The following is a 113,687-nucleotide window of genomic DNA, read 5'->3' on the forward strand; positions in this document are numbered from 1 at the left end:
ACGGGGCCACCTTAAGGATGCCCTGTACATCCCCCTGCCCCTCTCTGTGAGGGAGGAGAAGTTATGTCTGTCAAAGTCAACGTCATTTTTATTGTCAATTTTTGTGGTGGACATACAGAAAAACTGAAAAAACGTTTGTCTCTCTCAACTACGGTGTAACAGTAGAAAGATTTCTAAAAAAAATATATACGAAAATATAAAGGATAAAAATAAAAGTAAAGATTAGTGTGGCAGAGTGGAGGAGCTGCAGCCACTCAGGCTGACGGGACACAGCTGTGGCCCGTCAGTCTCTCCACCGTGCCAGCCTTATAAGAGGAGAAGCCGCTGCTGAGACGGGTGTTGGACTGGGAAGCTGCTGGTGATCTGTGTTCTGCTGTCGTGGTGCTTGTGCACGTGTGTCCTGGGTGTGAGGTTGAGTGAATAAAGGGTTCTGCAGTAACTCCGTGTCCTCTCCATCCTGTCGGTCGGGCCCCCGTAGCACTAGCCTTGCTACACTGGCGCCCAACGTGGGGCCCGATAGGATGGGGAAGGGGGGCACGGAGCGGGCCCTGGACGCGCTCGCCCAGGCCATGGCGGACCTGACAGCCGTGTTCTGCGTCCAGGGCGAGCGGCAGCTCGCCGCGATGGAGGCGCTCGTGGCCGCGGGGCGACCCACCCCTGCACCACGCCGGAGGGTCGCTGGAGCAGCGCAGGAGGGGCTGGAGGCGCTGCAGCTGAGAGGCCGGGAGGCAGAAGCTGCGGGCCGCCAAGCGACGGCTCCCGAGGAGGTGGGACCCGTGGAGCTGCCCACCCCTGCTCCACGCCTGAGGTTCACCGCGGCAGTGCTGGCGGCGCTGCGGCCGACCGGCCGTGAGGCAGTGGCTGCAGGTCGCCAGGCGACGGCTCCTGGGACGGAGCCTGAGGCGGCTGCGGATGTGGAGTCAGAGGTGGAGTCAGAGGCGGAGTTGGCTGTGGAGGCGGAGTCTGAGTCGGCTGCAGAGGTGGAGGCGGACCAGCAGGGCGCCGTGACGGAGAAGGCGGTCCTGGACACACCAGCTCCAGACCAGGGCTGCGCCGTGGAAGAGGCGGTCCTGGAGGCGGACCAGCGGCCGGCGCGGGTCCGCGTCACGGAGGAGGGGGTGGTCCTGGACGTACTGTCTGACCCGAGGCCACCATGGGCCCGGTCCCGAGAGCGGCTTTCTCGGCGGTCGGCCCGTCGCCGAGGACGGCCGCCCGACGGGGCTCGGCGGCTGTCTGAACCAGGAAGGCCCGGGGGCGCAGACGGCTTCCTCTCCCGCTCCGAGGGGGGCGGGGGGGGAGTAGGCTCGGCCATACGGACCCCGGCTCGAGTTTGGCGTTGGGGGTGTGTGGCAGAGTGGAGGAGCTGCAGCCACTCAGGCTGACGGGACACAGCTGTGGCCCGTCAGTCTCTCCACCCTGCCAGCCTTATAAGAGGAGAAGCTGCTGCTGAGACGGGTGTTGGACTGGGAAGCTGCTGGTGATCTGTGTTCTGCTGTCGTGGTGCTTGTGCACGTGTGTCCTGGGTGTGAGGTTGAGTGAATAAAGGGTTCTGCAGTAACTCCGTGTCCTCTCCATCCTGTCGGTCGGGCCCCCGTAGCACTAGCCTTGCTACAATTAGGTAGTGACTCCCCACTTGCTGAGCATCCTTATACAAGTGCTGGCTTACACAGATAACATGGCTGGTCCGGGACAGGCAACAGCAGCCTCAAACGACAGACAACGAAGATGCCAGGACAAGGAAGTTCTACAAAGAGAAGTAAAGTGATTGGATGGGACCCATCTCCAGGCCACCTTCAGCTGTGGCTGCTGAAGGGGGCTGGTAGCCCATTGCTGGCCTGAGTCATTCAGTCAGTGAGATCCCTGGTGATCCCTGTGCTATGGAAGATGCCTTGCATCATGTGAGGGCACCCTTTATGTAGAGGACGTATGAGCACTTCTGAGCTAGCTATTGTGTCCTGGATTATCTCCTGGATACTGGTCAAACAGCTTCCGGGCTCAGAGTTCATGTGGCACCCATAGCAACTGTTTGTGTGCATTGGCAGGAAGACTAAAGCCTATTAATGCTTCTCTGTTGAATCGATGGCATTGCAACACAGGGCCTCTCTGTTGACGCAAATTCGCTCTGCAAAGCTCTGTTTCACCGGGCATTACACTTCCAAAATTTTCTGACTACATGTCACATCGACGCTGACCGCAGGAAACATGATTGTTGGATTTCTCCTTCTTCCTTTCCAAACTTCCCACCATTTTGAAATTCTCGCTATTTCTTCTCCGGCGTTTTAAAAATGAGTAAAACAATAGTTTGCTGTAATGGTCAACTGGTGGTCAACATTTATAAGCTTCAATTAGCAAAACATACACTTAACTTGCATGGTTTCTATGTCTGAGGTACATACATGACATAAACAAAATTAAACTGTGAACTACTCTGCTGCAGAAAAGACCATACATTTCTGCCTAGTTGTTGGTGGTGTAATTACAGAGCAAAGCAACCAATAATGCAAAAGTATAACGGCCAGCAATAGCATAGGGGGTTTGCGGAGCCTATGTGTGTCTCTGCTACGCAGAAGCATAAATACATGCCTAAACACACGCTATCATGTTGCCCTATGCAGTGACGGGAGTTGTATCTAATTCCACTAGAGGCATGGCCAGCTCATGGGCAGCAATCCCTCCTTGGGACGAGAAGATCTTGTGACAGCTGACGTAGTCTACCGTAGTCTAGGAATTTATAGAAGAAGTGCAACAGAAACTATAGGTCACATACGTGACTTTGTTTCGATAAAAACTTGTACGGAGTGCGAACAGACCTCCACTACGTTAAGTGCAACTGGCAGTCATCCAGGGACTCAAAGAGCCATAGTTAGCTACATAACTTCTGATGAGTAGCCTGGACAGCGGAAAGTTGTCTACATGTGGAAGCAGCAGATTGAGATTTCCAAACACCAAATGATAATGATCTCAATAGCCATAAAAATATAATGATCAGTAAAGATGTAAAATTGCAGATGAGTTGAAGAGGAGAGGTCAAGGACATCCATGTTGTTTCCTGAGAGACCTCACCTGTAATATCTCCAGGCCACCTTCAGCTGTGGCTGCTGAAGGGGGCTGGTAGCCCATTGCTGGCCTGAGTCATTCAGTCAGTGAGATCCCTGGTGATCCCTGTGCTATGGAAGATGCCTTGCATCATGTGAGGGCACCCTTTATGTACAGGACGTATGAGCACTTCTGAGCTAGCTATTGTGTCCTGGATTATCTCCTGGATACTGGTCAAACAGCTTCCGGGCTCAGAGTTCATGTGGCACCCATAGCAACTGTTTGTGTGCATTGGCAGGAAGACTAAAGCCTATTAATGCTTCTCTGTTGAATCGATGGCATTGCAACACAGGGCCTCTCTGTTGACGCAAATTCGCTCTGCAAAGCTCTGTTTCACCAGGCATTACACTTCCAAAATTTTCTGACTACATGTCACATCGACGCTGACCGCAGGAAACATGATTGTTGGATTTCTCCTTCTTCCTTTCCAAACTTCCCACCATTTTGAAATTCTCGCTATTTCTTCTCCGGCGTTTTAAAAATGAGTAAAACAATAGTTTGCTGTAATGGTCAACTGGTGGTCAACATTTATAAGCTTCAATTAGCAAAACATACACTTAACTTGCATGGTTTCTATGTCTGAGGTACATACATGACATAAACAAAATTAAACTGTGAACTACTCTGCTGCAGAAAAGACCATACATTTCTGCCTAGTTGTTGGTGGTGTAATTACAGAGCAAAGCAACCAATAATGCAAAAGTATAACGGCCAGCAATAGCATAGGGGGTTTGCGGAGCCTATGTGTGTCTCTGCTACGCAGAAGCATAAATACATGCCTAAACACACGCTATCATGTTGCCCTATGCAGTGACGGGAGTTGTATCTAATTCCACTAGAGGCATGGCCAGCTCATGGGCAGCAATCCCTCCTTGGGACGAGAAGATCTTGTGACAGCTGACGTAGTCTACCGTAGTCTAGGAATTTATAGAAGAAGTGCAACAGAAACTATAGGTCACATACGTGACTTTGTTTCGATAAAAACTTGTACGGAGTGCGAACAGACCTCCACTACGTTAAGTGCAACTGGCAGTCATCCAGGGACTCAAAGAGCCATAGTTAGCTACATAACTTCTGATGAGTAGCCTGGACAGCGGAAAGTTGTCTACATGTGGAAGCAGCAGATTGAGATTTCCAAACACCAAATGATAATGATCTCAATAGCCATAAAAATATAATGATCAGTAAAGATGTAAAATTGCAGATGAGTTGAAGAGGAGAGGTCAAGGACATCCATGTTGTTTCCTGAGAGACCTCACCTGTAATATCTCCAAAAGCTGCATGTGATGTCTTCAGGACAGTCGTTGGCACAATCACAACACTAATGAATTTATAGTAAGTTTCAATCACATCCACTACCCAAGTCACCTCATGTTTATTTTAATTTGACCATTGTTTAATATTTTCCTAAGTAATTTACACTGAAACAACACAATTTATCTTTGGGATTTAGGTATTGGGCTTTAAGTATTGTTCTATTATATGTCTATAATACAATTTATTTTGATAGACAGAGTCCTTACAAACACCAGGAAACTGGACCATATCACACCGGTCATGTAATCGCTACACTGGCTTCCAGTGAGTCAAAGGACAGCATTTAAAATCTTACTGCTGGTCTACAAAGTAATGAATGGTCTTGGACCAAAATACATGCTTGATCTGTTAGTTTCCTATGAAGCTCCCAGACCCCTGAGGTTCATCTGGATCTGGTTTGTTGTGTGTCCCAAGAACCAGAACCAAGCAAGGTGAGGCAGCGTTCAGTTATTCTGCTCCTCACCGGTGGAACAAACTTCCTGTAGACCTGAGGTCTGCTCCAACTGTCAGCTCCTTTAAATCAGGCCTAAAAACATTACTGTTTACTCAAGCGTAGTCTTAAATTAAATACTTGCTGCACTCTACTGCCCTTACTTTTTAACAACTTGTGCTTTTTATTATTTTACCGCTTTTCATTTTCATTGTATTTCATTTTATTTGTTATTTACTGTTTAATTGTGTCTTGCCACTTTTAATGTTGATGTAAAGCACTTTGAATTACCTTGTGTTGAATTGTGCTATACAAATAAACTTGCCTTGCCTACTGTTTTTCTCTTTAATTCAACTTTATATTTTCATCAATCCCAAGTTCCCTTCTTATGTAAAATTCTTACTTTCACAGTCAACAAATCAAAATCACCCTTTTCATTGCAGATCAGAGTTTCTGCTGCTGTTTTATCTTTGTTTTATTTACCAAAACTCTCATACACGTCTCATATATACACAGAATATTGAAAAAAAGCTAAAGAAAAACACTGTCAGTACTTCTTATCGTAATATAAAACTTAATATGTAATATCAAAAAGCCTTCAAACACAAAATAAAGAGGTGTGTGATTAATTTGGTAGTTTATTGACGATCCCTCCCTGAGAACTTGGCTGCGTTTGTAATTCAACCTAAAACTAACTTCACTAACTAATGCCACTAACTTTTCTTATCATTTTATTTCATTGTATTTGTTATTTACTGTTTAATTGTGTTTTAATGTTGATGTAAAGCACTTTGAATTACCTTGTTATTCAGAATCAGAATCAGAAATAAGGTTATTGCCAAGCAGTTTAACACACACAAGGAATTTGTTGTGGTGATTGGTGCAATACAAAAGAACAAATAATATCAAAAGAAAAAATGTACAACATGTTGGTTTTAAAGTTGAATTGTGGTATACAAATAAACTTGCCTTGCCTTGATATATAAGTTAGTTGTAATATTTTTACTGCGTCGCTCTCGGCCAGTTAGGACAGTCCAATAGAATATAAAGGAATGGAATTGATTTTGTTTCTGACGCTCGCTCGCATCGCATGCAGTCAGGACACGGTTTAATAGTGTACGCAACCGGCTGCTCTTCTGCCCAGAGCAATGCTCTGTGCCCTCCCCTGCTACACGTCATTCAGGCAGCCAATCAGCACAGTGCCTCATTATCATAGCCTCCCTGCCCACTCAGAATCCTGCATAGATAATGAGGTTAGAGAATGGGATGATAAAGACATGGCTCAGAGGCTGAATTTCTAATTTATTTAGAAAAAACAATCAAAAGCTTGTTTTTAAGACATTCAAGGCCTGTTTAAAATAGATATTACATGCCATAATAGGTCCCCTTTAAAAGGTATAGTCAGTAATGTTGGAGAGCTAGCTAGATTGGAAAGTGGCACCTCCTCTAAGCCCCGCCCCCTCCTCCCCCTCCCGTCAACGCTCCGTCCAAAGCCACCCCCCCACAAACTTTGGGAAACGCGCATTTGCAGGAGTCGAGTCTTCCAGGACATTTTGGACAGCACATTTTCAACAAAACTACCCCATGTCTCATTCACCTGTAAGCGAGGCCGGTTTTAGGGGGGGGCAGGGGTGGGCTGTGCCCACCCAAACGTGCATCCGGCCCACCCAATCAAAGTTATGGGGATCCTTTATTTTTTTATAATTTTATTTTTTTATAAATATAAAAAAATATCACAGAACATCTGTACTGTATCTGATTGGGTGGGCACTGCGCATCATTTTTAGACACAACAATGAACGCATACCGCAAAAGTTGTGTCTCGGCGGAGGAACCCGACGTCCCAGCAAAATGAGCACAACACAGAAGTGTTCAGAACAGCACACAGAGCACACACTGAAGGCTGATTTATGGTTCCGCGTTACACCAACGGAGAATGGTGCGCGTCGACGCGTACCCCACGCCGTAGGCTACGCCATACCCTACGGCATAGCCATGGCTCCAGAGCCTGCACGGCACCGCAGTGCACCGCCACCCGCACCGGCGCTCTCCGCCCTCGCCGAGATAGAGACGCCTCCATCCCCATGGACCCCCATACTGGGGGTCCGCTACCCCCAGTAGCGGACAACCTGCGCCCCAGAATTGCACTTTGGCTTTCTTTTTTTTAAGCCTTTTTAGCAGGGCGAGCAGTTACAAGTAACGCTGGAGGTGATATTTTTGGCTGCGTTTTCTCGTTTTCTGCGCCATTCTTCAGCAAACGTGACTCGAGTGTGTGAAGTTTTCCGGCAAGATTTTCCACGTGACGAGTGCGCGCATGGGACAGAGGGGGGCGTGGGCGGGACTTAAAACAAAGGCATCTGATTGGTTCTTTCCCCCCTGCCAATCCTCTGGTCCTCTGACCAATCCGTGCCATTCGGTGCGCAAAAAACAGATTGGTCAGAGTTTTTACAGGATTAAGGCCACGCATAGCCGGGTATTTACAAAAACGGATATTTTCCCCTCTACGTTTTCAAAAATATCCTCGTTTACACGAGCCCGCATGAAAACGCTGTTAAGGTGCTATGAGCAGCCAAACCTGCAGGGGGCAGTGTAACAAGAAGCGTAAAGTCATGCAAGCCAATCGGAATCCTGGAAAAAAACATCAACAAATGACACGTGTGAAGCCTGATTTATGGTTCCGCGTCAAATCGACGGTGTACCCTACGGCGTAGGGTGCGCGTCGCCGCGTACCCTACGCCGTAGGCTCTGCGTTGGTGTAACGCGGAACCATAAATCAGCCTTGACTGCCAGTTACTTCCAAGACGGAACGAGAGTCTTTTGTTTGGAGTGACAGAGAAGTGGAGTTACTTTTAAGTGTGACTTTAGAATATAAAACAGGTAAAATAAAATAAAATATTGACGGTGGCCAAACAAATTGTAAAAGGTCGCACACATGATGCTGGTGATGTTTCTGTTGCATAATGTGACGTTTTGAGCCTAAATCTCCGTTTTCCTCCGTTTTCCTCTGTTTAGACGCAAACGTGAAAACAGAGTTTTTGAAAATCTCCACTTTGGCCGGAGTTTTCAGAAATGATCGTTTTTGGGGGCTTTGAGCTCCGTTTTCGTGTAAACGAACAGCCAAAACGCATGAAAACGCCTCAGTTTTTGCTCCGTGTAAACGGGGCCTCAAGCTGTCAGAGAGGTCGGATGTTTTTCTTTCGTTTTTCTGAACACATTATTCACTGGCTACTCTCAGGATGGAAAGACCATTTCACCCAATATAACAATAAATGTTTTTGAATATGATTACAGACTATACCTTTAAAAGACTTGAATTAATGGCTTATCATTTTTTAAACCGCCTTATTTTGAAAGGTAGGAGCGGAAGTCCCAGGTGTTAGTCTCGGCTGAGCTGATGCTAACTTAGCCGCGCTGCTTCCCTTTGTCACTAAACTGACTTCCGCTTTTATGTTTGGTCCAGGTTTCTGGAATCTGCCGTTCACTGACAGGGACAGAGCCGCAGGTAGTTCTGAGGGATATCGTGCAATATCCTCCCATTTTAACCTACATTTAGCAGGAATCCCGCTACTCCTATTCCGACGGTTTTCTCCGTATTAGCTGGCCAGCCAGCTGAGTTAAATCACCTAGCATGTTCCGCTTCTTCAACGACGGTGATGACGACCTCTTCATGATGTAAGTGCTGGCATTCGCCTCATTTCTGTCTCCCTGCGAGCACCTGCGTCCTTTTGTTGGCGGCGGAGGGGCAGGTTTGAGAGCAAAGTTGTGATTGTAGTGATCTTGCAGCAGGTATTGGTTGTTGTCCCAGCTGTGGTGGGGGCCCTGAGAGTCCACCATGTTGGATAATAAAACACACAAAGCTGCTCACAATAGTTGATTAATTACCTGTGGCAGCAACCACCAATCAACGCTGCTGACAACTTTGCTTTGTTTTCCAATTTACCCTCAAAGCCGCCCTGAGATTGGTCATTTCTGCCACTGCTTTACTCTTTTTCTAGTTCTTTCATATTCAGCTCATTCACATTCAATACAATGTCAATATCAATACATAAACACAATGCTGAGCATTCACTTGCCACGTGTTGGATACTGAACATGTTGTTGTTATGTTATTGATGCTTTTCTGTACTTTGGAAATTGGGTTTCACATTCTAGTTTAGTTTAGTTTATTTTCGGTCATGACACAAAAAAATACAAATAAATAAAAAAACAAGAATAAAACTGACAACAAGAAAACGTTCAACTGTTCAAAGAGAACATAACAAAAAAGGTTTCCAGTATACAAATAAACAAATAACATCTAGACCGAAAAAGGGGTAGGCTGAAGCAAAGCTTAATATTTGCCTACCCTCAAAAGATTAATTAAATTAATAAAATAAAAGCAAAAAGTAAGAGAAAGACTGCCGGTAAACAAATTGCCTCCGTGGGGATAACAAACATTCCTCAAAAAATAAAAAAGATTTTTAGAATAAAGGTGCAGTCTACATTTTACCTTCATCCTTAAAAAATCAAAGCAAATCACCAATTAAATAAATACCCAAATCAACATCAAGCCACTCATTAATTTAATATAAGGAATTCTAATGATAAATATTATGAGACCAACTTCACTTTTGTCATTTATGGCTTTATGGAAATTTTGATTTTCTGCAGGACATCCTGTTTGTTTCAAGGCAAGGCAAATTTATTTATATAGCACAATTCAACACAAGGTAGTTCAAAGTGCTTTACATTGACATTAAATCCATCCTATCCATTTTCAAAAGTCGCTCAAGAGAGCATTTAATTCAACAATGTAGTCAAGAAAGCTCTTAATGTTCTTTTGCACTTCATATTCTGTGTTGCCATTTGTTCAGCATAATACTCATATTTTCATGATCATGTGTACAGTAATTTTTTTATCTTTTTTTTATTATTTTTTTTTATTATTTTATTTTCATTCATGTTCTACATGCAATTTTTATGATTTATTTTTATTTTTATGATTTTGTATCATAAGTATTTTGTTAAATGTTATTAGGTGGGGGCTCCTCATAAGCCTACTGGCTTGCTCGCTCCTCCCTGCACAGTTTCTTTTAACTGAACTTATTTGTGTAATGTTATTTTTTTATGTTATGTGCTAAATAAAACTAAACTAAACTAAAACCTTTTTTTTATTTTATTGGCTTTGTCTCGAACACAACAAAACCCAATCAAATTAAAAGCATCAAAATATTTTAAAAAAAGCAAAACAATTTAACAGTCTCATTCAAAAATAAAACGCAGCAAAACAATGTGTTCGAGAGGGAACAGGAGGAAGCAGAACGCTTATTTAGTCCTGTCCCTTCCTCACAATATCATAGAATATATAACCTATACAAATTAAATAAAATTAAAATTAAATCTGTACGTTATTTCCACCCATATGTATAGAGGTATCCTTAAAAAAATAGCATTCTACAACAAAACAACACAGTTTTTTGTGTTTTCCCAAAAAAGTGAAATTTTCAGATAGGAGGTTATGTTCTTCGGCCCTCGCTATATCTATGTATATACTTACACACATAATCACACACACCTTTCCATCACAAGCTCAGTAATCCCTTTGAATATTAACAATTACACACAGCAAAACAATGTGTTCGATAGGGAACAGGAGGAAGCAGAACGCTTATTTAGTCCTGTCCCTTCCTCACAATATCATATCACATATAACCTATAAAAATTAAATAAAATTAAAAGAAAAGAAAGGAAAAAGACAAAATAACAAAAAATAAATAAGTACAACACAAACAACCAATAAGCAATATCAGTAATTATAATCATAATTGAACCGGTCTCCTACAATATCCTAAATTCAAGAGTCCAATCTCCCAGTCACCTCTACAATGATCCACAAACAGCCTTGAATGCCGGCAGTTATATTTGTATCGTATATAATCCATCCAAATGAACAAAATAATAATCAAAGAAATACATATGTAAAGTAAATTACTTTCTTTAGAGGTCCCCATTTTTATACTTGTCAAGAATTGCTTTCTTGTATGTGTTTTTAAACTGTATAGAGTTAGTGCTATGTTTGATTTCATCATCCAGACTATTCCACAAAGTTACCCCACAGACTGATATGCACATGGTTTTAAGAGTAGTGCGTACACATGGTACACAATGTTGATTTTCTGCAGGACATCCTGTTTGTTTCAAGGCAAGGCAAATTTATTTATATAGCACAATTCAACACAAGGTAATTCAAAGTGCTTTACATTGACATTAAAAGCGGCAAGACATAATTAGACAGTAAATAACAAATAAGATTGAAAAAATTAAGAATAAGATGATAAGAAAAGAAGTAAAATAATAAAAAGCACAAGCTGTTAAAAATAAGGGCAGTAGAATACAGCAGGTAAGTTTAATTTAGGAGTACGCTTGAGTAAACAGTAATGTTTTTAACCCTGATTTAAAGGAGCTGACAGTTGGAGCAGACCTCAGCCTCTCCGCACTTAATTTCAGTTATTGAGACCACATCCTACCTTCCTCTGACCTTTTTCTCAGATGTTAGTGGGTCTTTTTTCCACACATTTTTGTAAAACAAATGAAATAAAGGAAATAACTAAATTGATCATGTGGGCAACACTAAGTACCCCCTGATAGTTGCTACAGGATTGAAAAAGGGTCAATTGCAGCCACAGACATTTTTGCAGTTTAGTACAACAGAATAAAACAAACAGGGGGGTTGGTTTATTGGCCATTATTAACAGCCCCAAACATGGCCAGAACCACCTCAGACAAAACCAGAACAGCACCTTCAATACCACCCCAAACCAAATCAGCAACAGGGGACGAATGGGCAGTAGGGCATGCCCATATCAACATTTCCTGAAATTTTCTAGTTGTTATTGTTGTTGTTGGTGATGATGACAATCATAAGCCATACAAATATAATAAGGGACTGCTTTCATGGGTATTGTACTCTTATTGTATTTTGTGAATATTATTTTAAAGTTAAATCATATATTCTGTTTATAGAAAAAAATTGATAAATACACTCTGTAAAAAACAACAATTCAAGAGAAGATAACAAAACAAAGAATTTCATACTTTAACACTTGATATCTTTATTTACATGTGCAAAAAGGAATAGGAAGAAGTGTAAACTTATTTAATCCTACCCCCATTCACTAATCATTTAACCCGTGTTTATAAATACTCACACACTGTACTCACACTGCTAAATAACAGTATTATTATTATTATTATTATTATATACTGTAATTATACTCACACACATACCTATACATACACATAGTTGAATATTTCTATATATTTGTACACACATGCCCATATAAATATTTATATAAATATACTTATTTACACTATACTGTCTCTATTAACTGCATCTGCTCTATATCTATGTATATATCTACTTACACACATAATCACACACACCTTTCCATCACAAGTCAGTAATCCCTTTGAATATTAACAATTATTCACAGGAAAATGTTCAAAATGTAATGTCTTTTTCATAATAATAATAATAATAATAAATTATTATCATCACTTTATTCATCAGTATACATGGAAAGACACTGAAATTTGTCCTCTGCTTTTTAACCCATCACTAGTTAGACTAGTAGCAGTGAGCTGCCTTTATTCTGGCGCCCGGGAAGCAGTTAGGGTTAGAGGCCTTGCTCAGGGGTCCAAGGTGGTATATTTTTGGTTGCCATCTTTGGGGCTCGAACCCCCCCCCCCTTTCACACGTATCCTTACAAAGAAAGCAGCAGTTCAGTAGAATGAAATTGTTGCTTTAGATTAATATAATATTTTGAATTGTTATCGAAAAGATGTTGACCTATCAGACTGTTTGCTTAATACTTTTGATAAGGTTCCTTGTGTCATGTAGTTATAAAGCTTATTTTCTCCTGTGAGTATAGTTTGCACTGCGAGACTCAGACATGAATTTTGCATGAGAAAATGTAATAATCAGTCCATTTCTCTGACTGTTTTCAGGGATCCATTTGCAGCTCACAGGCAGCAGATGAGGAGTATGATGGGACCTTTTGGGATGGACCCATTTGCTTTAGCTCCCCAGATGCACCCACACCGAGCACCGGCACGTAGACAAGTAATATCCTGTTTGTTTATAGATCGTCTGTGTGATGTTTGCCTTATTATTTATTTTATTATTATTTTATTCATATTTAACCTAAACCTGTTCTTTTTTTAATTTATCTAGGCTACTGCACTAGCTCCCTTTGGCATGATGGGAATGGTAAGTAGCAAATTCACGTGACCTCCTTCAGAAACTGCATAGATAAAATTAGTGTGCCTAAAATTGTATCAAGTGATTATATTGTCATCAAAGGGATTACTGAGCATGTGATGGAAAGGTCTGCATAATGTAAAAAGCATTTTGCAGGTTTTCTTTTGTGTTTGTTCTTTTTATCTATCAAACCAAACTTGTTTATATACATATATGTATTTAATGTATGTGTAAGGCATTGTCAGTTTTTATTTGGGCCATAACAGATTATTGTAAACCATATACATTAGTGAGTTTTTTTTAATATTAAACAATATAACCATAATATGCACATATTCTTTCAAGAAATGATTAATTAATTTTTAACTTTAAAAGATATGTGCTTATTATTCTGTTGTTTATTCTATTTTGTTGTCCTTAGTGCCACACACCGGTCAGATCAATCACAACTTCTGTATCTAGCTGCCCCCAGATTTGATGTGGCATGGTTTTCTGAGCACAGGCTGTGTGCAAGTGCAAGCTGGTGTTGTGGAAGATGTCAGTCTTACACTGGTGCTACAGTCACTCAGATAGTTCTGCCATCCCAGCATGCTGTGTGTAATCGTATGCTGATGCTGCACTGTGCTGTCTCTGTTTAGTCTGTGTTAATGCACGAAGGAGAACAGCAGCGGCTTAATGAAGATGGCTTTTTTTTTTTTTTTGGACTGGTATGGCACAGCCAGTGTGTGATAAGGGCTTAATTGTGGTATTGACATTGCTGCACTTGCAGCAGTTAAAAAAGCAACATGCCTTTGTTCTTGTTTTGATGCTGTTTGTATGAAGAAGCTAATATTGAATTTTTGTTAGATAGTCGGGGGGCTGAATTGATGCACTTTGCTCAGCTTTACACTCATGAAAGTTGTACTGTGAGTGTTGATTATACTTGGGTGGCCTTCCCAACTGCAGTATATTTGTTGGAATAAATGAATATATTACTTTTTGCTTACAATATTTAAGTAAATGGGAAGTTCAAGATTATCTCGATGTTTGCAGGGTGGAGGATTCATGGATATGTTTGGCATGATGGGAGAAATGATGGGAAATGTGGTAAGCAGTTCTGTCAATTGTTTGCTAGCAAACAAAAATTAATTACCACCAAGAAATAAATCATAACATGGCTAATACTCATCACATCTTCTATTTATTTCTCTTCCCTTATTCAAGGAAAGAATGTCTGGCTCGCCAAACTGTCAGACGTTTTCCTCTTCAACAGTAATCTCTTATTCTTCTACGGACAATGGGGCTCCTAAAGTTTATCAGCAAACCAGCGCACTAAGGACAGGCCCTGGAGGGGTAGGAATATGTTAAAGTTGTTAAATTTTAAACTATTTGTGAAGAGAAGTGGAGTTTATGTCATGTAAGCAGGCCTGATTCATTCCTGTGTGGACATTGAACCTTAATGAATTTGCTATGGCCTCCTGGCACCACTAACGCATGACGTTACCCACAGTTTACAGTCATCACGAGTAACTTGCAATGAGTTTATCATGTCCAATATTGTAGTTGTTCAAACATTTCAGTCCTGAGTTGTTGTTTTTTTTTCAGACTAGAAAGCATCCGATTTGTGAAATCAGCTGCCACTTTTCCCCTCAGATCCGTGAGACCCGGCAGTCGATGAGGGACAGTGAGAGCGGTCTTGAGAGTCTTGCCATTGGCCACCACATTGGAGAGCGTGCACACGTTGTGGAGCGTTCACGAAACCGCCGTACTGGAGACCGCGAAGAGCGGCAGGATTTTATCAACCTTGAAGAAAGTGAGCCATGTTGATAATTTCATGATTTGAGCTGATGTTAAAAAAATATGTATATTTGACTAGTATTAAAAGAAATGAAAGTGTATTTCTAAAATACATATAAAGTAAACGCTTTAAAGAACCTATACTTTGTTCCTACTTAGCTGATGCAGCAGCATTTGACGCAGAGTGGAGGGGGGAAGCTGGCAGATACGTTCCCCCAAATGCCCGTCGGCTGGAGTACGGCCAAGATCGACATGGAGGAGGTCAACAGCTGGCTCTTCCAGCTCCTCCCAGCTCATCATCCCCACCAGGTCATCGACACGAGTCCCCCAGACACCGTCAGCCCCAAACCCGTCCACGTTACGACTGGTGAGAAGGTGAGATAAACTTTACATTTGAATATGACACCTGAACCTAAAATTTAGATATGCTGCTTCTTCTACTGAAGGAGATGATGAGGGGAGTAAACACCCCACCCATTTGACCATAGAGGATAGACAACTTAAATCACACATCCAAAATGCTTTCTAGCTTATTTGTAGCCTTTAGGTAACATTTTGGCTTTTATTTCATACCTTTTGATGGGCAGACTGCACTTGTCTTCTTGTAATTTGTTGTAATGAAAGACGTTTGTTCTCTGACTCTTGCAGGTCTCCCGCCTAGCATGTTGAGCAGATGAGAGGAGTTGAAGGAGCATTTTCCTGATGCTGTGAACCATACCGAAGATGGAAGTTGATTGCCACAACTGCCCTTCGTTAATGTTTGACATGACTGGACTGTCTAAATATGAGCAAAATATTATACACACACACTCACATACACACAAACACACACAAACAATTGACACACTTGATAGTTAAATCTTCATTTCAACTTCTTTGTTACACAGACGGCTATACAGATACCCTTGTGTAAACATAGGTGTAACTATGCTCACTTTATAGATATATAAATATATATATATAAATATATACATACACACACTCATTTTCAAAACTTGACATGTCTTTTTTGCCTGCTGCCTCTAAGTGCTCAGGCATTCAGTTCTTCTGCTGTACAGTCCATTTTATGTTTGTGAGGACACTAGTGTGTCAGTGAATTGAATTGTATACTGTTAACTAATTGATCTAACTAAATAAAGGTCATTGAACGTTGTTAGATAACTGTAAATTGTGTCTGTTGTTTGAGGTTGAATCTTAAACATACGGTGGTGCTTTTAAGTGAATTTAAAATGTAATGCAATGACTATTTCCACTTATCTTTTTTTACTATATAAATTGTACTTGCATTTGTTTGCAGCTTAATTGCAAGTAAATCTGCATCTACGTTTGTTTTGATGAACTGATGTGCAAGTCACATTCTTCTCACCACACATGCATATTCCTACGACCCCCCCCTCCCAATTGCAATGATGTCCACACGTCATTTGAAATCTGAATGATATATCCATGTAGAACAGCCAATGAAAACCTTTATTTCTACTGTATGCTTTTTATCTTTAATTACACCTTGACTATTTTTAAATGTGCTCCTAGCAGTCACTGCTCCTGTCTACCTGTCTCCTTGTTTCCTTTCATCCTCACTGTTAGATCTCCAATGTTCCCTGATAAGGCGCCTGTTTTAGTGAGGTTTTTATAGACGTGTATCCTCCAGTGGTGTGTTTGTAATATCTTCCTGGCGTACACATCTTAACAGAGATGTTCGGTATCTTCTTTTCAACAAATGACTTCTTCAGAACAGCAAAGCAGCTGTTACATATTACCTTTTTATTAAAGCACAATATTTTCTAATCTAATGTGCATTACCATGGTGAGCTGGACAAAATTGTGATGGCATGAAGCATAATAATGAATGTCCCTAATTAAAGTGCAGTTTTGAGCAGATAACCTTCCTGTAGCCCAACTAACATAAGAAAATCCACACAAGTCCAGCTATTTCATCCTATCCATCCTTTCGTTCCCTCCCCTGCTCTCCATCTTCCAATGACTCATATGCTCCCCCTCCCCCCTCGTGTCATATGTTTGCGCCACTTCTCCCACCAGCCCTCACTATCTTTCCCTCATTCACCCACGTATGCTCACTCTGTTCACCAGGATCCAAACAAACTGCAGGTAATGTTAAAAAAGATTCATCTATTTCTTCATTCCCTCTAAGCCTCCTCCTCTTCCTTACCTTTTAGCACATCATCTTTTGCTTGTGGGCGTCTTGGTGTGTCAGCTCATTTTTGGTTTATATTATCAATGACTGAGACAGCACAGGAGATAAATTGTTTAGTGGTTTGCAAAAGGTTGAGAGTATATTTCTAAAACGGCATGCATTATTGGCTTCTGATTAATGTTTCTGTCTCTCACTGTGTGTATGTGTGCCTGTATGTATGTATGTATGTATGTATGTATGTATGTATGTGTGTCTGTGTGAGAGAGCCTCTTCCCAGGGAGCCTCTCTTTCACAGCTTTCCAACCATAAGGCTGCGTCACTGTAATCACTGTGTCTGAGAGGATGCGAGTATGAAGACCTTGGGACTAAAGTGAAATTGAAGCTCTTGCATGCAACTGCTGGCTGGAGTGAACTGCATCCTTCGTGACTGCTTTCAGCATTTTTAGCTTCATCATTCTGCACGACTTGTGCATTTGCATCTTCTCATAAAAATTAGATGGCGTTTCTGATTGCAGCATTAAAGCTGGATTACAATCTGCAGTAAAAAAATACATTGTGAAGCTAACAAGCTTTTTTTGGGGGGGGTGGGGGTGTTGCTGTTTTTTTTTTTTACAGGATGTCTATTGTGAATATTGTTGCCAGAGAGATCCTGGACTCCAGGGGAAACCCCACTGTGGAAGTAGATCTCCACACAGGCAAAGGTCGAAAAAACAAAAAATCCATCCAATAAATAAATAAAAACTGCCACTGCTTTCTCTTCCACAACCTTTTACACTTTACGTGTATCTCCTCCCCCAACTCGCATATCCCCCATCTCTAATCCAGGTCTGTTCAGAGCAGCTGTGCCCAGTGGTGCGTCTACTGGCATCTACGAGGCTCTGGAGCTCCGAGATGGAGACAAGACTCGCTACAAGGGCAAAGGTGAGCGTTTACATGATGCATCCTCTCGTCCGCTCAACCCCCCCACCCCACCCATCTGCCATTCTGTGAGAAAATACACACAGATTTCTCATGGCTCTATTACCATCTAAGGTGTGACCAAAGCTGTTGCCCACATTAATGAGAGCCTTGGACCTGCCCTCATCCAGTCTGTAAGTTCCAACAATAAAACATAGGAGGGAGGGGGGGCGTGATAAAGTGTTTGCCGTTTGATTTAAACTTTGCTTTCTTCCAGGGAATCAGTGTCCTCGAGCAGGAAAAACTGGACAACCTGATGATCGAAATGGATGGCACTGAGAACAAATGTATGCTTACATTTCATGTTCAAAGATATTTGTGCTGACATACTCTCTCACCAGTGTGTGGCCTACCTGCTGCATTCATGTGCTTGTTTGTTCCTTCCAGCCAAGTTTGGAGCCAATTCTATCCTTGGAGTATCACTGGCCATATGCAAAGCTGGCGCAAAAGAGAAAGGTGTCCCCCTTTACCGTCACATTGCTGATCTGGCAGGAAACAGAGAACTAATCCTCCCAGTTCCTGTGAGTTTATTTTTTGAAAGAAAAAAAAGTAAATTCCATACAGAAGCATTCAAAAACATAAATATTTTTTCCTTATGCCTCTCTTTTAGGCTTTTAATGTCATCAATGGGGGCTCTCATGCTGGTAACAGACTGGCCATGCAGGAATTCATGGTTCTTCCTGTGGGTGCAGAGTCTTTCCGTGATGCTCTGCGAGTGGGAGCAGAGCTCTACCAGACACTGAGAAGTGTCATCAAGGAGAAATATGGTCAGGATGCCACAAATGTGGGAGATGAAGGAGGCTTTGCCCCAAATATACAAGAGAACAGCGAAGGTAAATACTGCAGTCACCTGAAAAGGCCTCCCTTCTCTCTGCCTTTAGATAACCGTGTTATCTTGCGTCCTCCTTCTCTTTCCTGCTAGCTCTGGAACTGATAAAGACGGCCATAGAGAAAGCAGGTTTCACTGATAAGGTGGTGATAGGAATGGATGTCGCTGCCTCAGAGTTTTTCATTGAGGGAAAATATGACCTGGACTTCAAGTCTCCACCCAATGCTGCCCGCAACATCAGCGGTGAGAGCCTGGCCAACATCTACCAGGGCTTCATTAACAACTACCCAGGTGAGTATTGTGATGATTATATGTGGCGTTCTCCTTCTGAAATGGATTTGTCAGTAACATGTTTTATGGTGCATTGAAAGATGGGGAGTTTATTGATTTTTAAAGATGTCTGAGCCACAGTCTCCTGGAAACAACACCAGTGCTACTGCGTCACTGTTTCTATCTAAACAGACCCACCCATGGCTCTTCTTTTTTGTACCCTACCTTTGACATTTTTTCAGATGGCTCATTTTTCTGTGGAATATAGTCTTTTCTTTTGAAACATACAGCAGCTTTGTGAGTAGCTATCCTGTCAATGTTGGGCATAAGGCTGTTGCATCTTATGTGTCATGTTAGCGGAGTTAGTGGACTCTCTCTACCCATGCCAGTGTGGCTCACATAGAAAGATAATCTTCCCATACTCATCTCTTTCCTTCAGTGGTGTCTATTGAAGATCCATTTGATCAAGATGACTGGCCTGCCTGGTCCCAGTTTACCGCCTCAGTGGGCATCCAGGTGAGAGATGATAGTATATATGTTGCTGGAACTGAATAATCTCACTGGACCCTGGGTTATTGATCTAGTATTGGTCTTCATTCTAAAAGTAATGGTCATAATATCCCCAATATTTCAAGGGATGTAGCACAGGGTATGAAAAGCTTAACAAAGTATTTATTGCTTATTTTTCAATCAGCATTGAGTTCAGTTCAGTTCCATTGTTGTGTCAACCCAGTATGGGTATATATAAAGTCGAAGCAAACATTAATAGTATAAATGCCTCTTTAGGCAGATCAACATCATGGCCCGTAGCTAATAAAATACCTTTGCTCTATGCGTTGTGCAGGTGGTTGGAGATGATCTGACTGTCACAAACCCACGCAGGATACAGCGCGCTGTGGAGGATAAGGCCTGCAACTGTCTGCTCCTCAAAGTCAACCAGATTGGATCTGTCACGGAGGCCATCAAAGCGTACAATAACTTTTATTCTTATAGTTTCATATAGAAACCTAAACATGTGCTTACAGATGCCTACAGCAGTTTTGGAGTGTTTATTACATTTCCAATTTCCGCTCTGCCTGTCCCTGCTCCCCAGTTGCAAACTGGCCCAGGAGAATGGCTGGGGTGTGATGGTGAGCCACCGCTCTGGGGAAACAGAAGACACTTTTATAGCTGACCTGGTGGTTGGTCTTTGCACTGGACAGGTAACGTAACGCCATGACCATTCCCCATTTCATAATGTAATGGACTCTTCAGTAATACTGAACTGACTCGGTGCACACTAGACGTTTTCACACAGCAACATCATGACACTGTGGTAGTAAAGCTTGGTAATTAGAAAATTAAAATAATAACATATTATGAACATGTCAACACAAAAGTCACTTCATCCCACTGATGATGATATACCACAACTTCCCTATCTCTATAATAAAGGCTCTTGTTGCTTGATTCCTGTTAATCAGTCAAATCTTTACATATTATTAGACAAAGCAATTTCAACTAGGTTTAATGTCATCATAGGACCAAAATATCTGTTTTCCCTTTGCTGCCTTAATACTGAGCTTCAGAAACAATCTTGGTATATTTGCATCCCATCAGATCAAAACTGGAGCTCCTTGTCGGTCTGAACGTCTTGCCAAATACAATCAGCTCATGAGGTGGGTTTTATTCCATAAGCTGCATAATTTGTACATTCATAATAAACCATCAATACCACTTAAAAGTATTTCTCTGTCACATTCATCATCTTGCACTTCATTGATGTCTGTTTTCATCTTCATTTTCTCGTCTTCTAAGGATTGAAGAAGAGTTAGGTGACCAAGCCCGCTTTGCTGGGCACAACTTCCGCAATCCCAGTGCCCTCTGAGCCCCAGTGCCTTCACCAGTGGAACACAATACAGAAAACATGCAGAAGATGTTACATTTCCATTACCAGAAAGGTGGTTTATAATGAATTGTCTCAGTGGATATCAAAACACAAAAAGTCTGAACAATGAACAAATCACACGTCATAATTACAATATATTAATCTAACAAGTAAACGTGTGAAGTCCAACTTTCCACATTCTTCTGACTGCCTCCTTTTCAAGTGTTTCAGTCTTTTCTGTAGTTGTGGTTGTAGTTTCCGTTCTCTTCGACATCTTGTGACAGAATTGTGTGTGTTATTTTGTCAAAGGTTAGGATCAATAAATATGTGCATATATGTAACCGCTCTCTTTGTATTTTTTTTAGACACTTCCACATGCAGGCACATGTACACATAAGCTGTTTGAAAGGGCAGGTAAAGATATTATCCCAACTATATTTATGACCATCATTTTTATCCTTCATTGGGCTGGTTTATTTATTGAATCATTTATAAATAATTTGATTTGATAATTCCTGGATGTGAATGCATAAACAGACTAAACCAGTAATGCATGGAACGTTGCTTTACTTCTAAGTGTGCAAGTTGATTTTCTGAATAAAATATTATGTGCTACAGTTAATCAGACTCACAGCTTTATCAAATATGAAGCACTAAATGGCCAAAGTATTTCTTTTCCCACTCTATTCTTTTTTTTTTTTTTTTGTTCTTTGGGACATAACATAGGCCCTGTCCAGAGCATAGACCTGTTTTTAGCGCAGCTTCAGTGTGGGGTTTAACCCTCATTTTTGCCCAAGGAAAGGTAAGCTGGGCTACAGCAGATCTTCCTGTTCCTTAATGGGAAAAACTGGGTATAGATGATGGATAGATAACAAAAGTAGGGAAGAGCCCTTTGGTTGGGTATTGACTTCTCCAGGGTGTACACTGCTTCTCATCTGTTATCAATGAGAGGAACTCCTGACAGTCAACACCTTCCATCTTGAGTAGGGTTGTGAATGAATGAATTGCAGGAAATGCACTATCATTAAAACACAATTTTGATGTTCCGGGTGCCTTTGTTTTACACAAACAAATGCACATGGCTACTTAACCATTTATATGGCTTTCTGTTGCAAAGATCCACTAGTCGTGCCTATTTCTTACTTCCTTTTCTATCATCTGACTTCCTAGTATCTTTTCCCTCTCACTAATTGGTTGGGTGGTTCACACTTCATTAGCTTGATTTATTTCACCTGTGCAGTCTTGTCCTATTTAAACATCCCTCACATCCCTCACTGTCATTCAGACTTTAACTTCTACATGGGGCGGCAGAATTGATCAGAATCATGTTTATTTGGCCAGGTCAGACAAGACATGGAATTTGACTCGGTTATTTTTGCTCACTCTACAGATACGGAACCATGTGTGTTTCTCTTTTCCCCCATGCACTTCTAGCATCCACATTGGCAATAAATGTCTTGAATGTGAAGTCAAGTTTTCATGGTCTCCTTCATGTGCATCCTGACTGATGCCCGTCACAATAGTTTAAACCCTCCTCCTATTAAATACAGTCAATAACTTTGGCGGATTATTGGTGAATATTAAATTATCTCTATTAACATTAAAACGTTTTCTTAATATAATCATGCAGCTAAATTAAAAAAATTATATAATCATAGAATGTAGTTTTAGTGAAGTTACCAAATATGGTCTCTTGTCCTGTAAAGCAGGGGTTTTCAATTGCGGCCCCCGGGCCCCCCTGCCCTGCAGGTTTTAAATGCTACTCTGCTTTCAGAACACGCTTATACAATGAGCTGTGTCATCAATAGAGATCTGCAGACCTTGATGACAAGTTAATGAGGACCATTAATTATAATCAGGTGTGTTGATGTTTAAGGCTACATCTAAAACAGTGTTTCTCATGTACAAAATATCTATTATATATTTATTTATTTATTTTATTCTTGTTGTTTCTGTGTGTGTTGATTCTTGCTGAGTGTTATGCTGTCATGTGGAGCTGCTAAACAGATTTTCACAGCAATGTTGGAAACAATTTTTACAGTGACAATAAAGGATTCTATTCTATTCTATTCTATTCTATTCTATTTTATTCTCAACCCTGGTCCTCAGGACCCCTTGTCCTGCATGTTTGTACATGAATATAAATACCTAGGTGTCTGGATCGATGACTCCCTCACTTTTAAGCCGCATATAGAGACACTTGTGAAGAACCTGAGGATAAAATTGTGTTTTTACTTTAGAAATAAGCTGTGTTTTTCCTTTAATGCTAAGAAGCGACTTGTTGCTGCTACCTTTTTACCAGTACTAGATTATGGAGATATTTCGTACATGAATGCTTGTGCTAAATGTCTTCATATACATCAATACTGCATATTCTGCTTCCCTGAGGTTCATTACAAATTGTAAACCATTGACACATCACTGTGAGTTATACTCTCGAGTTGGATGGTCTTCTCTGGCTACCCGAAGGCTCAGTCATTGGTATACTTTTATATATAAGGCAATGCTTGGTCTGCTGCCTTCTTACATCTGCTCCTTGATTGTACAGAGAAGTCCTGGTTCTTACTCGTTCCGTTCACAAGACTACCTGTTGCTTTCTGTTCCTTTTGCCCGTACTGAACTGGGTAAAAGAGCCTTTGTTTATTCTGCTCCTTCAGCCTGGAACACATTACAAAATGACTGGAGGCTAACAGGGTTAACTTCTTTGAGTACTTTTAAATCTAAATTGAAAATACTTGAGGCCGACTCCATTACATGTACCTGTTTTTTGTGATTTGCTTGCTTTTTAAATTTTATTTTAATTGTATTTTATCTGTTGGTGTTTTATCTGTCATTTGTAACTAAGTGTTGTAATTGCTGCTGCCTATCTTGGCCAGGTCTCCCTTGGAAAAGAGGTTTTCCTGGTTAAATAAATAAATAAAAAATGCGACTGCAATTTATTTCATATATTGAACATATGTGCGAAAAAACTGTCCATCTCTGTAAAAATAGATTTTCAACCTGACCAGCTCACAGAGATTGAAACAACAACAATACAAACAGGAGCCAAAATCTGAACATTTGCTCTACAAAAATGACACCTTTAATCCCCACATCTTTTCAGTGATGTGAGTGGGCTTGCTTCATGTGTGCAACACATTTCTTTTTTTCCTTTTTACTGTACAATACAGTATGCATTACTTTCAACATATTTTTTTCCAAAAATAACCATCTCCATGAGGAAAAAAAACCAGCAGCAACAGCTAAACAAATAATCAAAATGTCAACAATTGCTCTGCAAAAATGTCAGCTTTAATTCCCACACCTTTTCAGTGAGTGGGGTGGGCTTGCTTCATGTTACAGATCAGTGGCGTCAATTCAGTGGAAGCTAAGGTATGGCAAGGTTACGAGTCACAGAACTTAACTAGAGTATCAATCAACACGTCCAGCAAATACTCATCACAGAAGTCTGCTATGTAGTTTATCTGTGTGGTCAAGAAAATTGGAACTTTTTCAAATGCAGTCTCGCTCACTGCAAAAACTCAAAATCTTACCTGGAATATTTGTCTTATTTCTAGTTAAAATGTCTCATTTTTAGTCAAAAAATCTCATTACACTTAAAACAAGAGTCATCACCAGAAAAATAACTTGTTATTTGACCATTTTCACCTGTTTCAAGTAAATATTCACTTGAAATAAGTAGAAAAATCTGCCAGTGGGACAAGATTTATCTTCTCATTACAAGCAAAAAAATCTTGTTCCCCTGGCAGGTTTTTCCACTTATTTTAAGTGAAAATCTACTTGAAACAGGTGAAAATGGTTGTTTTTGAGTCTTGTCTGAAGTGTAATGAGATTTTTTTTTACTAAAAATTTGACATTTTAACTAGAAATAAGACAAATATTCTTGTTAAGATTTTGAGTTTTTGCATTGTAAAATAACTAGTGAAATCAATCATGGTGTTCTGATTTGCATTTGTACTTATTCTATATGTATTAAGTAATAGAATAATCAATACAAATAGACACAGAGTAATTCAATAAATGTATTTAAAAAACAAACATTTACATTTCCCCCTGAAGCCAAGGTGTGGCGGCTGCCATACCTTGCCATACCCAATTGACGTCCCTGTTACAGATCCTCTCAAACCGATTGCAGGTGAGAGATTGCCATATGTAATCGGGGAGTTGTGGGACCTGAAGCAGCAGAGTTTCTCCCAGCTGACAGCAGAGGGCGGCCGAGCAGAGCTCACTCCCTGTCATCGCCGCCGCTGCTGCTGCTGATGATGATGAAGGAAGGCTGGCGGCACGCAGGCGCACCGCGCACAGTCTCCGGCCCGGTTGTTATGGTTACCACACAATAGGAGACGGGACAGGGGGCTGCGCGAAGGGGAAAGGAGAGGGAGGAACGACAGGAGCGAGGAGGAGGAGGAGGAGGAGGAGGAGGAGGAGGTCTGCAGAGCCGCTTGAGTGGACACACCGTTGTAAGCTTCTCCCATATAGACAAGAGAGCCGCTGGACGGATGCATAACCCAAGAAGACACTTTTAATGACGTGCATTGTTTTATTATTACAGTTGAGTTGCAGCATTCTTTGTTAGGTCACTAAAAATCTATAAAAAAGATATGCTTTTGAATCCACCTTGCAACATTTTGTGCGAGATAAGTGGTAAACGCCGTAGGCTCTGCGTCGATTTAACGCAGAACCATAATTCAGGCTTTATTCAGTCTGAACAGGGCCTCTCTATACAGTAAAGGTGACTCTGGAGGGACCAGTCAAGAGAGACCCTCCTTCTTGGTCCCCTCCCTCTTCAGAGTTTTGGCCCTCACTCTGCGCCTCTTGCTGCGTTCCATTTACCTCGGAAGTCGGAACTCGGAACTGGGAATGACGTCACAGCCGAGTTATCAGCGTTCCAGTTACAAACTAGGTAAACAAGTTTGTAGTTCGCATATACCACATGAAAAACGTAAATTACACTATAGCAGCATATATATGCCAAACAATACTTGTATACGACTGATTTAGTGTGACCAAAACTAGAATGAAGTGCTACGAATTTTTACAGAGCTCTCTTCTACTGTTTACAACCGGGGCAGCCATCTTGGAATGTGAACTCGGGGGTGGTGAAGACTCTCCCACTTTCCCAGTGGGAAATCCCACTTCGAGGGGCGTTCCAGTTGAAAATTCCGACTGGGAACTGGGAAATCCCCACTTCCGAGGACAAATGGAACGCGGCATCTCTTCCTCTTTCTCTCCTCCTCCTCCTCCTCCTCCTCCCTCAGCAGACTCCCTCCCCTCTCTCCTTATGCAAATCACGCCCTCACCACTCTCCCTTTCCCTCACCCAACGTGCATCCCTCTTTTCTGGCTCACCCCTCCACTAATATTGTGAATGTAAGATCGGAGAGAGGGGTGTAAAGAGGGTCGGGGTGGGGGGGATAAAAAAGTGCAAGTCGTCTTGGAGGAAGAGGGGGAGTAGGTATAGGGTGGAAAAGGGGGTGGGGGGGTAAAATAGGGAGGAAAAAAAAGGGGGGCCGAAAGGGGGTGGGGAAGAGGCGAGGGTACGCATCAATTTGTACAGTCTTCAGTTGGCACCCCTGGTTTCTCTCCTCGCAACTGAGTGGCGAGAGAGGTTTTATTCTGCGTTATTGTTATGATCGGAGCCCGACGCAACATGAGCCAGCGGGAGCCGCTGTTGACAGACGCCTGGGCTGCGAGGCGTGCGTGTCAGCGCGCAACATAAGACGACAAAACCAAGGGGGAGAGTGAGAGAGAGCGCATCGCTGGATGTTAAAGGTAAGGAGAAGGAAAAGGAAAATGGATGCTCACGCCCTTGTTTTTGGGGCTATTTCTGTGTGGACCACGCTTGTGCTCTCTCTTCCCCTCCCGTTTTTTCCTCCCCTCTCTCTCTCTCCTTTGTGCGCGAACCATCCTGCTGCGTTATGGCTGAATTATGTCCCGGTGAATTAACGTGAAATGAGCGCACGACGCGCACCCACATTCCTGCGTGGAAATGGTGGTGGAGTGGAGGGGGGAGAAGAAGGAATGCATTGGATTTCGCCATTCCCGACCCCTTCATTCTGTCTTTGAAAACACATGCATCGATCAGAAGCGAGCTCTGAGCCAGCCGGCATCCATCCCCGCCGTGGACGTGCGTGTGCTGCAGAGCGCCTGCAGAGCATGCAGCCTCGGCCGGTCTCCCCTGCGCGTGTATCAATAACAGGATGAAGAAAGGAGAAAGAGTCGTTGCGGTGCCCGCTCTGCATTATCCACACATTGTCCCCCCCTCTGCATGAGATGCAAAGCATCTCATGCAGAGGGGGGGACAATGTGTGGATGATGCTGCGCGGTGTGTCAGCATGAGTTTGCAGAGGGAATAGTAGCGTTAAAGCTGCTGCTGTTGTTTACTGACCATGGCCGAAGACAGGCCACAAGCTGCCACCTGTAACTGAGATGCATTGTGTGGTTGCATATAGATACCCACCATCAGGCACTGAATGAATTGTAACCTTGTGCCATGAACCAGGGCCGGTTCTAGGCATGCATATATGAGGGGGCAGTCAGAAATGTGAAGGGGGCATCATGTGTACACATCATGCTCCACCACTTTTTTTTCTGTGCTTATAGTAACGATGCTTTCTTCATTGAAATGGGTCTTTTGCTATGTGTCCAACCCCAACCTGGAGAAGCGGATTGCACTTTGTCAGGCCTCTACCTTCAGACCTGTCCAACTTGGGTGTCCCACCTGAAGACTAAGCTCCTGCTGGTATAGCTCTTAAGGTCACTGAGGCACGCAAACCCCCTGGCCACAATAAGGTGGCAATCCCTCAGGGGGGGAAACTGAAAAATAAAAATAAAATAAAATAAAATAAAACATCCTTCATCCAGATTTTATCAACCAACAACATTTATCTTAACTGGATGGCCTAATTCTCAAATATATGTTAACCTAAAGTAGGACTTCACAGACTATAGTCAATATTTACAAAACTGAAAGGTAGTCTTATGAATAATAATAAAAAATCTTCTCAAACAAATTTATAAAACACAACAGATATACAGCAGAACATTTTTTTGTTTTTGTTTTTTTTGTTTTTTTTTTTTTGTTTTTTTGTTTTCTCAACTTCTAAAATTTTGATTTGAGGGGGCAACATATTTATTTAAGGGGGCTCTGCCCCCTCTTGCCCCTGCGTAGAGCCGGCCTCGGCATGAACTATCTCCATGTGCAGGTAAATTAAACGACTCCACATTCATGATAGACAGGCTTACTTTGGTGATAGTGACTAAAGATTTTACACCTAAGCCTGGCTCTCTTGACTGCAGCATGCATTAATAAATGCAAAGGTATGTGTAGAGGAGCTGCTACAGCATTTACTTTGCTAACAGAGATTTAATGACAGCGTTCACACAATACACTCATCGGCTCTAAGAGATGTCCTTTTTCCATCCAGTGGTTTAATCTCATTCAATACACACTAACCATTTTTCATCATAGTGGCACATGAATGAATGAGATTAGACGAAACTCTTGCAAAATGCCTGCTGTTCTTTGTCAAGCAAAGCCTTATTGGTAAAGAATCTTGACATTGTAGTATCCCTAATGGCTGCCTGAATAAATAAGCATGTAATTCGTTTGGCCATAACCAGGTCATGTGGGTTAACCACAAGTCGCTGTGGGTTGTTGTAGAGAATCTGGAAGCAGGGGGGTGTGGCCCTGTATTCCCAAGATGTTTGCTGGAGTTTCTCTTGTCTTCTACAGATGCACACACTCACACACACACAAACTCACTCTTACAGTCCATTTAGAAACACCTCGAAACCTAACGTGCATGTGTTTGGGTTGTTTTCTCTTTTTCTTTTGGGAATGTGGATGCCTGCAGATCCAAAATCCAAGTCTACCAATCAACACATTTTCTGTTCTGCATCATTCATCTGCATTTCAGTGTAGCTCAACCCAAAACCAGTGCATTCTGTCAGGGGGAGTGGGTTAACCTCTTGTGCCTGTGGGTTTTGGCTGCCATGGTGAAAGCAGAGGGCAGAGAGGAGACTGTTTTGAGCGCAGTGAAGAGCAGTTGTGCCGATACAGTGGGGAACATGCAGGGAATTTAAATGCTGTTACTGTGCTTTTGCGGTAGTACACTCAGATGTTTTCAAAATCTCACAAATTCCTGAGCCCGGCTCTCAGTGCAAATCACAAATTGCACTGTTTATCGCTGCATCCTCGATTTCTTTTTTTTTGTGTGTGCAAAACATTGACTGCTCAGTTGGATTTTCATGCAGACTGAGTCATGCCTCCTTCACTTATGCTTCTTCACAGGTTTTGGTAGATCTCATGGTGTAAAACAGCCCAGTCAGTAAACAACTGGAACCAGTTCAGTCCCTGCAATGGCTTGTGTCGTGAAATGGACATTATAAAGAAGGAATAATGAAAACAAGGACACACAAAGAATCGGTATGCCCAAGGCCTACATCTGCTTTTCAACTGTTGTGTACCTGCCTAATTCTTATACATTTGGGAGTGCGGCTGCATCATAACTAGTTCAATATGTGATATTTTTTCTAAATAATCATGAGTACTAAGACTTTGAACATACAGTTACGTAATAAGAAATAAAAATGCATGTCTGTGCCTTATTTTGTCTTTTGTTTACAGTTTATGTCCCTCTTCTGTACCCTTTTATTCCCTCGTCTTCCTCTGACCTAACTTCCTAACTGGCTTGAATTAATCCTGTTGCCACTACATTCAACACACGTGTTTATTTTTTCCTTCTTTATGCTCCTCAGTTCTCCTCCTTCCTTTTATCCATGCGTCTTACATTTAGCATTTAGCATCACATTGTCATCTTTTGCTGGACTTTGCAGATGCCCATGCGCAGTGGGCGACGGAGGGGGGCGAGCGAAGAGAGAAGGGGTAGACGCCCACACCAAAGCCCCACTCGCCCCGATCGCAATGACCGACAAACGGTTAGTTTCTCTTTTTTCTTGTTCTTATCTCTTGTTTTCTTGGTTGTTTGTTTTCCAAACTAGTATCACATGACTGGATAGAAATGTTTTGTCCAGGACAATCAAAAACTGTCTCTGTGCATGTTCTATTGGTTTGCAGTGTAAGACTTGTTCAGGTCCTTGCAGTGTAAGCCTCGCTCAGTTTTTTGTCGTGCACCTGAGCAGATCTTTGTTTGACAGTGATGTCTTGTGTTTATGCGTGCACGTTTTTTAAAAACAGTTGTGGACCTATTAAGGATTCAAAAGCTCCACAGCAGAATTAAAGGTCCTGTGTTGTTTTTAGCAAAGAGGTGCTGGTGAAGAATTGGCTGGAAATCGCTTCAGTCGCAGATCACAAGGGCATGATTCATCAGAGAGTGAGGGGGAGGAACTTGTGTCTCCTCCAAAGAGGCAGAAAGTTCAGGTTTGTGTTACTTTTCATCAGCTTGTTATATAATGAGTAATTATAAAGCTGTGATTCAAGTAATTCTCCCAAAGTCGCTGTCTCAGCCAGAATTATATGGCTTCCTTCTACAAATATACAAGCAGTATTATCAGTTTTCACCTTATGCACAAATGATCTTTTCTTGCTAGGATTCGGCCTGTACTCCAAACCCTCCAACATCAACACACTCAACTGAAAGTTCGACTCCTTCCACCGTTCCACCTCCAACCACAGTTACCAGCCAATCCCGTGAGAGTGACAACGAAGATGGCCAATCCCAAGGCAGTAGGAGTTCGGTTGTCGGGAGTCTTGCTAATAGCAGTAGTAGTCTGAGCAGTGGGCGGGATATAGACCAGGACAATCGTTCCTCATCTCCAAGTCTTTCTGCTTCGCCGCTTGGTAGCCTGGACTCTGATTCCGATGCCCCGGACTCACCAAAGCAAGGAGATCGGGAGAAGGGTAAAGAGGGAGGAACAGGGAAGGGTGGAGGAGAGGACAGGAGACCGCTACGGGAAGGAAGAGGGGAGGACTCCTCTGGAGACGGAGAAAAGCGAGACATAGAGGCAATTGAAGATTGTCCATCTCTGAAGCCCCCCTCTACTCCTTGCTCTTCCTCTGGTCTCACTCCTTCTCTTCGTGGGGCTGGAGATTCGTCAAATGACAGCAATGGTGGGAGGAAATCATATTTCTCCCTGGACTCAAAATTGATTTGTAAGGTTGAGTATGGTACACCAGCGGGTGTTGAAGGTGCCCTTAGTGGAAGCAGAATGACATCCAAAGCCAGCACACAGTGCGTAACTAAGACAGCTATCTCTGGAGGAGATTTTTCTCACAATAGCCCCAACCTTCCTCATTCTTTACCCCCACCACTTCCTCCTCCACCTGCCCTGAAGCCTTTAGAGCATGGGGGGCAAAACCTACCTGTTGAGGTTAAGACAGAAAGAGACAAATTAGAAAAAGCAGACAAACTCCTGGACAAGACTCAGTCCACGCCTCCTTCCCTGCTGCCACAGACTGGCCCACCGCCACAATCCCAGTCTCAGCCTCAGTCCCAGCCCTCCAGTCACCCTCACCACTACAGCTCCTCCAGCTGGCAAGGTGGCACAGCAACTGGTTGCCAGGGGAGCTGGGGCTACACCCGTTACCCTGGCAACCACCACCCACACCAACCACAGCACCAGCCCCCAGTGCAGCAGCAACAACTTCCCTCAGTTTATAACCCTCCATCCTCTCGCCACTCCTCCTCCCACCCCTCTTACCTCCCCCATCCTCACCCCCATCCCCACAGGGAGTACCTTCCCAGGTATGCTGGAGGGGGAGGGGACAGAGAGAGGGGGGCCGCAGGAGAGAGGGAGAGGGGAGTGAGGGGGGAGTGTGGGGGGAGGGAGATCAGTCGTGAGTTTTCTGCTCCCACTGGTAACAGCAGCAACAATAGCAGTGGGGGAAATAGTAATACTGGGTCTGGTGCGATGGGAGGTCCCAACAACATTCAAGGTAGGGAGTTTGGGGGCCTGTCGGTAGGTCAGAGTCGGGAATACCAAGGTTCTGCGAGAGATGGACCCAACTTGGGTCCAGAAAGAAGAGACTTTGGTCCAGCTTTCAGAGATAGGGAGCGTGACAGGGAAAGGGAACGTGAAGGAGGAAGGGATTTTAATCTGCCAAACCAAAACCAGAGTAGAGACTTTGTCCCCAGCGGAGCTTCAGGGGGGCTTCCCAGAGACAAAGATGGGAGCAGATGGGGTGAGTTTGGAGTCCAGACAAGAGAGGTTGTGAGCAACAGCCACCCCAACAGCAACTCCATCCCACAGGGAAATACCCCAGGTTCAACTAGTGGGCTACCAGTCACCCCCTTACTAAACCGTGACCCACCTGCATCACCCCATTCCTCCCTACCCCTGGCCCCCCACCCCCATCCACATCCTCCAAACTCATCAAACCGAGACTTCCCTCCTCCTATGGACCAGGCACAAACACCCTCCTCTGCAGCAGACCACTTTCACAGAGAGTATCCTCCTCCTGGAGGAAAAGACTTTCCTACCGGGGCACCTCCTTCCTCTGGCACAAATCGGGAGTACCTAAGCTCTCCTGGCGTAACGCCAAACCTAGCACGAGAGTATTCAGGCCACGGTGGAACCCAGCATACCCATCCACCTCATCCACATTACCAGTCTGGGCCAAAAGATAGAGAGAGGGATCCAAACTTGCGTGAGTCTCCTATGTACCAAGGCCGTGGAGGCCCAAATCAGCCTCCTGCACTTTCTCCTTCATCCTCTTCCAGTCATCATGGACCATACCCCAATCCACCACCTCAGCCACCTTTACCCCCACCTCAGACCTCTCATTCCCAGCCACCCCCCTCAGGGATTGCACCCAGTGTACGTCCCCCACACTATCAGTCTTCTGCCCAGACACCTCCAACACCACTCTCTCCTTTACCAAGCCCATCCACCAATCAGATGGGACCCTTCTCATCTTTTCCCCCTGGCTCTTCCTCTGCTCCCGGTGTACAACTTCCTGTACCAGGTGTGCCATCCAGCTGCTCGCCTGGATGTCGTCCTTCCCCTTTCCATGGCACTTTGAACAACCACCCTCAGTTCAGTGGAACATATCATCCCAGCGGCAACAACACCAGTAACCTGTCAAACAGCAGCAGTAACAGTAGCGGACCCAGTAGCAGCAATACCAACTCGCAGTCACTCTCACCTCAAAATGTCTCCAAGGGGCCTCCACCTCTTAATAACTCCACCAATAACAATAGCATCTCCACACCTGCCTCCAGCTCTTCACTCTTAAGTGGAGATGGACATTTGGATCCAGGCCCACCTTCCACACCCGTCATCAAGGAAGAACCAATAGAGGAAAGGGAAGAAATTGAAAGCCCGCCACCGTTATTAAGTCCCTCACCTGAGCCAAAACCTGTGGACATTCCTATCCATGCGAGCCAGTCAGCACGGTAAAGTCTAAATTACATCATCATCCTATCCAAGATTGTCAGTCTCTCACTGCATTCGGTCCACTGTCAGCAGTGAGTCCATTTATTGATAGTGATTCTGACTCCTGACAGAAATTCTGTGTCTTATGCTCCTAGGTTTCACAAGGTCCTTGACCGTGGCAGTGGAAACTCTTGTGCCCGCAGTGATGTCCTGTTTGTGCCATTAGACGGGTCCAAACTGTGGAAGAAGAGGAATGAGATGATTGAGAGGGCCCGCAGAGAGGTTGAACAGCGAGCTAGAGACTTAAGAGAGAAAGAAAGGGAACGAGAGAGGGAGCGTGAGCGTGAGAGGGAACTGGATCGACATCTACAGGTGTGCACATTTAAGGGGGATAATTATGTGCATTATCCGATTTAATGGATTTGATGTAGATTAAATTGATCAGCTTAATGGGAGGGGAGTGAAGTAGGTCATAGCACATGTGATTTACTGTCTTTTCCTGTTTTCTCTTTAGCAGCAGAAGGATGTCACTGTTGCTGGAGGGTGTCGCCAGGGTTCCACACTCTTCTTTCCCCCCTCATCTTCTATTATTCTTGACCCTTCATCTCCTGCTTGTTCATCTGGAAACCCTGTCACACACTCTCATCCTCACGCCCAGCATCACCCCTCACATCCACATGCTCACCTTCCTCCAGCACACCATCTCCACCACTCTCTCTCCCACAGTATCCCCCACTCCCTTCTCTTGCCATCCATGGGTGGGGCATCGGCCGTGCCACAGGGGGCCCTGGGAATAGGTTTAGGGGGTCCATATTTGGGCCCTGACACACCAGCATTGAGAACTCTGAGTGAATATGCTCGCCCACATGCTATGTCTCCACTTGGGGCTGCAAGTCGTGCCCAGGCACATCACCAACAGGTTCACCATGGGCATCCCCATGTCCACCCCTCATTCTTTCTTCCTCAGTTTCAGAATCATGCTTTTGGGCACCCAAATCACCTGCCTACTGATGCAGCTACAGCCGCAGCTATCTTGGGTTTTTTATACGGCGGCGGCCTTGATGGTGGTCCAGGTGTTGGGGGCCATCCCGGGGTGGCAGGAGGCCCAGTACACGGAGGGTTTGGAGCCGCTGGATTAGGAGGTGTCGGCTTCCCTCATGCTATGGCTCATCATCGAGATCGGATGAAACCGGGATTTGAATTTAAGAGTGATGAACGGGTTTATCCACCAGGATCCATACCTGAAGCTGCAGCTATTGCTCTTGCTCACTCACATTCCCATGCCCACACCAATGCCCATGCACATGCTCACTCCCTTCTATTAGGCGGAGGTCCACCAGGAGCTAATGAGGTGTCAATCTATGGTACTCCTCCACCTCCGGCTCCACCTGGTCCTCCGCACCTCCAGAACCCAACCCTGGTGCCAGTAACCCGACCTCCCAACCCCCCTGCTCCACAATCCCTGTCCAATCCTCCTCCTTCATCTCTGCTCCCACCTTCTCTCCCCTCTCACCCTTCATCTGCTCCACCAGCCACCCCAGCAGCCCCAGCAGCCCCTGCTCCTCCGCCGCCGGCTCCTCCCCAACCTACTCCACCCACCTCCAATGCCGCCTCCCTGCATCACCCAGTCCCCCATTCTTCTTTTCCCAGCTCCCTGTCTTCTCATGTGCCACCGGCCCCCGCCCAAGCCGCTCCCCCCGAGACCTACCCTACTCCCACGCGCTCCCCCGCCTCCTATGAGCGTGACAGGAGTGGAGAAAGAGAGCGGGAAAGGGATCGAGACAGAGCATCTTTGCCAGCTTTTGGTGACAGAGAGCGCGAGAGGGGAGGAAGTGGTGGTGGAGGAGGAGGAGGAGCAGCAGGGAGTGGAAGTGGAACAGGTGGAGGAGGTGGAGGAGAAAATCTGGGGCGTCTTCAGATGTTAAACGTGACACCTCACCACCACCAGCATTCACACATCCACTCACATCTTCACCTGCATCAACAAGACACAGGTACCCACTGTTACTAACGATGCTGACATTATCACTATCAACTCACCAATTAACAGATTCAACAGATGTTGTACATGTCAAAATATGCAGTGATACATTTATTTTCTCAATCTAAAACCTAAGGTCCCACACTATAAAAAATGTGACATTTTATACTTACTTAACACATTTAAAAAGAGATCTACGGGCAAAACGTTTGCCTTTGTTAAAATGATCTGTTAACATATAGCTTTGAATGAATGTGTGTAATCTTTAGGAATAAGATTCTAGTTCTGAGATGTTCTCTGTATAAGTAACATTGACTTATCACTTTTGACTCTGTTTGAACGGTCCCTAGAGAGCAGAACATGTAAAATGCCTTAAAAAAGATTTAGTCTTGTATTGGCCTGTACTTTTAAAATGTATCTGTATTCAAAAAAGTCTAAAAATTAATGCAGATGTGCAACAAACAACTTTTGTACCTTATGAAAACCAACAAACCTCCATATTTTTATTTCAACATATATTTGTGTATAGATTATTGGGCACAGCCTGAGCTGATCCAGATATTAAGAGAAGAACTAACACACTGTTGTTGAAACAAAAATAAAAGGTTCACACCAGTGTATGTATGCTCTGCAATGTTTTAAAATTAATTTTAGTTTTAGCTTATCTCAACATTCAAAGCAGCTTTTCCGTGATTGCAGGTAGTATTGCTCATATGTTCCCCCAAGGAATTTAACACGTGTTTAAAGACATTTCTTTTATCTGGAGATCTTCAAAAGAGGTTTAATCAGAAAGTCTTACGTTTGGGAGTAACTTTGAGTAGATAATGACAAGAAAAGTTTGAGAAGTCCTTTATAAAAGTTTCATGAGGTGATTTTGATTTAAGCATATATACACTGGTGCATATTTTACTATACATCTTTTAACACACAAGTAAAACTACGCTTTATTTTGACCATCATAGTTTGGTTGGTTGTTTTATTTAATCAAACTACATCACATAGTGACACAACAGACCACACTGTCAAGAGCATTCAGGGGATTATATCCCTGTTTCTCCGACATATTTATACACATTTTTTCAGCATTTGAGAGCTGTCAAAAGTCATTATAATGTAGTGGTAATGTATTTTTAGTGTCATAACTATCATGCTTTGACTATTATTAAATATCTCCTGTATTTCTTATTACATCACTGGCATCTAGCGGCGGGCGGGGTTCACCCCCTGATGGACCCGTTGGCGTCGGGGTCTCCTTTGGCACGCCTCCCGTACCCAGGAGCCACACTAGGCACCCCCATCCTGGCTCACCCCCTCACTGACAGCGAGGTTCTCCGCCAGCAGCTGTTCGGTGAGGAGAAGGCTCCTCGTCCATGTACTCCTTCAGTTTTCTTCTCTAAAAACACAGAGCCAGAACTTATACAAAGACACAGCTTTACTCTCGATGGTGACGACTGTCCCTGCTCTCCCACCTTCCTCTCTACTTTTTCTTCTTTCTTTTCTGTACCTCTTCCTGCTCCACCTCCTTCCTCTTTGTTTCCGTGACAGGTGCTCCCTTCCGTGAACTGCCACAGCCGACCTCCCTCACAGGTCCCATGTCTGCAGCCCATCAGCTCCAGGCCATGCAACAGGCCCAGAGCGCGGAGCTGCAGATCCAGAGACTGGCCCTGGAACAGCAGTGGATCCACCACCATCACCACCACTCCCTCACCCAGGATGAGTATTACAGGTACAGAGGCTCTGTGCATCTGTTATAAACGCAGCAAAGATCCACTATATTGTGTATGGCTCCAATTAGTACATCTACACCAGATGTAGTGTTTGCGCAAGTCTGCCATTGGCCTAGCATTTCACTTGGCATTTTCTTTTCCTTCTTGGAATCCATGATACTGTTTTCAAAGTCACCTTAGCTACAAGAAGCAGCAGCCTCTGAACTGAAATCTGGTTCAGTTTTGATGAAGATTTGGGTCATGTAGTAGAGTCAACTTGCCCGGTTCTTTCTGTGAATTTCTTAGAGGCCTTTTTTGAAAGTTTGCTTAACTTTTTCATTAAAAAAACAAGTTTCCTTTTGATGCTGCCTTGCAAAGGCACCAATGCTACACCCTGAGCATAATGCTGCTGAAGAAGAGTGAGGCAGAATGATTTATTCTCCTATTCAGTACTCTATTCACCTGTACAGTATTAGCTGGTGGTTAACTTTTCTATGTTCGGCAAAGACATACCGAGCGTTCTCAAAGCTGACTTTTTTTTAAACATATTTTTTGCAAGTGTTATTTTTCTGCAATAGTTATAGTAATACAGCTTTTACTCTGTTGATAATATTAGTAAACATCTGTACAGGGTTCTGCAAAGTCCTTACAGTCCTAAAATAAAACACTTTAATGGACCAGCTGGCCCTTCTGAATCCGCCTGCTGCACTGCAGAACCCGGTCTGACGGCAGACCTCAAGCTAAATACTCCATACAGTTACATTTTTACCTTCTACTCATTTTATCCCATTTATTGTCATCGTATTTGTCAGTGCGCTCTACCATGCATGATTGCAGAATTAAGTGGTTGTAGAAATCTCCATAATTTACCATCAAAGAAACCTTGACAGTGGTTGGACTCTGCAGTCATCAGCAGTGAATACAGAAAGTTTGATTCAAAACAGGTTGAAGCTTTTGTGATAAACCAAGAAGCAAATGTCAGTGTGTAATCTTGCATGCAACTTAGTGACTTGACATTTGCATTAAAGTGCATTTGTCTGAGATGAAATCAAGCCTTAACATTTGTATTACCGGGATTTCTTTTTCCGTCTTTTCAGTCACCTGAAGAAAGAGAGTGACAAGACCCTGTGAGGGAGGGGCACGACGGAAAGCAACACGAAGGAAATCGAGATGTGCGAGAACAGCACAAATATAGCAAGAAAAGCACTGACAGACAACGAGGGAACAAAGATTTCTTAAAGCGAGCTGGACTAATGGACAGGACATCCACTGAAGGAAACAACAAGATTTTGAAGGACTGACAGAAGATGGAGGATGGCATCAAAAAGTTGCACACAGTCCCCTGATAGGTGCATCCGACTCCGACGCCCTCCTGCGGTTATGTTTTGTGCGCTGTACAGTATATTAGACGGGGACAACGATAGTGAAGTACAGTATGTGTAAAATACCTGATGCCAGAAGAATGTGTACACAAGTCTCTTTTATGTTGTTGCATGTAGCTAGGCGCTTATTCTAAACTGGTGGAACTTTTCGGTTCTGTTTTTAGTAATTACCCCCTCTTTTGTACCTGAGGGGGCTTCTATATGCATGAAACCAGCAATTTAGTGTTTTTGTTATGTTTATGATCAATAGTATTGTTATTATGATTAATGTTGTTTGTTTGTTGATAATGATATAATTATATATACAGCACATATTATTTGTATTATTTTTTTACATTTTCATGGTATGGCAGTCAGTTTTTATTTTTTATTTTCAATTTACCTTGTGAAACAAGATGCAAATGAAGGCAAAAAAAGAAGAAAAAAAATCTGGAAATAAATTATAATCCTTTTTTTTGCTAATTTCTCAAGTTTTCGTGTGTGCATTATTCCCACTTCGTGTACATTCAGGCCGTTTTTCCCTGTCTTTTGTTTTATACAAGTCACTCATGCACAAAGCATATCAAATTCCTTTCCCTACCTCCCCCTTTCCCCTCCCCCTTCCCCCTCTCTCTCGTCTTTCTCTACACCGGCCTCTCCCTCCTTCTCCTCTCTGAGTGGAGCTAATAGGAGACACATGGGATGAGTGTTTGGGCTGTTTTATGGTTCCGCGTTACATCAACGCAGAGCCTACGGCGTAGAGTACGCGGCGACGAGCACCGTACGGTGCGCGTCGCCGCGTACCCTACGCCGTCGATTTAACGCGGAACCATAAGTCAGGCTTGAGACATGGGAGCGGAGTCGCTCCAGTGCACACCAGCCACCCTGTGGAGCGAGCATTCCTGACTGCTCTGTAAAAAAAAAAAAAAATGAGAAGAAAAGAGGAGTAGGAAAAAAAAATGTCAACAGAAATGAGAAGGAGGAACAGGGGAGGAGCTGCGAGAGCGTGATTTACAGACCCTGCCGAGGGTTCAGGGCTGCCTGCGTGCTCACCGTGTCTGGCCGGAGGAATCTCCTTCAGGCGGACGCGGATCAGCGGCTGCAGCCTTCACTCTGCAGAGCAGGAGCCGCGTCACAGCGCCGTCTTCATATTTATCTGAAAGGCCACAATCTGCAGCCCTCTTCTTTTATGCAACCTGAAGTCTTCACACTCCCCCCTCCAGGCATGCTTCATGAGTTGAAGGTTTTGTGTCATTAAAAGTCACCTTGAATAAGTGTGCCATCATAATGTAAAGAACAGACAGATCTTAACCCCCTCCCTCCCTCCCTCTGGTGACATCACATTTGGGATTTATTCTTAGTACATCGTCAGTCTTTCTTCTTTACATCCTCAGGATGTAAAGCAGTGTCTGGTATGAGTAGAGGTGGACAGAGTACTCGACCCCGGTACTTGAGTAAGAGTACAAATACTACTGGTCAAAATTTACTCCGTTACAAGTAAAAGTAGCTCAGTCAAAATATTACTCGAGTAAGAGTAGAAAAGTACTTGCTTTTAAAGGTACTTATATCCAAAAGTAAATGCTTTTAAATTTACTTTAAGTAAAAGTAAGAGTAAGAGTAAGAGTAAATTTCTTATTTTCCACATCAGTAAATTACTATATTTTTTCTAAATTAATTTAAGGATCTTTTAACTCTTGTTTCTGAGAATTAACTCTTTGAAACCAGCTGCACTGATGTGCTGCTTTTAGAACCACAATGTTATATAAAACCTGCAGAAACACCAAAAACAAATCAAATGAATGGGATCATAAGAGGACAGCAGATGATGCAGAGTTTATTAACAATCATGAACTGAAACCAAATGAACCTGCACCATCCAACTAAGTCTGGATCCCCCTCAAAGACCACTGCTTTACAAAAAACGACATCTCTGCTTTCAATAACTCAATGTTGAAGTCACTTAACTTTACAGGAAGGACATGTACCAGTAGCCTACAATATAGCAATATAGAGCATAACAAACTGTCTCCCAATGTCTGTCTTGTCTGTCTCTGTGCATGTCTCCCAATATCCGTCTAAAAATAGGATGTTAGGGAAGAAGAAAAAAGAGCAGACCTGAAAGTAACGAGTACTTTTCAGCCTTTTCCTAGAAATGTACTCGAGTAAAAGTAAAAATATTTGTCTTGGAAATGTATTCAAGTAAGAGTAATAAGTACCAAAGAAATCTAATACTCAAGTAAAGTACAAATCCTCTGGATATGTACTTAAGTACAGTACTCAAGTAAATTTACTCCGTTACTGTCCACCACTGGGTATGAGTCTCTTTTCATATATTTATGCTTTAAAGGATTTATTATATTCTATCACCACTTCTTTTACCAAGCTTCTTTAGGTGTTTTGGAGCTGAAGTGACCAGAATGACAGCTGCTTTACATTTCAGGGCCTCTTGTGTCATAGTTTTTGGTTGATCATGCTCCGAATGCTCCAGTCACAGGTCCGGACTGCAAGCGTGTCACTGTAGCTCTCTGATATAATTCATTGCATCTGACGCCGTCTTGGCGACCTGTCCAGGGTGAACCCCTGGCTCTCGCCTGTTATGAGTTGGGATAGGCTTCAGCAGACCCCTGTGACCCTGCAAACGATGAAGCGGGTATAGAAAATGGATGGATGGATGGATGGATGGATGGATGGATGGATGGATGGATGGATGGATGGATGGATGGATGGATGGATGGATGGATGGATGGATGGATGGATGGATGGATGGATGGATGGACCATCTTGTTCAAATAAGGAAGACCTTCTCTGAAGAAGACATCTGGATGGCAGCATGCAGAAACCACAAACATTAATTGTTTCCTCACAGATGTGGAAGTTACTTAAATGCACACTACTGCACCGCCATGGCAGCTGCTGTGGGCTTTGTGCTGCAAGCTGAAAACGGATCAGTCCTGGACCTTAACAGCCCGGAGGATGCAGCGCACATGTTTCCCAGAAAGGATTTCAGTGTTTGATTCATTGTCCCACAGAACAGCTTTTGCCTTCACCTCAATTCAGAGTTTTGACAGCGCTGTTCATTCTTTTCAGTTTTTGATTGTTTGTTTTTCTATTATTATTTATTTTTTTGTCCTCTGCATAGTTTCAACTTCCACTGATGAGCTGTGTTCACTGGCAGTCATTTTTTTTTCACCAGTGTCACCTCGGGCCTGAAGACCATAACCACCGGTTTTTCTCCCATAAACCTTAAATATTTGTGAGGGATTTTTCTGGATGTTTGTGTCAAATTCAAAATGAACTCTGTCACTTTTCTTTTTCTTTTTTCTTTTTTGGATAGGGTTATAATGATTTGCAAGTCATTGTTTTCTGTTTTTAATTTACATTTTTAAACAGCATCCCAGCATTTTTGGAAGCTATGTTTTACATGTCTGTGGTTTGGCAAATTAATTGCGTCGCTATTAATTGGATGCCTCAAAGGCATAGTCAGGTTTAGATTACAGCACAACAGCAATTATTTGCCTGTGCCTCTGGTCCAACATTTGACATTCATTTGTGCAAATTAGACAAACAAGTCCAGAGATCAACATCCGTCTTTTATTTTATTATAATTAAAGTCATGTTCTTGGAACTTACCACACTAGTATTTGTTTTTCAACTTAGCATAACGCCACAAAAGCAGTGAATACCAAAGCCCCAAAAGTGTTTTTTTTTTTCAACACCCAGAAAAGTTTAATCAAAATGCTGATCCACACTAAAGGTGTTGCTGTGATTCATGAAAGTGGGAAAGAAGATCAGCCCAGCAGTTTATTCATATAAAATGGTGTCCTCAGGCAAGTCACTGCACATTCATTTGAAATAAAGATAATCTCAATGCTTGCGATAATCACAATGCATGTTTACCTATAGTTTTGAGAAGTTATAGGTAAACATGAGAGCTGCTTGTGAGAAACCTGCAAATGTGTCTTCCAACATCCATCGTTTCTCTGCACCAACATACATGAAGAACACTCACAAAAGTATTCAAACGTTCACAAAATAATCTACTTCTTAAACTTTCTTTGCTGCTTCCTCTAACATTCGCTACAGACTCATCTTCCTCCTCCTGAAGATGTTGAAATGAATGAGCTATTCTAATAGATCAGCAAGAGTATTTGTCTGCAACAGTCAGTTTGCATGACACTATTACTCTTTTACACCTGCTGTTGTCCTATTTGGACTTAATTTAGTAAAATCTCCAGTTTTATTGTTTTACTCTTTTATTCACCCAGTGGCAGTATATGCTTTTGTTGTACGACATCGATTTTTGAAATAAAATACAGTCACGAGCTTTTAAACATCATGGATATTCCCCATGGTCAGCAAAATGTCTACTTGGGCAAATCGACCTTCATCTCATTCGTCTACAGTGCTGTCGTTAAAGCCTTCAGCAGAAACAGACAAACTGGAATCAGCAACAGCGGTTGGCTGAGAAAAGAGCCTCTTCACCTCTTTCACTCGTACGATCAATCTCCTCTGACCTCTCAGACACTTCGGTGGATCATTTTGAGGCATTGCAGAGCATCGTTAAGGAGCTGTTGAGCAACGTCTAGCTGACCAGAGACAGCGCTGCACCACAGCTGTCTGTCTCCCACCGCCACACATGCGTCTGCCAGCCCCCCCTCACCACCTCTGTCAACAGCAGTACACTGATAAAAGAGCACACACGCATTTGAAATGGCGCATTGTTCATTTGATGAAAGTAAACTAGTGCTTTCACTGATAAAAGAACAGGATTGATATAAGATTACTGTCTGAAGGAGGCAAGATTTAACAATAACTTGATTTGTGTGACTCCAGTTACTGTAACTGTGTAACACGCTCATTGTGCATCAGAATCAGAATCAGAATCAGAATCAGAATCAGCTTTATTGAGTCAGTTTAGAAAACTGTTATTGACTTCGGATACACCGGCGGCGGCACTGATGGAATTATGCGCCTGTTTTCCAAAGGGTAACACTGGGATAGGGGGGGAGGAGAAAAAAAATACATCTTCACATTGAATATCATACAATACACAATATCAAGTTGCAAAAAAACACCTCGCAGACACGAAGCACAGACGTCACAGGACTTGCATGTGGTGATTGGGGGTGGGCAAGTCGGGGGGGGGGGGGTGGTCCCGGCACAGTTCATCCAAGTGAGGGCCGGGTTCGCTGGCGCTCAAACCCGGACGTCCTTGTCGGGAGGGGCTGATAAGAGGGGAGCCAGGAAGGCGGTTGGATGGGGAGAGGGAGGTGTGTGTGTGTCAGTGTGTATGTGAGAGTCTGTAACGCGGTAAGACCGACGACCTTTCTCCCCGAGAGTAGCCAAGCGTCCTTGATGTTATCGAACAGCGGTACAGTTCTGGGAGTCAGCATCCTCAGATGTTTTTGACATCTTGGCATCTTATTTACTTTTACTTTATTTACTTTATTTTTCTAACTGATCTGTTCCAGCAATGTTCCTGTCACTACAGGGAGATGTTAAAAATGGACACATTTACATCACTCTACAGTTGTACAGATCAGTTGTTTCATACACTGACTGCATGTGTAGACGATATCTGAAATGTTAGTGAGACGATCAAAGTAGCAGGAGATGCTGAAAATAACACGCTTTAACTGCCTGCAACATCTAATATCACAACACAGGCTGCTCCAACCAGCTCAAGGCTGGTGGCTGCCATTGATCATAAATGAAAACAGAAGTGACACACTGGCTATATTAAAGGTTCCTTTGAAATATATAAACTATTAATCTATAAATCGTGCAGCCAACCAACTGAATCCAACTCTGCACAACAGCAGGCAGACCTAAATCCTAAACACTTTAGTATTCATGGCCATTTAATACTGTATTTTATCACTAGTCCACAAGTCTGTAACTGCACACAATTTATTTTTTGACTAAAGATCATTATGAGATACAAATTAAGCGTTGCCAGAGCCCTCTTACCACAGTCAGGGTCAGGAGCTAAAGTATTTTCAAGCCCAACTGTGGTTTATGCATCACTTTAAAATCTCAAACACAGAAAAACTTACTGACTGCTACATAACTAAACAAAGTGTTAATTTTCCAGCTCTAAGTGCAAATTTAGCTCAGTTGGGAACCTACAATGAGGAGGTAACTGGTTTCTTTCCCAGCGCTACCACTTCACACGTCAGCATTGAAGATTGTGCTCCTCACTTAAATTTGAGGGGAAAAGCGTCAGCTAAAAGGAAAGTAATGAAAATGGGATGATTATGAATGTATATTTAACAAGACAAAGTTTATAGGTCTATTGCACGTGTACTTAGACCGGTTAAACTAATGAATCACAGCTCCCTCCGTGTGACAAATCCAAAACAGGGGGAGCTTTTGGACTCAGATGGGAGAGTGTTTATGTTCCAGTCGGATGTGGTTTGCTTGGGCAAGATGCTGATCCACAGGATTGCCCCTGAATCTCTCACTGGTGTGAGACTGCTCAGACAAAAGTACGACATGTTTGTGAATTGTAGGAAGCTGTTTGAGGAGAAAGATAGTTTAAGGTAAAAGGTGATATAGAAGTGTGGAGCATTAATCACAACCCCGGACTCTTAAATTCTCTTACATCTGACTTAACCAGGAAAAGCAGTTCTTTAAGGATCTCACTTTGTTTTGAAGCTTATAAGGACTTTTGTTGATGCCTGTTTTTGTAGCTGTCAAAGTCAATTCTGCTGCCGACACTGAAGGTTACTTTGAAAGGAAAATCATAGAAACCAACATTACAGACTTCCTCTTTTCTCTCCAAGTCTCCCAGTAAATTCTGGCGGTTCGACAGCAAGTCAACATACACATTACGAGGATCCTCAAACAAAACCACTTTATCTTTAATGTCAAGATGTTCTCTTTAAGCACACCCACAGAAATGCAGAGTTGCAGAGCTGCAGAACTGTCGTCATCGCCAAACAGACCCGGGGTCACTAAGGGAAAGTTAAAACCTGCATATTTGGAATATATTCTTGTTTGGACATTGATACATTTCTGGTCCCAACAAGTGAAATACACTTGTTAAAAGTAATCAAACAGTTTTTTTGCTCTTTTTTGTACATTTGTAGGAAATAAACAACCTGTAATCAATTACTGATGTCCTGTTTTCAGTCATTATTATCAAACCCTTTATTTGTAATTACATAAATTAAACTCTTATTGTAATTGCTGAAAAGCTTTTGTATTTTTTATGGGGAAGACATCTGTTAAAGTTCTTAAAGTTGGACGGCTTCTTCACCTTCTTCTCTTGTCCTCCGTTTCCTTGGTATTTTTTTTTCTTACCCGGACTCATTTGTTAACGCTGGCATAACTGCTGCCTAATAATGATTTTGTTCTCTGGGAAAAATTCTCTCATCACTTTTGTTTGTAAACAAAATAGACAGACCTCTGCTTCTTTGTTAGACACTTTTTCTACTGATATTTTCCTTGAGAAGCTAAGTGCAGCCCTCTTTTTGAAAGGTCTGTAGTCCTGCTTTCTGGGTTGAACATCTCAAAGCTGACGGTTGAGAACAAACTACACCAAGCTGGTCTCCATTAATGGCGACCAAGAAGGGCAATGGTTTTGTAGTTTTGTAGTAGGAAACATTTCAGTCATCAGTTCTGTGGTTGGATGAGAGTTGTACAACTAAACTTGTTTCGTGTAGTGATGGGAGGTAGAAGTATCTAAACTCATGAATAACACCCATACAGTCACCTATGGTGATGTCAAAGTGTTTTGTTAGAAAAAAACAAAAGACATTTAACAACATAAGATAAACTGCCGAAAACAGGAGCTTTATATTTTCTAATTAAAAAAAGAAAGAGAGAAATGGTTAACAGAAAACAGTACCTACTACCCTTTGGAGGGGGAGAATCAGAATCTTAAACTGAATCCCATTCAGAGTCTGAGGAAGGAATTAAAAACTGAAGTGGGAGCTGGAGCTGTTTAACCTCAGATATCTGGAAAACAGGAGAAAAAAAAAGGAGAGAACCAAAATCCCAGTAAAACCTTTTATCCTTTTATCAACCATAATAATTACCTGATAGCGGTGGTGATGGAGATGAGAAGTTTTTCAACTGACTCTTAAAGATTTTTCTACAATGTTGAAGGTGTAAAAATAGGAACTTTTAGAAATCACCAAAACGATACTATGCATTTCACAAAATTTATTTATAAAGCATATTCAAAAACAAGAACCGTTAAAATGGCAAAAAAATGACACACTACTGGGGGGAAAATTACTACATTGTAAAAAATTATAAAAAAATAAAAATCACTTTTTGAATCGGAATTTGATATTTAAAATGTTCACACTTTCAGATTGTGATCCAACACAATTTTATTTAAAAGAATGAAAAAAAAAGCAGTTTAAACAGCAGGTCTAACTGGATGATAGCATTTATGATCAAAGAAGAATTGTCACATGCAGATTTATAATGCTTCATATGTTTTTCAGGTGAGGGCCCAAGTGCTGAACGGACCTCTCTCAAGCAGCTACGGGCTAAAAGCAGTGCCAGTTCACATAAAAAAGAAAGTCCACCCTCTTGAATGCTTGAACAGAGTATCTTAACGCTGCCAAGAGCAGAAGATTGATGTGAAATATGAATTGATAACCTGCTACTGCCACCTGCTGGACACCCGCGGTATCTCTCCTTGGCTTCAGCAGCACAAATGGAAAAGTATGAAACAATTTTTTCTGTTTAGATACTGAATTTATAATTGTAAAATAATAAAAGTGGTGAATTATGTGTTAAAAAAAACCTGCCCATCATCATCTGCTGCTAGGGTTTACATTCTAAAAGCTTAGTTAGGTTCATGCACATTTACAAACATACTTCAGGACTGTGATATAATCACACTTTACAACCATTCCCAAAGCGTACCGAGTGAATTATAGCTAACCCACACATGAACATATAATTACATCCTCACTAACCCACTGGACATTGGTTTACATTCCATCATTCAGGTATGATGTCGTTCTTGTGCACACTTCTCACGTGCCTGCCAAGAGACTCCATCCATTTAAATGATTTACCACAATTAGTACACACAAAGCGTTTCCCCTCGGTGTGGATAGTCTGGTGTCTATTCCGAGCACTTGTCGTGATAAAGGTCTTATTGCATGAATCACATTTGTACGGTCGTTCTCCGGTGTGAGTCCGGATATGAGCTGCCAGGTGAGAGCAGTTACTGAAGCGCTTTTCACACACAGAGCAGCAGTAGGGTTTGCTTTCTTTGCTCTCCTCGCCGATACTGCCGTCCAGAAAAGGGTGGTAATGCACGGTGTGGTCATGCATGTCATGCACACTTGTTTTGAGACCGGAGGAAGATGAGATATACTCTTGCTCCAGGTCGTCCACATCCTCTCCATCATTGTGCATCCAGAACTGCTTGGGGATCTTGTCGTCCTCCTCCTCCGTCTTGATCCGTGAGGGCTCGGGTTCCTCCTGGTCCATGCTGTTGCTGTCTCCGGGATCTTCGTAGGACTGGGGCTCAGAGACAGACCCGGGTGGAGATGGGTGGTGGTGGTGGTCGTGGTGGCGCTGCAGGTCACCAGGAGGAGATGGAGGAGACGGAGGATGCTGCTGCTGCTGCTGCTGCTGCTGCTGCTGCTGCTGCTGCTGCTGATGTTGCTGATGCTGATGTTGCTGATGCTGCTGATGCTGGGGGTGTTGCAGTAGCTCTGCTTCCACACACGTGTCCGACCCGGACTCTGCGTAAAAGACAAAGAACAGCACGACTTACAATCAGTACTCGAGTTGTAAAAATAAATCAGGGGGGATGGTGGATTTTATCATATGGGGACAGATAATTTGTGCTCATTACAAATAATATAATATATTACAAATAACAGCACTGACCAAAACACCTGCAGGAATGACATAGCCACAGTTAAATGCAGCCTTCTGTAAGCTTTAAATATCCACTGGGCTTACATCAAATACATCAAACCACAACAATAAAAAACTTATCAATATGCCTATGTCCTTCACAGGATAAGTAAAATGGTTCACTGCAAACTGCAACCTATTTCTAGTTAAAATTTCTGATTTTAGTAAAAAATCTTATTACACTTAAAACAGGACTCATCACTAGAAAAAAACAACAATTTTCACCTGTTTCAAGTAGATTTTCACTTGAAATAAGTAGAAAAATCTGCCAGGGGAACAATATTTTTTTTGCTTGTAATGAGAAGATAAATCTTGTCCCACTGGCAGATTTTTCTACTTATTTCAAGTGAAAATTTACTTGAAACAGGTGAAAATTGTCAAATAAATTATTTTTCTGGTGTTATTTTTCTGGTGATGACTCTAAATGTTGAAATAGCAGTAATACCTCATTCATTGATGAAATGACATAAGGGATGGAAAGGGGGGATGGCAGTTTTACAGGGGGGATGATTTCTACTGTTTTTATTTCAGGGGGGATGCCATCCCCCCTCATCCCCCTTCAACTCGAGTACTGCTTACAACCAATTAACTAATAAAAACAACGCAAAAACTACATTATATGTGGTAAAGATGTCAAAATCAAACAAACCTGACTTCAGGATCTTCAGTTCCATCTTGAGGCGACTGATTTCTAAATCTTTTAAGCGGAAAATCTCGTCTTTGTATTCACCTATTGTCCTTTCAACAGCCTCAAAAATCTCCTCCGCCGCTGCGGACAGTCTCTCCCCCACGAAGGCTCTCAGTGACATCATATTGAGAGGTTTATCCCGAAATCTAACCGCACTCGGACGCGCTTGAAGACGTATTTGTGCGGGTCTGTGAACGTCACGCTTCGCTTGTAAACACGGACGTGACACAGAGACTTGTAGGAGTGCGCAGCTCGCGGCGGTGTCGCCCCCTTCAGGACTGGCGGGGAGACGGCGGAACGTTTCCTCGCTCCTGGGCAAAAACTGGCAAGTTTGATAAGTGAAGGAAAAATATTAAATTACAAAAATGTATTTATTTTTGTCAACTAGATACAATATATGGAATTAAGATATATTCAATTTGTGATATCTATGAACCACACATTGGAGTTTCATGCTATTAAGTAATAAGCAACCAAAATGACTAATAAAGGAATCTCAAACAACTTTTTCAAAATTTTCAAACAACTGAAATCTGCAAAAATCTAAATCCCAGACAATTAAAACTGATCACAACCAGCAAGGGCTTCTTAGGTGTCTCAGAGCCCCCAGGCTGTATAAGAGGGACTATTACTTTATGGTCATTTTATTTATCGGGCAAGACTAATACAATATTTCATGTACAATCTGTATGTTTTTTTTTTTTTTTTTTTTTTTCTAATTCAAGTGAATATATGTGTTACATTTGCATCCCGGATAGCAAAAAATGTTAATTCAATGTTGAATTATGGTCAGAAAGGTTGATTTTTGGTTAAGGTGATTGATGTGGATCAACCATCAAACAATCATCCAATTCTTGCCAATTAACCAATGTTGAAAAGATTTAATATTTCAGCCTAACCATATTTCAACATTGATTCACTCATATTTTGCTATCTGGGATGTCATTTAGACATTAATAACAAATCATATGCTTTACCCTTATTGTTACACTTTACAGCTTTAAAAAAATGGTTAGTTTTAATCTTGAAAATATTAATCGGCAAAACTCTTTAATACAAATTTTGAATGACAGATCTGGTTGGAATGAATACATTATTTAACTGGTCCCTTCATGATCGCCAAAAATGTTGTGGAAAACACCTATCAAATGCTCTTCAATACGTTCTCCCCAACTAGGTGAATAACTAGACTGAAACTGAGTGTCTAAGTTACCAAGAATAAGACTTGAGAAATTATCCAGATTTCAGTAGATTTCATTAAATTGCATGCAAAGGGGTCAGAACATACATCAGGCGTCTTGATGCAGAATGACAACGTAACAAAGGAAGCATACTGATTTTAAGGCCCAAAGGATGATTCATTCTTACGATTTGAGTAGACAAAAACATCTTTAAGGTCAGTGTTAATCTTTTTTGAGCAGACTCCCGGTCTGTACATCTGGCTGTTATTTTGCTGCTCTCAGCAGTTTGGGTTTAATCAAGTAGCCAAGGCTGAATTTTCTATCACATATAAATTGTGGAGTTGAACCCTGGTTATTGTTTTGCAGAGCAGGGAGTGTGTTATTTATATGATTTTTATTAAAACTGACAGACAACCAGAAACATTCTGGACTTTTAAGATTTGTTTTACTTAAACACTGTCTTTATGGAATTGGATCATAGCAATTCATGTTTTAGGTTAGTATTGTTACAGCAAAGTCTTCCTTTTCCCCCCTAAAACATTTGTATCCCTTTTGAAAATCAAAATCTAGACGGTTTGTTCTAACGAGAAAAATGACACCTTTTTTAATGAACTTTCAACGTCTTGAAAGAGGAACGACTAGTTTGTTTTGAGATTTCCCCTATGACAGCCAAAGGGCCTGTTTAGACGTGACCTCTGTTTTTGGACATGAGTGTAGTTTTTGTGACAGCTCCAAGGCCCTGTTGAACTTTGTCATACCCTTAAAAAATACAAGCAAAAGAAAATTATGAAAATTAGAAGTACTATTCTGATTTGATTAAGCAATACTTTCTGATCCAATATACCCCCCCCCCCCCCCATATGCACATTTGTAGCAGCTGTGCAGAGGTGTGACATGCAAAAAACACATGCAAGTGTTTAAGGTTCATGAGATTTCCACCTTACTGTGACTGCTGTATTTCAGTTGTATACCAATTTCACTTTTGCGTCATCTTGTTGCTTTTTGCCCCCCCACACAGAGAATGGACAGCAAAGAAAAAAAATTGGAAAAAAGCAAATATTGGAACATACATAAAGTTTGCTGAAGATAACCTTGAATATCGTTAGAAATGTTGACCTCAACTTGCACCTACGTAAGCAGCGTAAGAGATTTCCCCTATAGCATTGACAGGGCCAACGCATTTCATCACAGTCCACACTTCAAACTTCAGGTTTGACTTTTAGTTTGAGTCTTTTGCTGTGACCCTTAAAGTGTCAAAGTTGATCTTCATGCCCAATGATGAGCTGTATCAATGGGCCAGAAAGCTTATTTGCAAGCATGGTAGCCTGGAAAACTGCTGTAGGTTTTAGTTTGATGCTGGGCTATTAATAACAGCGAAGTGCTTCTCTGTATGGCATTGTCACTCCTGTAATAAAGCAGTTTCCAAACCATCTTGAGATTACTTGATCACCAAACCATCTTGACACTCTGCACATATAAACGATACTCCATATGAATCTCATCATATCCAAGAATGTGAATATTAAGTCAAGGTACTTATTGGAACAGAAAAACACAGCACACTGGATTTCTGGCTAAACTCTTTATTACGTTTTCCTATAGCCATGCTTCCCTTGTACCCAGTGGCCACGACACAGTATGGTTACTATATAATGGACACTTTTCTCTCGGCAAAACACTCAATGAAAAAAGACGTTGGATCATGCACATCTACAGGGAAGTAAAAGCCACAGATCAGAATAATTACACAAGAGATACCAGTAAAAAGACATGTGCGACACCGTTTACACAAAAAAAATACTTGGTAAACTTTTCAAGTAAAGGCGTGGGCCGTCTGTCCACCTCAGGGTGTCAGCATTTACAGCTTGAGCACTTAGTGTGGAAGTTGTTGCACACAGACTGTTCTCAGTAGACTCATCAGTGCAATACAATGCATGTGTCAACCTGTCCCTTTTCTTTATGACAAAATGCAAAAAGAAAAAGAAAAAGTGGGAACGACAACATTACACGAATACTTTGACTAAAAAGGGGGAAACAGGACCAAGTGCCAAGAGACAGGGGTGATGGAACTGGATCGCCAATGTGAAGCTGGCCTCAGATGTGGTCACCTCACAAATGCTCAGGTTTTTATACCTTGGCATTGATGATTTCAATGAATTCTGGCTTGAGGGAAGCTCCGCCCACAAGGAAACCGTCAACGTCTTTCTGGGATGCAAGTTCTTTGCAGGTGGCGCCGGTCACGGAACCTGACAAGAAGCAGTGATGGATGAGACGAGAGTCACACGGGAACATCAAATCCTTTTTTAATCTAATCAAAACAACCAACTGACCTCCATAAATGATCCTCACAGAGTTGGCCACAGCCTCAGACACGTGGGTCTTCATCCACCCCCTCAGTTTGTCATGAACCTCCTGAGCCTGAGATGTCGCACAGGGATTATTATGTTGGAGATTGCAGCCACAGTAATCACAATGAGTGAAATAGAAAGCGTTTCTAATATTTACCTGTGCTGGAGAGGCAGTCTTGCCAGTGCCAATGGCCCAAACAGGCTCATAAGCGAGCACGACCTTAGTCCAGTCCTTTACATTGTCTGTGAAAGAGATGCGTGATAAGATTTAACCTTGCATTTTGCAAGTGTTCTCCCTTCGAAAGAAGTGTTGCAATCGTCAAAATGTGCGCAAATAAAGTGGCATGTGTTTCAAGCCATGTACCTGCGATGACTTTAGTCTGAGCAAACACCACTTTCTCAGTGATGCCTCCCTCCCTCTCGTCAAGCTTCTCACCAATGCAGGCGATCACGCCGAGGCCGTTCTCCAGGGCGTGGGCTGTCTTCTGACCAATCAGCTAATAACACAGGGATTCAGGCTTCATCCATAATTCTCAAGGGAGGACATTAAAAATAAATATAAATCATCTCACGTTACCTCATCACTCTCTCCAAAGACATGGCGCCTCTCAGAGTGTCCCAGGATCACCCAGTGCACACCGCAGTCTTTGATCATCGCAGGGCTGAAGACAGGATTGTCAGAATTAAGTCCAATGAATAAAAACAAAAATGTTCCTGACATGTGTTAAAACTAACCCATGTCAAACATTGAACACAGACTCGTGATCCCTCTGAGGGATCAGGACTTACCTGATCTCACCAGTGAAGGCGCCCTTGGCAACTTTGTAGCAGTTCTGAGCTGCTACTCCAAACTTGTGATCCAGCTTGGACCTGGCGAAATCCAGATAGATGGCTGGGCAGCCACACACCACCTCTGAACCAGGTTGAAAACAGAAAGAAAAGCAAGTTAAAAAATATATATTAAAAAAAAGGCTTAAATTAGTTACCCACTATTCTTGATCATTTGCCTTAATATCAATAGATTAGCAGGATACTGAGGCATGTTTTTAATACATTAGTGAAAAGGTTGTCATCAACAATGTGGACAGAGTTATATTTAGCTTGAGATACTGTGTGGGGATTTTTTATACATAATCTTTTGTTTAACGCCATGTCTTTTGTACAACTAAATTTTGTTGTGCCAAATTCACTGAATTTAACAGAGTCCACGATCTACTGCAGAATATGGGACCGTCAGCTACAGAACGGCCCATTTTTCCACTAGACAAAAAGTCTGAAATGCTGCCAAGCCCACAGAAGCACTTTCCCCCCCACCGCAGCACTGACCCAAATGTTTGCAAGCTTGATGGTTGAAAAAGAGCCCCAACAGTGAACATGAGGGTCTGCAGCATGATAACATGAATAAACAAACGAGCGAGAGCCGTCATTTTTCTGCAAACGGGAAATGTTTCAAAAGGGTCATAAATGTTTTTAGAGGCGGCAAGTGAAAACAAATACTAGTTTACTATACAACTTCTCCTGCAGTGAAAGTTTTTCCTCATAACAGAGGGACACAGGCCAAGTAAAGCTCAGCAAAGTTGAGACATTGACATTCATAATGTAACTATATCTTTTGGGGTTGACGGTCTATATTAGACACCACATGTTATTATTGGTTTTGTAAAAGGTCATTTCTCTTGCGCCGGAGTCACTGCATTAAAGGTCCAAGTTCAGCCTCCGAAAGGTCAGCTACACTGCTGCATTCTGCAGAGGTTACTGTAAAGGCGGACAGCTGGATAAGCCTGGTAAAGTTTCAGACTGTAACTGTAAAGGGGCAGATTAATTTAGGGAGCAAAGTTCAAGGATAGTCTGAACAGAGCATAGTTTGCTCCTGAATAGGTCAAGCTGCGAATGTTATATGCAAGGGTGGTGTTGCATAACACAGACTTGCAGCAGGGTTCAACATTTTTTAAACGTGTTCAAGTAATAATCTAATAAATGAAGGAAATAAAAGGGAGCGCCCTTGATGAGAGAGCAGCTGCTGCCTCAGTAGTTTGTCTTCAGTCTGCAAGAAGCAAAAAGCAAAAAGCAACAGGGAAGTGAGCTGGTGGTGCATTCAGGTCACGACATGTTTCTATTTTTTTTTTTTTTTTTAACTGACTGAGGTTTTTCTAACCCAGCAATTAAATAATGATAACCATATGCTGTAGACCACTAGTCTTCAATTCTGGCTCATATGTTTTATTGTTCTGTATATTTTATGCGTGTCCTTGCATCACTCCTGATTCTGCTACACGAGTATCAGCTTTTCATCAAGGTCTGCAAAAGTCTGTTAACGACACAACCATGGTGTGCTGAATCAGGGAAACATCTAAAACATGCAGGACAGTGGAGCTTGAGGAGCTGGGTTGAAGACCACTGCTGTAGACTATGAAGGGCGAACAGCGCCATGATTTACCAGCCTGACGTGAATGCATCATGTGGAAGCAGCAGCCGTCGGGACTACGTGCTGCTGCAAACGCACACCCACCATTACATTACCGAGAAAAAAAACCTCTCGAGTGGTTTCCATCTGTGTACCTAACTCCGTCTCTGTCTGAGACGAAGAGATGCCCCAAATAAAACCAGAAAAAACCTGGGCCCAACCTTATGAAAGCCCAAAAATGCTAAAAATGTTACTGTTTTGTAGAATTATGTCATTCTCGCAGTCTAGGGAATGAAAATCAGAATCCGATGTAAGAAAAAAAATGAGAAAACGATATGTTTTAAGAGAGTTAATCAGACTTAAAAACACAAGCACCCACACAAATGGAAATTGTGATGAAAGAGGAATTGTGGAAATATCCATACCAACATTGGCGTCCACTTTGGCTCCGTTCATGGTGTGAATGAGCTCCCCGAGACTCTTCTTGTCTCCGTTCATTTTCCAGTTTCCACCAACGAAGAATTTCCTGGTCATTTTTGCGTTTTTTGTGGGGTAGGAAGCTACGTTGAAAATGAAAACGGTATCGACAGTCTGCAAAGAGGTCCCTTCAGTCAGTGGCAAGACAGCGGACGTGAACCAGCAGCTCGGGGGTATTTATTAACGCCGAAATGTGACCCCTCCTCTCCCTCGTCGCCATTGGTTTGTGGCAGCACGCCCTGAACGCATCTCCGCAGCTGGGAAGAGGAAGAGCGAAATGTCATGCTGCATTCAAGGACTATGTGGAAACTTTGTTTCACGGGAGTGAAGCCCATACAGGGGCCCAAACTCTGGGAGAGTTGAGACAAGTAGGGCTCTTGTATAACAGATATGTCTCCTGAATATGGGTTAATTATACAAACAAGAAAATTAGGTAAAAACAGGCGTAATATCTACTCCTTTATTTCAGAAGCTCCAGATTCTTACTATTTATGATATCAATATTTTTTCAGATTTATGCGTTTTTATTTATAACATCAATTCAAGTGAAGGGAATATTCCTGGACAGTTCAAGACTTACTTTAAATCAAATTCACAGGTTCATTCTTATTCAACTCGACAATCCTCAGATCTTCATCCTCCTAAATTTCTCACTTGCAAAGGTCAATTTTCGATGACATTTAGGGGCACTAAATTGTGGAATGATTTTTCCCACTTGGCAAAGAGCTCTTCCTCTTTGAAATGTTATAAAAGATGTTTGAAGGACCACTTGACTGCTGTTTTGTAACTGTTTTCCCAATCTATTGTTGCATATGTATCCATGTTTTTTTTTTTTTTGTCTTTCACTCATAGTGACATGATCATTTCTTTTTTTTTTTTTTTTTTTTTTATCCCTGATTTTTTTTCCATTATATCACCCAGTGCTCCTACCTAAGTGACAGTCCTGGGCATTGCCATCCTCTACCAACCCCAGCCCAGACCAACCCCTGAGGGCCCTGCACTGAGCTCAGGTCTCCTCCTTAACCTGAGGAGTGAGCAGGCCGCATCTTTTCACCAGACAGGGTGGGGTTTCTCTGGCCGGACGTAGCACGTGGAAGGATCACGTTATTCCGGCCAGATCCTCCACACCCCATCTGGCACCGCGCTTGGCCAGAGGGGGCATGTATAGCCCAGGACTGTGTGCATGTTTTTGTGAGGGGCAGCTGTGACATGATCATTTCTACCATTACTCTTATTTGCTCAGGAGTCAATACAAGTTGTAAAAACAATATCCCATGCACACTCACACACATTTAATTTTTTGTCTTCATTCTTTATTATTTATATATTGCATTATTAGTTTGCCATCACTTTTTTGTAGTTATACTTTTTGTATGTTAATCTTGTGTTCTTTTTAACATGTGAAATTGTAATAACTTCGGTGGAGGCTTCAAATAAGCCCATTGGGTTTTTTGCCTCTTCCTGCATCGTATAGTATTTATATTTGATATTTTCTTGTATATCTTTAAAACTGTGCAAAACAATAAACTAAACTAAACTAAATATAGTTGTTACTCATTTTCAGATCTTCACAAACTATTCAGCAACGAAATTAGCTACCTATTTTATGACTACAGTAATTGAAAATGAGTGAAGCTGTGTCGCAAACAAAATGCTGAAGAAGGTACAGCTAGCTTACATCTAACTAAAACCTAGATGGTGGTTTAAAGTCTCCTCTTACCCCCTCAAATAGATTAATTAAAAAAGAAGCTCCTTTTTCATGTGATTTGTGTTATGATGCATCAATGGAAAATTTAAGAAGAAAGGTGATTAAGCAAAGAAAAACTAAAACAGAAAATACATTTGCATTATCACCATTTTATTGGCAGATTGGAGTACTGTATAGTGTTAACATTTTGGTATGATAGAAGAGTACAATAAATTAAGTTTTGCTTGTAACATGCACAGCCATAAAAATTGGCATGTGTTATACAAAAAAACTTTATAAGAAAATTACTCAACCTTAAGAAGAAATAGTTTTTTTCCCCAACGTAAGTGATTCAACACTTACGTTTGGGAAAAAAGCTATTTCTTGTTATGGTTGAGTAAAACATACCGTAATACCATGACAAGAAGGCATTCATACCACTCAGCTATAACATTTTTACTAATAGTTTTATATGGACCTATCCTCATTTTGCCCTCTAAGAGCTGTAACCAGTCAAGATCTGGACAAAGAACAGTGTCCTGGAGTGTTTGTTACTGGAATGTTAACTACAGGTTCTTTGGGTGCAGTGGATTGTTGGTTACGGTTTCTGTGGATTTGGACTGATTCCATTTTAGTCCCTAAAGAGTTCTGGGACGAACACATCAGATTTATGAATGAGTGAAAGGATATCAAAGTATAGAGTGATTGTGTTATTGTCTCATCAATAAACTATATGTTGTAAAAAAGAGGGATTCAAATATTTGTCCATTTCAATGTTTTTCAAACAAGATCATTTAACTGCATGCACACACTGTACATGCAGTGTGTGCAGTATTTTTATTTGATTAATACATTTTTATTTAGCATAGAATGAAGGTAGCATTACTGTGAGAATAGATACAGAAACATATATTTAAATGTGGCCATTTATGAGTAATGTTTCACTATATTAGAAAAAATTTCCATTACAGCCAACAACAACAAACAAAAAAAAAAGGAAAAATCTAAAGAACTGAATGAACAGTCTGTACTTGTATAAAAGATTCAGGTTATTCTTTATCAACTGATGATTCCAACTAATGTTTCAACTTTCCAACATATGATCAGATCATGTCCTTGTTTGACCGCCTTCAAATCTGACCAATACTTTATAACCTTTAATAAACAATTATCTGAGGATGATGAATCGAAAGCCATGACGAAATGCCATTTCTTTGGCTGTTTAACACATAAGCCCCACCTATTTGTGACGCATACTGTACTAGAAATCTGATTGGACACTATTCACGCCCATCTGCTCTATTCTTCTATACCCAGCATACATTGCGGTAAAATATATGTCTAGTTTATATTTCACACAATAAATATGTCACTTTTTCAGTTGATAGTTGGGTTAGTATTATTTGCTATTGTTAGCGTTTCTATTATTAAGTTTGACAAACACACGCAAAACAAACCGTAATAAAAAGTCATGTGCTTGTGATACTAGTCTTGATGAGCAGCAGGGGTACGGTAGGAATCTTTGCTCTTAAGATATTTGTCCAGCAGGTTTCTCATAAAGAGAAGCCCCACATTCATGTGAAAAGTAAATAATGAATAAGATCTCAAGAGTCTTTATATGGAAGACAATCTTGTGCATTAACGCATAAGGTAGGCGCAGATATTTGAGGAAATTAACTACAAATACCACAAAATGTAGGAGGCACAATAAACAGGCAACTGAAACATACTCTTCGCTTAGAAATTGCATTGTTAGAAACAAAAGTAGGGTTTTTTTCAAATATTGTATTTAATATACTAATTCTAACATGGTTCATCAAATAAAAACATATCAACACTTCATAATTATTAAAAAAACCAGACTGATTTTGAAACGTTGTGTTGTGTCATACTAAAGACTTTAATATCCACCTTGTGGCCCTGTCTAAAAAATAAGGTGATAGTATCAATAGTTGATAGTATTGAGACACTTAACTGACATACAGCATTTTATTTTTAATTTTTTTGAATGATTGAAAGGATATAAAAGTATAGAATGATTGTTTTATTGTCCCATCAATAAAGTTTGTTTTAGAAAATGCGCAACAATGCCAACATTGTTAGCATTTCTATTATTAAGTTTGACAAACACACGCAAAACAAACCGTAATAAAAAGGCATGTGCTTGTGATACTAGTCTTGGTAAGCAGCAGATGTACGGTAGGAATCTTTGCTCTTAAGATATTTGTCCAGCAGGTTTCTCATAAAGAGAAGCCCCTCATTCATGTGAAAAGAAAATAATGAATAAGATCTCAAGAGTCTTTATATGGAAGACAATCTTGTGCATTAACGCATAAGGTAGGCGCAGATATTTGAGGAAATTAACTACAAATACCACAAAATGTAGGAGGCACAATAAACAGGCAACTTCGCTTAGAAATTGCATTGTTAGAAACCAAAGTAGGGTTATTTTTAAATATTGTATTTAATATCATACTAATTCTAACATGGTTCATCAAATAAAAACATATCAACTCTTCATACTTATTAAAAAAAACAGACTGATTTTGAAACGTTGTGTTGTGTCATCGTAAAGACTTTAATATCCACCTTGTGGCCCTGTCTAAAAAATAAGGTGATAGTATCGATAGTTGATAGTATTGAGACACTTAACTGACATACAGCATTTTATTTTTTATTTTTTTGAATGAGTGAAAGGATATCAAAGTACATAGCATTGTTTTATTGTCCCATCAATAAAGTATGTTGTAGAAAATGCACAACAATGCCAACATTGTTAGCATTTCTATTATTAAATTTGACAAACACACGCAAAACAAACCGTAATAAAAAGGCATGTGCTTTTGATACTAGTCTTGGTAAGCAACAGAGCCACGGTAGGAATCTTTGCTCTTAAGATATTTGTCCAGCAGGTTTCTCATAAAGAGAAGCCCCTCATTCATGTGAAAAGAAAATAATGAATAAGATCTCAAGAGTCTTTATATGGAAGACAAACTTGTGCATTAACGCATAACGTAGGAGGAGATTAAGAATTAAGGAGCTGAACTACAAATACCACAAAATGTAGGAGGCACAATACAGGCAGCTGAAACCTAAACCTTCGCTTAGAAATTGCATTGTTAGAAACCAAAGTAGGGTTTTTTCAAATATTGTATTTAATATCATACTAATTCTGACATGGTTCATCAAATAAAAACATCAACACTTCATACTTATTAAAAAAACAGACTGATTTTGAAACGTTGTGTTGTGTCATACTAAAGACTTTAATATCCACCTTGTGGCCCTGTCTAAAAAATAAGGTGATGGTATCGATAGTTGATAGTATTGAGACACTCAACTGACATACAGCATTTTATTTTTATTTTTTTGAATGAGTTAAAGGATATCAAAGTATAGAATGATTGTTTTATTGTCCCATCAATAAAGTATGTTGTAGAAAATGCACAACAATGCAAACATTGTTAGCATTTCTATTATTAAGTTTGACAAACATACGCAAAACAAACCGTAATAAAAAGTAATGTGCTTTTGATACTAGTCTTGGTAAGCAACAGAGGTACGGTAGGAATCTTTGCTCTTAAGATATTTGTCCAGCAGGCTTCTCATAAAGAGAAGCCCCTCAATCATGTGAAAAAAAAATAATAAACTCGAACATCTGCATAAGGTAGACATGCAGTGTTTGCAGAATTTTTATTTAATATATTTATATTTAAATATGGACATTATGAGTAATCTTTCACTATATTAGACACTATATTATAGTATATTACAGCCAACAAAAACAACAAAAAGGAAAAATCTAAAAACTGAATGAGCAGTCTGTACTTGTATAAAAGATTCAGGTTATTCTTTATCAACTGATGATTCCAACTAATGTTTCAACTTCCCTACATATGATCAAAAATTGTCCTACACATAAGCCCCGCCTATTTGTGACAAATACTGTACTATCAATCTGATTGGACACTATTCACGCCCATCTGCTCTATTTTTCTATATACCCAGCATAGATCGCGGTAAAATATGTCTAGTTTATATTATAATTATTTCACACAATAAATATATCACTTTTTCAGTTGATAGTCGTCATTGACATAAATTAATACGTTTGCTATTGTTAGTGTTTCTATTAAGTTTGACAAACACACGCAAAACAAACCGTAATAAAAAGGCATGTGCTTTTGATACTAGTCTTGGTAAGCAGCAGAGGTACGGTAGGAATCTTTGCTCTTAAGATATTTGTCCAGCAGGTTTCTCATAAAGAGAAGCCCCTTAATCATGTGAAAAGAAAATAATACACTCAAAAATATGCATATGGTAGACTTATATTTGATTAATACACGTATATACATGTGGCCGTTATGAGTAATGTTTCACTATATTAGAACACTTCCATTACAGCCAACAACAACAAAAGGAACAATCTAAAAACGGAATGAGCAGTCTGTACTTGTATAAAAGATTCAGGTTATTCTTTATCAACTGATGATTCCAACTAATGTTTCAACTTCCCTGCATATGATCAGATCATGTCCTTTGACCGCCTTCAAATCTGACCAAAACTTTATAACCCATAAACAATTATCTGAGGATGATGAACGTCGAAAGCCATGACGAAATGCCATTTCTTTGGCTGTTTAACACATAAGCCCCACCTATTTGTGACGCATACTGTACTAGAAATGTGATTGGACACTATTCACGCCCATCTGCTATATTCATACCCAGCATATATTGCAGTAAAATATATGTCTAGTTTATATTATAATTATTTCACACAATAAATAAATCACTTTTTCAGTTGATAGTCGTCATTGACATAAATTAATACGTTTGCTATTGTTAGCGTTTCTATTATTAAGTTTGATAAACACACTCAAAACAAACCGTAATAAAAAGTCCTGTGCTTGTGATACTAGTCTTGGTGAGCAGCAGATGTACGGCAGGAATCTTTGCTCTTAAGATATTTGTCCAGCAGGTTTCTCATAAAGAGAAGCCCCTCAAGCATGTGAAAAAAAATATGAATAAGCTCTCAAGAATGTTTATATGGAAGACAATGCTGTGCATTAATGTATAACGTAGGCGCAGAGATTCAAATTTAAGGAGCTGAACTACAAATGCCACAAAATGTAGGAGGCACAATAAACAGGCAACTGAAGTATAAACCTTCGCTTAGAAATTGCATCAAGTTTGAAACTAGATTAGTGTTTTTCCAAATATTGTATCGTACTAATCATTCTAACATGGTTAATCAAATAAAAACATATCAACACTTCATACTTATCAAAAAAACAGACTGATTTTGAACCGTTGTGTTTACTAAAGACTAATATCCACTGTGTGGCCCTGTCTAAAAATGAAGGTGATAGTATAGGACCAAATTCTTAGATATAGGAATGCAATAAATAAAAATATCAGTTTTATGTTACTGGTAGTGTTTACAGAGTAATTAAATTCCTACTTGACAGTTATGGATGTTATTGCTTTATCTAAAAAGCCCACCCCAAAAAAAAAATCTTAAAGGTACTTGAAAGACAGTATTAGCCAACTTCATTTGTTCAAGAAAGTATGCAACAATAATGTAAAAAGTGTCCTGATGTCTCTGTTGATGTCTTCAGCTTTAACATTTTCTTCTTAATAAATGTTGTCCCGCCCCTTTTCCTCATGCTATTCCAACAGCCAATCACTGAGCTTCATGTCTGACATTTCACCTAGTAGCCATACCTGTCAAGTCCCGTTTTGGCCGGGAAACTACCATATTTCACCCCTCTTTCCCGCTGTCCTTCCGTATTAATATTTTCCCGTAAATTTCCCGTTTTATTATATAATCATTTTGAAACAGCAAACTGAATTGCCACTGGCCTCGCGAGAACTGCCACCCGGGCAGGTGGCAGTTCTCGCGAGGTTAGTGGCGACAACGGGAGCAAACCAGCACCAGAGCCAGTGCCACATGAGTGAAAATGACAAATAAAAAGAAAATGTAAATGTTTCACTTGAAGATAATCAATGTGTATATAAACCGAAAATATTTAAAATAAATACATGTGCTTTAATTCACTTTTGTTTTTTCATTTAGGCTCTATTATAGGAATTACAAATATAGGAATGTCCACAGCATTTCAGTGTCAACAAAGGTCGTCCTGTCAGATTCTGAGCACATAATTGTAGTTTGTAAGTGGTTGACAGTTAGTTATTTTAGATTTATTTTAAACCCGTCTTGAAATGTCTGGACCTCAGTTGGGCTGGTGGGACCCTTATTTTTAAATCCAAAACAGGTATGCACAGTAGTTTTATATTCTGGTTTCTTGATACTAGTCTGAATTCATAAATACTGCAATTTTTTTTTCAAGCTACTCATCTTTTTTTTTTCTTTTTTTTTTTTTTTTTTACAAAGTATATAAGAATATGAGTATATTTTCGTTCAATAATATAGTTAATTCTCCCTGTGACCACTTGGGGGCACACTCATACCACTACATTATCTGTTTATTATAATGAAGGTTTATCTTAACACTTTCATCCACGACTAAGCAGATTTACAACTCTACTCCAGTCGTCCAGACTTTAAATTGATAAGCTAAACAAAATAAACCAACAATAAGAGTTACGACAAGAGCAAAAAGTTAGTAGAGGAGGGCTTGTAGGAGGACACTAGGGTTTCCAACTCCCTGAAAAATAAATAAGGGATAGCTCATCTGACCCCTTTTTTTCTGAGTGAAATGATTTGACTCGAACCTGAACTGAATTAGATGCATATTTTTGAATGATATGAACACATGGAAAACAATTTATTATCCAGCAATTCACTACAAAAACGAGCTATACGCATCATAAATAAAGGGGGATATTATGATCATACTAATCCATTATTTTTAAATTCTCATATTCTGAAGTTTAGAGACTTGGTTTATTATAAAACAATGCAAATCATGTTTAAAGCAAAAAATAAAACACTACCAGACAGTGTGCAGAAGTTTTTCATAGCGCCTGAGAGTAAATGTGAGTTTAGAGATGGATGCAGATTTTTGTTACCAAAAGCGATAACAGAAGTTAAAAGAAGATTAATTTCTTTTAAAGGGGTCCAGCTGTGGAATAGTGTTGATGTCAAACTTAAGCAATGTACTTCCTTTGTTATGTTCAAAAAATCATTATGTGTATTTATATTTGGGATTGACTGTAATTGAAAAAACAGGAAAAGAGATATGTATGTGTATGTGTATGCATCTATGTGTGTACATGTATATGCAAGTGTATGTACAGTATTATATGTTTTTTTTGCTCTTTTTTTTCTTCACACTTGACACCATGTATTGTGTAGCTTAAGTTGTGTAGTAGGCGGGTATTAATAAGCTCTGCTTCTGCCTGAGCATTTTTCAGTCAAATTGTAAAAAAAACTGTCCCTTCCTTGTTATTGTATATGACTGAAATAAACTTAAACTAAAACTTTAATACAAAATAACAAAATGAACTGAATAAAATAAGTATATTTCTTAAACAGAAAACATATCCTGCTTAAAATTGTATAAATTAATATAAAACAATAGAAAGAAAGCAGAAGATCCATTCTGTTATAGTGCACATTTTTAGTGCAATAAAAAAAAGTGCAAACAGAAACTCTGTAGAAAACTTGTAAACATATTTGTGCCTCAAAGGCCATGACTGTAGACTACCGTCAGTACTCGAGATGAGGGGGGATGAGGGGGGATGACATCCCCCCTGAAATAAAAACGGTCAAAATCATCCCCCCTGTAAAACTGCCATCCCCCTTTTCCATCCCTTATGTCATTTCATCAATGGATGTGGTATTACTGCTATTTCCACATTTAGAGTCATCACCAGAAAAATAACACCAGAAAAATAACTTATTTGACAATTTTCACCTGTTTCAAGTACATTTTCACTTGAAATAAGTAGGAAAATCTGCCAGTGGGTCAAGATTTATCTTATTACAAGCAAAAAAAAATCTCCACTGGCAGATTTTTCTACTTATTTAAAGTGAAAATCTACTTGAAAGAGGTGAAAATTGTTTTTCCAATGATGTCTTGTTTTAAGGGTAATGGAATTTTTTTGCGTGGGTTTCTTCCGGGTACTCCGGTTTCCTCCCACAGTCCAAAAACATGCATGCTAGGTTAATTGGTGATTCTAAATTGCCCGTAGGTGTGAGTGTGAGTGTGCCTGGTTGTTTGTCTGTATATGTGGCCCTGCGATGGACTGGCAACCTGTCCAGGGTGTAACCCCTGCCTTTCGCCTGAAAATAGCTAGGATAGGCTCCAGCAGACTCCCGTGACCCTGCAAAGGATAAAGCGGGTATAGATAATGGATGGATGGATGGGATTTTTTTACTAAAATGAGAAATTTTAACTAGAAATATTCTTGTTAAGATTTTGAGTTTTTGCAGTGATCCATTTTACTTATCCTGTGAAGGACAGAGGCATATTGATAAGTTCAGAAAACTGTTTTTTATTGTTGTGTTTTGATGTATTGTAAGCCCAGTGGATATTTAAAGCTTACAGAAGGCTGCATTTAACTGCTGCTATGTCATTCCTGCAGTATTTCTGCAGGTGTTTTGGTCAGTGCTATTATTTGCAGTACTCGAGTTGTAAAAGAAAATCAGGGGGGATAGTGGATTTTATCATATGGGGACAGATCATTTGTGCTGATTACAAATAATATAATATATTACAAATAATAAAAGGGTTACACCCTGGACAGGTCGCCAGTCCATCGCAGGGCCACATATACAGACAAACAACCAGGCACACTCACACCTACGGGCAATTTAGAATCACCAATTAACCTAGCATGCATGTTTTTGGACTGTGGGAGGAAACCGGAGTACCCGGAGGAAACCCACGCAAAAAAATCCCATTACCCTTAAAACAAGACATCATTGGAAAAAACAATTTTCACCTCTTTCAAGTAGATTTTCACTTGAAATAAGTAGAAAAATCTGCCAGTGGAGATTTTTTTTTGCTTGTAATAAGATAAATCTTGACCCACTGGCAGATTTTCCTACTTATTTCAAGTGAAAATGTACTTGAAACAGGTGAAAATTGTCAAATAAGTTATTTTTCTGGTGTTATTTTTCTGGTGATGACTCTAAACGTTGAAATAGCAGTAAAACCACATTCATTAATGAAATGACATAAGGGATGGAAAGGGGGGATGGCAGTTTTACAGGGGGGATGATTGTGACCGTTTTCATTTCAGGGGGGATGCCATCCCTCCTCATCCCCCCTCAACTCGAGTACTGATTATTTGTAATATATTATATTATTTGTAATCAGCACAAATTATCTGTCCCCATATGATAAAATCCACTATCCCCCCTGATTTTTTTTTACAACTCGAGTACTGGTTGTAGTAAAACTTATGAACTTCAACTTCAACAGCTCAATGCCATTTTCCATTGGCATTTCATGGCTATTTTTTGACTCTCACAGTAATACGGGACAAAGTGCGTCCCTTTTCAGCTCAATACGGGACGCATGCTTTAGTTTATAAATTCGGGACGAGACCGTTTTTCAAGGACCGCGGTTGAATTGGTTTGATATTGGATATTCGACATTCAAAGACATCCATTTAACTTGTGATACATACCACTGATTTTGGTCATATTGCTTGTGATGTGTTCATGGTCATCTAGACTATATCACAAGAGAGTAATTATTATAAAATCATATTATGGGCTGATTTAATGAGGTTTAATGATGATTTAATGAGGTTTAATGAATTCAACACCAAATGAATTCAACACCCATAAAACTTGTGATACATAACACCGATTGTTTTCAAACCACTTGTGATGTGTTCATGGTCATCCAGACTATATATCACAAGACAGTAATTATTAAAAAATCATATATATGGGCTGATTTAAAAGTCATATGGGCTGGTTTAATTAATTCAACACCCATAAAACTTGTGATACATACCACTGATTTTGGTCATATTGCTTGTGATGTGTTCATGGTCATCTAGACTATATATCACAAGAGAGTAATTATTATAAAATCATATCATGGGCTGATTTAATGAGGTTTAATGAATTCAACACCCATAAAACTTGTGATACATAACACCGATTGTTTTATGGGTGTTGAATTCATTAAACCTCATTAAATCAGCCCATATATATGATTTTTTAATAAGATTTTTTAATAATTACTGTTTTGTGATATATAGTCTAGATGACCATGAACACATCACAAGTGGTTTGACCAAAATCAGTGGTATGTATCACAAGTTTTATGGGTGTTAATGTCGAATATCCAATATCCAATATCAAACCAATTCGGTTTTTCAAGGGCCGGTTGGCCTGGCAACCCCAGAGGAGAGTGACAGGTTAACCGGGAGGTTGAGCCTCGTGTTGGAGGCGGAGAGCGGTTAAAGCAGAGGAGCGGCGTGCGTGGATGGACGTGGACGTCCGCCTGCCTGCGTCCTGAACCGTCGCGAAAACACGTTTCCGCCCACAAGAAAGATGGCGGCTCCCTTACTGGAGAAGCTGTCGGAGTCCCTAGGTTCCCCGGAGCCGGCGGTTCGCCTCATCTTGTCCATTTTAATCGGTGAGTGTCTGCCTCACGACTCGGTTTCTGCGTCGCTATGGTAACCGCTGGAGATGAACCCCGTCGGGATGACGGGTCCGAGGGCTCCCGTCGCTCTGTGTATAGCCTGAATTATGGTTCTGCGTTACATCGACGCAGAGCTTACGCCGTAGGGTTACGGCGTAGCCGACGCGGCGACGCGGTACCGTACGCCATAGGCTCTGCGTCGGTGTAACGCGGAACCATAAATCAGCCTTAACTGTTTGTGTCATCGCTCAGTCCATGCACTTCGCGTAGGTCCTGGCTGCACACAGTAAAGCTTAATCCGTATCTCTGAAAATCAAGCTCATCATCCTCCTAAACTGCAAATTAATATCCAGGAAGGACACACCCGTAAACATGCAAAACCCCTCACCACTAACAGCTAATACGAACCAAAAACATGGTCCTAACTGAATGACAGGTCATAGTTACCAGAATGCAGGTTACACTCTTTGTCGTCTGGCTGGTTAACATATTTTTGGCATATTTTTTTATTTTAGTGGTGTAAATATGTTGTTGAGCCGGATAGGGAAATGCTGCCTAAAGGCTGTAAAAGTATGCCCCCTCAAGCCACATTTCCCACATAACTGAGTGGACGTGGGGGATGTTGTGGCTGCTCATTATAGGATACACGTCTGCTCCAGCCTCAGTCCTGCTGGTCTATTATAGGCAAGGCAAGGTTATTTGTATAGCACCATTCAACACAAGGTGATTCAAAGTGCTTTACATCAACATTAAAAGCAGCAAGACACAATTAAACAGTAAATAACAAATAAAATGATAAGAAAAGTTAGTGGCATTAGTTAGTGAAGTTAGTTTTAGGCTGAATTACAAACGCATCCAAGAAGTTCTCAGGGAGGGATCGTCAATAAACTACCACATTAATCACACACCTCTTTATTTTGTGTTTGAAAGCTTTTTGATATTACATATTACGTTTTATATTACGATAAGAAGTACTGACAGTGTTTTTCTTTAGCTTTTTTTCAATATTCTGTGTATATATGAGACGTGTATGAGAGTCTTGGTAAATAAAACAGCAGCAGAAACTCTGATCGGCAATGACAAAGGTGATTTTGATTTGTTGACAGTGAAAATAAGAATTTTACATAAGAAGGGAACATGGGATTGATGAAAATATTAAGTTGAATTTAAGAGAAAAACAGTAGGTAAGGTAAGGCGAGGCAAATTTATTTGTATAGCACAGTTCAACAAAAGGTAATTCAAAGTGCTTTACATCAACATTAAAAGCAGCAAGACACAATGAAACAGTAAATAACAAATAAAATGATAAGAAAAGAGGTAAAATAATAAAACGCACAAGTTGTTAAAAAGTAAAGGCAGTAGAGAACAGCAGGTAAGTATTTAACTTTAGAGTACGCTTGAGTAAACAGTAATGTTTTTAGGCCTGATTTAAAGGATCTACAGTTGGAGCAGACCTCAGGTCTACAGGAAGTTTGTTCCACCAGTGAGGAGCAGAATAACTGAACGCTGCCTCACCTTACTTGGTTCTTGTTCTTGGGACACACAACAAACCAGATCCAGATGAACCTCAGGGGTCTGGGAGCTTCATAGGAACTAACAGATCAAGCATGTATTGTTACTGGAAGCCATTGTAGCGATTTCATGACCGGTGTGATATGGTCCAGTTTCCTGGTATTTGTAAGGCAGTGTTCTGGATCAGCTGCAGCTGCCTGATTGATTTCTTGTTAAGGGCTGTAAAGATGCCATTGCAATAATCCAACCTACCAAAAATGAATGCATGAATACGTTTTTCGATCACTTGTTTAGACAGAAACCCCCTTAATTCGAGCAAAGTTTTTCAGGTGGTAATAGGCAGATTATAGGTTTGAACACAGGACTGTTTATGACTGTGAGGGTTCTGTTTTTGTCTGCAGAAGCACAGTAGGGCGTGTTGGTGGGTGGATTTTAGGGGTGGATTCAAGTTTGGCTAAGAAAGTCAAGGTTGAGTGCGAATGAAGCGTGTCAATGAGCGACCTCTCCACGAGGAGCAACAAGTGTTTATGTGTGTGTCTGTGGGAGGGCTTCCTCCAAGCTGTCCTCCCTGAACTTTGCTCGAACACACATGCTAGAAGAGACTGAACGTGGCCTTTCTGATCAGACTTTGGTTTCATTAAGCCTTTAAGTCAGCCTCTTGCATGATCCTTGTTGCTGTTGCTTAATGTATATTGCAAAATATCACGGTAACAAAGTCATGAGTTTACAACTACTGACATAGATTAAACAGTTTGTCTTCTGCTACATGGTTTGAATTTGAAATAAAACAAAACATAGTTTCAAACCAGTTTTCTTTTGTGGTTTCTTCTTTCACAATAAGCTTGTAAAACCCCGCCTTCAAGTGACTCAGATATTTAGCCCTTTACAGTGGCTTTACACCTTAATTAATAGATTGCATAAGTTTAAAAAAAGGCTGGTGTTCTATATTTTTCATATCTTCACAAACAACAAACAACTACAATGTGCTACTCTGTCTCATACTGCAACTTCCTCAAAGTCTGTGTGGCGCTCTACTCCAAGCCTATTTGTGCAACTGGCAAACTTTGGATTAACAAATCAGAAATATGTGGCTGGGTCTTGGGTTTTCTGCTGCTTTAAGTGTAAAGAAAACCCTTAAAGCAGCAGCGCTTGTCAAGACATTTACTTAAATTGCAGCAGGAAACGTTGCTAAAGGGAAGCAGGATGGTGCAAACGGGTTAACTTTCAAGTTAAAAGAACCTTTTTTTGTATTAAAGAAATGTACCAACAGTGATTTGGTTTTACAAGCTTGTCTTCATTTTTAGTTTGTATCTCTTAACAGGCTAGTTACCATCACATATTGAATGAACTGTGTCCATTGCAATTTCAACGAACATGTTGATTACATAATGCAGTATACCAAACAGCAACTGCAGATTGAGTGTTTTTACATGGGAGTTATTTTTCTCTTTTAGGCATGCACATACCCCTTTGTGTGTGCACACCATGTGCTTTTATCACAAGGTCAGTGTGTGATCCCAGCAGGTGTAAACTGTGCCCCACTTGGCTGATATGAAGACAGGACCTGAGCGCCAATTAAAACATTGTTTTTCCCCCTCTGTGTGTGTTTGTCTGTCTGTGTCTCCTGCAGGGTATCCCTGTGCTCTGGTGTACCGGCGTTTCCTTTTCTACCAGTCTGCCACAGTTATCCACTTGTTCCACGCGTTGTCTGGATTGGCTCTAGCAGCATTCAACTTTGGTGAGACGAACAAGGAAATGTGTTGAGGGTGCAACGATTTACATACAGTAGCTTCCACTTTATGGTTGTATTCCTACGTGGAACTTCACTTTTAACGAAAGTTTCACCATCTTGGCGAGTGACGCAGATGTGTCAGACTCTCTTTAAGACTGCCCAAGTTTTCCCTTTTTGTAGTGGTCATCAACATTTATTTTTAAACGGCTGCCAAGCAAACGTGTCAGCTGTTGTGTCATTTCAAACACTTAATAAACCATATACACTGTACATATAACGCTGCATCCATGTTAACTTGCTGATACTCTTTGTCTAGATTGAGCTAGATGAGCTTGTCATTGTAAGGACTTTAAATCTCAAAACAGTGGAATAATGTTCACAATTACCTGGTTACTTAATTGTTTGGTTGATAAGTGACACCAAAGTTCAAACTGCCCCTCTCAGTTTTCACAGAGGAAACATTCTCTTTTTGTATCAGGATTAAAATACATTAATTTTGCTGTCAGGTAAAATTAGGAAAATGAGAATTAAAAAGGAATAACTCTGTTTGGTAACTTTTGACCTCAAAATTAACTGGAATGCGTAACGATAGCAACGATATTAACCCAGTTGATAATTCGGAAGCTGCTAATTTCAGCAGCTCGAGTTCCAAGTCCTAAACTTTTTCTATAAACTCTTAAATGGATCGTTATTGACCCTTTTTAAAAAAGTTCAAAGTATTTAAAACATAATGACTTTTAAACAATGCTTCTGTGAGAAAACATAGAGCCACATCATCTTTCTTAAAAAGTAGGTTGTCCAACTTAAAACCTAAATTTGGCAAGCCCTAAATGTGATGTAATGTCTTTATAAAATGCATTATGTTGCACATCTTTTCATGACCCCTGGTTTTCTTTTGCTTTTGTTGCACAACACGCAGCATCGTAGCAGGTCATCATAGTCCATTTTGGAGCCTGGAAACAGCTGGAGGGTTCAGCATGTGCTTTGTGTGAGAGAACGTTGTCGTTCTGCAGTGTGGACACTCAAATCGTCATAGTTCTTGATTTCAGTTGGCTTTTAATACAGCCAAATGCTCTGGCAACTACAAGTTCTCCAGACAAAACTTCACATCTGTTGTCTTGGAGATGTCTATATGAATGAAGACCGATCTGAATGTTTGCTTACTATTTTTGAGGAAATAAGTGTTGTTTTTTTTTTACTACATTAGCAGGTTTGAAAAATAGATGTTAAAACATAAAATTTTGTTTGTGGAGAAACTTTATTGGCAATTTCACATTTTTATCAGTAGTTTGATCTTGCTGTTTTGATTTTGAGTAATGACTTCCTAAGAACCACAATCAACCTCATACAGTAACAAAAAGTTAGGCTTCTGGCTGTGGGCTCTAGTAGTTAAATAATTATGATATTCTTTTGATAGACCTGTTATTGTCATAACTGTGTTGGGCATTTTAGTGGGGTGATGGTCTTTTAAAAGTTTGGTTCTTTGGTGTCCCAAACTTTTGATTTGTGCCCCCCCACAGTTGTTTCTAATTTACTGTTCGTACAAATTACTATCTTTATTTCAAATATTTACAATTGTTATTTTTTTTTAATTTCAAGTCAACCATTTAAAACCTTAATGTGTTCAGTTTAGAGCGGCAAAGATCAATAAAGCAGTCAGTTAGCAGTCAGTTAGCATAATAAAACTACAATATTTTTCATGAAGAAATATACTTGGAATGTAGATGTATAGAATGTTGACCTGTTAGTTGAATAAAAAAAAAAAACCAACAAAAAAACACTGAATAGACAATAGTTTTCAAAGAAATGTATACCCGTGCCGGTTATTGTGTAATTATCATCTGTGCAACTGATTTCAATTAACAATTATAGAAAAAAAAAACTCAGTTTGGTTCTAGAATTACTTTTATTTTCAAGGTCGCTTTTGGAAAACCTTTCCATTTTAAAGGACTAAAGGTAAAGTATTAAAGGACTAATTGTCAAATTCAGCTCTGAAACTGTGCAGTTTTAATGAAACAGAACTGAAAAAATGATAACAGTGGAGACGAATGAAGACATGATAAGAAAAACACGGCGAGCCTCCTTTAGTGGAATGTCATGGTCAAGTAAACACACTAACAATGTTGACTTCTTTCCTTTTTGCTTTTTGTGGCTGCACTTGGATTTTACAGCAGGTTTGTAGCTTTATCTTCACCCTTGAAAGCTCATTTAATCATCATATCTATGCGTTTGTACTTTGTACATCTTAATATTCAGTTCAATTCAAAATACTTTATTAACCCCCGAAGGGAAATTGACTAATATCCTGCACAGTTTGCCATTGTTGATAGCACATTGATAACATTAACACGTCCTGTCCTACAAAACCCGACTGACGGTACTTGATCTTCTCATTAACCTCTGTGTCTGTCTCCTTCTCAGGCCCTCAGCTCTATCACTCCCTATTATGCATCTTTGTTCAAATCCTGATGTTGAGGCTCATGGGAAGGACAGTAACAACTATTCTGAGCAGTTTTACATTTCAAATGGTGAGTTTTTTCTTCTTCTGGTTTTTATTTTGTCTTTGTTTTGTTGTTTGGTAAACTTGCTTTACTGTATTGGCTCCCTGTTATCAGTATGTAGTTGTGTTTCCCACCTCTCTATCTGCATAGTCTTGTTTCATTTTTGTTTAAAGTCCATTCTTTTCCTGTGTAAAGAAAAAAAATCTGTGGCAAGTCATTACGAAGAAATTACAACAATTATGGTGATACAACTACAACAGTCACTAGTGACATTGGGTCTGGGTGAGATGCTTCTACAGAGGGGTGTGTCTGTATTTGTTAGGACCATTTTTGCCTGATCTGTAGTTGTGTGAACAAAAAGGTACACTCAAGACATTAAAAAAAATATGTTCCTTATAATGCCGGGTTAATGCAACCTAAAATAAACAATCACATGATAGCTCGTAGAACCAGTTAGCAGCAATGGTTTGAAGTACTCATGTTCTTTATGATATTATCAGTCTCTCATATCATTGTAGAGGAGGTTTTGATTCTCCTTTACAATCTTTACTTTGTTGAGGCTTTGTGGGCATTTGTTTGAGCGCAGCTGTTAAGATTCCATCAGAGCATTTTGAAAGCCTTGGATGGTGGACTTTGGATATATTCCAACACGTCAATACTTTTATTTTTTAGCTAAGAGTTTGTAGATTTGCCTTTCTGCTTTAGCCCATTGTTCTTTTTGCACAAGTTGCCAGTGATCTCACTTTTGACTTTACAACACTTTGTTATATTTAAGAGCTGGTGAATTTAATGACTGCAGAGTGTCCAGGCTCTGTGGTTGCAAAAAGGACTCTAATAATAACCCCTTCACCGTTTGTGGTTTACACTTAGTACAAGGTGTTTATGCTTTGAGAATTTCCCAAAATGCAGTGCTGTACATCATAAGCAGACGTTTCTGCGTTGGTGTTCCAGAGGTCTCGTGGTTTGTTTTAAAGGGGGCTTTGCAAACCCAAGATGTTCTGCCATGTTCATTTTTGGAGAAGTGGCTCTCTCCTCCAAACACGTCATACTTGTCTGTTTAAAAAAAAAAAAAAGTATTTAACTGCCATGCATTTTATGTAACTTGCTAACTGAGACCTTCAGAGAGACCCCATATTTTTTGGAGTTGCACTTTTTAGTTATTAAAGCAGGAAGTAATTCATTTTTGGTCTGAGTTTCTTCACACCATGTTTAATCACATGGTAAGTTTTTGTTAACTATTGACACAGAAGAATGCATCAATTGTGTGATGTTGCCTAACTTTAAGACCTGGATACTTTATTATGTCGTGATAAATCAAAGATTGGAATTAAAATGTGTACTGGTATGTTAGTACATGTCATTTTCAGCATGGCTATATCTAGGACAGGCAAATGCTGATGTTATAGAGGTGGTGATTGATGCAGCCAACTGTAACTGCATGAGGCTCAAGTGTCTTCCTTGGAAACAGTTTATAAAAATAAATGTACGCAAGCATTCACAAAATACCGAAGACATTATGCTTCACCATCTCAAAATGGCTTATTATCATAAAAATGAGAGCAAGTGAAGCCAATGGTTGAGATTAAGCCTTGCTTTAGACTCTGTAATGGCGCATTCTCTGTTCAGTTGAAGTCCTCTGCTACACTCAGTCACGATAAGCAACTGTTAAACATTTGTTCTCTGTTTTTTTATTTTCCTGTCCTGTAGTTATACCTGCTGGCCGGGTATTATTACACAGCGACGGAGGAGTATGACATCAAGTGGACTATGCCTCATTGTGTCCTCTCACTTAAACTTATTGGTGAGTTGACTACAGCTCACTTTGCACAGCTACCTGAGCATGATTATTTCTCTTGATTTGACCTCTCCCATTCTGAATGATTGACACTGCATACTTTCATATTTAGTCATTCGTCTCCTCAATAGATGCTGACACCAGCTGCATTTTCTGATTGCAGGTTTGTCATTTGATTACTATGATGGTGGGAAAGAACCAGTAAGTTGTCAAATCTCTCATCTCTCTTTTTGGCATGCAACAAAAGCACTCATTGTGGTCTTGGCTGGCTCAAAGGTTTACTGTTTGTCTTTGTAAACCTTCTTCCTTTCATCACCAAACAGAGGATGGAGAGGAAGGAACTATTCAGTAAATGTGAATGACCTCAACATAACAACAGCAAAAATGACAAACAAGAACAAAGGGAAATACTATTTGCACGACTGCACAGCAGAGCCTATGAAATACCGTAATGATCATTCAAAAGAAGTGTTTATTTGATTTTTTTTTTTTTAAAGGCAAAACTAGAGTTTTTTTTTAAAAACAAACTTGTGTTTAGTTTTTTTCTCTACCTATCAACTAAATGGAAGTAAAGCCATATATAAATCAATACTAAGCCATCCCATATACAGAGGCAGATGTTCTAGTAATAGCTGGTCCAGGTTCAACTCCTGGCCTGTGACCCTTTGCTGCTGCATGTTGTCCCTGTTCTCTCTCTGCTCCATTTCTTGTATCTGTTTGCATGTTCAATACAGGCCATTACTGCCCCAAAAACCCTTTTTAACAAGTCAGCAACATGTACGTGCACTTTTGCATTGATTTTAACCTAAAGATAATCAGGCCATACAACTCTTCCTTGACAAAAAACAAGCAGAACACTACTAACACGACCCCTCACCCACTAAGAAAAATATAATTGATATATATAATAACAGGCTTTTCTGCTGAGGATCTTGTTACAGTTTAGTTTAGTAGTGATTAGTTTCTTTCCAGTCCAGTGAGCACGTCCGCAGTGGCTGTAATTGCAAACTCTTGGTATCGCATTTGAATTCTAATCATAGTTTTCGATTTACTTTTTCACTCAGTTTTTTTCTTATTTTTAAATGTTTCAATATCTTCTTTCATTAATATCTCACAGATGAATGCCAAGGCTCACAGTTTATTGCATTGAAACATCTATCTACAGCCTTCAGTTAAATGTGTCTGTGGATCTGTTGTGCGGTTGGATTTTATTTCCTTCCTCATCATTTCCTGACCTGATCTCTGTGGTGTGCTTTCTTTCTTCCGGTTTCATTCTTCTTATTTGTGCCTTTCTCTCCCCCATATCAATGAATTCCAGATCCAACTGAGTTCAGAGCAGAAGAAGGGCGCCCTGCCATCAGTGCCCTCGTTGCTCGAGGTGTTTGGCTTTTCCTACTTCTATGGAGGCTTCCTGGTGGGCCCCCAGTTTACGATGCGCAGCTACCAGAAGCTGGTGGCAGGGGAGCTCACCGACTGCCCTGGAAAGCCCCCCAACAGGTAAGAATGGTAATAATATGAGTAATGAAAAGAAGAATGAGCCAAAAGACAATTTTAATTATGCCTCTGTTTAGAAAGACAAAGCAGCTTCCCAGTGTAACAGCTGCGCAGTTCAAATTTCTCTCGTTTCATCTCCATCTATTTGCTTTTCTGTTTTAGTGTTATCCCAGCTTTGAAGAGATTTGGTCTGGGGTTTCTCTGTCTAGTGATATATGCAATATTTAGTCCTTCTTACCCAGACAGCTATTACCTAACGGATGAATATGAGGTGAGGACATAAGCATCATTTGCAAATGATCAGTACTGACATAATGACAACCATTTTCATTTCAAATGTTGACAATTTATCTTCCACAGGCTCAGCCATTCTGGTATCGCTGTGTGTTTATTATCCTGTGGAGCAAAGTCATTTTGTATAAATATGTCAGCTGTTGGGTTATAGCGGTAAGTGGTCTCTTTGTTTGCTTTATTATTGCAAGTATCCAAAGTGCTTGTTTACTATTTACAAAAAAAAAATGCTATTTAATTTTTTTAAATGCATTTTTGTTCATAATTGGAATATTTTAAAGTCCAAACATAAATTAATAATAAATTATATATATATATATATATATTTTTTTATTTATTTATTTGCACCGTTTTAGATGGTGCTGGTTTACTTGGATACTTGAGTTTCTGAGACCTCTGTCCCACCCCGTGATCAAAAATAAATGAATAAATATACTATATGCAATTACCCTATGTATTCATAATGGTAGAAGTATTAAAGTATTTTTTAGATACTGTTAAAGATTAAATTAGTGGTGGCTTTTAATTTCAATATATAATAAACCCTTCAGATAAAAAAAAATATATTCTGTGTATTATTTATTATGTTGTGCATTAAAGGGTGAAAATAAATGTTGAAATCAGATGATTAACCATAGAATTTGGGAGAGAGGTGCGTTACCCACTAATCGAGATCTTAGTTGTGTGTCTGTTGTCAACATGTTGACTTAAAGCACACATTCAAAGGTACAGTAAAGTTGAAGAAAAGTAAAAGATGGACTACTTTATTCTGTCAGCTACTAGTCCTAAACTAAATCCAATGGAAGAACAACAAACTAACAAAAGAAAGAGACTCAATCATGCTTCAAATGTTGAATACATGGTAATAAAAGATTAACAGGAGATGGAAGGTGCCTGAAGTTGGTCTAATTTATATGAATCTGCTTTAAATGCAGAACTAGCTGAACATTTGGCAGCATGCGTACATCATAGATGCATAGATACACTCAAGTACAGATAGATTAACTTGCTGATTGGGCCGGAGCTTCGGGAGCTGTGTGCTGGCCTGCGGTCCCCACCCCCGGTCATCCCGTTGCTGCTTCCACCTGCCTGCTGTGCTGTTGCCGTCCCTGACCCACCAGTCTGGCCCTCGGCAGGAGGGTCCCCCCTGATGAGCCTGGTCCTGCTCAAGGTTTCTTCCCTCCTAAAGGGGAGTTTTTCCTTGCCACTGTTTGGCTTAAGGTTTTTCTCCCACTAGGGGAGTTTTTACCTGCCATTGTTTATGTAATAACTGCTCGGGGGTCATGTTCTGGGTATGGGTCTCTGTAAAGCGTCTAGAGACAACTCTGTTGTATTAGACGCTATATAAATAAAATTGAATTGAATTGAATTGAATTAACTCTGTTTGTCCACTTCTTGTGCTCCTACCTGAACTAATAACTTGTGCTTTATGTTACAGGAGGGTGTATGTATATTATCTGGACTAGGCTATAATGGAGTAGTGGATGGCAAGCACCAGTGGGATGCCTGTGCTAATATGAAGGTGTGGCTCTTTGAAACTACCCCACTTTTTGGAGGAACCATTTCTTCTTTCAACATCAACACAAATGCTTGGGCAGCCAGGTGAGTGTTGAATCTGTAATCTCCGGTGTTCTCTAGCTCGTATTCAATGCCGTGTTGTAAAAGTTACAAATTGACAGTGAAACAAAGGTGACTACAGTTCAAATATCCCAAGGTGGAAACCCCATACAACAAAAGATAAACCTAAGACCAGATACCTCTATCACAGTTTATTTGATCTATACTAAAGATATTACAAACAGGAAGTTAAAGGCTTTCAGTCAGAGACTTTTACCTGAAGTTCCATGCATGGGATAGAATTTGATAAAGATTTTTGTGAACAAACCATATTATTTACTGTCTTTACAGTTTATTACATTGCCATTTTAATTTGGATCCATTACAATCTTATGATTACTTTCACTTTGCATGCTTGAAACCACTTCAGATGCAGAAAACGGAGAGAGTAGGAGGTATAGTTGCCTCTAAATCAAAATTAAATTTGTAAGGAAGTTGAAATGTAACTAAAATCAATACATATTAACTGATAGTTGAGATGTACGGCTAAACTTTCAGGTCTTGAGTAAATGAAACACAGACTTGGCACATGCATGATCCAATTGTTTAACCTACAAAGGAACTTTTAGTTGCACATGCATCACACGCTTATGTACTGTATGTGTGTATATGTGTATGGTTCTGGCTCTAATATTCCAGATGAAGATACTGGAACATGATGACGCAATTGTTAAAGCAAATTTAAAAAAAAGAGAGAATAATGTGGGGAAACGTGATATATAGCCTTTTTGCTGGTTTCTTATACTTAGGGAAGGCTATAGTCTCCTCCTTCCTTCCTGGGAGACCTAGAGGCTCATTACTGAGTTTATATTTTAAGAATAAGATAATAGATTAATAAATCCATGCTGCATAACTTCAGATAAAGTTCTCTTTAAAAAACAGAGCCAAACTGGAATTGTATGCAAGACGGTCAGCCTTCTATGCTGCCGTCTGGATTTGTATGACATGTGGTAATACTGTTGTCTAAATAGTTGTTCGAGTCAATATTTTGGTATATGTCAAATTCTTGAAATGGTATAACTCAGTTGCTATGCAACAACAACTTGCAGGTACATCAGTGGTTGCTGCTGCTATGGAAGCTGATACGCTAAGGATTTCTGACTGTCTCATCTAAGTCTGTCGTTTAAAGGATATGATCCATTAATTTGTCTGTCTTTCTTTCTTTTTTTTCCTTTTTAAAGACATGTTTTTAAGCGGCTGAAGTTCCTGGGCAATAAGACCTTGTCTCATGTGTCCACGCTGCTCTTTTTGACAATATGGCACGGCCTTCACTCCGGATACATTCTTTGCTTCTCAATGGAGTTCTTCATCATTACTGTGGAGAGACAGGTACACTTTGGTTCCAAAGCAAACTATACAGATACATAATGTAATTATTATTCCTTGTGCTTTGTCTACGTGATAATAAAAGGAGTTTTCTTTTATTATTAATTTGCATAATGGTCTTGATTAAGTGTGCCTCATGGTAGGCTGTGTTTGTAATTGAAACGTTGGTGACCTTTTGACTCTGCATCAGTTTCTTATATAACCATTTGTCTGGTGTATGGATTTTGTGTGTTTGTGTGGCAGGCCCAGGCACTAGTACGAGATAGTCCCCTGCTGACAAACCTGGCCAACAGCTGGCTCTACCCCCTCATCTATGTAGTCCAGCAGTTTGTCCACTGGCTCTTCATGGGCTATCCTCTCGTGCCATTCTGCCTCTTTACCTACGACAAATGGCTCAAGGTAACGGCTCTGCTGAAGCAACACACGCCAAGAGATTAATCTATTTGTCCTCATTTCTACCTTCTAATTAGGTTTATATATTCGTTTACTATAGTCATACTTTGAATTCAGATTCAAAACTACACTGTGTACTAACGGATTTGAACAGTGAGTTATTTAAATTGCGTGACTGAAATGGTTCAATGAAAAGAATGGGCTGTAAAAATATTGAATAACTTTTATGTCTAGCGATTTAGGAGTTCTAAGCAACATTTGTAAATATAGCTATCTGCCAAAAAGGAAAGTAGCTGGGTTGAAGTGGAATTAGTAAGCAACATGACTATTCTGTTATCTTTTTTCTTCTCAGGTGTATTCCTCTGTCTACTTCTGCGGTCACATCTTCTTCCTTGTGGCTTATTTAAGCATGCCATACCTCCGTAGAGCATTTGTGCCTAAAGAAAAGACTGAGAAAAAGCAGGAATAAAACCTCGTTCTGAGGTCTGACACGGTGAGATGGAACATTATGCCCTTTTTGTTGACTGATGTTGCTCTGGAGAAAAGTGACACTTTTTAATAAGTGTTTATCCCCCCCCAGGTCCAATTAAGGCTGAATATCCTCTGAAGGGAAATGTTACTTTCAAGGAGAGGAACAGAAAATATTTTAAGGCCTTTAGTAATATATATGTGAATATATGTCCATGTAAAAAAATAAATTGCTATATATTTTTGTGTTCTTAAGTGGGAGGGGTGTTTTATAAACATTTTAAGTAATGTTTAAAATGTTTACAGGAAATTACCATTGTGCCACATGGGGTAATTGTCAGCCCATCAGGGGGGTTTTCTTTTTTAATTTTGCTGTCACACAGGATTGCACTCAAGAGTCACAGTTTTTGTTTGTTTCTTTTCTTTTTGCTCTGGTGGGTTTGTTTGTTTTGTGTTTGTTTTTGTTTCTTTTTTGTTCATCGCTCTTGTCTGACATCTACAGTAGGTCTGCACAAGAGTCAGTTCCAGTTCGTATGTGAGTTCTGGTACAAAACTAGCACGTATGTGCACCTCCTAATGTCCTGATACAAGTTCATACAGCTTTGCAGCAAAAGCAATTAGATGCTGGTAATTATCAGGGGCTTTGCATTTTCTTTAATGGCTGCTAGTGGTTATACAAGCACCGCAAATTGCACACTGTAAACTAACTCCCAACTCAAAATGGCCTTCAGTCCATGAATCTTCTTTTGTTTCCCATTATTTGTTCTGAAATGAATTTGAGTTGTGGTTTTTTTTTTGGGGGGGGGCTTGATTTCTTTTTTTAAAGAGTTATTACAATTTTTATGAATAATAACAATTTGTAGCTTTGGATAAAAAAAAAATTCCTGAAGAAATTTGCGTAATTTTTCTGCCTTTCAAATTTTTTTGGGTGTTGCCACATTGCTCCCCTTTTTCTCTTTTAAGTCTGTGCCTCTCTTCTGTCCGTCTGCCTGGATTTAAGCCCGGCCATCACTCCACATGCACAGACACAAAAGTAAATCACAATCAGTCATGTTTGTTTCATTTTGGACTTTAAACTAAGCATTCATATTTTTTTTTTCTTCCATCACCTGTGATCTGTTTTGTTTTTAGAAGAGCACGTGGTAGTTAGATGACATCCATGCACCCTGATCTATTGTGAGACAACCTCAGTGTTTTTCAGTTTTTTTTTTCTTAATATGAATATTTCTTGTGATGGGGCGGAAAATCTGACCCTTTTCAGGGTGGACGAAGGACACAACTCCGCTGCCACTGCCACTGTCCTTTCAAATACATGGAGAGGAACAACCTCACTGTAGCAACGGCCCAGATTTCAGTAATATTTATATATGAACGTGCTGATTACTAATTGATGAATTGCTATTTCAAGAGAGTACTTTTTTGCCTTACCCTTTGCAAATGTACAAAGGAAACCTGGGATGTGGAAGCTGGGGAATGATTTTCAAATACAGTTTTTGTAATGTTCATTAAAAAAAATTGCTGCATTTCAAGTAAAGATTGTGTTTTGTTTTTTTATTGGTTGTGTTTGTATCCAAATACCTTCATGTGCTTAACATTTCTTTTTTTAAACTTTATTAGCAAATCTTGTTATACAAACACCAACAAGGTATACAATAGAGTGGGACAGCACATACAATGATGGAGTAACATAATATAGATAATGAAAGTAACAGTCATAATAATAATAGTAATAATAAAGATTAGTAAGTAAATAAATAGAGAATAAAATAAATACATAAATAAAACAGGAGAATAAAACAGGTATGAGGAATAGAATCAGATGCATAGAAAATAATAAGGAAAGGTCAAGACAGTTATAAATGAAAGGTTAGTCATAGTATACAGGGAAAAACTTTTCATAGTTGATTAAAAATATATTGCTTTTTGTGTTGTTTATCAAATAAAGAGATTTAATGAGATAATTTAATTCTAGTAGAAAAGGGGCCAAATTTAGGAGCAGCACCAGCAAATTTTTGTCAGTGAATAAAGAATTTAGTGTAAATAATGATAAGATTCAGTAGGTGTTCAACAGCACGATCTTTAGGACAATCAAAGTAACAATATATTCAATGTTAAGTAAATAAACAGATTTAGCATCATTGAAAAAATGAAACTCAAGATCACTCCAAAATTTTTTGGATATGTCACAGTGAAAAAATAAATGCAGAGATGTTTCTGTTTCGTTGTGACAAAAAGTACAGGAGTCATTAACAACTATAAATGTAGCAATGATACAGTTGGCAGGGTATCATGTGCTTAACATTAGGGGGGCGAGGATGGGGTACATGACGTCATCTTGCAGCGTGGTTATGTGAAGATTAATAAAGCGCGCACACCAAAAAGAGGTGGTGGTGGTTAAGTGTGCCAGTCATGAAGCAGGGCCCAGATATCTGACAACTAAACGTGGATGGGATGAATAGCCGTGGTCGGTGTCTGAGTCACTGTGGATGTGGGTTCAGTTCAGCAGCAGAAAAAAACAGCCAGAGCAGCAGTCTGGTTCCGAGCTGGTGGGGGCCTGACAGAAGGACGCAGTGTGGGCGGGTTAAGAAACGCCGTGAGGGAGGGGACGCCAGCGTAATATTCCCACCGTTTTCTCTCCTCTCCTAAAGAAAAAAAAAAAAGAGAAAAAGAAAAAACAAGGACGTCTCTGGGTCTTTCCTCCCTCCTTACATCCCATCACCCGGCTGCGTGTCATCTCCCGGGTTGTGAGACCGTCGTTTCCTACCTGGAGGTCTGGTTTTCTGCCGACGGGCAGCGGGCGTGAGAGGCGGATGCTGCGCGCCTAGAGTCAGGGTACCATCCAGGAGCATCACCGCACTCACCACGGTAATGGCATTTTACCTGCACCTTTACCAATTTCACCTCTCCGGACTTCACCGTGAGGTTTTAAAATGTGAACATAGGCAGCCATGTCACACGAGCTGGTAATGTGTGTCCGTAAAGCCTGATTTATGGTCACCAACGCAGAGCCTACGCCGTAGGGTTACGGCGTCGCCGCGTACCTTACGCCGTTGGCTCTGCGTTGGTGTAACGCGGAACCATAAATCAGCCTTAACAGCATGTCATGGAAATCGGCTGATAATTGTCGCATAGCATGTTTCTGCTCCTAAATGTGTCTGTATGCGCCTGAGCAACCTGTGCACAGAGGGAAACTTGTGTTGTGTATTCTCTCTCTCTTTTTTCCCCGTATACATAATATCACGCAGCCCACCCAGATCTGAAGCAGTAAAAACTAAACATGTAAACGTTTGATATGCCAGTGAGTGATGACCCCCCCCACCCCCCCAAGGAACAACAACGCATCAGCTGTTTTTACTACCTAACATAGTCTGCCACAAGGAAATCATGACAAACACCAGCACATGCACCACATTAGTGACACACGCTCATGGCCAGGTGTGTGCATGCCCCACAGGCTTTTCTGCAAGCGTAACACTCTGATTTCTAAGGAAAGCAAGAAAGCAGCATTATGGTGCAGTGCTTCTATATCATCTGTTCAGCCCTGCAGCTTTTAGTGTAGTTTTCAGGTCTCCAGATGTGGCATCCATGACACGAGAGCCTGCTGGAGGTTTTCTTGCACCAACATAGCTGTAAAACCCTCTGTGCACCAGCTGATATGCCTGATCTTCTGTGTTTGCTACTGTATCTGTCTCCTCCAATGCTGATCAGTTGTTGATGCATGTACCCCCCTTCTCTTTCCTCACCCCACCCTGTTGCCCCCCCCCCCCATTTCCTTTCCTTCCTCAGATGGACAGAATGAATTTTCTCTCCTTCCTCCTCCTTTGCTTGACTTCGGTTGCCAATGGCAACAAAGGTCAGTCCCTCATCCTTTTTTGACTGGTAATGTTGAAGTACTGAGATGATGGTTTACATTCCCATCGGAACGCCGGTTTACAGGCAGGGCCAATGCCTGTTTTGCTGTGAATCTATCTTAATGAATATTTTGTTTTTCCTGCATCATACAGCTTCAATTCCTCTTAGTTAAACAGTGCATTAAAACCCACATGTTTCCTTGTCATGACCCTGTGTGCATGTGCCTGTTTTGCCAGTGGTGTGACTTTGAGAAGGTGATAGATCCTGTTTTCCTGTCTACGGCCAATTCATCATATGGCCCCGATGACTGTGATTCAACATCATTGTTTGCAATTATTATCTTGCTGAGGCAAGGAGGAATGAAACCGACAGCGTGGTGGGAGAATGTCTGAGGAGAAGGCAGAAGAGGGCGACGCAAGGGAAGACGAGGAAACTGAAGGAGATAGAGCGATACAGATGGGGAGAGAGAGAGGAGAAACAGCCGTGACAGGAGAGGACATGCAGGCCGATAAGGAGGGAGAATGAGGCGGAGGTGCAGGGGATGGAGAGCAGTTGCGGGAGATCAGGTGACACGAGGGAGGAAAATAGGAGGAAAACTGGGCCTTTTGTGTGCATGGGGTTGAGCGTGAGGATGGGTGAGTTGGTGTGGAGCGATAGAGTGACAGAAAGAGGAGGAGTGCCAAGGGGGAGAGACAGAGAGATGGAACGAGATGCCTCTCAATCTGTAATCCTGAATGTAATCCACGGGCCTGATGCCCAGATTAATGCTACATTGCACCAAGGAGGGAGGGAGGGAGGGAGGGAGGAGATCAGCAGAGGGGACATAGGGCTCAAGATAGATGACCAAAAGAGACACATGAGAGCACTTTGGAAACAGTGGAGGTGGAGGAGGAGATTTGTCAACAAAAGATGATGGATTAGGGCATGGTGCTGAACCTCAATCATTTTTGATTCCAACGAAAATCTATCTGAACCAGAAAGGATGAAAAATATCCGGCGTATGTGCAGTTTGGTTGTATATTTGTTACACCATAACAAATATTTATTTCAATATAGGTTTTGTAAAGTCTTGAGTAGCTTTGTGCAGCAGGTTAGAATTAATCATTAGGCAAATATCTTCTTCTAAACTAAAGTTAGCAAATTTAGCAAAATATAAATCAGGGTTTTCTACATTTTTCTGCTTTTACTTAAAAACCAAAAAGCTTATAATTTGTTTATTTATTTTTTAATCACTAAAGACACCCAGTTTATTTTTGTAAGTGAGACTCAGCAAGTTTGTGACATTTGGCATGTTTTCATGGGGGGAAAAAAACATTGTTTTCCCTGAATGATTCATTGTGTAATACTTGCAGCCTTTAAATTAGCAATGGGCCTGTGTAACATGGACTTATAGGAACAATCTCATGATTTTTTATCATTAAAGGCTTTTTCTTTGAGAACATCTATTTCAATTACATTTAAAAAAAATGAATCAAAAGGACTTCTTGATAAATTTGCTAGCGGAACGTCAAGTGTTTGATGCAGTATGATGTTAATTACAATAGTCGGTCAAGGCAGCAGATTTTAAGATGGCGCATAGTAGACAGTGTGTGAAGTAATAAGTTACATACTATAAATTTTAAATACAATATATGATTTCTCTATTATATACAATAGAGAAAAATTACATTTCAGAACTGCTTCGGTAATAAACCTCAGTAATAACAAGAAAATATTTTAAATAAAAGAAGAAATTCTCCTTCAGCCACAAGGAATCTGGAAAGCTGAGGCGCTCTGAGTGAATAAATGGAAATAAAAAAATACCCTCCTTCGTGTTGTGAATTTAGTCATTCAATCAGTTTTATAACCAGCAGTTTTGGCCTTGTTGCACTCGAGATGGCAAAAATGGGTTCCAGACAGAGTTTCTAGAAAATACAGTGTGGTGATAACAAAGCAAGTGCCAAGCAAAATGCCTTGTGCTTCTGTCTGATATCGAACTCTGTAGCTTTCTGCGTTAGAAGATTGGGGGCAACAGAGGAAAGGCACCCCGCCTTTTGTTTTCTCTCATTTGCTGGAGTGTAAAATTGTCATCCCTCTGGCTCATTAACTTGGCCTTTGATCACTCAGTACAGAGTATTCGGCACAAGGATGAATAATTAATTCACAATTAAAGGTTAAATTTGCAGTAAACCTCAGGCATTTGACTCTGACTTTGCTGTTGTCTTGTACGTTATTGGGAAGTGCCTTAGGTGCGCCAGTTTAACTAACTCATACGAGCAACAGATTTGTGTGTGTGTGAGTGACAGAGTGAGACCAGGGTGGCTTTAATTGTGCCGTCAGGCAGGAGGGGGTGCTTGATATGAACGAGGGGAGGTGGTCTGCGTGGAGAAACAGGTCAGACTGTGAATGTGATCACATGCATTGTGTATATTTCCCACTCATACACACTTTCAACTTGCCCTCCCCCATAACAGTGTCAAAAATAGATGCATTGGTTCCTTTCTAATTGCTCTATTTAACCCAAAGCCTCTCCGGTCTCTTCTCTGTGCCGTTCAGCCAATAAGCACAAGCCATGGATCGAGACAGAATACCAGGGGATTGTCATGGAGAACGACAACACCGTGCTGCTCAATCCCCCCCTCTTTGCCCTGGACAAAGATGCTCCACTTCACTATGCCGGTAACACCAACTGCCATGCTATGGAGGAGTAGAGGAAGAAAATATCAAGAACATTTGCACTGAAATACATCTCACATGGCTGCTGCACTGTTAAAAAAAAAAGGTCAAATCACTCCCTTCTGAACCCAAATGTAAGCTCTTCAGCAGTTCAGACCGAATATGACTTGACTTTGATTTTACAGACAGAATGAAGCAGCAGCCATGTAACTAATTTGAAGAAATGGTTTAATTCTGTCTAGTTGCTTGAACCTTAAGTAGTAAATGTCATTTTTGAACTGCTACGAGTTAGCACAATATTTCCCTACAGACCAGCTAAATATTAAGGGCAACGTGTTCACTCACAGTCCACTATTTTTAGACCATTGTAGTGTAATTCAAACCTTCGTTGCAGGGGCAGACAGCGGCACTTTCTCGCTGCAGCCTGATGAAATAGGGTGATTGTGTTTGCACTTGGACTCCTGGAAACAACTACGTTCAATCAAATTAAGAAAGCCCAACTTGAATTACTCATGGCTTCTTGAAATATATTGAGCCTATGTCAAGAATGGAGAGGAAATTAGCTGCTTAGGGGAAACCTTTGATTTATATCTGTCGCTGTTTTAAACATCTCTATTTCGAGTCGCAACTGCAGTTTGCTTTATTGTAGTCTGATAATGACTGCCTGTGTGAGTTAATATTACCACGTAAACGGATGTCCGGACATAAATATGCCCACTCTTATAGTATATTGGTGCAATTTGTTCAGTAATAGAGATGTAATATCAAGTAATCTTATAACTTCAGTACGTTATGTTTCCCTTCTCATGGGTCCTTAGTTAAGTTTATTTAAGAATCAATTTAGGATTAAATACACTGACTTTAATTTGGAGTTGCGTTTCAGTGATTGTTGACACCAAAACCTGTTCTTGAATGATGTGAGAAATGCAAATAATAGAAGAACGCACTTAAAAGGAAAACAAAAGAAAAATATTCTTTTCAGTTAAATATAGGTTTAATATATACATTTATTTTGAATTTGATTTCCAGCCGTGTGTTTAAAAATAGTTGAGCAGTGGGGAAAAAAAGATTAGTTGAGTATCACAACTAATCCGGTTAATTAGCAACAGGCCAATGATCAATGGGAATTACAAGAGCACCCCACTGAGCTGACTGGTTCAGAACTCTGTGAGGGACCGTGTTCGTAAAAATAAAGTTTATTTTTTTATTTATTTATCCTTTATTTATCCAGGAAAGTCCCATTGAGATACAATATCTCTTCTGCCAGGGAGTCCTGGTCAATGGACATGGAGCATTTTTTTAAAGTAGGGATTTAATCAGTTTTCCTTTTATACATCACTATAAGAGTCAAAGCATCACAAGAAATGTCTTGAGAAATAAGGGTGAAATAAGGGTGAGAACCAATATTACACGGTCAAGATGTTCAGCACATTTTTAGCAGCACTCTTAAAATCAGACGTGACTTTGTCGCGGAGATATCTGAATGTGGTCGGGAAAGGGTCTAAAAATCGTCATGAGTGGACACAGTTTATCGCTACATCCAGATGGATAAAAATCTCTCTGTCACTCGAAGTGGAAAGCCCTGCTGTCATCCGATAAATCACAATTTTTAGTCCTTTTTTGGACATTATGAATGCTGGACCAAAAGGTCCAAAGAGAAGACAGACCACCTAGCTTATTAACAGCATAAAAGCAAAAATCCAGGATTGGGTGCATTAATTTAAATATTGTAGAGAGCTTACACATTTGTGAAGAACAATATATAAATCATACTTGATATACTGTCGTCTGCAATCCGGAACAAAGTCTTTTTCAAGGAAGGTGTTGCTTATTAGAGCAAGGCGATGTGAGGACGTGACAATGTGCATGTACCACAACAAGGCTCTGTAGACCAGGCAGCTTGCAGCACAGATAGAGACAAAGAAACAAAGTGTACATTGTTAAACTAAAAAAGGAAACCATGAACTGTGGAGCAGCTCGAATCCTTTAATGAGCGAGAATAACATCTTGCAGTGTCACTCAAAGAAAAAGAGGTGATGTAACATGCCTACATGAAACTCAAAATGAACATTAAAATTAAATATTGGAAAGGGTTTGATGACTTTTATTTATGTGCAAATATTACAGTAAAAATTCCAAACAAATGACTAAAAAAAATAACGGAAAAATCGTGGCTTAACAGTTTTTTTACAATATCTACAGAGAAGTTGTTCCAAAAATTGAGAATGTTGACAACAAATGTTTTGTGTCTTCCATTTTCCTGTCAATAGCGGGCCAGAGTGCTCAAAGCATCGATATTTTGAAGTGATTTTAAAAATCAATGCTGGCTGGGCCCAGGTGTGCTTTGAAAGCTTAAAAGAATCCCCACTTGTTACTCAGGAGGTCCAAAGCAGTTACAGCATGTGAAAGGGGGCATTACAAAAGAAAATGAAAATATACATTTTTTAGAGTCAGATTATTTTTTATTATTATTTGTACACTGTTATGCAGAGGTGTCAAAAGTATTCACATTCATTACTCAGGTAGAAGTATAGATACTAGAGTTTAAAAATACTCCTGTAGAAGTTGAAGTATCAACTCAAGTTTTTTACTCAAGTAAAAGTATAAAAGTACTGGTTTCAAAACTACTTAAAGTATAAAAGTAAAAATAATGTAAGGGGGAAAAAGCCATTAAGGACAAAAGCCATTGAAAATGAATGCATCTTAGTATAATGCAAATATATTAAAGAACCATATATGTGTACTATTGAGCATTAACATGTGTTTCAGAGAGCAGAAGATATGATGACTAGTTGCCTATAAGTATTGTTATGGTGCAAAAAGTCAAACTTCAGAGGCATGTTATCATTTATCCTAACCTTTATTGGAATGTACATCCAAGTTTAGTTGCAGGAATCTGAGGGCAACGGATGTAAGAACAAAACTGGACAAGAACATCTGAAACAACCACAACCAAATTCACTCTATCCGGATGGAGCAATTTAACTGGATAGTTTTTTTTTTAAAGGCCAAAATGAAATAGAGTAACAAGGCTGTTTTTAAAATGTTAGGAGTAAAAAGTACAGATAATTGCGGGAAAATGTAAGGAGTAAAAGTAAAAAGTCGTCTGAAAAATAATTACTCCAGTGAAGTATAGATAACCAAAATTTCTACTTAAGTAAGGTAACGAAGTATTTGTACTTCGTTACTTGACACCTCTGCTGTTATGCGTTAAATTTATTGCCTTGGCCTTCTCCCACGATTCCTGATTCACCCCTCTTATTTCGTCTTCCCATCCTCCACACAGGTGAAATCTGTGGCTTCCGGGTTCATAACGGCCCCTTGGGTTCCGGTTCGGTCCAGTTTGAAGCGGTGGTTCTGGACCGCTCCACTGGCGAGGGTCTGGTCCGGTCCAAGGAGCCGCTGGACTGCGAGAGCCAGCGGGAGCACAGCTTCACCATCCAGGCCTACGACTGTGGAGAGGGACCCGACGGAGTCAACAGCAAAAAGTCCCACAAGTTAGACCCCTTCTTCTCAGTTAGAAAACGAGATATTTCCTGCGTTTTAACAACAATTACAGTCTCTGTGTGCGACTGTGACCACCCGACCATCGCTGCTTCCTGTTGGGACATTAATCTGTGTGTCTCTGCTTTTGTCCGCCCCCACCCCACTCCTTCCCTCAGGGCCACTGTGCATGTTCGTGTGAACGACGTCAATGAGTTCTCCCCAGTGTTTGTTGAGCGGCGCTACGAGGCTTCGGTCCCAGAAGGGCGTCTGTTTGACCGAATCGTGCGTGTGGAGGCTTTGGATGCCGACTGCTCCCCGCAGTACAGCCAGATTTGTTTCTATGACATCATCACTCCCAACGTGCCCTTTGCTATTGACAACGATGGTGAGAGGATGTCCATCTTGTACTTGTTAATTACTGACGTCTATGCTCCTTTTAAAATGTAGTTTGCTTGCATGAGATATAAAAAAACATCAGACAGACCTCATTTTAATGTCTCTAAATTTAGTTTAGTAATCAGAGTCTAAACTCTGGTCGTCCACAGTGTATGACAAACATACCGCAGAAGTTTTGATGTCTGCAGATATCTGAGTAAAAGATTGCTGGATGCTCCCAGGTGCAAACCAAAAGATGTTAAAATAGGCTTTGTGTGGGTGGATTGTTGTTCTGCCTCTGTAAAATCTTTCCGACAGCTGTTTGTTCACTGACATCCTTTTGTTCTTGGCTCAAGTCATTTAATTCCTCTCTGGAAAAGGATGAATGCTACAAACAGTTGTAGTATCCGCCGGCTACTTGGTGGGAGATCAGTTGTGGCCTTTCTGTAACGTGACACAGCAGCTGAAGAGGGCTCTGTCTTAGCTTGACTCAGCAGAATTTTCCAGAACTAGACGGCTCATCCTCTGCAGAGGATGAGCGGTTCTTTCTGGTTTTGGACAGGCTGGCACAGCGGCACAGAGACCTATTGTTTCAATTTCACTCAGACGCTGTCTGCTTTATATTGTCAGTTTTATTTATTTATTAATTTTTCTTCATCCCAGTTTCTGCCACTGCCTCTGTTTTATTCTTTCACCATGTCAAAGCGTCTTCCTTCCTACATGCTGTTTGTCAGCTGGCATGACGGGTGCTGTCAGCCTTCCACAGATACTCACTTTTTATTCACCTTTATCTCTGAGAACAGGAAAACCCTCCAGTTTATCCTCCCCCTCTATTACATTTCTCTTTCTGCCCCCAAACATGCTGCACCAGACAGCGTCTTTGTTGATGCATATGTGCAGCAATAGAAGCTTTATCAGTAAGCTTTCAACTGAACTCGGTTTTCAATCACGCAAGCTTGTCGGTGACTAACCCTCTATTTCTATTTCAATTTGTTCTATTATATCAAGCCTTCTCTCCCTCTCTGTCGTGCTCCGTCTCCTAGGTAACATCAAGAACACAGAGCCATTGGATTCAAAGCGGCAGCGTGTTCACACCTTCTGGGTGACCGCCTTCGACTGTGGAAAGAATCGCGCTCAGGCTGATGCCCAGGTTGTCGTCACGGTCAAGCCGTCCTGCAAACCCGGCTGGATCGGTAATCAATGTCCCAGAAACCCCTTTTTTCCCAGCCTGATTTTTACCCGGTTCTAACTCTCTGGAGCTTTTAGAGATGAGCTTCAGTTGTTTCAGCCTTTTCTTTTAATGGACGAAACTTTCACTTTGAGTTAAGAGTGTGTGTGGGCAGCCGTTTGGATTAATCATGTTTGCACGCTTAGATCAAGGGCCTGTGTCTTTACGAGACAGTGTTGAAGTTTAGGAATACCAAAGGAGAGTAATTATTTCAACTGTGCCGATATATTTTTAGACTAAAAGCAGATTTCGTAGCAGCGTGCGCAGGCACCGTACCTCAGAAGCTTTTCTGATCTGTCAGTTGTTCATTTCTGGTTCAGTCCTAAAAAAAACCACACATTTCCACGAGATATACGTTTGACATTTTCTCATCAATTTTGTAGCTGCCTAGAGTAGACAACAATTCAGCTTTAAGTAATTCATTGTGCTGTATCGATCAGGAATATAAGAACATTTCCCTCTGGCCTCAGCTCTAAAAACACTAATAGGTGCTGATCCAAGAAGAAATGGCAAACATGTCCCGGTCCCATAAACGTGGAAATCTGTTGCTGTCATCCAATTCAAGAGGAGAAAATATTTTTTCAAAATTTGACGTTTTGTCTTTGCAGTATTTTCTGTTACATTTTGAGTTAATATAATTAGCAAACAGTTAAATTCTGCTTTTAGCCCGATGGCGTTTACCATATTTTCTGGACTATAAGCCGCTACTTTTTTCATAGGTTTTGAACCGTGCAGCTTATACAAAGGTGCGGCTATTCTGTGGATTTTTCTTCCACCGCTAGGGGGAGTGCTAACCGGAATTAGAAAAAAAACTAAGACAAAATAAATGCAAAGAAGAATACGCTACTTCTTCTTTAGCAGATAGAAGTAGGTAGAAGCAGATTTCAAACAGATAAATAGATAAATAAATACCGGTTATTTTCTCTTGGTTCTGTCCCGTTTTAATCAGCAAAGTTGCTGCCGTGTTAAAAGACACTGTTAGGAAAGGATCTATTTAGGTACAAACATGTACATCATTTACAGTTAAAAATCGTTCTGTACATGTAGTAAATATCTAATCTAACAACATAAATATCTGCGGCTTGCATATCTTTTTTTTTTAAATAAAGCGGATGCGGCTTATATACAGGTGCAGCTTATAGTCCAGAAAATACGGTAATTTGTATCTGTTTGGATTCCAAATGTATTATTTTAGTAATAAAGCTGGTATTTTGGTGTGTTTGTTTTTAAGGATGGACCAAGCGTGTAGAGTACACACCTGGATCAGGTAGCATCCCCCTGTTCCCCAGTCTGCATTTAGAGACGTGTGAAGAGACCGTGTGGAACATCCAGGCCACCGTAGAGCTCCAGACCGGCCACATCGGGAAGGGCTGTGACAGAGACAGCTACTCTGACAGATCTGTTCGGCGACTGTGTGGTGAGTTCTCCTCTACACAGAAAAACAAGTCATCTCTCGGTAGTTAAGATCTATTTTACCGAAGGTCTCTCGTTTGACTTCTCCGACAGGTGCCGTCAGGGGTGAAGTTGACCTCCTCCCACCTCCATCTCCTGCAGCCAACTGGACGACAGCTCTGCCCACGCTCCCTTCTTCTGATTCCTCTCTGGTCTTCTCCTTCAACGGCTCCAGTCATGTAGCAGTGGTGCCTGAGTCAGTTGTATCTGCGCTGTCGGGTGACCATTTCACGCTCCAGCTGTGGATGCGAAGAGGTGGTGCAAACATCCAGCCTTCCACCACCCAAACTAGAGCAAACCGCAAGGAAGAGGAGATTATTGTGTGCAGCACTGTCAAAAATGGTGCGTGTCAACTCCCGGTGATGAATGAGTTTGAATGAGATAGGCTGGGATGTTTTAATAAGCAAAATTAAACCAATTGCTGTGTCTCTGCTTATTTAATCTACCTTTCAAGTGGTCACCGTTAGGAATGGGTGATATTTTACCGTTCATGATATACCGTCAAAAAATTCCTCACGATAAGAATTTGTCATCTTGCGGTAAAAACGATAAATTCCCGTTGTTTTTGTGTAAAGCTGATTTATGGTTCTGCGTTAAATCCACGCACAACGTACGTGAAGGAAGGAAGGAAGGAAGGAAGGAAGGAAAGAAAGAAAGAAAGAAAGAAAGAAAGAAAGAAAGAAAGAAAGAAAGAAAGAAAGAAAGAAAGAAAGAAAGAAAGAAAGAAAGAAAGAAAGAAAGAAAGAAAGAAGGGAGAAAGAAAGAAGGGAGAAAGAAAGAAGGGAGAAAATAGGAAGGGACGAAGGAAGGAGAGAGCAGGAGGAAGGAAGGAAGGGAAGAAGGAAGGAAGGAAGGAAGGAAGGAAGGAAGGAAGGAAGGGAGGGAGGGAGGGAGAAAAGAGTAAGGGAAGAAGGAAGGAGAGAGCAGGAGGAAAGAAGGAAGGAAGGAAGGAAGGATTTATAGTTGAAAAGGTGGAGTTGAATTGGTATTTTTTTTATCGTCATTTTTATCGTTATCGGGATAAATGCCAGAAATTATCGTGATACATTTTTTAGTCCATACCGCCCATCCCTAGTCACCGTCTCATATCATGAAGTCCAAACGTGAGAAAAAGATCTAAGCTATTTTTCACCTCTACAAGTACCGTGAAGGTGTTCTTAACCTCCAGCTGTTCTATGTGTGCAGCCAAGTGGACGGTGGAACGACTGTAAAACGCCATAATTGTGCCAGGAAGTACATTGCGTGAATCATGCAGACATTTACAACTTTGTTGCTTTGTTGGGGCATTGAAGGTGAAAGACAGCATGTTCACCAAAGCCTCCCTTCCAATGAGACTCCCAAGCTGGAAAGAAAGATTCAAATCTGTAATGAACTCAGTGCATGCTTTTATTTCTGTGGATGATCTCTGAAATGTGGACAAGACTACTGAAATTCACCAATTATCTTCTGTTCCTGTGCTCGCCCCTACAGAGGACTCCTACTCCCATTACTCCCTCTCCGTTCACGGCTGCCGCCTTTCCCTCTTCTACTGGCCCGACGTTTCCGCTGCACGGCCCGTTAAGTTCTTGTGGAAATTGGAGCAGGTACTCTTTTTTTTTTTTTTTCAACATATGAGCCATCCAAACCTCTATCTGAGCTGCATTGTCACACCTTGAAATACTCCAGAGCAGTGCCTGTGTAGAGCGTGCAGGAGACAGGGTATTAAGCAAAATATATGCTGCAGTGTTTTGTTTATGGCACAACAGAGAGGATGGATGAGACTCTCCGGTGACCACAATTACTCTTAATTTGTACTGATGTCAGTGCTAGATGTATTGTGGTGTCTCCGCAGTGTCAACATATGAATTGAGAGCAGTATAAATTTAAAATGAATAAATAAACATTCACTTGCCATGGATTTCTTGGAGGTTAACCTGGTCTGCTCCCACATGGCCTCAGTTGAACATTTTCCAAACACAACATCTGGGGATTGTGAGGTAAAGTCCATCTGATGCAAACATTTATGCTCTCTCCTCCAGCCATTCTGGAAAGCATTTATTGCTTATAGGGCTGGGCGATATGGACCAAAAGTCATATCTCAATATTTTCTAGCTAAATGGCGATACTCGATATATATGTTGATATTTTTTCTGTGCCTTAATTGGGGTTTCCCCCAAAGCATTATAGCATAGCATCTCTGTTAGCTTCATTTTTTTCTGAGGCAAACCCTTAAAAAAACAGTCAGTTTTAATACAAAGCCTCGTGCCAAATGTCACACAGGTACATTTATTAACAGAGGTCTGCACAATATCAAAATGTATAAAACAAATGAAATAAAAATAAACTGCCTGCAGAATAAAAATGCTTCTTGAATAAAATAAAACAAATATCCCTTTCCTGCATAACAATTAAATTAAAATACACTGTGCAATTAATACAATGTAGACAGTAACAGGCCGACTTTTCCACTGAGGTTGACAGTTGTGCAAATAACAAAACATTTGTGCAAATCTCAAATAAAACATTCAAGTCAACTTGTCACAAAATAAGCTATATCAAAATCATTGGAAAAAAAAATATATATTTTTTTTTATTTATTTATTTTTTTTAAAGATAAGATAAGATATCCTCTATTTTCTCCCTCAGTGGGGAAACTTATTTTTGTTTTGACAGCGGTACACTTAGCACACACATGCAGGGGAGGGGTAAAAAGACTGAAAAGTCAGAAATAAAAAATATATAAAAAATACATATAAAATATGTATAATCACAGAATATGAACAGTATATACAGTTGGTTGAAAGAAGAAACGGTGCAGAAAAAACAGATGTCGATATATCGCCCAGCCCTAATTGCTTATGTGCAAAAAGGATATAACTATACATTATCTTCATAAGCACATACTTGAACTAAACATTTGTACATCAGAATACAATAAATGAGAAATGAGCTTTTTAACATATGTATCATATTGCATGCACACTTGTGTGTAAGTGAGCCTGGTGGTGTGTGTGATTGGGGGTGTTTGTGGGGGGGAAGGGAGGGGGAGGGTTGTTTTGACTGAAGCCACTGGTCCCAGACAGACTGAAGCCACTTGGATTAAACAAAGCTACGCTGATACAGAGAAGATTTGTTAAATCCTTCTGTCTGAACCGCGTTATCTTGTTACAGAGGTCCCCTCTCCCCCCCTATCTTTCTAATTCCCTCGGCTCTGTTACTGCACAGTATCTACGGAGAAAGCAAAAACAAGTTTCTTTTAGAAGTTATGCTGGTGCCCTGACTTGCTTGTGGGATCACCGTGACCTGTCCAGGGCTTTTACTACACTTCCCCGTCGAGTTACAGCTGGGATTGGGTCCAGCGCCTCTGTGACACAAAGTGGGAACAAGGAAATGGATGGACGGATCTTGATTTAGCCTCAATTGTCACATTAATAATTTGTTAGTACTCTTAAAAAGAGACATTTCACCTTTGAATTGATTTAAAAGCATCTTATAATTCAAGAGAAGCTGGAAATCCCACAAAAAGAGAGCACATTTGTGTAATAGGATTTTGTCTCATCTTGTTTCATAGCCCCTTAATCATCTCCCAGCCCCAGCCTCAGATTTACCTTGGGACTCTGACCTTTTTAGTACGACTTATCTTTACATAGGGAAGTTATGAATGGGTCCTCAGTCAGTCTCAACAAAATAAATCATTGTCAATATTGTGATCTGTAATACTGTATAAGTCCCAGGGGACACTTTAGTCAAAATTTTAGTCAAATGAAAGATCAGAACCCCTTTTCCTTTGCTTATTAAATGTCCAGCGCTTCCTGAGACAGAGTACGTATTGACTGTATGTTGTCTCTGTTCTACAGGTTTGTGACAGCGAGTGGCATCACCTCTCGCTCAGTGTCCAGTTCCCATCCGTGACTCTGTATGTGGATGGTGTGACATTCGATCCTGCCCTCATCCACGATAACGGAGCCATCCCCAACCCCGTGCCGCGCCAAAGGATGCTCATTGGTGCCTGCTGGGGTGAGACACTGAAAATATTTTTCGCACCCTGTCATACATTTCAATCCAGTTTAATGATGGATTTTATATCATGCATAAAAATTCTGAGCAGCCATTGTGCAGTTTTCATCTTTCTTTGCGTTCCTCCGACACTGAAATGTCATTTAAATCAAACTTCAAAGATAGTGGGCTCCAATCTCTGACACGTTACAAGCCCTCATGAGGCATCTCAAGATGAATCGTGGAGATATTCTGAATCATGACTCTTTCTCCGCCTATTTCCCCCCAGTTTTGTAGCTGCGTTTTGTCTTAAAGGGCTAATAATATAACTGACTTATCAATTATTCAGAGCAGTGGAACAACACAGGGGGCAGACAGCTATCAGCCACTTACACCCAAACTACTGGTGAGAATGGGGAACTCTGACTGCCAATTACCAGTGAAAACACACACACACATGCTTGCAGTCTCTCATCTAAGATATCTACTGCCTGCGTGGAAGCAGCTGCTGCTAGATAATGAGGAGATGCTGCATTTTGAAGATTTTCTGCAGTTCCCTGGCTTCTATGCTCATCTTATTTATACATATATATATATATAGAGAGAGAAAGACAGATTTCTCTCTATCTTTGCACCTTCACATTTCTTTGTATTTGTCATTTTCAGTGCACCTTATTGTCTTCTGCTTTTATGTTTCCTTTTGCCCCTCTGGTTTTTCCCTACAGAGCCTGAAGAGAAGCAGAAGGAGATAGTGAACAACACAATCCCAGAGGGCAAAGACACAGGTGACTTCCTGATTTCACGCAGCTGTTAGCGCGAGGGTGTGAAGGCGGCTGCTTTGTTGCATCATTGTTGTGGTGCTGAAGATGAGCAAATTAAAATCCATATTATTCTGTGATATGATATCATGTGTGTGTTCACACTTCAGTGAAGTACGTGGGCGGTTACCACGGCCTGTTGTCGGGGGTGACGGTGCGTCCTGGCAGCGTGGAGCCTCACAGCGTGGTGGAGTGTCTGTACGCGTGCAGGGAGGGGCTGGACTTTGGAGACCTGGAGACTCTGGGCTCTGGAATGAAGGTACTACATGAGGGAGTCCAATTACAAATGAAGCTATCGCCTGCTTTCTCGGATAAATCATCTTCTACACTTCCACTTGCTAATTCTTTTTGTCGGACAAGCTTGTAGTTGAAGTTACACTCCCCCTTTTGATTTATGCTGCAGTAATTGTCCCTCCTACAACTAAAAATATGGCACAGTCTTAAAGGGATATGATACTATTTTTAAGAGGGCAGTATTTCAAAGCATTAGTCGTTGTTTTCACTCTCAGATATTGTCCTGTTCTTATTTGAGTGCAGCTATGATCTGGTGCATGTAAAACTGTTTCTACATTCAGGTTTGCTGTTGCACATAAAAACATCCTGAATCCAGTGAGCGCAACCACACAGAAGCAGTGTCAATTTGTTGGTCACTGTCATCTCTGGGGAAAGTTTGACAAAGTCCTTTCACAATAGTCCGAAGGTCAAGTGTGCTGAGTGCACAGAAAGAACCGGAGGATAAGGGCAACGGCTCAAACCAGCAGGCCAGGCACGTGTGCAAGCGGGGATTTTAAGTGCAGAAACACAGGTGAAAGCCATTGTAGCATATTTGCACTAAAGAGGGGATTATTGACAGTGAGATTGGTTGAGGGAAAAGTATTACCATTTCTGAGTCTGAAAACGAGAAACCCGGCTCACACTCACGCAGCTTCTTTGAAATGGGTTGCAGGAGGTATTTATTCATAGTCAGTGTCACATATAGCAATGTGTTAAGTAGCATGCAGTAGTAAATACTAAGATGTGAAGGATTGTATCACTGTGAACACACCAGCAAGAAAAATATGCATCAGTTCTGTCTTTAAGAGTCACCACTCTCCATTGACTAAAGCCGATAGGCAGTAATACCCCAGTGATACACCAGAAATACACCAGAAATACACCAGAAACCACTGTGCTCTGCTTTTCTAATGCTACCATTCAGTGTACCTGTTGTTTACAGGTGGCTTTGGTAATTACATACGTTAGTTTGGATTTGAAATAGCACTCAAAGGCAGCTAACGGGATATATATAAATAAAGATGAAGTCTCTTTGGAATTACATAAAGGTTTATTTGGCCCTTTAAATAGGTTAAAAGCCAAATATGTATCTAAATGGCCTAGGGACAGTTAACCAGAAAAGGAAACCTGAGATCTTAAATCTAAATCTTAAAGGCTCATGGGCTGAGACGCAGGCAGATCAGGTAATGATAAGGCACAACACAATATCCATTAACAAGTCTGAACATCTACGAAAGGAAACGGGTGAAGAAAACTGGAAATATAAGGAATGTTGTGAGTGCGAAACAATAATGAGACAAAGTCCTGACAAGCTGGTCTGGACCAGCGTAAATTGTAGTTCCCTAACACAGGTGTGGAGTAAATAACTAATTACAGTTAAATTAGTACATAAGTGGCAAAAAAAGAGCCATGAAAAAGGAAATTAAAAATCCTTGTTTGCATCATTAGCAATCCTATTTCCTAACAAACTGCATGTGGGAGTTTAGCACATATGTACAGTTTAGCAGCATATTCACTGATAAAACATGAACAATATTTCGTGCATATCTGGTGTTCTGTGAAAACAGAGCTTTTCTAAACAGTAAGATTAGCTGAGTGTTTGCTTTGATGATCCAAGTAGCAGCTTGGATTTTGTCTTTCTGAAATGGAGTTCCGACTTCAGGGCATGTTCCAGTTTAATTATCCAACTAGGAACTTGGAGATTCCAACTTCTGAGTACAAATAGAACTCCACAATGCATACTGTGCATACGATGTGGTATAAAGTATGTACGGTATTCTGATCCAGCAGTCGATATCAGTACATAGTATGTGACCATAAAAACAGCTAACCTATGAGACAATCAAACACTGGTCAAGTGAATGCTCTGACCAGCTTCTGATGTAATGGTGCATTGCATTATGGTTAATAGTATGCCAGTTAGTGGCAGCTGCACAATGGAAATTTTCCTTCACAGCCTCTGGGTATAATTTACATACTGCAATTTGTGCAGTTGTTTGCATGTACTACATCTTGGCAAAATCAGTTCAAACTTGTAGAACAGCGATGTGGTTTCTCAATGTCTGGGAGACTCAAACATACGCTTCGAGATAAAAGGGGGCAGTTAAAATTATAATTTTCTCATGTGTTGGTGGATTACACACATTTTCGACTTGACTTTTAGCTTGATAAAGTCAGATGGAAAAAGGATCCCATTTCATTAAATGCCAACAAAAAGATAATGGCTTCATCAACATATGATGATGATAATGACATACATAAAAACATCACAGGATCCCCCATGTAATCAACAACCTCAAGATGCTGAAGCTGAATGGTACGTTGTGTTAATCGTCCTAAATGGGCAATTAAAATCGGCTCATATGTGCTGTATGAAGCTGGAATTGAAAAACTAATCTTGCTTAAAATAGCATTTATCATCTCTCACTAAGACGGTGAGTGGTGGGCACCTGCACGTTTGAAGGCCTCAGTACTGGGTAGTTTTGTTAAAAACTGTGGTGTTAAATCTTATCTGGAGTCTTGATGCAAATCAATACAACTTTCCAGGTGCACGTGAACCCGAGCCAGTCGGTGTTAGTGCTGGAGGGAGACGACATTGAGAGCTTCAACCGTGCTGTGCAGCAGGTCACCTACAGGAACTCTCTGCGCTTTGCCACACCTGGAGTCCGTCCACTCAAACTCACCACCTCCCTCAGGTACACCGTACTGTCCACACTTACTACCAGTTTGAAAAATTGTCTGGAAATTGGATTTTTATTTTGCTTGAGAAGTCAGGTGAAGGGTCAGTGTTTGTAATGTGCTGCTGCTTCCTCCTCTCACCCTGCCTTAATTCATCGAACATAGACCTTGATTTGACTGTGGCATGTGAAAAGATGATTACATAAGGAACATGTCACTGCAGAAGATAACAAGGAATTATCTTATCTCTTTGGTCATTCAGCCAACAATTAAACTTTTCTTTGACAGAGTAAACTGCAAGAAGCAAATTATTATTTTATTTTGTAAACTGAGGTAGTTGTGGGATTTAGTTTAAATAAATCATTTGCTGTTTTTATTCTCCTGTTCTTTTTTTAGCACAGGCCACTTGTTCACTGGATTCCAAACCTTTTTCAAATGTGTCATTAAATAATTAAATTTGATCCATTAATGTTTTAGGAATTAAATAGAAATCGTGCCTTTAATGTTTACCTTTAATATCATGGTTGGTATAGCCAACGCCACACGCAAGGCCATACTCCTGTCTAAATATCGATCCAGTGTTCATCAGGCTGAATCAACTGGCTGTGAAATAAAAAGCACACAAATTCAGTGTCCGGGTCAGCGCTCAGCCATGCTTAACAACTGTGAACTGGTTTTCTGGCTTTAGCAGTCACACTTAACTGATTAAATATTAATTCACTCTGTGAAGCATAGTCCAGCGCATTTAATTTGTTATTTATTGAGTATTTGCTGTCTCTATAGCAGCCTGTGCAGATATTCTCATTACTGTTGTTTTGGTGACACAGTTGCAAGACTGAGATGATTACCAGGCCACAAGTCACCCTGAAGGCCTTCTTGTTTTTTTTGTTTGTTTTTTTTTTTACTCAAGGTCATGGCCAGATTTATTTCCGTTGGTCAAGTGTAGTGTTCATTTTTCCTTCACTTCAGCATATATTATTGCATGTGTGGAGATTAGACCGATTTGAGGCCAGGAGTTACCCAGATGGCTGAACAGCAGGCTCTTCTGGAGAGGCCGATAGAAGCAGCTGCTCACTCTGATAGTGGAAAGGGCACACATGCACATAAACACACACTCACAGCTTAATCGGCTTAATCCCCCTTTAACATATGATAGGAAATTTTAGTGCAAAGTTTACCATCAATCTGATTTGCTTTCACTTTCTGGCAGGAAAATTACATTAGTAACGGCAAAGTCGCCGCGGTTTAACACTTTCCATTTTCAGTTTCACCGCGGCGCGGAGCAATGCTGGCAGGATCAGGGTGGAATCAGGGGACCGGAGTGAGAAAACGCAGCAGTGCAATAAGATGTTTTAGTACACGACGCAGCATGATTGTGAATGCACACTCAGTCACAATGTCGCTAATTTGAAAACATGAGCAACCACAGTCTTACATGATCATAACAAGGGGATGATGAGGTTCAGCTTGTGTGATTCTTGACGATTATGTTAAACTGTGCAGACACATCTGAAATTGTTCAAAGATGACGGGTTCTATTGATGCATGTGTCTAGAGAAGGTGGGAGCTGTGCAAAGTTTGACAAATTGCCTTTAGATCATGTTACTTCAGTCAGTGCCAGTTTGATCTCAACCTCTTGAGCTCTTGGGCTTATTTTTATTTTTTAACCTCACACTAAAAGAAAGTTAAAAAACACTCGGATTTAATTAATAGCTAGTCACAAAGCCAAACTGAACCACCATGGATTTCATGGATAAGCAACACTTGAGAGAATTTTGAAATGCGTGAAAAAAAAAATAAAGAAAACTCAAGCAAAGCTCAAGATTTTTACCCGTGCAAATGAAAACTGTAAATTAGAGCATAAATAACAGCTTCATAACGACAAGGCACCGAACACTGGGGTCTTTGAAACTGATATCACACGCAACTCTCCCAAAACTGATGCAACAGAAAAGAAAAACAAGCATCCATTTTAATAATAGCGGAAGCAGGCAGACTTGTCATCAGTGATGTAACAGGCCAGCGCCGGGCCCCAGTACAAGGTGGTTCAAGCGGGAGATGCTTAGCACAGTGCTTACAAGTATTAATCTCCATATTCAACATTTAACATGCCAATCAAAGAATGTTAATCAGTAGTAGCCTATGACATTTGGGTCAATGTCACAATAACCATCAGGACAACGTTAGGTACAGTAGGTTCACTTACAGGTGAACAACTGAAGTTAAGACGATCAGGAAAAGACATGATCTAATAAAATATATTAAGATCCAGCAGCTATGCATGACATATCGTTTGTAAGAGCATCTTAACAGATTAAAAACACACAAGTGTTACACAGTCAGGGAAAGCTCAGCTGTCTGTGTCAAAATAAAAACAAAATTTAAATATGCATTATGGGTGCACTTGTCAATCGTTTTGCAATTCAAAGTAATCTATGACATGCTTTAGATTTAGCAGATTTAGCCTGCAGGACCTTGTTTTACTATCTTCATGACTCTTTCATAAATGTCGTCTGAAACCTGCTTTTGTTACTTTGTACGCTATCAGAAGTGTTGTAAGACCCTATTTTTGTATTTTTAATAAATAAATGAGTCTCATCAATTATGTGAAAGCAAGATGCAGAACGCTTGGCCCAGATATACAGTAACTGCACAATTTTGCATTTTTGCTTCTAAACCAAAATACAAACTCAAACATCTGCACAAATGTGCATATTTTTGTTACATTTTTGATCTATTGTTGTCTGATTTAAAATTAATATTTAATCTTTGAGTGTTCCATTGACTTAACTGAATAATTTAGTGAGTTTATTCGTGATCTGTTAAGGGAAGGCCTCTGTTCACCATGGACTCTAATGCCTTTTAATTAAAAGCCTGTTTGGCTGCTTCTTCACATCACCATGTGAAACATTTGAATAATGCCTGCTGAGTGGCTGGTTTGGCAGCATTAAAGAGGCCAGACATCACAATTTACAGTCAAGTTATTAAACAAGTACAGTTCAAAACGATTTTTTTTTTCTAACTTTTGGGCAGATGTTTCAACGAGGAGAGCTGCCTGTCCCTCAAGCAGCTGGAAGGCTACCTGGTGGTTCTCCAGCCTGATGCCCCTCAGATCTCTCTGTCTGGGGTCGGTCCTCATCTGGCCCGTCCAGCCCCTGAGTTTGAAGGTTCCCGTGGAGTTCCCCTCTTCCCTGAGCTCCGTATCGTCTGTTCCCTGTCACATGCTGTCAACACTGCTGCCCAAGGGATGGAGGGTGGAGGTTAGTCATCCCTCAAAGGGGTTAAATTAGGGAGAATTAAGCAGTTGTGTACGATGTTTTGCAACCTCCCTTTGGACTGCAGAGTCTACAAGCCCGCATTAATTTTGTGTTTTTTCTTTTGCTCTCTTTAATTGCATCTTAGCTCTGATGTCTGATGCCGTGGCTCACACTTTGGATGGCTGTGAGGTGCAACCGCTGGGAGAGGAGTTAAACCCAGAGAGGGAGGAGCTCCTGGTGGACATGGATGTTGTGCGAGAGAGGGGGCTTGAAATCATCAATACCACTGCTTACATTGCCATTACAGGTACAGCTGTTCAGGAAAGAAACTTTGAAGATAATAAACATTTTAATACATTAAAACACAATGAATTAAAATATTTCTGCAAATCAGTATGTGTTGTTTTCATATTGTGTTACATTTGCCATTAAAAACTCGTGCATTTGGATACATTTTAGATTTCACAGAAATATAACCATCCTGAACATCCTTTTCCAATAAAAAAAAGTTGAATAAAACTGATTTTGAATTAAAAAAAAAGTTAATATCAACCATCTTATAAATTCACATTTAGACTCCTTTACTCTTATCATACATCCCAGTTTTGAGTCTGTTTTCCATTTTCATTTCTTTTTTTCTCCTATAGGAGCTGAATCTATCTCTGTCTACGAGGATGTACTTCGCTCAGTTCGCTACCGACTTGCCAAAGGCTCAGCTCGCTTCGAGAGGCGGTTCCGCCTGTCCTGCTCTGAGATGAACGGCAGATACACTAGCAATGAGTTGACTCTGGAGGTGATGAGAAGGCTCACTCACATGACCTCTGTGAAAGTCATTCAGATATTAACCTGGACCTTAGCTACAAAACTTTAAACCTTTATTCTCTAACAGTTGGGTTGCTATTTTTAATGTCATGCAAAGAGAGGTCATTTTCTTTTCTTGCTCTGTTTTTATTCCATATAGGTTAACTTCCTCCACTCTTTAGACAGTCTGTACCACCCGTCCCACCTGCTGGCCTCCCAGCAGCAGTTTCTCCATCCATCCCACCATGCTGGAGAGCTGAGTGGACACACCCTCCCCAATCCACACCGTAACTCAGGTAAAATGTGTATTATTCAGCTTCTTTCTCATATAACATATTTTTACGCGTCTTGAAGACCAGATAGAGATCAAATATGTAAAAAGCAAAAAAACAATGACACATGCAATGACAGCAAGCCAGATACAAAAATAAATTATAGTATAGATCTGACAGTAAAACTCAGAAGACCAATAAGGCAGTAGGACTTTTAGACATTTAAGTTTAAAGTGGTTCTGTATAAAGTGTAACGTGATGATGAGTAGATCAGAGAGGAAGGCTGCGGCCGGCAGGTCGTCCGAGCAGGATAGCAGAGGATGGAACCTGAACTGACAGAGCCACCGCTTCTAGGCTGAGATTGTAACAGGGACTGACTGGAGCAGGTGAGCGGGCAGGTTGTTGGGCAGGCACACCAGCCTACTGAGGGGGTTGAGCATCGCTGAACGATGCTGACAGCTGGTTCAGCACAATAACACCAGAGACCTGACGCATATACAAAAAGAAACCCCCGGAAGAAGCACTGCGGGTCATAAAAACACGCAGGAAAAATGCTGAACAAGACTCATCTGCCTCAGCAGTGCACAAAGAAAATGAAAACTCTGGTGAGGAGCGGAGGGCAGAAACAGCAGCACTGCACAAGTTTATGAGTGATCCAGGCACACATGCAGGTGGAGAGAAGGACTGTCGACCCACACAGATGATGCAAAAACACAACACAAGCACTCACACACATGCATGAGCACACAGAAGAGACTCATGAGGGCCGTGCGAGCAGTTCAAAATGACAAAACTGGAATAAAATGATTCGACTTGGCAGTGAATGGACTCAAAAGCCTCTTGAATTTTAATCGGATTTTGATCCAATACTACAAAAAAAAAACTGCTGCATGTCTTTTTATTCATTTCGCAAGAATCACAGCCAAATCGTGGATGTGCTTTAAGATTTCTTATTTTGCTTAACCATAAAAACTGGGCAAATTGAGCATTAAAAAAGCATTAGCTAAAGCTCAACATTTTCAGAGTGAAGTGGACCAGAGGTGCTGCAACACTGATCCCTTTCTATTCGCTCCCCAAACAGAAGGATGAACTTATAAATGGATTCTTTTAATGTACCGTGCTCAGCAGCTGGAGTTGCATTCTGATAACAGATGTGACCTCGTCCCACTAGACGGGGAGTTTAAAAATGCTGCCTCAAACGTTCAAAAACCTGGAGCATATTAACGTTTGAATCTATTATTGCACCCTAAATCATGAAGACCTAAAACCACCTATGAAAATGTTTCTAAAGCCAAACATTATTTAAAAATAACCAACTAAAGGATTTTTAAAGAACTTGTAAATATGATTCAAATTGATGATTCATAGTGGACATATTGCTCACTAAAACCTTATTTTTAAGCTACTGACACAGATAGCAAGGAAAAAAAATTGTATTATTGCCAGTACCTTTAAAAAAAAAAAAATGTGTCATGTGCCTGTGTGCAGCCGCTCTCATGGAGATATATACATACTGTATGTTATATTCTGATTTAATTATAGCAAAGCTATCAGTGTTTATATACATATAGTAACTGGCTCTGTATATATTTACATTTAGTGCAGAAGAAAAGAGCATTCATGTGTTTGTCTGATCTGGATAGAGAAGGAGCTGTTGAATTTCACAAAAATAAAATGTTCCCAATTGGACGTCACTATTGAGTCTCAGCCTAAAGCCCGTTTGATCCAACACAGGATGAAAAACCATTGAAAATATAGACTCCAAAATTATAAGTGCTGAAATATTGAGCTTCATTTTACAGATTCAAGCAAAAAGTGGAGGGTATGCATAAATATAAATTAAACTGTGCAAGTGACAACAGCAGCAGGACACAGTTTAATTGTGACAGAGCCCTTGTTCGTTCTGCTGAAGACACGTTTTACATTTGCTTAAGTTTTTCTAATATGTTTTTAATAGCTTCTGAAAAACACAGCTGCATTTTTTTTCCCAAAATTAGAAAAGTACATTTATTGTTGCTTATTTGTTGTTTTTTTGTGGAGTTTGATGATGATGAGAAAAACCACACACACAAACTTATTGTTTGACTTCTGATTCCATTTGACACAAACGTGGGTTTTTGGTTGTGTTTTTTCTTTCCACAGTGGTGCCGGGAGCAGCCACTGTTATCATTATGGTGTGCGTGGGTTTCCTGGTTGTCATGGTGATTCTGGGCGTCTTCCGGATCCGCTCTATCCATCGTCGAGGAGAGAGTACCAGGGGCGGCGCTAAGGAGGGTAACAGCCAATGGGATGACTCTGCGCTCACCATCATCGTCAACCCGATGGAGGTAAAAACAAAAGTGACGGATGTCATCAGAATAATCTCTTCTTTGGCACGTGCTTTGATCCACATGTCCTGATGCTCTTCCAGTCCTACGACTCTCGCATGGGCATCACAGCCGACACAGAGGGGGAAGCAGAGGAGGACGAGGAGGCAGCAGAGTCACCTGACGACGCGGGTGATGACCAACGAATCATCATCAAGAAGGAGGGCAGAGACGGAAGCGCCCGTCGCTACTGAGCCACGTGTATCTCTCCACACCAGTGCTCACGGAAACCACAAATCAGCTCACCAGTCACACACTCCAACACTTTTACTATCAACAACTGCTGACACCAGTAATATAAGGAATGTATGCTTACAAACACCACGCACAACACAGCCACTGTAATACTCTTAACACTCAACGCCATATGTGACCTACAGCCGACGACAAGCTGTTCTCCACTTTAATGTTCAATGGCACAATGTATACAGTTTATGTAATTTAATCGCCTGACTAAACTCCACCAAAACTGTATGTGGTGCACTAGTTTTGAATCACAAAAAATGTTTGTGTGTCTGTACAGTGTAACGCTGGTTGAAAGGGACTGCTTGGTTTAAAAAAAAGAGATAAGATTGTATTCTAGCTTTTGTTATCAAAAAACAGAGTAAAATCTTTACAAAAAGTAAACTGGGACAATTTGCAACAAAGGCCTTGAGTAGATCCGTAGATAGAGACACAATCCTTGACCCCAACACATTGCTCAACTTCTTTATTAGACTGACTCGAGAAGTCTGTGCACAAGTTCCTTCTTGTCCGTGTTTGCAACATCTTCTGGCACATTCCTTAATCACATTTTAAAACCTTAAATTTCATATCGTTGGAGGATATTTTTAAATCTGTTGCAAGAGAAGTTTACTTCCCCACATCCTGGCTATATTCTGTTTACGGGTCCTAATAAGATTGAAACAGTTTTTTTTCACAAGTTGGCTCTTCTATGATACCCCAAGAATACAGAATAAAAACCAGTGTTTGTCAAATTTGAGTACAAATGTCACTGATGTTTGAATTTCAAATTGGAGCCTTTGCAAAGTTCAAGCTTGTGCTAAAAAAAAAACTAAACAAAAAAAAAGCAGCAGCATCTGCAGTACAGATGTAACCTGACATTCACCCCCTCTTCCATACCTCTCAACTCCTCCAAAGTTTAACCTCTAAATGAATCGCTGCAATGTTTCACTCACTGCACTCTCCAGCATGGGATGTCTCATGCAAACACACAGACACACTCCATAGCGCCACCTCTGCTGTTTCCAGAATGTCCGCTCAGCTTGGGCAGTTTTGATTGTATTGATTGTAATGAATCTTCTGTACATACAATGATGACTACTATGATATTATTGATATAACTATTATTGTTGCGTCCACTCTTTCTCTTTTTCTGCACATTTTTGAGAGCAAGCAGATTATAGTTTACTTTTCTTTTTTCAATTTGATGAATCACCTTTCCAGTTTCAAAAGAAATAGTACAATTATAACAATAATAATAGTAGTAGTGATAAGGATGATAATCCCTGGCTTGATGAGTGTCTCTTAAGTTGTGTGTAATATTGTTGTAATTTAAGAGCTTGTCAATATCTGAATCACAGAAAAAAGGAGCGCACATCGTTGTCATACTTCTCACTCGTCTCATCTTTGGCACTTCAGGGTAATTTTTTCACACCTCAAAATAAAATGCTTTTTATCATTGTTATCAATATTCATATTTTTCTGTCTTCTTTTCAGTTCATCTGGCATCTTTGGTTCAATGAATGTGCAACTGTGTGCTTCTCCTCACCCCTGCCTCCCTGCCTCCCTCCCTCCTCCCTCCCGCCTTCCTGTTTCCGCCACCTCTCCCTCACGCTCCCTCTGTGTCTCTTGCTGTCTGTCTGTGTAGCCTATCAATGTGCAGTGCTAAGGCTTTCAGTAAATAAAGCCTCTTGTTTTTGAGTGTGATGTTAAGAAGGAATAAACATTACATTGACAAATAACTTATATTATTACTATGTTACTATTCGGACATTACCTGTAATTATTGATACAATGCTGACATGGATTATGCTGACTAATTGTTATTGAGAACTGTCAGAAGTCATTACAAAATTCATAATAAAAACACTATATGACGTCTCAATGAGAGGGTTTCCTTGTTTGTGTTGCAGGAGAAGAGGTTCTCACCAGGGTAACAGTATGAACAGTAACTAGGAGAGAATCCCATCCCCAGTGTTGACATTCTTCAATTCATACATTTGTGTTAATACTCCTGAAATAAAAAGGCTTGAAACAAGGCAACAGGACTTCAACACCCTTCTGGATGGAGGGTGAAACATCTTCAAGAACAAGAAAAAGGAAGTCCAGGAGCTTTTTTTTAGTGTTTGAGAGTGTACCATGACCCAGTTGACCGAGTCTCCACCAGCGTAGAATTACAGTTAACCTTCCTAATGCATTTAGCTTAAAGTTTCTTTAAAGTGCAGAAATTTGAATACAAACTTAACATAACATTCAGTCTATATTAATGCAGAGTAACAAGAATCCATATTTAGAAGATGAATAACCAAGTTGTTGTTTGGTTGTGTATGAATTGTGAGTGTTGCGGTGCCATGATTCCCTTGATCATTGTTGGTGCATCATGTGAAGCCGCCGTGGTGTAATTTGGAGTAATTCTCTAAGCCAGAAGGTTTCTGGGTTAAAACAACAGATCTTTCATGTGCCAACGTGTCCCCAGGCAAGACACGAAAGCCAAACTGCCCAGTGCCAGTCCAAAACCTGGATAAATGGAGAGGGTTGTGTCAGGAAGGAAGGGCATCCAATGTAAAACTCATGCCAAATCAGTGGGTAACACAGTGATCCACCGAGGAAATGTCTGCAAAAACAAAATGAAAAAAATATTGGATGTGCATTATTTCTATCTAACCTTACAAGCAATTACAGATAAAATTCTTAGTGCTGCATTTGCCTCGGGGTTCTCCAAACCAGTCTTTCTCAACCCTGGTCCTCGGGGCACACTGTCCTGGACGTTTTAGATGCTACTCTACTTCAGCACACCATGATACAAGTAGCTGTGTCATCAAACACTCCTCCAGACCTTGATGAAAAGCTGTTGAGGACTGTTAATTAGAACCAGACGCCAGGCAACATCTAAAACATGCAGGCCCGGGGACTAGAATTGAAAACCCCTGGTTTAAACAGTCTTGGTGTTTGTTTTTATATGTGTTATTATTCTTATTTGTACAAAAAAAAACTAAAAAACTTTTTAATAACTTACAATGGAAGTTCAGCAATCAATTAATCTATAAACAGCAGTAGCAGCAATGTTCACTGAACATTGACTGCGGGGAAAACAAGTATTTGATACACTGCCGATTTTGCAGGTTTTTTTCCACGTGCAAAGCCTGTAGAAATCTGCAATTTCTATTAGAGGTACTCTTAAACTGTGAGTGACGGAATCTAAAACAAAAATCCAGAAAATCAAATTTTATGATTTTTAAAAAATTCATTTGCATTTCATTGCATGACATACAGTAAGTATTTGATCACCTACCAGACCTGTTAGTTCTTTAAGAAGCCCTCCTGTTCTCCTCTCACTACCTGTATTAACTGCACATTTGAACTTGTTACCGTTATAAAAGACACCTGTCCACACACTCAATCAAACAAACTCCAAACTCTCCACAATGGCCAAGACCGGACATCAGGGATAAGATTGTAGACCTATGCAAGGCTGGGATGGGCTAGAGGACAACAGCTTGCTCAGAAGGCAACAATTGTTGGCGCAATTATTAGAAAATGGAAGACATTCAAGATGACAGTCAATCTCCCTCGGTCTGGTGGGGCTCCATACAAGATCTCAGCTGGTGGGGCATCAATAATCATAAGGCAAGTGAGGGAACAGCCCAGAACTACACGCCAGGACATGACCTGAAGAGAGCTGGGACCACAGTCTCAAAGAAAACAATTAGGAACTCACGACACTCTTGTGGATTAAAATACTGCAGGGCCTGCTCTAGACAGCACATGTCCAGGCCCGTCTGAAGATCGCCAATGACCATTTGGATGATCCAGAGGGGGAATGGGAGAAGGTTGTGTGGTCCGATGAGACAAAAATAGAGGTTTCTGGTCTAAACCTCACTCACTGTGTTTGGAGGAAGAAGGACGAGTACAACCCCCCCCCAAGAACACCACCGCAACAGTGAAGCATGGAGGTGGAAACATCATTCTATGGGAATACTTTTCCGCAAATGTGAAAGGGCTATTACCCCGTATTAAGGGGAGAATGGATAGGGCCGTGTATTACAAGATCTTGACCAACAACCTCCTTCCCTCAGTAAGAGTATTAAAGATGGGTCATGGCTGGGTCGTCCAGCATGACAACAGCCCGAAACACACAGTCAGGGCAACTAAGGAGTGACTCTGTAAGAAGCATCTCAAGGTCTTGGAGTAGCCTACCCAGTCTCCAGACCTGAACCCCATGGGCCAAAATCTCTGCGTGTGCATGTGTGTGTGTGAGGGAGAGAACCTGAGCAAGAACTACAGGAAATGTTTGATTTCTGTTCATGCTAACAAAGGTTTCTGTACCAAATACTACTGTAAGTTCTGTTTTTCTGATGCGTCAAACAATGAAATTCAAATAAATTGCCTAAAATCATACTGTGTGTGTGTTTGTTTTTTTAAGATTCTGTCACCCACAGTTTAAGAGTAGATCTGAAAAAAAACTACAGACTTCTACATGCTTTGCAAGGGGGGGAATCTGCAAAATCCGCAGTATATCAAATGTTTCATCCAAGATTTAGCATCTCCAATAGTTCTTCAGTTATGAGGTTCATTTTAGAATAGGAGTCACTGAAATGTATTCCTGTTTCTTTCCTGCTACTGACCTAAAATCTTTGAATGCAATGTTGTTTTTGTTTTGTTTTTGCTTTTTTTCATATAAAAACACAATGTATTTTTCCAATACTTTGAAACGATCAAAGAAAACATTTTTTCCATCGGTCAACAAATCTGACTTGAAAGTATTGACAATATATTTCATAAATCTCTAAGTGACCTCACATTTTTTCATTTAATATTTAGTTATTTGGGAAATCCTTCCATTAAGACCGTAAAATGCATAAATCTGAGTTACTGATCAACAGTATATTGTGCTATTTTAATTGTTCTTTATATTGTAAAAAAAAAATTCTTGCAACCAAATTTCACATATATACACAACAATTACTAATTGTATTTATAGTGATAAAGATTATAACCCTATTTCCAAAGACTGGTACACTATTAAAATTGTAAACTATTTTATTATATTAAAGCTTTATTTGATTTGATATTTGCTGGGTCACCTGGATGAGGGTGTATGATCTTGAAAGACCCGAAACACCTGACATCCCATCCCTGACCATGTGTCCAGACGCATCAGTACATGTTTTCTTCACAGCTCAGATCTTAAATTGATGTCAGCAACATTTAAAAATAGTCCAAGGTCAGAGCAGTATCTAATAGATTATCTATCATAATCTTTATGACTGAT

At 40.5% G+C, this 113,687-nt stretch overlaps 7 protein-coding genes and 6 non-coding genes across 17 annotated transcripts; 11 read left to right on the forward strand and 2 right to left on the reverse strand.

Annotated features, from left to right (window-relative positions):
- The first annotated feature begins 8,219 nt into the window (after nucleotides 1-8,219).
- On the forward strand, nucleotides 8,220-16,084 carry mlf2 (myeloid leukemia factor 2). Of its 3 annotated transcripts, none has more exons than XM_061717099.1 (8): nucleotides 8,220-8,515; nucleotides 12,830-12,932; nucleotides 13,056-13,091; nucleotides 14,115-14,168; nucleotides 14,286-14,414; nucleotides 14,715-14,874; nucleotides 15,018-15,225; nucleotides 15,507-16,084. In XM_061717099.1, exons 1-8 carry the CDS (start codon nucleotides 8,472-8,474, stop codon nucleotides 15,517-15,519), a joined length of 747 nt encoding a protein of 248 aa, XP_061573083.1. In that variant the 5' UTR covers nucleotides 8,220-8,471; the 3' UTR covers nucleotides 15,520-16,084. The 3 variants fall into 3 exon arrangements, with proteins under 3 accessions (XP_061573083.1, XP_061573081.1, XP_061573082.1); XM_061717097.1 differs by having other exon boundaries at nucleotides 8,222-8,515; nucleotides 12,830-12,944; nucleotides 15,507-16,080; XM_061717098.1 differs by having other exon boundaries at nucleotides 8,224-8,515; nucleotides 12,830-12,944; nucleotides 15,018-15,233; nucleotides 15,507-16,069.
- A 726-nt stretch (nucleotides 16,085-16,810) lies between these two features.
- Nucleotides 16,811-21,263, forward strand: LOC133434986 (gamma-enolase-like). Its single transcript, XM_061717096.1, has 13 exons — nucleotides 16,811-16,967; nucleotides 17,629-17,714; nucleotides 17,839-17,934; nucleotides 18,046-18,104; nucleotides 18,188-18,257; nucleotides 18,358-18,491; nucleotides 18,581-18,803; nucleotides 18,893-19,090; nucleotides 19,509-19,585; nucleotides 19,914-20,038; nucleotides 20,163-20,271; nucleotides 20,669-20,727; nucleotides 20,867-21,263. The coding sequence occupies exons 1-13, from the start codon at nucleotides 16,930-16,932 to the stop codon at nucleotides 20,934-20,936; spliced, it is 1,344 nt and encodes a 447-aa protein (XP_061573080.1). The 5' UTR covers nucleotides 16,811-16,929; the 3' UTR covers nucleotides 20,937-21,263.
- A 5,213-nt stretch (nucleotides 21,264-26,476) lies between these two features.
- Nucleotides 26,477-38,770, forward strand: atn1 (atrophin 1). 2 transcript variants are annotated; one of them, XM_061717100.1, is made up of 10 exons: nucleotides 26,477-26,707; nucleotides 29,229-29,363; nucleotides 29,774-29,875; nucleotides 30,198-30,317; nucleotides 30,488-33,291; nucleotides 33,427-33,643; nucleotides 33,786-35,265; nucleotides 36,457-36,624; nucleotides 36,798-36,978; nucleotides 38,056-38,770. In XM_061717100.1, exons 2-10 carry the CDS (start codon nucleotides 29,337-29,339, stop codon nucleotides 38,087-38,089), a joined length of 5,133 nt encoding a protein of 1,710 aa, XP_061573084.1. In that variant the 5' UTR covers nucleotides 26,477-26,707; nucleotides 29,229-29,336; the 3' UTR covers nucleotides 38,090-38,770. The 2 variants fall into 2 exon arrangements, with proteins under 2 accessions (XP_061573084.1, XP_061573085.1); XM_061717101.1 differs by having other exon boundaries at nucleotides 36,457-36,600.
- Nucleotides 38,771-46,549: 7,779 nt separating this feature from the next.
- LOC133441057 (zinc finger and SCAN domain-containing protein 12-like) lies at nucleotides 46,550-49,100 on the reverse strand. 2 transcript variants are annotated; one of them, XM_061718435.1, is made up of 2 exons: nucleotides 48,947-49,100; nucleotides 46,550-48,038 (listed from the first exon to the last, which is right to left on the reverse strand). In XM_061718435.1, the coding sequence occupies exons 1-2, from the start codon at nucleotides 49,026-49,028 to the stop codon at nucleotides 47,284-47,286; spliced, it is 837 nt and encodes a 278-aa protein (XP_061574419.1). In that variant the 5' UTR covers nucleotides 49,029-49,100; the 3' UTR covers nucleotides 46,550-47,283. The 2 variants fall into 2 exon arrangements, with proteins under 2 accessions (XP_061574419.1, XP_061574418.1); XM_061718434.1 differs by having other exon boundaries at nucleotides 48,866-49,100.
- A 2,552-nt stretch (nucleotides 49,101-51,652) lies between these two features.
- On the reverse strand, nucleotides 51,653-55,465 carry tpi1b (triosephosphate isomerase 1b). Its single transcript, XM_061717103.1, has 7 exons — nucleotides 55,263-55,465; nucleotides 53,223-53,346; nucleotides 53,011-53,095; nucleotides 52,798-52,930; nucleotides 52,591-52,676; nucleotides 52,416-52,503; nucleotides 51,653-52,331 (listed from the first exon to the last, which is right to left on the reverse strand). Exons 1-7 carry the CDS (start codon nucleotides 55,369-55,371, stop codon nucleotides 52,213-52,215), a joined length of 744 nt encoding a protein of 247 aa, XP_061573087.1. The 5' UTR covers nucleotides 55,372-55,465; the 3' UTR covers nucleotides 51,653-52,212.
- Nucleotides 55,466-58,515: 3,050 nt separating this feature from the next.
- LOC133441211 (U7 small nuclear RNA) lies at nucleotides 58,516-58,572 on the forward strand. Its single transcript, XR_009782415.1, has one exon. It is a non-coding gene; the product is annotated as a U7 small nuclear RNA (small nuclear RNA).
- Nucleotides 58,573-59,202: 630 nt separating this feature from the next.
- On the forward strand, nucleotides 59,203-59,259 carry LOC133441212 (U7 small nuclear RNA). The gene has a single exon (XR_009782416.1). It is a non-coding gene; the product is annotated as a U7 small nuclear RNA (small nuclear RNA).
- A 620-nt stretch (nucleotides 59,260-59,879) lies between these two features.
- LOC133441213 (U7 small nuclear RNA) lies at nucleotides 59,880-59,936 on the forward strand. Its single transcript, XR_009782417.1, has one exon. It is a non-coding gene; the product is annotated as a U7 small nuclear RNA (small nuclear RNA).
- Nucleotides 59,937-60,567: 631 nt separating this feature from the next.
- On the forward strand, nucleotides 60,568-60,624 carry LOC133441218 (U7 small nuclear RNA). Its single transcript, XR_009782421.1, has one exon. It is a non-coding gene; the product is annotated as a U7 small nuclear RNA (small nuclear RNA).
- A 596-nt stretch (nucleotides 60,625-61,220) lies between these two features.
- LOC133441214 (U7 small nuclear RNA) lies at nucleotides 61,221-61,277 on the forward strand. Its single transcript, XR_009782418.1, has one exon. It is a non-coding gene; the product is annotated as a U7 small nuclear RNA (small nuclear RNA).
- A 671-nt stretch (nucleotides 61,278-61,948) lies between these two features.
- On the forward strand, nucleotides 61,949-62,005 carry LOC133441217 (U7 small nuclear RNA). The gene has a single exon (XR_009782420.1). It is a non-coding gene; the product is annotated as a U7 small nuclear RNA (small nuclear RNA).
- Nucleotides 62,006-67,409: 5,404 nt separating this feature from the next.
- On the forward strand, nucleotides 67,410-82,238 carry lpcat3 (lysophosphatidylcholine acyltransferase 3). Its single transcript, XM_061717104.1, has 13 exons — nucleotides 67,410-67,569; nucleotides 70,718-70,825; nucleotides 73,241-73,347; nucleotides 75,028-75,121; nucleotides 75,279-75,316; nucleotides 76,434-76,612; nucleotides 76,772-76,880; nucleotides 76,970-77,056; nucleotides 78,339-78,502; nucleotides 79,699-79,846; nucleotides 80,087-80,242; nucleotides 80,589-80,729; nucleotides 80,817-82,238. The coding sequence occupies exons 1-12, from the start codon at nucleotides 67,485-67,487 to the stop codon at nucleotides 80,703-80,705; spliced, it is 1,392 nt and encodes a 463-aa protein (XP_061573088.1). The 5' UTR covers nucleotides 67,410-67,484; the 3' UTR covers nucleotides 80,706-80,729; nucleotides 80,817-82,238.
- An 873-nt stretch (nucleotides 82,239-83,111) lies between these two features.
- clstn3 (calsyntenin 3) lies at nucleotides 83,112-110,290 on the forward strand. Its single transcript, XM_061717105.1, has 19 exons — nucleotides 83,112-83,569; nucleotides 84,491-84,557; nucleotides 87,092-87,214; nucleotides 90,498-90,708; nucleotides 90,874-91,082; nucleotides 92,116-92,265; nucleotides 93,532-93,717; nucleotides 93,807-94,094; nucleotides 95,223-95,335; nucleotides 97,589-97,748; nucleotides 98,453-98,512; nucleotides 98,656-98,804; nucleotides 101,366-101,514; nucleotides 104,531-104,757; nucleotides 104,900-105,061; nucleotides 105,402-105,547; nucleotides 105,716-105,851; nucleotides 107,970-108,154; nucleotides 108,238-110,290. The coding sequence occupies exons 2-19, from the start codon at nucleotides 84,491-84,493 to the stop codon at nucleotides 108,385-108,387; spliced, it is 2,871 nt and encodes a 956-aa protein (XP_061573089.1). The 5' UTR covers nucleotides 83,112-83,569; the 3' UTR covers nucleotides 108,388-110,290.
- Nucleotides 110,291-113,687: the final 3,397 nt, after the last annotated feature.

The sequence above is a fragment of the Cololabis saira genome, chromosome 3 (assembly GCF_033807715.1).
Source record: "Cololabis saira isolate AMF1-May2022 chromosome 3, fColSai1.1, whole genome shotgun sequence".
Lineage (NCBI taxonomy): Eukaryota > Metazoa > Chordata > Actinopteri > Beloniformes > Belonidae > Cololabis > Cololabis saira.

Coding starts and splice junctions, on each gene's coding strand:
- clstn3 (XM_061717105.1), top strand. CDS start 84,491: ATGGACAGAATGAATTTTCTCTCCTTCCTCCTCCTTTGCTTGACTTCG. Junction 92,266..93,531: donor CTGCAAACCCGGCTGGATCG/GTAATCAATGTC, acceptor TTTGTTTTTAAG/GATGGACCAAGCGTGTAGAG. Junction 93,718..93,806: donor ATCTGTTCGGCGACTGTGTG/GTGAGTTCTCCT, acceptor CTTCTCCGACAG/GTGCCGTCAGGGGTGAAGTT.
- LOC133441057 (XM_061718434.1), bottom strand. CDS start 49,028: ATGATGTCACTGAGAGCCTTCGTGGGGGAGAGACTGTCCGCAGCGGCG. Junction 48,039..48,865: donor ACTGAAGATCCTGAAGTCAG/GTTTGTTTGATT, acceptor TCTTTTACGCAG/AGTCCGGGTCGGACACGTGT.
- lpcat3 (XM_061717104.1), top strand. CDS start 67,485: ATGGCGGCTCCCTTACTGGAGAAGCTGTCGGAGTCCCTAGGTTCCCCG. Junction 75,122..75,278: donor CCTCTCACTTAAACTTATTG/GTGAGTTGACTA, acceptor TTCTGATTGCAG/GTTTGTCATTTGATTACTAT. Junction 78,503..79,698: donor ACAAATGCTTGGGCAGCCAG/GTGAGTGTTGAA, acceptor TCCTTTTTAAAG/ACATGTTTTTAAGCGGCTGA.
- atn1 (XM_061717100.1), top strand. CDS start 29,337: ATGAAAACAAGGACACACAAAGAATCG. Junction 33,292..33,426: donor CATGCGAGCCAGTCAGCACG/GTAAAGTCTAAA, acceptor TTATGCTCCTAG/GTTTCACAAGGTCCTTGACC. Junction 36,979..38,055: donor ACCCAGGATGAGTATTACAG/GTACAGAGGCTC, acceptor CCGTCTTTTCAG/TCACCTGAAGAAAGAGAGTG.
- LOC133434986 (XM_061717096.1), top strand. CDS start 16,930: ATGCTCACTCTGTTCACCAGGATCCAAACAAACTGCAG. Junction 18,258..18,357: donor GGATGGCACTGAGAACAAAT/GTATGCTTACAT, acceptor TGTTCCTTCCAG/CCAAGTTTGGAGCCAATTCT. Junction 20,039..20,162: donor GTCACGGAGGCCATCAAAGC/GTACAATAACTT, acceptor CCTGCTCCCCAG/TTGCAAACTGGCCCAGGAGA.
- mlf2 (XM_061717097.1), top strand. CDS start 8,472: ATGTTCCGCTTCTTCAACGACGGTGATGACGACCTCTTCATGAT. Junction 12,945..13,055: donor GAGCACCGGCACGTAGACAA/GTAATATCCTGT, acceptor TAATTTATCTAG/GCTACTGCACTAGCTCCCTT. Junction 14,169..14,285: donor GAGAAATGATGGGAAATGTG/GTAAGCAGTTCT, acceptor CCCTTATTCAAG/GAAAGAATGTCTGGCTCGCC.
- tpi1b (XM_061717103.1), bottom strand. CDS start 55,371: ATGACCAGGAAATTCTTCGTTGGTGGAAACTGGAAAATGAACGGAGAC. Junction 52,504..52,590: donor AGACTGCCTCTCCAGCACAG/GTAAATATTAGA, acceptor GCGACATCTCAG/GCTCAGGAGGTTCATGACAA. Junction 52,332..52,415: donor TGTGAGGATCATTTATGGAG/GTCAGTTGGTTG, acceptor GCTTCTTGTCAG/GTTCCGTGACCGGCGCCACC.